Consider the following 113,957-nt stretch of genomic DNA (forward strand, 5'->3'; position numbering starts at 1 on the left):
TTTGAAAAACCCTTTTAAATACATACCCTGAAAGCTCAAAATGTCCATGTAAGTATTCATTGCCATTGCCAAATCATGCAAGTTTTTTTTCATATAATTTTATTCAGTAGCAGTCAGTCCAAATATTATCCATTATGCATTTTGATTTAAACATGGAGTATTTATTTAATTTTGAAAGATCTGGCTGTGTTTTGTCTTGTTCCTTTTTATAGTTTTTAATTCTGCAGTGATTAAGAAACAAACTTCAGTTTTACTCTTTAACATTTACTGAGTATGGCAATAGTTGAGAATTAATTTTTGTAAGTACCCTAGGTGGATATGAAAACAATGCCTATTTTGTATTTGTTTAACATAGTATTTTAGGGTGAGTGTATGTGTCCAGATGACTTTGAGTAGAGGTGCTTGAGATTTCTTTCCAAAAAGTGTTTTTTGTATGTTCTGTTTGTGGCTGAGAAAGCTTTATTAACATCTTCAACTACATTTTGAATTTTCCTGTTTCTTATTTTTGATCTCCCCTTTTGTTTCTTTCCTTTTTGGAGCTGGTGATTGAACCCATAGGCACATTACCACTGAACACCTCCCCAGCCCGTTTTATTTTTTATTTTGAAACCCGGTCCTGCTAAGTTGCTTAGGGCCTCACTCAGTTTCTGAGGCTGGCTTTGAACTTGCAATCCACCTGCCTCATCTTCCCAAGCGATTCAAATCCTTTGCCATTGTGCCTGGCTTGTTTCAAATATTTTGAAAATATTTATTGAGTATATACAAATTCCAAGTGAATGATCACTCTTAAGATGAACATATACCTCTTTCTTCATGCTAATATTTCACCTTTTCTATTACTAATATGTATCTCCCTCATCCACTTGGTACGGAGTATTGAAACCAGGGACACTTTACCACTGAATTACATTCCAGTAGTAAATTTCTATTACTAATATGTATCTTCCCCACCCCTTTGATTTTGGTGATCCTGGGTATTGAGCCCATTTGTACTCTACCACTTAACTACATCCTCAGCCCCTTCTAAATTTTCTATTCTGAGACATGGTCTTGGCGAGTTGCCAAAGATGGCCTTGAACTTGAAGTCCTCCTGCCTTCTCAAATAGCTTGGATTACAGGTGTGTGCCACTGGGCCTTTCACAAACATGGTTTTAAATCAGCTCGCTTTTGGTTAATGTTTTCATGGCATATGGTTTTGTATTATTTTCTTTTCTCTTTTATATTTAAGTGTCTTTTTATGTAGCATAGAGCTTACATGTGTCTTACATAAACATCTGTTTACTAGATATCCTGATAATAAGAACAACACTGTGCACATCTATCTGATCCAATTATAGTAATCGAATTAAAGCAATGTGATGTTCTGTAGGATACCAAGAGAAAAAGTTGTGGCAGGAATCAGGAGAGCTGATATAAGGCCTTGAAAATGTATTGATGGTCTAGCCAGATTACTTCAGACAACTTGTGTTTGCCTTTAAATATTGTGTAGGGGAAAAGGCATTTTCTGCGAACTTGTTACATAACAGATTCTGGCTATTTTTGGTTATTTATTTCAAATACCATATATGAAACAGAAATGTAATGATAGTTACTCACTGGTTAAGTTTATTTGCATCATCCATGGTTATTTTGCATGCAGCGCTTAACATTGCACATATTACTAGATGTCATTACCTATATCTTCAAAGTCTGAAAGGCAGTGGTTCCTGTAATTCCCTAAGCATATAGCATTTTTGTAAGTCTACTAGCTTAAATGCAGGGGGGAGGGAAGATGAGGGGACATATGTGTGATCTTTATAAGGAAAATAGATGCCACACCCTGGGTCCAATAGCTAGTGGGAGATTTTTCCAGTTGCTAAGCATGAGTATTCCAATTATGAATTCAGCAAATTTGGCAATGTCCCCCCTTGAGGGTCTTCAAACCCAGCAAACACAATTTGAAACAAGCCTGGGCCCAACTCCATTAATTATTAGAGTAAAAAGGAGTTTCTGATTTTCATGGTAGTCCACAGTGGGGTTTTGTATATCAGTGAATTTGTCATTTCAGACATGATTAGCAATTCCTGAAATGTATAGATATTTCACTTTCCTGGTGGTACCGTCATGGTCAATATTGACTGTAGGTTTCTGGGAGGAAGTTATGGCAGATTTTCAGTAGAGTCACATGTCACTTAATGACAGGAATATGTTCTGAAAAACGTGTCACGAGGTGATTTTGTCATTGAGAGAACATAATAGAGTCAACTTTTACAGAGTACATGCCATAGCCTATTACACACCTAGGCTCTATGGTGTAGTCCGTTGCTTCTGTTACAAGGACCCTGTGTTGCTGTTCTGAATACCATAGACAGTGGTAGGTATTTTTTCCATTTAAACATAGAAAAGATAAGTAAAAATGCACTGTAAATGAGAACAAATTGTAAACTTTTACAGGGCTGTACCATGAATTGGACTTGTAAGATTGGAAGTCTGTCTGTCAGTAGTTGTGCATGGAGTGAAAGTCCCAGCTCAACATTGCTTCACACTGCTGTAGCCCTTACACCTAGGCCACACGCTGCATTTACAAAAGATATTTTTCTTTCATCAATAATATTTTTTAATTTAAAATAGTTAAAATAATATTTTTTAAATTAAAATATTTATTTTAATTAAAATATATTTTAATTTAAAATATTTACCTTATAATTTCAATAATGAAGTAACCTTAGGTTATTGTAACATAAATTAAAATGTTTTTAACTTTTGGACTAGTGAGAACACTTAGTTTAAAACACAAACACATCGACTGCTAGCTACATAGTATTTTTTCTTCTACATCTTTATTCTGTAAGCACTTTTCTGTTTCAATTTTCTAAGCTCTCCTTTTACTTTTAATTTTTGTTGTTGTTGTTGTTGTTGTTGAACACTAAGGCCCAAACACACCCATTAGCCCAGATGTCCAAAGGGTTAGCATCATTGTTATCACTAGCTTCCACCACCACTCCCTGTCCCGCTGAAAGTCTTGAGGGGCAGGTACAGGCATGGAGCTCTTATCCCTGTGATAACTATGCCTTCTTCTGGAATCTCTCCTCTAGGACCTGCTTGAGGCTCTTTCTGAGAAGGTTTCACTCCTTTTGGAATTATGTTCATGTGGTTTGCTTGGTTTGTCTCCTTTTTCCATCTTAGACTTCCTTCTAAGTAGGAAATGTGCTAGGAGCATTCCTTCTATTAACAAAAAGTCTTTTGGTGTTGGGGGCCATGCTTTGAAATGTTTCATAAGGAGCTTCTTGAGGTATACAAGCTCCTTTTATGCACTTCACTGTGAATGGTCTTGAGTTCTACTCTTCTCTAGTAGTTTTCTTTCTCTTGGGAGATATCTCCTTCGGGTATAAGTTGAGCCTATGGTTCAAATTTTTCAGTATCATTATACTCTTATGAGAACACTGTGTGGATTCCCCATTGTTCAAAACATCATTATGCAGCATGTGACTGAATACACTTGAAGCTGAGTTGCAGCATCATTCCTTAGAGGGACACAGCCTCTTATTCAGTTGAAAGTCCTTGGATCTATGAATTGGCTTAATCTAGGAAAACAAGAAGTTAGGACTCTGCCGTGATGGGGAGTTTTTTTGTCCATCCAGTCTAGTGGTTTCCCTTTATTGAACTACATAGTATTTTGATAGGCTGCCCATGTTTTAATTGATAGGGTGACTATGAACTGTTAGTCTTTCCTTTGGAACCTTAGGGCTCAGAATACTCTGGTTGACACATCGTTCCTGCGGCTCATTATGGAAAATGCACTTACTTTGTATCTGCAGTGTACTGACATATGGTCACTGCTTCTCTGGGAGCAAATTACCTTCTTTAGGATCAGGGAGCCCATCTGTGTCCCCTGAATAATTTTAAGGAATGTATGTGTGCAGTTACACATGATGAGTCCGTTCTAGTGTTCCTATGGCTCTAAGTCTTTGGTACCCTTTCTGTACATTATGTGAACAAAATTTAGATATCCTGATCTCCTGGAGTATAAAACCTACTGCAGTATGTTTCAGTCAAACAAGTAAAATTATTGATCTACTTTCAATTGCCCAAGCTAGCATAAAAATTCCAGATATCTGGTAAGTTCACCCATAATAAATATTCGGCATGCTTCATTGTGCTTTTTGCTCTTCCACAATCCAAAATTCTTAGACTCTATATCCTGCACACCCCTGTGGGTCTCTGCCAATATAAACTATGACAACATTGCAAATATTTTGTAATAGAAACTTTTGCCTTCCAATTGAGACTTTGACCCGACCCACAGGAACATGTTGAGATAGGATTTTAGTCTGTGTGTAGGGCCATTAGTTGCATGCCTTGAAGAGTCTAGGAATCCTCTAGCAGGGTAAGTTTCTCACCTGAGGTCATTACAGGGTATCAAGCTCAATTCCTCAGATAGGAGAGCTCTAGGCTCTTTCACTGGCAAAGGAGGCTCAGAACCACCCAGGTCCCGCTGGAATTCCTCATTTCAAATCCCCACATTTTTTCCTTTTTCTGTTAGTGACCTAACACATTCCCACTAGAGTGTCAGGAAATGAATGTGCTTAACTCTCATTGTGATTCTGCACTGCCCACAATATTTTGATCTTCAGTGAGGTTGGTGCTGTGGTAAAACAAAGAAGAGATTCTTTCAGGTCCATCATGATAAGCTGTGTGATCTGAGAAAGTGGGGTCTTGGACCATCATCATCAGTAGAGTTAAATCCAGCTGCCCCAACTTCCAGTCCTTGAGGCACTTATGGACATCATCCCAGTAGTCACTTGGTCCCCCTGCACAGTTGCAACACAAGGGCACTTCATCACAATCAACAGTGAGTGGTAATTTATGTAATTGTGATGCTACTCCGTGCTCATTCCCCATTGGTCGTGAGTTCACCAGTGTGTCTCAGGCCATGCACATGTGCACACCAATCCCAGATGCTTATTTTCCTGTCTCTTTCTCCCTCTCTCTGTCAGAATCAGTCCTGGTACCAGATGCTGTATCTGTCAAGATCCAGTCCAGAACAGAGAAACCCACCAAGAGACATTACAATAGGAAGTTTTTGAAAAGGTATTAGAGGACTGAAATGATTAGAAGAGAACACTGAGGTACAGGAGGTGGGATTTCTCAAAAGGAGGTACTTCTCCAAGAAAGGGGAAGAGGTTGGGGTTATGGTAACCTAGATGCTTTTATAATGGGCCTCAGAGATCTGGAGCTGAGATGAGGATAGGTGGTGCTGGTCATTTGGGAACAAAGGAAAGGTGCAACTGATAGCTGGACCTCATAGAAAAGGATGCTGAGGTAGTGGTGGTACCATAGGGGCTTGGGAAAAGGTCCTCCAAAAGTGACGACTCAGATCTGAGGGAGGGTGCTCCCAACTTGCACTTGGCATCAAGGCTCTTTGTGTCATGGTCTGATAGAGCTGGTAGTGGAACATCTGAGGAAGGGACACTATTAGGCTGTGTTGGTTGCCCAGGGTCCTGGAATGTCCTGGTATGACTAGATCTCAAGACTTCTGAGCAGGGAGCACTGTCTGCTGGCTCTTGTACCTTTGAAGGGACTTAATGAAGCTTTCTTTGTTTCTGCATCAGCCAAATGTTACCACCAGAGCAAAGAACCATGGTTGTGGTATGCAGACAGTACCCCCCCGCATAAGTAACATTTATCTTTTAGGAAGTTTTTGCCTTTTTTTTTTCTTTCTTTCTTTCTTTCTTTCTTTTTTTTTTTTGTATTTTGTCTCCTTTATTGCTTTTCTAGACAAAACTATTTAGGGAGCCCGTTCACAATGAAGATATATAATATGCAGAATCTCAGACTCATAATATGTACTAGTAAATAAGTACATGCATTTGAAATTCAGTAAATAGTTTATAAACTATATAAGAAATGTTCGCAGTGTTAGTACTTACAGTTTTGTGTTGATCAGTGGAATTACACTATGTTCATATAATTTATTGGATCCAGCATATCCATAAACATCCTGGAGCAAAATGCAGTGAAGCATCTATGGTGCCTTTTTTAGACATCAGCAGTGGCATTAAGGAAAATCTAGGTTGAGGGACACTTGTAATGGTATTAACAGAGTTGTTTCTTTTCTTTTTTAAATATTTACTTTATAGTTGTAGTTGTACACAATACTTTTATTTCACTCATTTATTTTTTTAATGTGGTGCCGAGGATCGAACCCAGGGTCCCAAGTGTACGAGACGAGTGCTCTATGGCTGAGCCACAACCCCAGCCACTAACAGAGTAGTTTCTGTCTTTGACCTTAGCAACAGTCTTTGGGTAATCTAACTTAGGAGAGGGTGAATGTACTGCATGACACATGAATAAAATCTCTTCAATGCAACAAATGTGACAAGCTGCTTGAGTACTCTCAGAAGATGTGAGAGAACTCTTAGGTTCACTTCCCTCTCCTTCACCACTTGGAGAGTTTCTCTCCTGGCAGCCTGGGACTAGAAAGAGGTGACATGATAATGTAAAAATGCTCCTTCATACTCTCTTCAATGTGTCTTCTTATTTCTATACTATGCATATGTGCTGTGATCTCTTACTTTTGTTTCCTTATCTCCTAGAGAGTTGTTCACACTTATATTTCTTAAAGGGATAAGCATTGGAAAATCATAATCCACCATTTTGCCATGTCACTCTCAGCTTTGGTTTTTTTTAATCTTTCCCACTATTTATATAAAAATAAATATATAAATAGTTTCAGGTATGTTTCTAAATTGCTCATTAAAGCAATTTTATTATGTCAGTTTTAAAGTCTCCATCACATAATACCAGTATCTATATTATCTTGGAGTTGGCGTCTGTTTGTTGTTCATTCTATTTGAGACTTTCCCGGTTCCATTACATTTTTGAATATTTTGGGTGTTATGAGGTTGTAGATGTTATTATTTTTTTCTTTTTATCAGTAATCCTCTGATGTTGCACTAGTAGGGTAAGTGTATATCCTGGTTCTCCATATAATTTTTATTGATATGCCAGGGGTTTGGGCCATCTCATATCTGCTGTTTAGATGTGGAAGTTCAGACTTCCCTCTCAGTCTTTGATACCTAGCTGGGAAATTGAAGGATGGCTCTCATCAAAGCTGCCCAAATGCCCTCTACTGACACTGTAAAATGAGGACCTCATTACTATATGTCAGGGATGACAATTTCAGAGCTCTGTTCTGCTTTCTTTGACAGCAGTCTGATTTGGAGGACTGGGGAGGCACCTTTTTAAACTGGGTGAGTTTGGAAGTAAACCCATGTTGTCTTCGCTTACGAAGGTGCATGAGGAGATACAATTTTTCCTATGATATTTGATTGGAGAATATGGTTGTTTTCTAAAAGTTTTCTATCTTGCCAGACTGCTTCTTTTTGGGTCCTTTGGCAGGAGTAAGTAAACTTTACTTGGAGATTTTGGGTATGTGTTGGCAATTCAGTGTTATAGGTTTCTCCAGATTGTTATAAGGTTAAAAGAAAACCCATAGAAATCACCACAGTGTTACTCCCTAGCTCCCAAGGTACATAGCTTGTCTGCATTTTTCCACCTTTCAGAATCTTCTTGTTTGTTTTCTGTAGTTACAAAATTTTTATCTCTAATTAGCAGGACTAATAGAAGTGTATCTATCTTGTCTGGAAACAGAAGTCCTTTTTAAATCAATGTTGTTTTAAAAAAGTTTTACTCCTTTATAAAGCTAGAGAGATCAAGCCAAATATCTTTTGGAAGCTTTCATTGCTTTGCTACCTGTAGACTCTAGGTTATTGTTGGTTCTATCTGTTCAAAGCAGACATTCTATTCTTTATCAGTTATTTTTCTCCCTGGGTAGTTTCTTTGCTCTGCTTACTGATGGTGCTGGCTTGCTGACAAAGTTTTCCAGGATTGAGCTTGTTTGGTTTCTGATCCTCTCATTTCTTAAGATATGTTTTCCTCATTGATAATCATATCTGGAATAGGAACAGATTTTATCCTCTGCATTCAGCTGAAGACAAACCTGTTTATAGCTAGCCCTCTTAAGACAGAGGTATCTCCAGTTTTTCTAGATGAAAGTTTATGAAAAGAAACCTCCTTAGATTTCTGAAGAAACCAATAAGAATAATATAATCTTTTTCTGAGAGAAAATAGAACTATGGATAAAAATGCTTCTAATTGATAATTATCACATGGAGTTCTGGATCTGACAGTTAAATTAGGAGTTGGCAACTTTCACAGGATAAGAATGTCTTTTAGAAAGAAACTATCCAGAGTTAGAATTTTGTATTAAGTTAATTTTAATCATTGCAGTTTTTATATAGAGGAACTCATCTTATAGATCTTATAGTGTAAAGTACTATACCACCAATTCTTTTTATAAACTATCTCTTTATATAAGCTTATCTCATTAACAGTTTGACAAACCTAAAGTAAAGACTGCAGAGGTTGTTATAGCAGTTTCTTTTTCATTTTAACGTTTGTTTCAGGACAATCCTATATGATGTTATTTTCTATCTTAGTGTTTGTATATTACTGAATTTAAGTGTGGCAACAGTTCAGTTAGGCTAAGGTACACATGTCACTAAAAAGTTTTAAGAAAGTGAATGAACATTGTAAGGTTCATAGCAGTGTGTTGATCCATAATTAGCTTAATATTTCTGTTAACTTATTTAAACTATATAATATTTATCACTTGTCACTTGAACAAGTGGACATTGGACAAAATGTCCAATGGACATTTTGGAGATCTTAACTTTATCTGTAGCATAAATAAAATATTCCATAAATTCTTAACTACCCATTTTGAGCACATTTTTTAAAAAATATAGTTTAAAGGGAGATGGAATTTAAAAATTTGCATGTAAAAAGGAAGCAATTTGCAGATTTTATAATATAAAATGTATTGAATATGATAATTACAAAGATAATTATAGGGTTTTAAGTATTAATGTCTATATTATTTAGAAAAAGATTTGATGATAGAAGTGGAATTTGATCTTGCTGTAGAAAATTATAATTCAGTTCAACAGTGAAAAGTGATTAGTCAGTCTACACCAGTGTGATAGCATGAGCAACTTTATGAAGCATAAGTGAATCAACACTGTAGGGGAACATAAGCTGAAGATAAGAAGGCAATCCAATTCTAAGTGTATTGAATTCATAAATAACAGTTCTATAGAAATGGTGGAGCCAGAGCAAGATGTCAGTTGCTGTTTAAGTGGAAGTGAAAAATCCTTGCTGATCAGCAGCTAAATCTAGCACTTAATCACCTGCAAGACCAAAGGGGAAGGGTTTATATTTCTGTTTGTTCTCTGTGGTCTCAGTTACGTAACTTTGTTCATTGACAAGATTCTTTGAAAATCACCTAGACAGAAAGGACCATAGAAACTACTATTTTTTCTGCTGATAAGTCAGTCATTCATAAGTTTGGTGTCCAGAGTAGTACATTGAATAATGTGAAAATTCTCAATTTTTTAAATTTCCTTTTTATTTTATTTATTTATTTATTTGGGGATACTGGGGATTGAACTCAGGGGCACTTGACCACTGAGTCACATCCCCAGCCCTATTTTGTATTTTAGAGTCTCACTGAGTTGCTTGGTGCCTCGATTTTGCTGAGGCTGGCTTTGAACTCAATGATCCTCCTGCTTCAGCCTCCCAAACTGCTGGGATTACAGGCATGTGCCACCGCTCCCGGTTTGATTTCCTTTTTAAAGAAGTAAATAACTTAACCATGAGTAGCTTTTATGTGAGACTAGAAAAGAGTATGTGACCAGACTTATGCCCCCAAATTTGTACTGTGAGTCAGTGTATTAGACAGTTTTCCATCTCACTATAAGTAACTTATAAAGAGAAAAGGTTTTATTTTGGCTCACAGGTTTGGACGTTTAGTTTATGATCAGGCAGATCTGTTGCTTTGGGTCGCTGGTGGGCATGCCAGATGGCAACGGTGGGGAGCATACAGCAGAACAAAGCCACATCACAAGCCAAGGAGTCTCCGGAGAGTAAGAGGAAGAAGATGGACTAGGGTCCCACTTTAAAACATTAATCTTTAGGGATATTCAATATCTAAACTATAGCTGTAGGACTTTAGGGAGTTAAAGATTTTAGTAGAGTCGTTGGATAATAGTGAACTGAAGTGGTAACTTCAGCTTGAGGGGAATGGAGAACAAGAACATGAGTCTGAGAGAAGTCAGAGACAATGAAAGATACCTAGTTGAGGAATAGGTATTGCACGATACTAGGGAGAGCTGGACAGATTAAAATTGTTGGTAAATCACATAGGATATAAGAATTTTGTGCTTGGGTGAGAGATTGTAGCTGAGAGTGAGTAAACTACATAACATTGAAGAAAAATTGAAAAGGCTAAAGAAAATTAAAACCTTCTGACTTTCAGAGGATTGTCTGTTTACTTGATATTAGCTAAGATAAGGGTAAGATTTGGGGTGGAGAATAATTTTATCAGTTTGGTGACAAAGCCGATGAAATATGTGCAAGAGTGATAGGGGTGGTTGATGATAAATGTAAAAATAGTGTAGTCAGATATCACAGGATTAATGATGTGGTATTGATAGGCTGTGGAGAACAGAAACCTAGACTCTAGATCATATAGTTTATGGGTCTTCTGGGAATGGGGTTTCTTTTGAGTTAGTCTTCAGGTAAACAGTAATTTCCATTGAAGCTTCAGTTTAATACATTAAGTAGATGTAGGGCGCTTTCCATAAAGAGGTTGAGGATGAATTTTGGACTGAAATTCATTTGGGACCAAATTATAAGTATCAACAATACTTATAATTGTTGATTATAAGTATTTCTTTCTATTTATTCCTTTATGCTATCTCCCCTTCCTCTTTCCCTGCCCCTTTGCTGTAAAAGGAAGACTCCAGAAGGCATGGGGGAAGGTTTATGGCAGTGTAAAGGATGTTGAATCAGGGTAAAGGAAGCATTGCCTATGAATGCATTCAGAGACCAGGAGGCCAGGAGCTAATCGGTATTTGGTTAATCATCTTCATTTTTCATGTATCCTGTTCAAGGTTTCTCAGATTGGTGTGATTAAAGATGCTATAAGAAACTGTGTTCTTTTTTATTTCTTCTTTTTAGATACACATGACAGTTGTGTTCAATTAATTTTACTGTCCTTCCTGCTCCTCTCCCTTCTCCCTTCCCTTCATTTCCCTTTGTCTAATCCAATTGACTTCTATTCTTCCTCTCCCCTCTCTCCCTTGATGTGGGTTAGGATCCACATATCAGAGAGAATCGGCCTTTGTTTGGGGGGAAGTGGCTTATTCTACTTGGCCTGATAGTCTCAATTTCCATTCATTTACCAGCAAATGCCATAATTTCATTCTTCTTTATGGCTGAAAAATATTCCATTGTATATTTACATACCACATTTTCTTTACCCATTCATCTGTTGGAAGGCACCTAGGTTGGTTCCATAGCTTGGCTATTGTGTGGCTGCATCATTGTAGTATGCTGATTTTAAATCCTTTAGGTATAGTCCGAGGAGTGGGATAACTGGGTCAAATGGTGGTTCCATTCCAAGTTTTCTTAGGAATCTCCCTACTGCTTTCCATAGTGGTTGCGCCAATTTGTACTCCCACCAGCAATGTATGAAAGTACCTTTTTCTCTACATCCTTGTTAACATTTATTGTTGCTTGTATTCTTGGTAATTGTCATTCTGACTGGAGTGAGATGAAATGTCAGTGCAATTTTGATTTGCATTTCTCTAACTGCTAGAGATGTTCAACATTTTTTCATATAATTGTTGATTATAAGTATTTCTTTTTAAAAATATTTTTAGTTGTAGATGGACACAACACCTTTATTTTGTTTATTTAGTTTTTTAATATGGTGCTGGGGATTGAACCCAGTGCCTCATGCATACTAGGTAAGTGCTCTACCACTGAGCCACAACCCCAGCCCCAGTATTTCTTATTCTGTGAAGTGACTGTTCAACTCCTTAGTCCATTTATTGATTGGGTTATTTGGTTTTTAAAAATATTTTGTTTTAGTTGTAGTTGGACACAATACCTTTATTTTATTTTTATGTAGTGCTAAGGATTGAACCCAGCAACCCCGCACGTGCTAGGCAAGCACTCTACCACTGAGTCACAACCCCAGCCCCTTATTTGTTCTTTTAATGTTAATTTTTTGAGTTTTTTATATATCCTGGAGATTAATTCTCTATCTGAGGTGCAGGAGGTAAAGATTTTTTCCCATTCTGTAAGCTCTCTCTTCACATTCTTGATTGTTTCCTTTGCTGTGAAGAAGCTTTTTTGTTTGATTCCATCCCATTTATTGATTCTTGATTTTACTTCTTGTGCTTTTGGAATCTTGTTGAGGAAGTCAGTTCCTAAGCCAACATGATGGAGAGTTGGGCCTACATTTTCTTCTAGTAGGCACAGGGTCTCTGGTCTAATGCCTAGGTCCTTGAGTTGAGAAACCTCTATTTTGAGTTGAGAAACCATGTTCTTATAAGAAACTGCACTTTAACATCTGGCAATACATTTATCACCAGCATGGATTCAAGTTTGGGACTTGACCCATCTATAGGATGAGTTGCCCACTTTAAGAAAAAGACCCAAAATTACAAATGTAAAAATAAATAAGCAAATAAATAATGAATATCATAACACATTATGAATTTTAAAATTTGAAAGATTAAAAACACCATAAAGTATCACAAATTTGATACTCCCCAATACTTCTATTGATTCCTGACACATTTCTATAATATGCTTTCCTTACCATTTGAATTATTTATTTAATTGGTTCCCTTATGAGAATTGCTTTTGTTATATTTTCTGTGGTAAGAACTGAAGGTCATTTGTCTTTCCCTGACATGTTTGATAAAATTTTATTTTCTTGATAGTTTCGAAAAAAATGTAAGCTTCACAATTTATTTGTAGTGAGAGATGTAATTACAAATTATCAAATTTCAGAGAATCTTCATGATTTCTTTTGTTTATGAGTTAAAATTGTGGTCTCATAAAGTGCTGAGTCCCCCCCAAGGTCTTATGAAGGTCTATGCAATGAGGGTCCCTGAAGCATAAGCTTTAAAAGCTTCAGGTCAATCTGATTTGTTTCATATTATATCATAAATGTCTGTTTACTTCTCTGTTTTAACACAGGCTCAATTTTTGCCAGTCAGTTGAGATCAAAATGAAATTTATAGACATTATGATGAAATTTATGGACACATTTCTCAGCATAATAGGACTTTAAATTTATTCAATATAAAATATCGAATGTGATATTGTAATCCCCCTAAAGCTTATTCTTTCTTCTGACCCAAGTTTTTGCACTAAATTGACTATTTGACATTATTTGTTTCAAGGTTTTTTCCTAATATCTGCTACAGTGTCCTGTACTTTGTATGCTCTAAACACATAAATGCTTTTTTACTTTTTAAAAATTCTTATTAGTTATATAGAACATTAGGATTCATTCTGACATAATCATAAAAGCATAGAGTATAATTTGTTCTAGTTCAGTCCCCAGTACTTCCCCTTTTCTCCCCCTATTCATTTCCCTCTACTCTACTGACCTTTCTGCTACACACACACATGATTAGTGTCTTGTGAATATATATGATGTTGAGATTCACTGTGGTATATTCATATATGTACATAGAAAAGTTAGGAATGATTCATTCCATTATTCTTTCCTTATCCATTCCTCCCTGCCTCAATCTCCTTCATCTAATCTACTTCAATTTCTTCTATTTTAATGGAGCCCCCTCCTTTTTCCTTTTGTCTCCTTATTTTGGACTAGCATCTGCATATCAGAAAAAACATCTGGACTTTGGGGTTTGGGGATTGGATTGTTTCACTTAGTATGATATTCTTCAGTTCCATCCATTTACCAACAAATGCCATAATTTCATTCTTCTTTAAGGCTGAGTAATACTCCATTGTTTATATATACTACATTTTCTTTAGCCATTCATCTGTTGAAGGGCACCTAGGTTGGTTCCATAACTTGACAATTGTGAACTGTCCTGCTATAAACATTGATGTAGCTGTGTCACTGTAGTATGCTGATTTTAGATCTTTTGGATATATACTGAGAAGTGGGATAACTGGGTCATATGGTAGTTCCATTCCTGGTTTTCTTTTCTTTCTAATTTTTTTTTTTTTTAGGAATCTCCATACTGCTTTCCAGAGTGGTTGCACTAATTTACAACCACCAGCAATGAATGAGTGTATCTTTTCCCCCACATCCTTGCTAACATTTATTTGTATTCTTGATAATTGCCATTCTGACTGGAGTGTGATGAAACCTCAATGTAGTTTTAATTTGCATTTCCCTAATTGCTATAGATGTTGAACATTTTTTCATATATTTGTTGACCATTTGTATTTCTTCTTTTTGAGATATGTTTGTTTAGTTCTTTTGCCCATTTATTAATTTTGTTATTTGTTTTTACTTAAGGTTTTTTTTGCATTCTTTATATATTCTAGATCTTAATTCCCTATCTGAGGAGCAGGTGGCAAAGATCTTCTCCCATTCTGTAGGTTCTCTCTTCACATTATCATTCCCTTTTCTATGCAGAAGTTTTAAAATTGATGCCATCCCATTTATTAGATTTTTTTGTTTTATTTCTTACACTTTAGGAGTCTTGCTAAGGAAGTTGGCTCCTGTGCCAAAAATGTTGGAGTGTTGGGCTTACATTTTCTTCTAGCAGTTGCAGGGTTTCTGGTCTAATTCCTAGGTCTTTGATCCACTTTGAGTTGACCTTTCATGCAGGGTGAGAGTCAAGTTTCATTCTTCTACATATGGATATCCAGTTTTCCCAGCACCATTTATTAAGAAATGCTATCTATTCTCCAATGTATGGTTTTGGCTCCTTTGTCTAGTATAAGATAACTATATTTATGTGTGCTAGTATCTGTGTATTCTATTCTGTTCCAGTACCACACTGCTTTTATTGCTATAGCTCTGTAATATAATTTGAGGTCTGCTATGGTGATGCCTCCAGCATTGCTCTTTTTGCTCAGGATTGCTTTGACTATTCTGAGTTTCTTATTTTTCCAGATGAATTTTAGAACTGCTTTTTGTAGTTCTGGAAGAATGTCATTAGTATTTTGATGGGAACTGCACTGAATTTGTATAATGTTTTTGGTAATAAGGCCATTTTGATAATATTAATTCTGCTTGTCTAAGAACCTGAGTGATCTTTCCATCCGAGGTTTTCTTTAATTTCTTTCTTCAGTGTTCTGCAGTTTTCATTGTATAGGTTTTTCACATCGTTCGTTAGATTAATTCTCAAGATTTTTTTGAGGTTATTATGAATGGGATAATTCTCCTAATTTCTTTTTCAGAAGGTTCATTATTGGAGTATAGGGAAGTGATTGATTTTTGTATGTTGATCTGGTATCCTGCTACTTTACTAAATTTATCAATTCTACAAGTCTTCTGGACTTTTTGGGTCTTCTAAAGATAGGATCATGTCATCAGCAAACAGTTAATTTGAGCTGTTTTATTGACCAAGGAAAGTCATTAAGCCATAGTCAAGGACCTTGTGGTCTAATAAAGTTATGAACAATGGAGAATATAATTTGGAGACTCTAAATAAAGGAAAATAATGTTAATCATAAGGCCAATCAAATCAACATAGAATTATTGTGATTGATTTTGATGTCTTCAGTTTTGTTGTAAACAGTTAAATGGATCACTGTCAATAATGTCCTGCATAAGTACAACAGACCAAATGTGTGTTGAACAAATTGAGATACAGAGTCTCTTTATTTTTTTTCTATTTTTATTATGGATATTTTCATACTGCCTATAAAGATTGAGATAATCATGTAAGTACTCGTCTTCTAACTTCAACCATTATCAATATATGGCCAATATTGACTCATTTTATCTATACCACTCCCAACTCTCTACTCTCATTTTTTAAAAGCAAATCCAAATAATTTTCTTGATTCATTACTCAATTTTTTTGCTACTCCATGCTTTTTCTCTCCTGATTTCCTAACCTAATCCTACCACTTGTCCCACCCTTTCTTTTGTTTTATTTATTTTATTATTTTTATTCTCCCTTTCAGCAGTGCAGCTCTGATGCTCCGACTCTGCCAGGACACAGATCCATAAGGTCAGCCCTGCACCCTGAGCAGCTCAGGGGGAAGGAGTCACACAAGCAGTGCCTCACATCCTGTCCTCTTCTGCTCTGGATAGATGGCTCCATAATGGTGGCTGTGGAGGATGGAGCATCCATGAGAGCCACTCTTCTGCTGCTCTGGCTCGAAGTGTTTCTGTCCCCTTCTAGCCTCTCCCAAGCTGGGCCTACCCAACATCTCAGTTCCCCAGAAGTGGTGATCCCCTTGAAGGTGACCAGCAGAGGCAGAGGTGCAAAGACTCCAGGATGGCTTTCCTACAGCCTGCTGTTTGGGGGCCAGAAACACATTGTGCACATTAGGGTGAAGAAACTATTAGTTTCTGCACATCTTCCTGTGCTCACCTACACAGAGCAGCATGCCCTCCTGGAAGATCACCCCTTCATCCCAGATGACTGTTACTATCATGGTTATGTGGAGGGGGCCCCTGAGTCTCTGGTTGTTTTCAGTGCCTGTTTTGGGGGTTTTCGGGGAGTGTTACAAATAAATGACCTCACTTATGAAATTGAACCCATTAGGCACTCTACCACATTTGAACACCTGGTTTATAGATTACACAGTAACGAGACACAATTTTCACCCACGAGCTGTGGTTTAACAGAGAAGGAAATAGCACGTCAACAATTGGAATTTGAAGTGATTGAGAGCTCAGATTGGAAACAAAATTCTACTGGGGACTGGTGGACCCACACATGGTTTCTGGAGCTGGTGGTAGTGATAGATCATGATTTCTTCGTTTACTCTCAAAGCAACTTGTCAAAGGTGCAAGAGGATGTAGTTCTTATTGTCAATTTAGTGGATTCCTTATATCAGCAGTTGAGCACTTATGTAATTTTGGTTGGGATTGAGATTTGGAATCAAAGAAATGCTTTCCCAATGGTAAACATAGAACAGGTTTTAGAAGATTTTTCTCAGTGGAAACAAGTCAGTCTTTCCCAGCTACAGCATGATGCTGCACATATTTTCATAAAAAATGCACATATAAGTATACTTGGTCTAGCCTATGTTGCAGGAATATGTCGTCCTCCTATTGATTGTGGAGTTGATAATTTCCAAGAAGACCCCTGGTCTCTTTTTGCTAATACTGTGGCCCATGAATTAGGTCATACTTTGGGTATGTATCATGATGAGGATTTCTGTTTTTGTGGGGGAAAAGGCTGCCTTATGAGTACTTTCAGAGTACCAGCAGAGAGATTTACCAATTGCAGTTATGTTGATTTTATGAAGACCACATTAAACCAAGGATCATGTCTGCACAACCATCCAAAACCAGGGGAAATATTTTTGCTGAAGCGCTGTGGAAATGGTGCAGTTGAAAGAGAAGAGGAATGTGATTGTGGATCCATACGTCAGTGTGAGCAAGATCCTTGTTGTCTGGTGAACTGCACCCTGAGGCCAGGTGCTGCTTGTGCTTCTGGACTTTGTTGCAAAGACTGCAAATTCGTACCATCAGGGGAAATCTGTAGACAACAGGTCAATGAATGTGACCTTCCAGAGTGGTGTAATGGGTCATCCCATCAGTGCCCAGAAGATGGGTATGTGCAGGATGGGATCCCTTGTAGTGAAAGTGCCTACTGCTATCAAAAGAGATGTCATAACCATGACCAACAGTGCAAGGAAATTTTTGGCCAAGGTGCAAAGAGTGCATCTCAGAATTGCTACCAAAAAATCAACTCCCAAGGAAACCAGTTTGGCCACTGTGGTATAAATGGCACAGTATACCTAAAATGTAACATGTCTGACATCTTTTGTGGGAGAGTTCAGTGTGAAGATGTGGAAGACATTCCCCATCTCCAAGATCATTATGTTTTGCAGCACACTCGCATCAATGGTGTCACCTGCTGGAGTTCTGTCCATCATTTAGGGATGGACATACCTGACATTGGTGAAGTGAAAGATGGCACTGCCTGTGGAACAGGAAAGATCTGTATCGACAAAAAGTGTGTTAGTTTGTCTGTCTTGTCACAAGACTGCCTTCCTGAGACCTGCAATATGAAGGGGATCTGTAATAACAAACATCACTGCCACTGTGGTTATGGGTGGTCCCCACCCGACTGTCTGCACAGAGGCTACGGAGGTAGTGTTGACAGTGGCCCACCCTTAGGAAAAAGAATAGCTTTATTACCAGGAATCGTGATTTTTTTATTGTCCGTTTTGATTTTTCTGTTGACTATTGGGCTTTATGGATATCCTCGAATGCATTCTAGTCACAAGGAGACCAAAACGCACTCACCAAGTTAAGAAAAAGCTTCCAATTTGATATTCCATGCATTATTAAGTTGTAGTTTCTTGGCCACAGAAATGTTAACACATGCCTGAAAGTGAGCACATTCCTGACATTTTACCAAAAGATGCTGGGATCTCCCCTTCCATCGGATTCAGAAGCATTGTTGTTAAGTATAGGTATTCTTACCTATTGTTCATTATTTTAAGTAACAAATAAAACTTTGTCTCTAACCAGTGACCCAAATTAATCCTTTTTGTGTTTTTCCCCTGCATTTTAATTGTGCATTAGAGTTGTACATAATTATGGGATTTGTTGTTACATATTCATATATGCACCCAATATAACAATATAATTTGGCCTGCCTCTTATAACTCATGGGAGACACAAGAGATAGACATCAGTGTGTCCAGGGGTGACATTTAGAAATTTGGGCAAATTATTTAAATATTCAGGTGCTCTGTTTAAAAATCTGTAAAGAAGGATAGTAATAATTGCCCCACCTAACTCATTGTGTTTAGTTGGTAAACAACAGGGAGAAGTGAATTCTTGTTAAATATAAACAAATTGTTGTTTATTTAATAAAAGCTCCTGAACTTGTTTCCTGCGTGCTTCCTAGTCAAATTTGCCTAATCTTACTCTTTACCTTCATTTGGCAATTTGGGTATCCTTTTGGAGAATTTGCTTTGAATATCAAAACCTAAAGTCCTTGAGGGATTGTTTTAATCTGTTTTGCTTACTATCTTATCCCCAACACCTGAATTAGTGCTTAATACATAGTAAATATTTGAGTGAGATAATGAACTTAAATGGAGTATTAGGAAAAGTAAAAATAATATTTTGTCTGTCACCTTAAGGACATCACTCTGGTCCTCTTTCAAAAACTACTAAACTTCAACAGTGATTATTTAAAATATGCTCATTTCAAATGCTCCCGTTTGTACCTGATAAAATTTTCTAGCTGTTTTGTACCCAATCTGTCTTCTCCTTAGTCTGTCTCAGCAATTTTTGAAAGCCCACCTTTTGAAAATGTAAATATAATCAGATACTCTTTTTATTAGCCAGAAAATTTCTAAATGGCACTCTATAAATTGAGCAAAGTGATCTTTTTGATACACTTTTTCATTATGCTTTACGAGCTTTGCATTCTCTAGCTGTTTTCTGTTTAGGATATAATTGTCTGTATTATTCTCTGCATATCCATCTGTACATGCAATTTCCATTTCCAAACTGTTGTTTACTATTCTCCCTGACTCCTTTTGCCCTAGAAAATTTCTGCTTTTGTCTCCATAGAGGTTAAATGTTATATTTGAGGAAATGTATTTTCTTTATGCAATGCTAAGTTTTCCATTTATGTGCCCCTGTCACTCTGTGGTTCTTTTTTTATGGTTTGATGCACTCTAGGAAAGAATGTGGAGAGGGCTAACAATGTACTGGTTAAGGATAAAAAGAATTAGTAGTGAAGTCATAGAAACAGGGAAGAGTAGACTAAGAATATAATCTGATTAAATTTGGCCATAGAAAATACATCGGAGATTCACATGCTTTAAGTGTATGTGTTTGTATGGAGACAAAAGATCAGTGCTCCAACTTGTTGACTCTCTTTTTGAAATTTTTTGTTGTAAAAAAATATTTCAATTGAGTTATAGTCGGATTTATCAGTCTGGTCTACTTATATATTTTCTGAGATTTTTATTTCTGCTTGAGATTACTTTGAAATAATCTATGTTTCCTGGGATAATGCCAACATGATTCAGAGTTTTTATGTATAAATTTGGAATTTACCTTGCCAGAAGCAATGAGTCAGGAATCCAACACACACTTTTCCAAATGGGTCGCCAGTTACCCTAATACAATTTATTTAATAAGCCATTTTTCACGGATTTACTGTAATCCATTGGAATTTACTGATAATTTATTGGAGTGAATCATTTTACTTGTAAACTTTTATAAGATGCAGCACATTTTGCTTCTGTGTAGTTATTTTATATTGGTTGAGTTAATTCAGGCTAGATCAATTATCTGTTTCTAATATACGATGGTGGAACAGGCATAAGGTATACATTCCCATTTCAAAAGAAAGGAAGGGGCAAGTATGAAAGAGAACAGACCAAAGCAAGATCCAAATTGCAGCAGAGGTGGTTGCCCATACAGGATTTTAAATGGCGAAAATCTCATGTTTGCCTGGTGCAAAGATCTCACTTTTAAGAGGGTGATGGGCAGCATGTAGTTTCCACCAAATTTTTAAAGCCCTTGTCTATTATTTGATCCTATGATTAGAGGCATCCCATATCTGGGAATAATGTCCCTAGGAGAGACTTAGTTACCTCTTTTGTCTTTTTAGTTCAGGTTAAAAGACTTCTATCCATCCCACAAATGTACACACAAAAATAAGTATATCCTCGGCTCAGGATGACTTCAGTGAAGTCCACTTCCATATCCTTAAAGGGGAACAGTGCACAGTGCACAGTGCTGTGTTCCCACTAGTTTGTTAGGTCCCTGGCAAGCATTGTTTAGTAAGCTGTTCATGTAGCACTGGGAGACAGCAGAGCAGAGTGCTGGGAGATGAGCAATGAGGTGGTACCAGCCTAATAAGATTTCCATGGCAATTTTCCCCATGTGGGTCTATTCATGTTGGTGGACCAGTCTGTAAGCTAGTTGTCCCAGATTATAAACTCAGTAGTCTCATGTGAGCCACCAACTTGTCCTGGCCTTGGCTCCCCTTTCTTCTTCTTCTTTTTTCTTTTTTAATCTATTCCTCTTCCTAGGTAGAACAGCTGGCATTTCTGGGACTAGCAAGACTTTGGATTTTTTTGTCAACTGATTCTGGGCAACCTGTTTGGTGGCAGCCTCATTATGGTGGTTCCCTTTTGACACTGGGTCATTTCCCTTTTGGTGACCCTTGTAGTAGACAACTGTCACCTCCTTTGGCTCCTATACTACTTCTAGAAGTTTCAAAATTTCAGCTTGGTTTTTGATTCCTCTCCCTTCTGCAGTAAGGAGTCTTCTTTTCTTGTATAAGTTTCCATGGACATGTAGAGAAGAAAAGGCATAACATGAGTTGGTTAGATATTGACCCACTGGTCTTGGCTGAGTTGTAATGTCCTAATTAATGTCCATAATTCTGCTCTTTGTGCTGACCATCTTTGGAGAAGTGCCTCTGCTTCCACCACTTTAGAGTCAGGCACCACAGCATACACAGCCATCCTCTTTTTATCTTCCATAAAATTATTTTCATCAATAGGACCAAATCTGGGTTCTGAAGCAGTCTATCAGTCAAGTCTGGTCTGCTGAAAACCAGTGCTTTTAAATAGTTATGGTCAGGGGGCCCTGTTTTGCCCAGTAGGAAGGGAGCTGGGTTTACAGTTTGTACAGCTTCCAGTTTCACCCCTGGATTTTTATATAGCAACCCTTAATAGTGAGTCATTTCTACATTTGTGAGCTATAACCTCTGATGTTCATCAGGGTTACAACTGAGGGTGAGACTTTAACATTGAGGTTTTGTCCCAGTGTTAGCTTGACAACTTCCCTTATCAGCAAGATAGTGGCTGCCAGTGCTCTGAGACAGGGCAGCCATCTGGCTGTGAGTGAGTCTGGTTAGGATTCCCAAGGCCATTCCTTTCTTTTCATGAACAAAGAGGTTGAACCCTGGTTATGTCAGGAAGTCCTATGGCTGGGGCCTTGGAGAATTTGGCCTTGACTGTTTTAAAGGTCAGTTCCTGGCTTGGTCCCCACTCAAGAGTTGGGGAGCCTTTTTCTCTCCTTTTAAGGTATCATATAGGTGCCTGGCCAAGTCCAAAAATCCAGGGATCCATATTTTGCAGGAACCTGTTGCTCCTCGGAATTCTTGGACTTTTGGACACATGATGGAGGTGAGGATGGCACAAATTGCACATTTCCTTTTAGTCCCTGCATGATGTTAAAACCTAAGTATTTAACCTGTCTGACAGATTGGTGCCTTTTTCTTTGATACTCAATATCTTGCCTCTTTTAGTATTGAAAGGAGGGCTTTTGTTCCTTGTAGACATTGAGCCTGTGTTGAGCTGGCCAGCAGAAGGCCATCAGCGTATTGTAACAAGACACAGTTTAGTTCCTTTCCTGGAAATGCATCCAAGTCAGTGGTTAATGCTCCACTGAGGAGTGTAGGGGAGTTCTTGACCCCCTGAGGAAGTCTCATCCAAGTGAGCTGTCTCTTAGTTCCCATGAGTGGGTTTTATTTGAAGGCAAACAATGTCCCAACTGAGTTGTGGAAGGGTCACATTGATACTAATGGCATCATGTTATTTGTTTGTTTATTTATTTATTTATGCTCTGAGGAAATCTCTACCATATTCTACCCTTTGAGTTTCAGATCCTTTTAGGGCCAAAGAGCATCCTCCTGATATAATGGTTTATATTTCTATAACACCATGAGCAACCACTTTGCTTTTAATCAGAATCTCTATGAAACTAGAAATAGATCTTATAACCAGGGATAACAGGCAAGGCAGGAGACTTATGAGACTCTTGAATTTCCCCCAAAAGTTGAAAACCATCTTCCAAATAATTTCCTGGGGTTTTAAACTGTTCAGGTCTAGAATGGGATGTGGGTGACCTTTTAATCCAACCTGTAGGTTCCTGAGATAGTTCCCTGGTAGGAGAAATGGGTATGATAAAGTAGGGTTGTGGTGATACCTTGGCCTGATTGAGTGATTTGAAGACATGGGTCATAAGGTGAGAGGGTCAAGTCCACAACGGGAGCCAGATCAAACACAACCAATAGTAACAAAGCATCCTGTCAAAAGGAGGTAAAAGTCTGCTAGCAGAAGCTTTTCAACCCAGAATCAATGAGCTGGAGCAGTTGCTGGTAATCCTAAAGTGAAAACTAAGGCTAAGACTGTGGCAAGTGAGACAGGAAAAGTGTGGAAGTGTCAAAGCATCACAGTAAATAGACCAATATAGAGTAGTCCATTTATTCCAGGCAGGGTTGATATTTCTCAAGCTTAGGCTGTATGGAGATTAGTCAGCTTCTGGAGTGACCAGAGCAGGGCTGTTGTCCTCAGTGGCCTCTGGGGGTGTCTGTCTAGGACTAGACCTAATCCTTAACAAAGCAATTGACAACACTTGATCTAGTGTAGGAGGGTTTCCTGACACAGTTTGCTTATTTGTAATTTCCAGATGATCTTCAAACCCTTTATCACCTTAGAATGAACACCAGCCTATGGACGGCTGTGCTTTGGTTATAACTCTCCTGCCAGGTGTTTAAGGCCAAATTGGTCAGAATGACCTTGTTCCTATTTACTGTTAATAGTCAGATGAGATTCCTTGGGGGAATTTTTCTTGGTGGCTAGTGAGAAGCTTCTCAGCTCCATTAGAGCCATCTCTTCCAGTTGTGCCATCTGCCAGGATAAGTCACCCATGTGTGGCTTCCATTAGAAGCATTAGAGGCATTTTCCTTTTTTATTTACCAACTTATAAAAACACATATAGTACTTAAATATATTATCTATGGAATTCAAGAAGTCAGGAGTACTAGAGTTTATAAGTAGCAATTGATATTTAGTATTTTATTTTAATATTTATTTTTTAGCTGAAATTGAACACAATACCTTTATTTTATTTATTTATTTTTATGTGGTGCTGAGGATCGAACCCAGGGTCTCGAACATGCTAGGCGAATACTCTACCACTGAGCCACAATCCCAGCCCTGATATTTAGTATTTTAACTTGATAAATTAACTAAATGTCTCCTCTAACAAACACATTTAGGAAAAACAGTCTGTTTATTTTTAGTCTAATTTACTTCATTTTAATTGTTAACTGTAGGCTACCCATAAAAAATCAACATATCAGACCAATGTAACTAACAGTATAATCCATGTGCTCCTGCTAAAGAAAAATCCTAGAAACAATGGATATTACATAACCAAACACTCTATTGATTCACCACCTAGAAAAACGTGTGGGTAATTTTCAAGACATTTTTATTCTTATCTGTTTAACCAATTTAAATTAAACTTTTTCTTAAATGTTTAAGTCATGTGGACTAAAAAGTCTTTGTTTAAATTTGTTAAACAAATTTATTAAATTTAGGAGTGCTCATTTATCTATAAGCCAATTTTGATACCAGGTACATGATACACACACACACACACACACACCATATAATACATCGATGTACACAAATATATAAAAACTATCAGGAAACAAAGACTTCATAGCTTTTCCTTGAATAACTTCTGAACAAAGCAGGAAAAACATAGGACTAAATAAAAACTTCAGTTGGACAAAACAAGACTAATTGGAACAAAACATATTATTCTGGGCGAGCAGAACCAAATGTGAATTTATCACAGAAACCATGAGCTTAAACAAGACAGGTTTTTTTTAAAAAATATATTTATTTTTTAGTTGTAGTTAGACACTGCCTTTATTTATTTCTTTTTACGTGGCGCTGAGGATCGAACCCAGGGCCTCACACGTGCTAGGCATGCGCTCTACCACTGAACCACGACCCCAGCCCAACACACAGGTTTTGAAGAAAAAAATGACATGACTGTAATTACTCCCGAGATGTTAGGTTGTCCTTCAAATCAGTCCTTGTTCTTCCACCCAAAATAAAATTTGAATATCTTTTGCTCTAATTCCTTCCTTAGCTTGAATGGTGAAGGATACAGAGCAGGTGGAGGAATGGGAGGCTCTGCAGCTGGCTCAGATTTTCTTTCCCCTTCATTGTTTGCATCATTCCTGAAGGCAGAAGTCAGGGAGTTTGGGCCTTTAGGAGGCCTAAACTTTGAGTCAGAATACTGAAGGCTTTAGGATAGTTTCTCGAGTCCAAATAAATCAACAGTATTTTTATCGTCTTTTGGGTTCTTTTTCTCTTTCATCCTAGGACTTTTTAAAATATTTCAACATAAGGTCCAGAGGAATATCTGGGGGGATTTTGTTGTCTTTTCCTCTACCAGCATACTTTTTCTCTAGACTAGAGGTTTTGAAGCTAAGCTGCCCATTATGTGAAAGTTCCCACCCAGAGCTGGTGCCGCACAAGGAGGAAGGAATGCACACCTTTGTCCACCTGTCCACTCTCTTTGCAGATATTTAGCATCAATGGCAGGTCATTGCCATTGACCTGCCTGGACCAACCCTGCAGGAAAGGACTCTGGACCAACCCTGCAGGAAGGGACTGTTGATCTCCTTACACCTTATGAGGTCACCCGAGAACTGCAGGTTAGGACTCACTCAGATTCTCTAGTCCGAAGATGGTGGAGCATGGACTCTTGTCATTCCAGCCCTCACCCCCAACACACATACAAAATAGAATTGACGACCTCCTGAGGAAGCCGACACTCTGGTCACTGGGAAGTGATCAGTTTCCCCTTCCACCATAGGGCAGGACCTGACTTGGGCAGATTCCTCTGAGGGACTCACCAGTTTGGTGTCCTGTCCTGAAACCTGCTTTTGTTCTCCTTCTGAGTCTGACCCAGGAAGCAGTGGGAGCTGGGACCAGCACAGCTTAAGTGAGAGTCAGGATCTGGCAAGTGGCCAGGTGGCACCTATCCATCTGTCACCAGGTCTACAGCCACAGCTTTCTCCAGTTCCCCCACAACAGTCATTGGTTTCCCAGACCATACACGAAAATGTTACGGAAAATTATAGTGCTGGAAAAAGACACGGGGCACTTGGAGATGTAGCAGAGCAAGGTTTATTCAAGCACTGGTGCTGGCTCAGTGGGGTCTTCTCCAAAAGCTGAATACAGCCCTTTGTTTCAGGTTTCAAAACTTTCTCATGGAAGTAGCTTTATTTTTTTCCCCCATCTCCAAAGCAGCTCTGATTCCTGCCACAGCTGCTGAGCAAGCATGATTACAGAAGCAGAAACTAGCAGGTTAACAGAGATAAAAATGAACATCTTAGGAAGGACTTGACATTTCAATGTTGCTTGCAAGAGATGTGGTCTCTCCCTCTTATAAAGCCACTAGTATTCACTCATGGACACTTTTTTAAAAAATATTTTTTAGTTGTAATTGGACACAATACCTTTATCTTATTTATTTACCTTTATGTGGTGCTGAGGATGGAACCCAGCGCCTCGCATGAGCTAGGCAAGCTTTCTATTGCTAAGCCACAATCCTAGCCCCTCATGGGCACTTTTGATATCCTTATCTAATCATAATTTCCTTGAAAATGCCCCAATTGTAAACATCATAGATTAAGTTTCTACCTTCTCAAAAGTTTCTTCCCTCATAAAAACCTCACAATGTGGATTGAAATTCAGTATGTGTTTTGGAAGGGACAATATATATTTAAACCATAGCATCCCTGAAGTTTTTGCCATTATGTTATCTGGGAGAAAATCCAATCTTGTTGACAAGGGCATGATGAATCTGTCTCATACTTTAGAAACCAACTATAAACCACTTTTAAGCAATAAGGTTAAAACTCATGCCTCTAGTGAGGACCTCCATCTCCAACTGTACTTCAGGTCTAAAGCCAATATTAGATACTGTTCAGAAACATAAAATAAGTCAACTGGCCATAGCCATTCCCAAGTTTCAACTTGAATTTCACCATTTTGAAGATAGCTTGCCAAAGAGAAAATGAAAACGGAAACAACAGACTCTTTAGGAATATAATTCAGATCAAGAGGAATACATACAGATATGGAAGGGTGAGATGGGAAGGACGAAGGGAGAAGGACAAATGCTGCACAGGAGAAGGGCAGGGCTAGTTAAGTACTAGGAACCCTGGGGTGACAGGCATGTGCATGGGCTTGCCTACACACACACTTGCAGCAGTCCCTGGGATTCATGGCCAAACTTTCAGAGCCATCTCTGACACACCAAAGAAAGGCAGGCTAGATAGATACTGTTAGCCCTGAGGGCACAGGTGTGTGCACACTGGCCACAATTGCTGGGATTCCCAGTGAAATAAGCCAGATTCAGAGAGTAGGGTTATATGTTTTCTCTCAAATGTAGATGCTAGAGAGAAAAAACATAAAAGGATCTAAGGAAAACAGAAGGGAGACCAGTAGGATAGAGAAAGGAGTGGGGAGGGCAAAGGGGGATGGGGGAAGGTACTGGGAATGAAATCAATCCAATTATGTTCTGGGCTTATATGAACATGCCATAATGAAACCCCCTTCTGTACAATTATCATACACCAATAAATTTTTGGAAATACCCTGAATCCCATTTTAATTGCCAAGACATTTTATTTCAAAATGGCAACCTCAGAATGACTAAAGGTTTGTGTGTTTACCAAAGTGAGTGATAATCTTTCCCCTAGGATGTGTCAATTGTACTTCCTCTGATGAGTGGTCTTCCATTAGCATTTAAAAGACATAATTTTTCTGGTTTAAAAGATATTTTTTTCTGAGCTCCTTCGAGTTTCATTCATTTTGGAAGTTTTTATTGTTTTTCTTTTCCCTGATGTTTTAGTTTATCAGCGTTTTCCTGAATTCTTTTTTATAATGGTTTAACTATATTTATATCCATAAGGGCAACAAAAGAAAGTGAAAACAGAAACAGCTAAATGGAGAAATACTGTAAATAGTAAACCTACTAAAGATTTTAAACCATGGACTATTTTGAATCAAATATTGTGTTATCTGTTGGTTGAAGGGCTACACTCTGTACCACTCTCTGTCACAAAATGTTAGTCTATGAACACAAAGACAGTTGCAATTTTATTTCTTGTTACATACCCCATTTGCATCAATTCACATCACAGTAAAACCCCATATCTTCCTAATAAATACAATTCTGTAATATATAGTTTTTCATAGGCCAAATGTTATATCGTCTACTCCTTTGCTCATGGGGCCTGTCTGGGCCCAATCCTCTGGGAACTCCCGTCCCCTGCCTGCTGTTCCCATGCCCCACCAGGGTAGCATTTCTCTTCCTCTGAAATCATAATCCCTAGAAAGGTGTCCCACAGAATGGGTGGAGTAAGAGGCGAGATGCCAGACCAGTTATGCCCAAAGTGTGCATCATATCAAAAGCATTTTTCTTCTTTATTGCCTTGCACTGTAATATGAAAAAAATGTAGTGTTCCCCTTCTCTAGGAATATATGTGACACTACCGCAATGCAGCATTGGGCAAAAAAGATGATCATTGTCACACTTTAAAGGTTTCTCATCCTCTCATGTCCAACATTGCCTCATAGTTTCCAAACCGATTTCCCATTAAATTGAATTTCGATAGAATGCTGGTCTAACATCTTTTATTCTCTAGTAAAGAAAGGCTTGACATGCACTTCATGATCACTATAGTTTCTTTTCACACATATATCTAAGGCTGAACCTCGAGTTCCTAGATATAAAGGCATGTGGGCACCAGTGCATTTTCCCATCACAATATTCTGGAAGATCACAAATACAAACTGTGTCTCTGCAAATCACTATAGGGAAGACAAATTTTGGTCCATGCAGCAGCCTTCTGTGTCACATAACAGTGCCAAGGGTAAGAGCACAACTGGTCTCATGACCCTCACAATTAGTATATTCTTTTAAGAAGCTGTAGTCATTCTTTTTTTCTGATTTATGATCTTACAATAAGGAGCTACAAATGAATACTATTGTATGGAATATTTGGCACAAGCAAAGATCCCAAGAATAAAGCTAATTGTGCAGTTTGTCAAAGGAATAGTTGCTTAGCATAAACCAAGGAACAGACAACAAGATTCATGAAATAGTTGCCTGTTCAAAATAAGAACAAGGAATTTTGTCATATCTGAATCCAATGACATCTGTAGCATGTGTTGAAAGATTTCAGCCAGAAATAAGTGATACCTTGATTAAAAGCTAATGATACTTGTTAGTTTGGGGCTGCATACTCCAAAATGATAAAAACAAAGTGAGGCCCCTAAGATTTCATGCCTTCTAAGAAGAAGTAAAGTGTCAGGAAGAATCTTATCTAAAACATCCTTTATATTTTCACAAAACAAAATCAGTTATAGATATTGAACTCTATATCTGCATACTAGTTTCAACTTACTTTTTTAATCCAATAAGCACAGAAGATGTATGTAAGCATCCACACAAATTGTGTAGCAAATAGAATACATTTTGTAGTTTATACTCACTACATTCTATATTATATGTGTGATATTTGTTATTATGTGCAACGAGTTAGAAGCTGTGTGATATAGCTTGAAGTGTTTTATATTTGCCACAAATGAATTGTGCTTGTTCTGGGATTTTTAGCAAGTTTTACTTCTTCAAATGCTTGATCTGTCTTTTCCCCTTTAATATCATACCTTTCAGCTTCTTCTATCTTCTGACACAAGCAGAGAAACCACATGCTCAAATTTGGAAGAAGCCTCCCATGGTTTGATTTCAAAAGCGAAGTCATCTGCCTGCAGCATGCCACACGGACCTCTGTAGCAGGTGTCCAGGGTGGCTGTTGCTTCAGGAGCCCTTTCCAGGTAGCTGTAGTAGTAACAGTCATCATTGGTCATAACAGGAAAATGTCGGGGTGGCAAGTTATTTTTGAGCTTCATATAGATCATGTCTTTAGCCCCAGAAGCAAATGCTGCAGGAGAGAAGGTTTTGGCATCTCACTTCTACCCATTCTGTAAGGCACCTTCCAGGGAATCACACCCTCAGAGGAAGTGAAGCAGCATCCTAGTGGGTTCCTTACACTAGGTGCTTCCTCCTAGCAGAAGACAGGGGAGAGGAGTACCCAGAGCACAGGCAGCCAGAGAATACCTGTCTGAGGGATCAAGCCCCTTGAATGAGGGATCCTGGGACAAATAAATAAATAAATAAGAAAAAAAGAATGCAATCAAGTGGGAGGCAGGCAAGACTATTCTTGAAACACCAGGTTTCATAATAAGCTGGTCTTGTGGAGATCAGAAAGAGGGCCCAGGCTTGGAACCCTCTGAAGTGGGAGGCCAGGCTATTACATAACAATGCTGTGCTCATCAGGGGAGGCTGTGCTCAGTGAGCTGAATACCCTAGGGCCTCTGGGGGGCGGGGGAAGAGGTATTTGGGAAAGATAGTATATACCTGGGCTAAAAAGTCTAGTTACATAGTGAAGCAATAAATAGGGGAAGAATAAATGAGTTTGGTTTAATTTTAGGATAATTAATGATTTTATCAAACAGAAAAGAATCAAGGGATCATTTGTGATTGAAAGACAATCTTTAAATAGTAGCAAGATAAGTGTACACTCCTCTTCACAGAAATTTTGATGGGGGAGAATTGGAGTTTGTAGAAATTGAATGGAGTTGAGGTGACTGATGAAATACAAGAGTAAAGTGATGTTCTCTGTGGGAAATGAGGATGTATGACAACAGTGTCCCCAGGGAACTATGCCATTTACATAGTCCCCACACATGTGTGTCCTTTGATTACACGAAGTGTTAATGGGTGGGTTCTTTGTCTCCTGAATTTATTTATTTTTTATTGGTTCTTCTTAGTTATACATGACAGTAGAATCCACTTTGATAAAATCATACAAGCATGGAGTATATCTTATTCTAATTAGAACTCATTATTGTGGGTGGGCAAGATGGTGGGATTCACTTAGGTATTTTCATATGTTCACATAGGAAAATTATGTAAAATATATTCTACTGTACTTCCTATTTCTATCCCACTCCCCTCCTTTTTTTCCCATTGTCTAATCTACTGAACTTCTCCTTTCCCTCTTGTGCTTTATTATGGTTTAGTTTTCACTTATCAATAAAAACATTTGACCTTTTTTTTTTAGATTGGCTTATTTCACGTAGCATAATAGTCTCCAGATCCATCAATTTAAGGGTAAACATCATAAAGTCATTCTTCTTTATGTCTGAGTGATAGTCCATTGTGTATGTATACCACATTTTCTTTATCCATTCATCTGCTGAAAGGCATCTAGGTTGGTTCCATAGCTTAGTTATTATGAATTGTGCTGCTATAAACATTGATGTGGCTGCATCCCTGTAATATGCTGATTTTAAGTCCTTTGGGTATAGACAGAGGAGTGGGATAACTGGGTCAAATGGTGGTTCCATTCCAAGTTTTCTGAGGAATCTCCAACTGCTTTCTAGAGTGGCTGCACCAATTTGCAGCCCCAACAATGTGAGTGTTCCCTTTTCCCCACATCCTCACCAATATTTATTATTACTTGTATTCTTTTTTAATATTTATTCTTAAGTTTTAGGTGGACACAATATATTTTACATTTATGTGGTGCTGAGGAAAGAACACAGTGCCTTGTGCATGCTAGGTGAGCACTCTATCACTGAGCCACAAACCCATCCCTTTATTATTACGTGTATTCTTGATAACTGCCATTCTGACTGGAGTGAGATGGAATCTCAGTACAGTTTTAATTTGTGTTTCTGTATTTGCTAGAGATGTTGAACATTTTTTTCATATATTTGTTGATCATGTATCTTTCTTCTTTTGAGAAGAATCTGTTCAGATTCTTTGCTTATTTATTGATTAGGGTGTTTGTGGGGGGGGGGGTGTATGTGTGTGTGTGTATGTTTGTTTGTGTGTGTGTATGAGAGATTTTTGTTGTGTTTTTTGTTTGTTTGTTTGTTTGTTTTGGTGTTAAGCTTTTTGAGTTCTTTGTACAAACTGGAAATTAATGCCATATCTGAGGTGAAGGTGGCAAGGATTTTCTCTCATTCTGTAAGCTCTCTCTCCATGCTCCTGATTATTTCTTTTGCTGTGAAGGAGCTTTATAGTTCGATGCCATCCCATTTATTGATTTTTTAAAAATTTTATTTATTGTGCTTTAGTAGTCCTGTTAAGGAAGTCAGTTCTGGGCTAAGGTTGTAGCTCAGTGATAGAGCACTTGCCTTGCAGGTGTGAGGCACTGAGTTCAATCCTTAGCACCACATAAAAGTAAATAAAAGTATTCTGCCCATCTACAACTAAAAAATATCAAAACAAAACAAAACAAAACAAAACAAAGGAAGTCAGTTCCTGTGCTAATGCGTTGGAATGTTGGGCCTCCATTTTCTTTGATCCTCTTTGGGCCTCCTAGGTCTTTGATCCACTTAAAGATGATTTTTATGCAAGGTGAGAGATAAGGATCCACTTCAGAAATATGGAATGCTTCATGAATTTGCATGCCATCCTTGTGCAGGGGCCATGCTAATCTTCTCTAAATTGTTCCCATTTTAGTATATGTGCTGCCAAAGCAAGCATTGTCTGGTGAATTTGAAGATTGAAATCCACAGACCCAAGAGGGAGGGAGGGGTGGGGGGAGAGATAAGTAACAGGATTTATTAGAGCAACAGAAAGAAAGCAGAGCTCCCAAACATGGAGGAGACCCAAGAAAGAGGTGCCAACCATTGTCTGTTGTCTAGGGGTTCTTATACTCCGTTAAAGAGGAACTAACCTTTCATTGGAAACTCTTCTCTTATTTGTTCTCTTTTTGACTCAATTGAAAGTACACAATTTAAATTTCTTATTCCTGTAATGGGATGGTTTGATGTCTTTGTTTACCTGAGTTTGTCCTGTACTTGTTCCTTAGAACAGAGGAACTGCTTGAGTTAAAAACAACTCTTTGAGGTTGACTAATGTTAGGGTAGTCAAGAAGATATCATTACCATTGTAGCCTTACCTCCCAGGAATGTATGGTTACCCAAGTGTGAGTGGAGATTTCCACTCAGGCAGCTAAAAACAAACACAACACAACAAAACTAGCGTTAGCCTAGGGCTTTAGTCTGGGGTAGTGGGACCCCCCATTCTCTGAGGTCCCTATTTCCATCTTCTTATAGGTAATCTAGCTCCTGCTTCACTTCCACAATGTCAGAATTTATTGAATAACAATAAACTCACCAGCTATATAACATTCATCAGCATTTTTTGAGAAGTGATTTTATGTATTTTAATTGAGTTTATTCAATTATGATTTATTTATGATTTAATTGAGTTTATTCTTTAACAGTAAAGAAAGAAAATAGTAATTGACATTAAGACTGCATGAAAAACGTTACATGATTAGAAATCGAAGGTTACAGTTTATTAGCAAGGAAAATGAAATAAACCTCTTTCTGTCCCCCCCTTTTCTTAATAAACATATTTTTTTCTAAGAAAAGAATAGGATATCCATACTTGTCATAGGCTAGTAAGAAAATCATAACAACTAACAATAAGTGATTTTAGAATAGCCCATTAATCACAAAACAAACTATGTAAAAAATTAAACCTAACACCATATTGGAAGCACACTTTGATTCACCCAACCTATATATATCAAAATACAAAGAGAAAAATCGTACTAACTCACTTTAAAAAAAAAAAAATCACAAAACACCTCCTCTACTATTAAATCCACCTACTATTGCTTAAAGAATACTTAATCTTATTTGCAAAAAAAGAAGAAATCAAATGTACATATAGATGTCCTAGGACCCTTTTATGAAGGCCAGTGTGTGTGTGTGTGTGGGGGGGGGTGGTATCGGGGAATGAGATGAATTCACCAAGACAAAGAAAGCAATTAAAAGAGTTTATTGGCAGGAGATAGTCTGCAATAGCCACAATAGGAACAGAGAACTGGGGACTGGGCTTATCTATGCTTCTGAATTCTTTGGTGGGCTGTTTGCTAGGAGTGGTTTATGCTGAACTAGAGGTGACAGGGTGATTGACAGATTCCTCTGCCTTGCCCAGAGTGCTTATTACGCATGTGTCCAAACCTGTTTCTCTAGATTTCATTAGATGTATGAGATGCAAGCAATAGGTATCAAATCTTGAAAGGGGGGTTCTCCCTTATTAAGTTACTCTAGATCCAGTTTGGATCTCCGAGTATGCTCCACAACAGTGGTCAGGCAATCTTTTTAAAAAATAAGATCTTGTTATTTTCACTTTGGGGACTCTTGCTCCTCTGATAACAGCAAGAGGGCAGGACGAAGGGGAGGTCCTTAACTTCACATCAGTTCTGCTAATTGAGGTGGGGTGGGGCCTGAGATAAGGCTAATCTATCGTACCCTAATAGATTCATATTAAAAATGAGCCAATGGGGTTGGGGACGCGGCTCAAGCAGTAGCAAGCTCCCCTGGCAAGTGTGGGGCGCTGGGTTCAATCCTCAGCACCACATAAAGATGTTGTGTCCGCCAAAAACTAAAAAATAAATATTAAAAAGTTTTCTCTCTCTCTCTCTCTCTTAAAAAAAATGAGCCAATGTAGAACATGATATATTTATAACTTTTACCACATTTTTTCATACTGTAAATTTTTTAGGGAATTACACATGAATTGGTTTTTAATAGTTTTTTTATTACTCACATTGATAAAGTTTCTCTCTTGTGTGATAGGGCTTAAAATATTGGTAAAAATGAAAAGTGTTCCTGTATTTTAAAAATTAATAATGTTTCAATCATCTGTGTAATCATACATTTTTTTCAGGATGTAGCCACCAGAAGTATTGAGAAACTGTGAATATTCTTGAAGGCTCTCATTACAGTGATTGCTTTTATGGCTTTGATTTGTACTGAAATGACAGAAGACTTTCATATTTTAATATTTATAGGATATCTGCCCATTTTCACTTTTCTCTGTATGAAAAAGTTGATAGAGGAGTCTGTATGCAGTCATTTGCAGGAAAGTGAATGGAACTGGAGAACATCATGCTAAGTGAAGTAAGTCAGACTCTGAAAATCAAGGGTTATAAGTATTATTGCATATATAGAAGTAGAGGGAATAAAAATGGAGTGGAGGTGGATGGAAGAATCTAAAAAAAAATAGAAGGGAGACAAGTAGCATAGAGAATGGGGATTTAGGAGAGGGAAGATGGGAGGGAAAGGGGAGGCACAAGGAAATGAAATTGACCAAATTATGCTATGCAGAGGTAGGAATACATCACAATGAAGATTAATATTATATATATTATAATTATTTAATATATAATTATTATTATGTACAATTACAGATTCCCATACACATATGAATACGTATGTGTATGTGAAAATATTTTTGTGTGTGTGTGTACATGTAGTACCGAAGTTTGAATGCAGGGGTGCTTTACCGCTGAGTTACATTTCCTAGCTTTTATGATTTCTTATTTTGAAACATGGTCTTGCTAAATTCCCAAAGCTGGCCTCCAACTTGTGATCCTCCAGCTTCAGCCTCTTGAGTTGGTGGGATCATAGGCATGCACCATCACCCCTGGCACCAATAAAAATATTGTTTCTAAGTGAGCTAGAATCACTGAGACCTTTCCTACATTCTTTATATTCATAGAGTTCCCTCCTCAGTCTGAGTCCTTTTGTGCCATAAAACTGAACTAGGAGAATTAAAGGCTTTCCCACAAAAGTTACATTCATAAATTCCATCTCTGGTATTCAATACCATGTATCTTCTATAACTTTCAACAGAAAAAAGTGATTTGCCACATGCCTATAATCATAGAATTTCTCTCCAGTCTGTGTCCTTTCATGTGTTTGAAAGGAGTAAAGATCACTGTAGGCTTTCCCACAGGTCTTATTGTTACATATTCCTGAGTCTCATACAGATTGTACCTAGTTTCTATCAGCAGAATTCTTCCTATTAAGGGATGAGTGACACATTAAGAATATTCCAGGTACAATGCATTCATATCATTTTACTCCATTAGAACTTCTTTTGCTTACATTAGGATTTGGAACCTGGCTAAAGATTTCTCCACTGAGATAACGGTCTTTGCTTTCACAGGTTGCTCTCCATTGTTATTACTGTAAAACATGAGTTTTTACTTTGAAGATTACTACAAAAACATCTGTCCTGTTTTTGTAGTAATCTTCAAAGTTCCTGTCTTTACACTTTTTTCCTAGGAAGGCGTAGTTACTGAAGATTTCCCACATGACATCACATCTGTAGCATTTCTCCTAGGAAGGGTCCACCAGAGCCCACTCCTCCTGGTTGAAGTCCAATGACTATATCCTCTAAGGCCACTGAGCCCATTTCTGGCTTCCAGAGTGTTCTGGTGTCCTCTCCACTGTTCCCTCAGTTACTGCAGGTCATGGCACATCACAGCTTCACTGGCAGAGCCACCTCAGTGGTCATGGTCAGCTGAGATGTGCTGACAAAGGCAGTTTTAAACCATACCCATCAATTTTAATTCTCTGACTCCTCATGGTTCACTTGGTGTCATGACTATGGCAATTATAAATTCTCTTATTTCATTCCAATCTTAATTACTAACACTACAGTACACGAAGCACCCATCACAATTTATAAAATGACATGTATGTCAAAGTGTGGCTATGAAAGAGTTAACAGTGACCATGTGATTTGAAGACAGAACGGAAAGCAAAGGCAGAACGCTGATTTGGAGCAAAAGAGTCACATAAGGGACAACACAGCCAGGGAACTTGTGGGAGGCATGGAACTTGTTCAAGGAGCAGAGTTTTTCAAGTGGGGAGCTGTTCAAGGGAAGGCCAAGGTCCTGAAAGCAGGCAGGTTGGCAGGCAGTTTTGATGTGAGCCAGTCAAGAAGGGAGGTAGAGCAGAGATGAAGCCCCAGGCTTGTCAGGAGTCCCTCGCCTATTGCATTCATGATTCATTGATTAGGTCGACTGATAAGGTGACAAGTTGGTGTGTACCACTACCTTAATTGCCTCTCCTTATACATTGCCTCTTTATACATTTCAGGTGAGAGGGTTTCACTATTCAGCCATCTGGTCTGTTTGATAAGCTGGCAGACCTTTCGCTAATATGAGTTTGATATGCCCATGTATTCATGTGCTTCTGGTTTCATTGTGTAAGTTCACAGGTGGTCATTTTCTGTTAGCATGATTAATTTATCAGTTTGGGTCTTACGATTGTGCTGTGCCACTGGTGGTTATTCCTTTTGATATGTTCTGCATGTCCTACATCAGGAATACATGGTGGTTATCTTGTTTAACCCTATAAGTTAACTCGTTCAGCCTTAGTACTTGTACTTGGTGGAGTAATCCAGGGGAAACTATGCTTTATAAAATGGAGTAATTCAGGGATAGGTGCAGCCTGAAATCTGTGTTCCATACAACACAGAGTAATTCAGAGCTGGGCGCAGCCTGCTCTCCAGTAATAGGTTTTTTATCAAGTAAAACCAATACGTACTCAATGATCTGCAAATTTTAATTCTAAGAACTTCTACATGTAGTCTTGTCTATGAATGCTCACATCTGCATTATTCATAAGCTTATTCCACAAAGTAAGCAAAAATGTGGACCAACTTGGTGACTGAATAAGATCTTACAGTAATCGTCTCCCCCTCCACACACACAGAGATACACCAATTTGAACAAATATTCACCCAAGAAACTATCTTCACAAGAGCTGAGGAAGTCAGATGAGAGAACATAGTGCCTGGTTTTAGTATAACAGTAAAAGACACATTGCAGAAGGCACTAAAAAAGAGTTGTGTCTGTCACTTATCACTTATCCCCCAATTTTAAGCAATGCAACATGGAAAGTCTTGTGTCTTTCACTTAGTGAAAGGAAAAATAATTCTTTCTAATCCTAGGGTTAATATCCAGCACCAGGCTCATGGTTGTGCAACCTAGTGCCAACAAGAGCCCCATGACTCCTGCCATTACCATGGACTCAGCTGCTGGAACTGTGTCAGTCAGGTGACCTAGAGACTGCCTCCACCACCCTACCCACAACATTGGGAAGCAGAATGATTGCAAGACTCCACCTACTAGGGTGCAGGGTGTAAAAGGTAGCACAGGACTTTGCCCTGGAGCTCTATGCCAAGCCAATTCAGAGAGACCTAGCACAAGGGCAGAAAATAAAGGCCCCTCTACCCAAGGCAGAGCTTACAGAGAGATCCTTTAGAACTGTTCCAGCATTAGGAGGAAACCTGTGCCCTGTGAGACAGGCTAGAGTTTGGAGTGGGTCTGGAACATAAGCTGTCTCACTCCCAACTGCACAGGTGCCTATGGCTGTGTAACTCAGCTTAATGTCAGACTTGGAGATCAAGGACTTGGAGGTCCTCTGACACTCCCTCCTTACATTCAGCAACACACCTATCCTCAGGCCAGTATTCTCAGAAGGACTTCACCTGTCTCCTCTTGACAGACATGCACCCCAGTGGTATACACTCATTTCTTCCTGTATCACTGCTATCTATAGCATGGGTCTGCTGCAAAACCTAAGACCATGCAGGTCCTTGTGGCTGAGAGATTAGGTAAAACTTAGCGTCAACCTTGGTGACCAGCACACTGGCACGTCAATATCATGCAGCACAGAATGGAGCAAGATTCCATTTGCTGTGAATAATGGGGTAGAAAGTACAGGACTTTGTCTTGGAACTAAGTGCTGGACTGGTAAAACCCAGTAGTGAACAGGTCTTAACAGCTCCCATTCCCGAGCCAGCACCTGCAAATAGAGCCTCTGGAACAGTCCCAGTGCCAGGCATAGACATGTAATTCCGGTCTGTTCAGAAGATATTCCAATCAGCATCACCTGTGCCTCCTTATAGACAAGTAAACTAACGAAAAAGAACAGAAGACACAAGAGACAAACCCACTCGGATATAGTGCTCTAATCCCTGACAAAGATGTGAAAACATACACTGGAGACAAGACACCCTTTTTAAAATGTTGCTGGAAAAACTGGTTATCCATATGTAGAATAATGAACCTACATCCTTATCTCTCAACCTGCACAAAAGTCAACTCAAAATAATCAAAATCATGCAGTTTGTTACTATAGCTTATAATATAAATTGAAGCACTACTTTTTGGCTTAGAATTACTTTGGTTATTCTAGGTCTTTTTTTTTCTTTTCTTTTTTCTCCCAAACAAATTGTACGACTATTTTTCTAGTTCTCTAAAGAATGTCATTGGAGTTTGATGGGGATTGCATTGAACCTATATATTGCTTTTGATAGAGTTATGGTTTGGATATGTGGTGCTCCCCAACAGTTCATGTGAGAGACAATGCAAGAAAATTTAGAGGTGAACTGATTGGTCTGTGGGTGCCTTTACCTAGGCAATACTTTGGTCCCTTTCTAGGATGGCAACTGGGTGGTAACTGTGAGCAGGTAGGTTGTGGTTGGAGGAGGTAGATTATTAGGGGCATGCCTTTGGGGTATATATTTTGTTAGCTGAGCTTAGTCTCCCCTCTCTGTTCCTCCCACTTACTGATACCTTGTCCCCAGGTGTTCTCCTCTACCATACACTTCTGCCATGATATTCTGCATCATTTCAGGCCCCAAGGGATGGAGTTGGCCATCTGTGGACAGAGACCTCTGAAACTGTGAACCCCCAAATAAACTTTTTCTTCTCTAATTGTTCCTGTCAGGTCATTTTGGTCAAGTGGTGAGAAAGCTGACTAAAATAGATAGTATGGCCATTTCAACAATTTTAATTTTGCATATACATGAACATGGGAGGTCTTTCCATCTTTTTGTGTCTTCTTCAAGTTCTTTCTTCAGTGTTCTAAAGTTTTAATTGTAGAGATCTTTCACTTTGGTTAGATTTATTCCCAGATATATTTTTGAGGCTATCGTGAATGGGATTGTCATTGTGATTTCTTTTTCAGTAGATTTATTCTTGGTGTATAGGAAATGTATTGAATTTTGTAAGTTGATTCTGTAAACTGCTACCTTGCTGAATTTGTTTGTTGGTTCTAGAAGTCTTCTGGTGGAGTTTTTTGGATCTTCTAAGTATAGGATCTTATCATCTGCAAACAGTGATAATTTGACTTCTTACTTTCCTATTTTTAGCCCTTTTATTTTCTTCTCTTACCAAATTGTTCTGGTTGTAATTTCTAGTATATATTGGATAGGACTGGTGAGAGTTGAGTCCTTGTCTTGTTCAGGATTTTAATGAAAATTCTTTCAGCTTTTCCCTATTCACTACTATGTTGGCTTTGGGTTTGTGGTATAGCCCTATTTTCTTTAATTTTTATTGTAAATGGGTATTTTATTGAAGGCTTTCTCTGCATCTATTGAGGTGACTCTGTGATTTTTGTCCTTAGTTCTTTTATGTGGTAAATTACATTTGTTGATTTCTATATATTGAACAACCTTTGAATGAAAACTTTGATCATGATGTACAGTCTTTTAAATGTGAGTTTCAATATGATTTACTAATATTTAAAAATTTTGCATCTGTGTTTATCAAGCATATTGGTCTATGGTTTTATTTCCTTGAAGTGTCCTTATCTGGTTTTGGAAAAGCATTATAATGGCTTCATAGAATGAGTTGGGAAGTGTTTCCTGCCTATTTTGTGGAACATTTTGAGGAACACTGACATGAGTTGTTCTCTGAAGGTCTGGTAGAATTTATGTGAGAATCCATTGGGTCCTGGGATTTTCTTTGTTGGAAGGCTTTTGACTACTTTTTCTATCTCATTGCTGGTTATTGGTCTGCTGAGGTTTTCTGTGTCTTCTTGATTTAATTTTGGCAGGTTCTATGCGTCTAGAAATGTATCTGTTTCTTCTGGGTTTTCCAATTTATTGAAGTATAAACTTTGAAAATAGTCCCTAAAAGTCCTCTGAACCAAAAATAAGTCTGTCCTCCTTTAAGTTGATTTTTACATATATTTTGTAAAATATATAACAGGTCTTTGGAGGTCTCATTCAACAGGTTTCCTATTCTATCCCTTCCAAAGACCTGTTCCCTTCTATCTACTTTGTTTCTTTTTCTTATAACCTCACTATTTACATAGGCTTTCTATCCTGATCCTGGTCTACTTTTTGGCTCCTTGCCATATCCCTATTATGCATTATTAGTATTACCATTGGACTCAGAACATTAACTCCCACTGTATATGACAGAGTCCTAGAAATGGGGGGAGGAGAATCCTGTAAAGGTTTGTTTTAAAGTTTTCTTTCCTTGTGTTGACTAAGTAAATGCAAATGTGTTGACAATGGTATGATGAGTCTATCTCAAATATCTGGCACCAATTAGATACTGCTTTTCATATATCACCTTAACAATGACACTGCTGCCTTTTAATTTATGGCCCCAAACCTGAATTATCAAATACTACTCAGAAACTTCAGAGACATGACAGAGCACAGCTGCCTCTAGGTACAACAGCTTGGTCACTATTTTGAAGACTGCATGATAAACATCAAGTAAACCACACTGGTTCAAACTTACCATACCACAGAGCACAGTAATGGCTCAAGGGAAACAAAGAGGCCTGAATAAACACAAACCACATACATAAGGATACCAAGCGAAATGAGGAAAGAGGTAAGGGGGAGATGAAGGCTTCTGAGCCCACGGTTATCATGCTTTGGCAAACAGGCTGCTCAAACAGAGCCTGCATGACTGCCCTTCTATAGAGAATGACAGGCTGTAGTTTCATTTATTGCCTTTGGATCAAGAAGAAACATCCCTACTTTGCAAATGGTCACACAGACTTGCTTTCAGTAGGTGCTGGTATTAGGTGAAAATGCAGCTACTGATATTTGAGAAGGGCTCAATAAACAGGAACTCAGACCCATCTTAGAGGAGCATGCAACTTGCTCTCTCACATAAGCCACCTGGGCAAGAACTGCTAGCCCACAGAACTCTGGAAAGATGGACAAACTATAATGTCACCCTGGCAACTCCACTGATTCTCTCCTTCTGTATCCTTCTTCTCCCCTCTGGTACTTACCCTAATCCAGACTCCCTGTGAAGAGGAAGAATTTGAAATGAGACCTTTTAAAAGACCACCAGACTCCAAACCCTTTAAATGAGACCCTTGAAAAGGCCACCAGACTCTGAACAAGCACACTGTTTCTGACGTGGTTCTTCCTGCCCTATGGTTAGTTGCATGCTACAATTTGTAGCCGGGCTGAGTTTTTGCAATTCCTGGGATTTTGTATGACTTTGACTTCAATCATTAGAAGCATTAAGAAGTGTTCTATTATTGCTCATGATTTTTCATGTGATTGTTAATCAACAAAGTGTCAAAGACTTTGTGCATAGAATATCACAGGTTTAGCACAAGAGAATAAATCTGAAGATAATGAGACTGATGGCCACTCGCATGTACTCAGTCCTAAAACGTTCCAGGCTTTCCTTAGGTGCCATCATTCCATTTTGATTGCTTATGGAGAAGTACATTTCATGTCTCCACGTTAAATTTAGTCCTCAAAATTCTGAAAGATTAGTGCTTTTTCTATAAACTCGTGGTCAGCAGGTATCAAAACCTGAAAATCAAGATGCCTGTAACATAAAAGTTTTCGTCCTCCTTGTGTATCACTGACAGATGTCAATTTTTATGTTTATTAGTTTTATACTATCAGTAAAAAGAACAAAGAATAAGGACAACAAAAACCCAATGCTTACCATTTGGAAACAGACTGTGACAATGTTACAACCAGGCACAGTGATGCAACTAAGATTTACTACAGAGGCATCTAGAAGACTTAGAACCCACATTTTACAAACATATCTCCTTTTGCAAGTGAGTCTGATAGTTTCTGTTTCACCTCTACCAATATTCAGAATATGACCAGGGATGTAGGGTATAAACTCAGTAATAGAGCACTTACCTGGCATGTGAGAGGCCCTGGAATCTATGCCCAGCAACACACACACACACACACACACACACACACACAAACACACACACCACCAGATATGAAATGTTAAATGAATGTGAACACAGAGACCCATTTTTTAATACCCCAGTGGTTTTATTTTAAGGTGACAACTTCCAGATGACAACTTCAGAATGACTAAAAGATGTGTAATTGTCAGAGTAATTATTGAGCATTTTTTCCAACAAGTGCCAGTGTGATTTTCTTCATTTGATTTCTTCATCTATTTCCTCTTTTTTTTTTTTTTTTTTTTGCTCTGGTATTTCTTCATCTTTTGTCTTTATAATTTCTTCATCTTTGTTCTCTAGTATTTCTTCAACTTTAGTACTCTCAAGTCCTCCTGGACATAATTTCCTTATTATACTGCTCTTGGTTTTATAATTGCACCAGCAGTAATTGAAAGCAGGAAAAAATGAATGAAAAATCACTAAGACTACTGGCTGGTTTATAGTTACAATTATTCTGACTTGCATATGTGGTTGTCTTTGAGGTGGAAAGCCACTATCTATACTACCACCTGTTCCTTTCTGTTCACAATTTGGTGGTTGGCAACCCTGCATATAGTGACAGTATTTTTTGTTATTATACACACCTTTGAATCTGCATGTGTTCACATCACAATCAAAACCCATGTCTTAATGAAAAGTACAATCCTGGTTCAAACAGATTGCACCATCCACTACAAGCCACATTTCTGGTATTTTTGTGCCATAGTGTGCATCATATCCAAAGTATCTTTCAGGTTTGATATTTTGAACTAATATTTGATGAAATGTGGTATGTTTGCCTCCCTCAGGAATACATTTAATTTTACCATAGTGCAATATTCCACATAAAACATCGTCTATTTCACATTTCATAGTTTACTTCCCCCTCCTTGCAACCTAATCCCACAGTTTCCAAATCAGTCACCCATTACATTCAATTTTTCATAGCCTGCTAGTGAACCATCTTTTACTTGGGTATCCAAAAAGGGCTTGACACTGCATATCACGGTCACTGCAGTTTCCTCTCACACAAACAGCCAGTGATGAACACGGGGTTCCATCCTGGATGTAGAAGTCATTTGGTCAAATTTTCATTTTTCCATCACAGTACTCTGGAAGGTCACAAATACCAAGTGTGTCTCCTTCCGAGAATATTTACAGTTTTTATAGCAACGTCCTCAATCACACACACTGCCAAGAGTGGGGGCACAGAAGTTAGTACAACACTCATCATGGGAACATTCTTTTAAGGAGCCACAGTCACATTCCTCACCTATAGTTATGTTCTTGTCTCCACAATGAAATGAATAGTAAGGATAATTTTGGTATGGAACATTTTCACTCAAGCAAGAATCCCATCCATGAACATGAACATGTCTATATTCATAAGAGCAATTGCTGAACATATCTAGAAGGCCAGGCCCAGGAGCCATGGCACAATTATTTCTTCGAAAACAAACACAACCAGGACCATCATGGAGTGTGCCTATATTATGATCAACGGCGTGAGCTGTAATAGTGGTGGCCAAAAATATGACACTTTACTGCATATACATACAGTACTCCCCAGTTGAGGCTGCATATTCCTTGATAGCTGGCATAATAATCTTGACTTGCAATTCTGTGTCCTATAGAAAGCTAAAGTTGAATGTGGAATTTCATCATACCATCCATGCAATTTCCACAAATCAAAATCAGTTACAGCACGTTCAGCATGGTACCTGTTATCTAAGTCAACCCAATCTCACCCATCCCATATACACAAAACATGTATGAAGACATTTAAATTGGTTGGTTTGAAAATGGTATCTAAGATGCTGTTTTTAATTACTACATTCTCTATGGTAAGGCTAATGTTTCTGGCTTGCTGAGCTAATGAGTTACAAACAGTGTAATGAAGTCTCAAGTTTTTCATATGGGTGTACCACAAATATGCCGGGCCTGCTCTAGGACTTTCAGCTAAGTTTACCCCTTCAAATGCTTGATCTGTCTTTTGCCATTCAATGTCACACCTTTCAGCTTCTTCTGCTCTGTCTTCTGACACAAGCAGAGAAACCACATACTCAAATTTGGAAGAAGCCTCCAATGGTTTGATTTCATAAGTGAAGTCATCCACCTGCAGCATGCCACGCAGCCCTCCATAGCAGGTGTCCAGGGTGGCCACAGACCCAGAAACCCCTTCCAGGTCGCTGTAGTAGTAACAATCTTGAGGGACATATGGGTAGTCCTCCTGATTGGCCCCTTGGTCATTATTAGTAACAACATGAAAATGTCTGGGCACCAACTTCTTCTTGAGCTTCATGTGGATCACATGTCTTTGGCCCCGGAAGCGAATGCTGTAGGCAAGCTGGTTTGGCATTTTAATTTCACCCCTCCTCTGGGGTACCTTCTTGGGAATCACAACCTCAGAAGATGTGAAGAGCCATTTTGGGAGGCCATGGGAGCAGCAGACAAGGCAGAGGAGTACCCAGAGTACATGCAGCCAGAGAACTCAAGTCAAGGGTCTCTGGACCCAAGCAGGCCCCATGAATAAGGGAGCCTCCGCCCAAAGTAAATAAGGCCAAGTGGGAGGCAGGCAAGACTGTCCCTAAGGTGGTGGTAGTCTGGAGGACAACAGTGACTGCAGGTCTGACCAATTCTGAGAGGTGGAGGGAAGAGTGAGGCTATTACATCACAATGCTGTGCTCATCAGGGGAGGTTGTGCTCAATGAGCTGGGTACCCTAGGGCAGAGGATACTCTAAGGCAGGAAGAGATATAAAAGGTAGGGAGGGTATTTGGAAAAACAGTGCATACCTGAATTGAAAACTCTCCAGTTCTAAAGGGAAGTCATAATCAGGGGAAGAATAAGTTGATTTGGTGCAATTTTTAGACAGTTATGGCTTTTTATCAAACTAGAATGAACCAAGATATTACTGTGATTAAATGATGGACCAGTAAACAATAAAGTCATAAGTGGGGGAAGAATAGGTGGGTTTTGTCCAATTTTAGGACAGACATGAATTTTTTTCAAAGCTGTATGAGTTAAGAATTCAACGTGTAAGAAAGACAGAAAACTTAAACAACAGAGAGCAGATACTCAACCTTTTATAATGTTATGGAGGAACCAAACCTGAATATAAAATGAAATTATAAGAACATTATGATGAAGAACCAATGCCTGAGAAAGGATTAATTCCCCCCCACCCTCCCAGCCTCTCTTTAGGGCAACTTATTAGCCATGGTGAAGCCAGAATTAAAGACAGGCAGTTAGTATAAATAGACAATCTGATCAATTGAGAGAAGACCAATTTGGGTTCAGAAAGACTGCCCCTGAGGAACTGAAATGTTAATGCCTTCAGAGGCCTTCCTTCACTCTTATCAAGATAAACTGCTCCTGCTCCAATCGGTTGCTAAGGTAACCTGTCCCAGGAATTGTCCCTCCTTATAAGGAGTTGTAAAAGTTGTTAATTAATATGTCCTGGGCTGCTTCCTGCCTGGATCACTCCAGTTGGCCCTTCCTACAGTCCATCTGCTTCTCACCTTTTGGCTATCCCACCAGAGCATTTCCTGGGCCTAGACACATATGCAGGAAGGAGAGAACTCAGGGGTAAGAGAGCAGGAGAAAAAAAGCCTAGGATGTTTAAAAGAGTAAGAATGCTCTCATATCACAGAAAACTTGAGGGAAGAATGGGAGTTTATAGAAATTAAATGGAGCATTGATAAAATTCAAGAGGAAAGCAATGTCATGTGTGGGAAATGAGGGTATATAACAATGGTGTTCTGAGTAAGTTATGTCATTAATGTAGTCCAGAGACATTTGTGTCCTTTCACAATGTCAGAATTTATTGAATACCAGTAAATTCACCAGCTACAGAATATTTTATCAGCACTTTTTTTTTAAAGTTGTAAATGGACACATGCCCTTATTTTGTTTATTTTTATATGGTGCTGAGGATCAAACTCAGTGCTTCACACACGTGCTAGGCAAGCCTCCTACCACTAATCACAACCCCAGTCCTCAGCACGTTTTTTTGGACTTTACATATTTTAATTGAGTTTACACAGTTTTGGAAGGGATGAAAATAACAACACAAGGCTAATTGATAAACACAGAAACTGAATACAGCAATTTATTGGATAGAAAATGCAAGAAAATTTTTCTGCCCTATTTTTTTTTTACGAAACAGTTTTGTTTTTTTTCATAAGAAAAAAAATGAAATATCCATTGCCTGCCACATAGGCTGGTAGGAAAATCACAACTGACAAAAAGTTATTTTATAATATCTCTTTAATCATAAGACAATTAAACTATGTACAAATTAAACCTACCACCATATTAGAAAAACACTTAAATTTACCCACCTACATATATTAAATGGAAGAATAATTGTATTAAATTGCTAGGAAAAACATCCAACCTATTACTATTGCTTAAAGACTGCTTAGAGAAATATCTCACTTTAATTTTATTTGTAAAAAAGTGAAATCAAATATATATATATATATATATATATATATATATATATAAATTGAGCTAGTGTAGAACATAATATATTTATAACTTTCAAAGCATTTTTTTCATGTTATGGATTTTCTAGAGAAATACATAGAGATCCATTTTCAACAGGTTTTCCTAATCACTTCATTTAAAAACTTTCTCCACAGTGTGATTTTTTCAGATGAGTTAACATACTTAGTAAATTGGGAAATCTTCCCACATTATAATAATTAGTTGTATTTCAATCCTCTGTGTAAGCTTACATCCTGCTGGAAAGGATATAGGCTACCAGCAGCTTTGACACACTGCATGTATTCATAGACTTTCTCACCAGTGTGAGTTTTTAATGGGTTTTATTTGAAATGAGAAGACAGAATGTTTTCCCATATTTTCATAAGTATGGAGCATCTGCATTTTATGCATTTGTTTCTTTGTTTCAGAAGTTACAAGAGAAATTAAAGGATTCTCATGTGCAACTTAAATAGAATTTCTCTGCAGTATGAGTTATTCCATGAGTTGGAAAGAAATTAAGAATTTTCAGGCTTTCCAAATTTGTTCAATTAATTTGGTTTGTCTCCAAGATGAACTGTTATTTCTGATACTTAAAACTAAGTAAATCTACTCACGCTTTTACCACACTACTTACATTCATAGTAATTTTTTTCAGTGAGGCCTTTTGGGCCTGAGAACTGAGCTGGGAAAGTTAAAGTCTTTCCCACAAAACTTCCATGTATAAGGTTCATCTCCATTAAGAACAGTCATGTGTCATCCAATGTTTGCAAAAGAAATGAAGTTTTCCCCACATTCCTAGAATTCATAGTTTCTCTCTTATGTGCATCCTTTTGTGTACTTGAAAAGAGTGAACATGAACAAAGGCTTTCCCCTCATTATTAATATTTGTAGGGTTTTTGACCAATGTGAGTTTTGTCATGGACTCAGACCCAGAACTACACAAAGCTTTCCCACATTACATATAGTTATACAGTTTCTATCCTCGGTGAATCCTTTCATGAACCCCAAAAGAACTAGAATCACTAAAGGATTTCCACGTTTCCTACATTCATAGAGTTTCTCTCTAGTGCCAGTCCTTTCATGGACTCAAGCAGAACCAGAATCATTGGCACCTTTCTTACCTTTCTTACATTCGTAGGGTTTTTTTTTTTTCCCATTGTGAGTCTCTTCCTGCCTCAGAACTGAACAGGGAATCTTAAATGCTTTCTCACCAAATTTACAAATTTATGGTCCATCTGCAGTATGAACTATTGTGTGTTTTTCAGACCTTTTAGAAGTGAATTCTTTCCACAGTGCTTGCATTCACAGGGTTTCTCTCCAGTGTGAATCCTTTCATGCCATCTCTAATATGAAAAATTCAAGTCTTCTGTAGCTTTAGGAGAAATGATTTCCCACATTCCTTGCAATCACAGAGCTACTCCCCCCAACCACTGAGTCCTTCCATGTCTTTGAAAGGATTAGTGATCAGTGAAGAACTTCCCACACTGCTTACAATTATGTAGTTTTTTTCCCCTACCCCAAGTCTCATATGGTTTGTGTCTGATTTACATCCACAAAATTATACCTATTAAGGAAAGAGTTCACATTAAGAGTAGTTCAGACACAATATATTCATAGGGGTTGTGCTCCACAAAGAATTTTCTTGCTCATATTAGTATTTAAAAATCTGGCTAAAGATTTCTCCAACATCATGATGCTCTTTAATTTCACAGGCTCTCTCTACATTATTATTGTTATAAAACCGAGAACTTAGGAGCCATTAATTGCTCCGTGGATGGCTAAGATCTCTCTGTCGAAGCACACCTCCCTGGAAGAGTGTCAGTGGCTCCAGTCCATATTATAGTCCTAGAGTCAGTGGTCTCTGCATGGTGCCAAGCAAGGCTGAGGTCTGTGTCTGTGAACCTGAATTTTGATACCTCACTTCAGATTGACCTACCTGATGCACTCAGTGAGAATAGAGAAGGTCAAGTATACCATGCACACCAAGACTACTCTGCCCACTTTTCAGAGCCCAGTTTTCTGTTACAAGACATGAAGACTTCCTGTGGCTACATGATGATCCTATTGAAAGCATAGACTATGCTGGACTCATTATTGCTGCTGCTCCTACAAAACCAGATTGTGGTGGTCCTCGAGAAAAGATGCAGAAACTGAGAAGAGGGTGAAGGGTCTATGACCTAAGAAGAATTTGCAAAGATGAAGCAAGAACTAGAAGCTGAATAGTATCTTACAGTCTTTAAGAAGACTGCATCCTCTCACGAGGTATTTCTTCCGCGGTTTTCTTCTCATACTATTCTTAGTGAAGATGACAACTTTCATGTTTTCCTGGAATATATCAGGATCTAAGTATTAGGTGGAAAAATACCACAGAAATGTTTGGTGGCTTCTTTCAAAGAGTGGTGAAAAGTGCTGATCAAGTTCTTTTTTTTTTTTTCTGGAGTTAAGTGGGTGGGTGACTTCTTTGAGCAAGAGAAGAACTTCCTTATTAATTATTCCTTGACCCCCAAGGTCCTGCTGCTCAAGCTGAAAGAATGACCACATCTCATAAAAATGTTGCTGAGGACTGTATTCACACTTCAGCCTGCTTGCAGAGGCTGGCTTTAGGTGAACCCACTGAAATAAAAAAATACCTATTGAAGGGTGCTGAACTATTTGAAAAACTTAGCAAAGTAGGGGGTCAGGTCTCATCAGATGAAGACTTAAAGTGGAGAGAGCTTCTCTGATACTACATGCTCAACATAGAGGCTGCAGAGTATCTCATATACAGATGCACCAGAGCCCTCTGACTATGAGAACTCAAAGCTCCTGATAAGGCCCGGTTAAAAAGCAAAGATGTCAAGTTGGTTGAGGCACACCAACAGGAATGCTGCCAGAAATTTGAACAGCTTTCTGAATCTGCAAAAGAAGAACTTATAAATTTCAAGTGGCAGAGAGTGGCAGTGTTTAGAAAGAACCTAATTGAGATGTCTGAACTGGAAATAAAGCATGCCAGAAACAATGTCTCGAGCTGCACTGACTTGTTCAGGAACAACCGATCTGTCTTTTCTCTGAAGGAAACAAATGTGAAAACTGCATCACTTGCACTTAAATCATTACCATGGAATATAACTAGCTTTGACTTTTCTTTAAAAACTCTATGAATAAATATTCTGATTTCTAAAAATCTTACCATGTGACCATGTTGGTTTAAAAATATTTTTATTGCATGCTACTTGGACATAAATAATATTTTCCTGATGCATTTAATACCTCAGAGTGAGCAGAATCTATATACCGGATTCTCCTCTAGTTTGTCTTCAGTTACTTAAGAAAGGATGTAGAAGATGTGTGTCTTCTGGAAATTAGTGGAAGCAGTCAACAAGCCTATGTCGGTCTCCCTGATTCATAAGCCCATGTCCCTACAGACTGATTCAGATAGGGAGGTGCCAGTTGGACAGAAAATAACAGCTATTTGTTACAGCTAACAGACATTCCATTCCTTCATTAGGTATTTTTCCTCCTCATTACTCTTGTGGTTCTTGAGTCACCTCAAGTGTCTGTATAATAACAAGGGCAAACAGATCTCATGTATCTCTGTAAAAACCCTTTGCAGTTCCATTTTTGTAGTTGGGATATAAATATGTGAGGAAAGATAAGTATGTAGGGGTCTATATAGAAACAAACAATACGGTGTGCTTTAGAAGACAAGAAAGATGTAAGCTCTTTCCCTGATGTTGGGGGGAATGTGTATTTGGGCTTTCATTTTCTATAAAGTATGCAATAAAATAATAAATCATCTTAAAAAAAAAGAAAAAGAAAAAACTAGAAATTAACCCCCTTGTTTTGGTAGCAATCTTCATTCCGTGGCTTTCTTATCCTGTTCTTAGTAAAGATGACAACTTATGGTCCCACTTTTTTTGCTAGAGAAGCCAACTTGCTAAAGGTATCCCACATTAAGTCTCTAGAATTTCTTCTGGGAAGGATCCAGCAAAACTCCTCCTGGGTGGAGTCTACAACTACATCAATCAAGGCCGCTGAGTTCATACCCAGCTCTCAGAGTGTCCTAGTGTCCTTCCATCCTTCCTTGGTAACTACCTACAGGTTACTTCAGGTCACAGTTCCACAGAGAGAACCACCTTATTATGGTTTGAATATGAGGGTGACCCAAAAGTTTATGTGTGAGACAATGGAAGAATGTTTGGGGGTGAAATGATTAGGTTATGAGAGACATAACCGAATCAGTGGCTTAATCCATTGATATGGATCAAGTGAGTAGTAATTGCAGGCAGGAAGGGAGGGTATGGCTGGAGGAGGTAAGTGACAGGGGTATGCCTTTGGCACTTATGATTTGTCCCTGGTGAGCAGAACTCTCTCTCTGCTTCCTGAGTGCCATGTCTTAAGCTGCTTTTCTTCTCCATACCCTTCCACCATGATGTTCTGCTTCCCCTGAGGCCCAGAGCAATGGAGTTGGCTGTCTGTGCACTGAGACCTCTGAAACCATAAGTGCCAAATAAAACATTTCCTCTTCTAAAATCCTTGTCAGGTCTCTTGGTCACAGCATTTAAAAAACTGACTAAAACCCACCTCATGTAGTTATAGACACATGAGATGTGCTGACAAATGCCTCTTGAACCATTTTCATCACCCTTAATTCATTGAACACTCATGGTTCAATTGGTGTTGTGACCATTGTGATCCTTATGTCTCTTATTCCATTTCAATCTTAATTACTATATACTTCTTAATTTATACACATATATGCGCCCACACACACACACACACACACACACATTTCTAGACACACCTCTACGGGTAATCTGAGAAACGGTTAACATTGGTCACAAGATTTGAAAAGACTAGCCGGAAAGCAAAGGCAGAGAACTGATGGAAAAGAGTCACTGCAGGTGGTCAGATAAAGTAAAGCCCAGCCAGGGGACTTGAGGGAGGCTTATTCAAGGCACAGAATTTTTCAGGTGGGAACTGTCAAAGATAAGGCAATTGTCCTGACAGCAGGAATTTGGGCAAATAGTTTTGAGGTGAAGTAGGGAGATGGATGTGAACTAAAGTCCTGAGGACTGAGTTAGGAGTTCATCACTTATTGACCTGGTGATTCTTTCACTGGGTGGTCTGATAAGAGGACAGGTTTACAGGTCAGTGTGCCACCATACCACTGCTTTAGGTGCTTTTCCTGTTAGGTATTTCATGTAAAGAAAGGACTTATGACGTTCAGTGATCTGGTGTGTTTGCTAAACTCATGGGACTGGGTTTCTCTGGTATGGATTTGATATGCCAGTGCATTCATGTTCTTCTGATTTAATTTGACAAATTCACAGGTGGTCATTTTTTTATTAGTACAATTAATTCACTTTTTAGTTTGTGCCTTATGGCTGTGCTATGCAGTTGGGGGGTTATTCCTTTTGATATATTGAGCATGTCCTACATCTGGTGATTTATCTGCCCAGACAAGGCACCAAATCATTGTGCCTTAGCACTTGAACTCCAAATGGAACATCTCAAGGATGTTCCACTGCTTTACAAAGTGGGAGGGAATTCAGGGCTAGGCACAGCCTGAAAGCTGATGTTCTATACAACACAGAATAACTCAGAACTGGGCACAGCCTGCTCTCTACAAATAGTTTTTATCAAGTAAAACCTTATACATATAGTCTATATATGTTGTTTATATAGCCTATGAATGTTCACACCTGCATTATCTGTAAGTATATCCCACAAACTAGAAAAAAAGCAACCCATCTTTATATGAATAGTTAAGCAATAGTTAAGCAAACTGGTATGTTAATTCACTGAGATGTTTCTCTGAAATAGCATGAGCATACTTTTGAGAGAAACAAGGGCATGGATGAATCTCAGCGACATTATGATTAGAAAATGAAACCAGACCAAAGGGAACACACAATTTAATTTGAAACCAAACCAAAGAAAATGATTGATACATGATTTAATTTAGATAATGTTCAAACATATTTTCCAAAATACTCTGTGCAATTATTGATATAACCAGTAGTTTCCAGGTGTACATAAGAGGGAAGGGAGATAGGACATAGAGGGCCCTTTCTGGTACAAATAAATATCCTGATTGGGATGGCAGTTTGGAATTAAAACTTATCAAACTGCCTCCTTCGATTGTGTGGTTTTTACCCTATGCTGAGTGTTATAGTATGCTTCTTTAATAGCCTCTGAAATTCTCAAGTGTTAGACAATGCAGCAATGTTTGGAAATGAAATTATTAGATTATGGTGACTGTCAACCTATCAGTATTAATCCATTTGATAGATTAATAATTTGTAGACAGGTGGGACATGACTGTAGGAAATAGGTCATAGAGTGTGCTATTGGGGATATCTTGTCACTGGATCCTCCCTGCCCCCCACCACTCCCTGTTTCCCGTTTGCCTCAAACTGAGCAGTTTTTCTCTGCCATGATCTTTTTGCAGTGGAGTTGACCAATTATAGGCTGAATCTTTCTTCCTTTAAGTTGTTCTTATCAGTATTTTGGTCACAGTGAAGAAAAGCTGACAAACACACTCAGTTTAGCTCAAATGAGTCAGTTTTTAAGAAAGGGTCTCACTTTAGCTTCTATGAGATCTAGTAAACACACCACTAATTTATCTCAGGAACCATCTTTTTTACCTTTTCAAAACTCATTTCAACCTAGAATTGCATATAAATGAGTTCAACTTGATATAAGAAAATTACTGAGCTTTATTTCTTTTGTTTTCTCCTATTTGGGTCATATATTCTATTAGGAAATAATAGCATGCAGTACTATTTAGAAATATGATCACATTCACATTTAAATGTGCTATATTTAATTTTGGAAGATTAAAAAACAACAGAGATATCCAAAAAGTTACAAGTGTGTCATTATGTCATCCTGCAATGAATTTTCTGTGATAAAAAAAGTAATTTCTAAGAAGCAAGAATAATTTATAAAAGGTCACAAGAAGAATATAAATAATTATAACATGAAGAAGTATGTAACTGACTAATTCATGCATTAGATATGCCTTCAGAGGTACTGAAATCCATAAGAATGATGATACAAGGAGCCTTATGTGGGACCGATAAATAGCTACTTTCAATATACAGGTTCTAGAAAATGCAGGATCATTTGAAGCCCCAATAAACATACTGCATTCATTTATAGATCATCTAAATAGTATGAAGGAAACTATTTGCGGAGACAAGGAAACCAGAAATGAGTTAGATTTGACTGATAATGTTTGTGAGTGAGGGAGTGTGTCTTTACTCTTTAAATGAACTTCTTGAACTTCTTTTGTGTCTCATCTGCTGTTGGTTACTATGTGTTATTTTTGAAATTGGAGAAATTTAAAAATTTGGAATGATAATAGCATCAGTAATAAGTCATGGTGCAAAGCTTGAAGTACTCATTCCGCATTCCGAAAGCACACATGCAAAATAAAATCAACAACAACAACAAAAGTAAATAAATAAATAAAGCTATCTCAAACAACTCTGGAGACGTTTTGGAAGAAAATATTTGACAACTTTCCAGAAAAACCCATTAAGGAAAGCTCCCCTTCAAAATGTGACAGGAATTCAAGAAATGATATATCATAATCTCTGGAAATATGAATTAAAGAAACAGATATGCATGATGAGAGAGTGTCTTGGCTAGAGTCCTTTGGAAATGTTTCTAAACAAGAACAGTACAGATTTCATCAAATTTTTGAAAGCAGCATTTGAAAGAAAAAGGATATATTTTCCAGTCACCACATCAGAAAATCAAATATCCTATTCTCAACAAGAAAATTACAAGATATACAAAGAAACAATAAGACACAACTCATTCTAAGGAACAAAAGAAATCAAGAGCAACCATTTCTAAAACAACCATCTCTAGAAACAATCACGTGCAAGTATGAATACATAACAACAAATTCCAACATCATGTATAATTATAAGGTACCAATAAAAATGTGGAAGAAAATTTAGATAAAATGAAATTTTACTGTTAAATTTTTTAAAGTCCTAGTTTTACTATCTAAACTTGACCAGCTTTAAAAAAAAAAAACTAGGTCTGCAGACTTACTAGACAAAGTCTGTGAAACAAATCTGGTAAACATATTCAAAGTGTTAAGGGGAAACATGGACAAATAGCTAAAAGAAATAGAAAAATAATACATGGAAAAAGCAATAGTTAAGAAAAAGAATTATAGGAAAAAATAGAAAGTCTGGATCTTAAAGTGGCAATAAATAAAATAAAAAGTGATCTAAAATGGTTGTTCCTTCTACAGATTTGGTCAGGCAGAAGGAACAATCTGAGGATGATTGAAATTTTCCGAGCTATTTGTCCAAGAGAAATAAAAGCTTACATTCACAAAAAAAAAAAGAAAAGAAATTTTCCAATCTCAGGAGGAGAAAGAAATAAGAATTTAAACACTCAAGCAGAATATAAAAGACTGGTAATCCAACAAACATGTACCATGAGGGTCTGAGATGAAGAATACAAACCTAGTCTGAGAATTCTCCAAATCTTTACACTCTACTTCATTTTTAACGTAAATTCTATTTTAAAACTGTTTGTTTTCACATTTTGCTATAAGAAGTAAATAAAAACCATAGAGATCCTTTCAAGGTTTGTTTAGATGCTCTAGTTCACATCTCTCTTTGTTTTTGTAAACATTCATTTAGTTGTCAATGGAGCTTATTTATTTATTTACACGTGATGCTGAGAATTGAACCCAGTGCCTTATACATGCTTGGCAAGTGCTCTACCACTGAGCCATGACCCTAGCCCTAGTTCACACCCTTTTTTTAACACCCCTTTCACAAAACCCTCAGGAATGGACACAAGTTACTCACATTTTTGCAATTTTATAACAAGGATGACCTTTTCTACAAATTAAAACAAGTTATTCCTCATTTTCTGCAGTTGACTGGCAGAGATGACACTGCCACTACCAGCCAAGCTGATGCATTTATAAATGTATTAGTTCTTATTTATGTTCAAAGCTTCTGACTTTCTGTGTCACTATGATTATTTTACCATCTAATGTTGAATCTCAGTGAATTCCCTCAGTCATCCACCTTGATGACGTGCATTAGTCCTGCTGCTGGAATCTTGAGCTAAGGAGAAATTGGAGAATGCACCCTTTCTCTAATCTGTCATTTTCCATTTTGCCTATGCCTTCTTGCAGCAGTCTTGGTCACAAGTCCTCCTCGGCAATAGGCAGCTGATTGCACTCTGGGCCTCGGTCCTTTCAGAGTGCTGTGTTATTCTTGGCAGGCTGTGGGCTCAGGGTGTAACATGACCTTTTGGTGTTTGGGGCCACAGTCATGATTTGAGAATCTGAAACTAATTTCTGTGTGGTGATTGTGCTCTGGGCCCAGGATGGTGACTCTGGATGAGGCCAACTGGGTTTACCATTGCCTCAGGGACAGGCTTGTAGGGACTACTCTTTTTAAGTATACCAAATTTCATTATAACACACTAAATGTAAATTGGGACGTAGAAGGTTTTGGTTAACCCTGTTGTTGAAACAGCAAAAACTTGACTTTCCCTTTTACTTCCCTGTAATAGTATCTGAAAAACAGTGGCCATATTAAATGGGGTATTCGACATGATGCTGCTTCAATTAAGTAAAAATCAAAACACACACACAGAGAGAGAGAGAGAGAGAGAGAGAGAGAGAGAGAAAACCCCACAAATAATAGACTCATGGCAATTCTAGAACATAGGGTTCCATCTAGTGCAAGGAAAAAATGACTCTAGGCTTAGTGAAAATCAGCAGCCTACTTAGAGCTTAATTCTTCAATACCCTAATGATAATGCATATCAACAAGTATCAAGAACTTTCATGGAAACATGTACTCAACCAAATATCAAACAAGGCACCAGAAACTGTCCATAGAGAGTGCCCAATGGGAGAACCTTCAGAAGACCTGAAAGCATCTTTTTCAACAGAACTCAATGAGCTTCAAGAGAACACAGAGAACAGATGCAAAACCCTAAGAGAGAAACTTGGAAATATGGAAGCAATTTGAAAGCCCCAACAGATATTGAGCGGAAGGATATGCCAAGTAAAAATTAAGAACATGATTATAAATAGAAGAATAAATCAAACAGAAGAGAGAATGAGTGAGCTTGAAGACGGGCTCTTGAAAATACATAGTCTAGAAAGCAGAAAATAGAAAAAATAGAAATGGAATTTGGGGACAGCATTTGGAGAGGAAATATTTCAGTTGTTGGGGTTCATGTCGGACTTGAGAATGCCAAAGCAACAGAGAGTTTATTCTAAAAGATAGTAACAGAAAACTTCAGAGGCCTAGGAAAGTTGTTCTGGTTTAGATATCTTCCAAAAGCTCATATATTAGATGACACAAGAATATTCAGAGGTGAAATTATTGGGTTTTTAAGAGATGGGCTGGGGTTGTGGCTCTGTGGCAAAGCACTCGCCTAGCACGTGCGAGGCCCTGGGTTCAATCCTCAGCACCATATAAAAATAAATAAAAATAAGAGACTTAACAAAATCCACTCAATACCTTCATCTGCTTGAATTAACTGGGTGGTAACTGTAGGCTGATAGGGTGTGACTGGAGGAGGTGGGTTGCTGTGATTTTGCCTTTGGGATTTATATTTTGTCCCTGGTGAATCAGGCTCTCTGTGCTTCCTGGTGGCCATGTCCTGAGCTGCTTTCATCCACCACACTCTTGTGCCATGAGATTTTGCCTCAACTAGGGCCCAGAGTAATGGAGCTGGCCATGTATAGACTGAGGCCTGACATTGTGAGCACTAGGTAAATTTCTCGTCCCTGTAATTGTTCTTGTCAGGTTTTCTGGTCACAGTTGTGAAAAAAAACAACTGACTAAAAGAGAAGCATACAAAAATTCTGGTACAGAAAGGTCCAACATTATCCATCAGATAGAACCCAACTAAGCCTACCTTAATGTATGACACAATGAAGCTCTCAAAGGATAGAGATAAACTTCTCAAGGCAGTGAGGAAAAAGGAAAAAAATAATGCAACAAGGGTGCTCCAATTAACCTGAAAGCAGACTACTGAACGGGAACCTTATGGGCTAGAAGAATGTGGCATGAGATTTTTCACAGCACTGAAGGTGGGGGAAAAAGCTGACAAACATAGCATAGCAAAAGTATAATATATATCCCCAGAAAAAAACAAAAACTGAGAGATGTCTCCTATAAGAAATGTTAAATGGCATTCTTCAAACTGAAAAAAAAAAAAAAGATCCCTTAATGGGTAGGAAGAAAAATTGGAAGGTGTACCTCATTGGTAAGAATAACTATACAGACAAATTCAGAATCTCTAATACTGTAAATATGGTACATTTATATATTGACTAAAGACTAAAAAAGAGAAGTTTTTTTTTTAAGATAGAGAAAGAATTTTTTAATATTTCTTTTTTAGTTTTTGGTGTACACAACATCTTTATTTTCTTTTTATTTTTATGTGGTGCCGAGGATCGAACCCAGCGCCCCGCACTCGCCAGGTGAGCGTGCTACCACTTCAGCCACATTCCCAGCCCCAAGAGAACAGTTTTTAAAGTAACTATATTAATATGTTAGGTAAGCAATTAGAAACTCACTTCAACTCTAAGGAAATGCCTAAACTGAAAGTGATGGACAGAATAAGATATCCCAAAGAGGAACCCAAAAGAAAGCAGGAATAGCCTTGCTAATATCCAGATGAAATATAAGTTAAAAGCAGTAAAAGAGACAAAGAAGACCAGTATATAATGATAAGTGGTCGATTCAGCAAGAGGAAATAACAATTCCAAATATATGTGCACCCAATATCAGAACACCCAAATATAGAAAGCAAATATTAACAAACCTAAAGGGAGAGATTAGATGGCAATTTAGGGACATTTAAGGCCCCTCTTTCTGGGATGGACAGAACTCTGGAAAGATGAACAAACTATAATATCACCATGGCAACCCCACTGATTCTCTCCTTCTGCATCATTCTTCTCCCCTCTGGTACTTACCCTAATCCAGACTTCCTGAAGAGGAAGAATTTGAAATATGACCCCTTTAAAGGAGGAATATATTATCCTGGTCACTCACCAGGCTCCAAACAAGCGCACTGTTTCTGATGTGGTTCTTCCTGCCCTCTGGTTAGTTGCATGCTACAATTTGTAGCTGGCCTGCGTTTTTGCAATTCCTGGGATTTTGTATGTGCTATCCTATGATTTCAATCATAAGAAGCATTAAGAAGTGTTCTGTTATTGCCCATGATTTTTTATGTGATTGTTAATCAATAAACTGTCAAAGACTATGCATAGAATATCACAGGTTTAGCATAAGCTAGGAATAAATCTGAGGATAATGAGACTAATGGCCACTGGCATTCGCTTAGCCCTAAAACGAGATAAGATTACAACTAGTGAATTTTGGCTTTCATAGGCTTTTCTTAGGTGCCATCATTACATTTTGATTGCTTATGGAGAAGTATGTTTCATGTCTCTATGTTAAATGTAGTTCTCAAAATTCTGAAAGAGTAGCACTTTGTCTATAATCGCTTCGTCAGCACGTGTCAGAACTGCTGTTGAAATTTACAATGCCTATAATACACAAGTTCATTTTAGTCCTCCCTGTGGATCTCTGACAATTCTTACCCTCAGTAGTTTTCCACTAATGATAAAAATAACAACAAAAACCCAGTGCTTACTAGTTGGAAACAGATTGTGACAGTGTTAAAACTAGAACATCCTAGCACATCCGGGATCCAGAACAGGGCATATACGAAAACTTAGAGTCCACATCTTCAATGAGTTTCTCTTCCTAGTGAATCTAAAAGTTTCTGTTTCACCTATAGGACTATTAAGGATATGTATAATCTGGTCAGTGGGTGTAGCTCAGAGGTTGAGCTCTTACCTGGTTATTGCAAGGCTCTGGGTTCAATTCCTAACAAAATACACACACACACACACATACACACATAAAACATACACACACACACACACACTCAATCTCTCTCTCACTCATTCAAAAATATGATCAGACATGAAGCGAATTTAAGCACAGCAAACCATTTTTAACTTTCCAGTGAATTTTATTTCAAGATTAACTTTAAGATGACAACCTCAGAATCACGAAAATTTATGAAATTGTGAGAGTAATCATTTCTTTCAGCAAGTGCCATTGTACGTTTTTCCATACAGTGAGTCCCATTAGTATTCATTTCTTAGGAGGTTTAGCCTTTTTCTTCGCATCTGCAGTTATTTTTGCTTTTATAGCTGCACCAATACAAATTACAAGAAGAAAAGCAGTGATTCGAGATAAGATTACAACTAGTCCCTTGTTTACAGTGACTTGAATTTTGGCTTTCATAGATAACTCTTTATCTGGTGGAGGGCCACTGTCTTCACTGCCACCTGTTCCTTTCTGTTCACAGTCTGGTGGTTTCCAACCCCTCAAACAGTGACACTTTTCCAGATTGTTGCACACACCTTTGTAATTGCATGTCTTCACATCACAGGTAAAAGGAAAATCCTGATGAAAAGTACAGTTTTTATTTAAACAGTATTGTCCAGGGCCACAGGTTGCACCATACACTACAAGTCCCACTTCTGGTAGTTCTTCACCATAATGTGTATCAAATCCAAAGCATGATTCCAGTTTAGCGTCACCTACATATATGTGATGAAATGTGCTGTGCTCAGCTACACCAGGAACTTGTTGAACATTACTGCAGTGCAACATTCCACATAAAACATCATCTATTTCACATTTCATAGGTTTAGTTCCCCCTCTTACGAACTTAAGCCCACAGTTTCCAAATCGGTCACCTATTACATTCAATTTTTCATAGCACATTGGTAAAGCATCTTTTACTTGGTATCCAAGAAGGGCTTGACACTGCAAATCACGGTCACTGCAGTTTCCTCTCACACAAACAGAGAGTGGTGAACATGGGGTTCCATCCTGGACATATAAATCATTTGGGCAATTATTCCCTGTCCCATCACAGTACTCTGGAAGGTCACAAATACCATGTACATCTCTGCAAAGCATTCCCGCACTAGCGAATTTACAATGATCGCAGCAACCTCCAGTATCGCATGTACTGCCAGAAGTGAAGGCACAGTTGGTAGAACAACAAGAGTTATTGGCACACTCCTTAAGGGAGCCACAGTCACATTGTTCATTCGAATTTACATCCTTGTCTCCACAACGATTAGCAATATAAGGAAAATTGGAGTATGGTTTATTAGGTAGACTCAAGCAAGGATCCCATCTATGTACCATCCAATGCAACCTATCATAAGAACAATTGCTAAACATATCTAGAAGACCAGGTATTGAATTCATAACACAACGATGTCTTCGAAAACAAACACATGAAGGGTCGTCATGAGCTATGCCCATGTTGTGAGCAATTACATGTGCCGTAACAGCTGCGATCTTAAATATGTGATAGTTTTCAAAATACACATATGCTGCTCCCCAATTGGGGTTGCAGAAGCCAGAATGGGAGGCATAATACTTCGAACCTCCTACCATATATCCTAGATAAAGTATTGAAGTGTCATGTGTAAAAACTTTCCACAGATTATAAAATTTCCATAAACCAAATTCATGTGTAGCCGTAGAAGCATGGTTGTATGATTTCATGTTAAATGTATCCTCTTTTTCCCAAATGCACAGAATACGTATGTTGGAATATAAATTGCCTGGTCTGAAAATGGAATCCAGGATATTATTTATAATCACTACATTTTCTATTATCTGGGTCTGATTTTGATTCTGCGAATATACTGAACTACTAATTGTGAAATGAAGCTTCATGTGTTTCATGTGTGATCGCCACAAATAAACAGGGCCTGCTCTAGGACTTTCAGCTAAGTTTACCTCTTCAGGTATTTGATTTGTCTCTTCCTCTTTAATTTTACACCTTTCATCTTCATCTGCTCTGTCTTCTGACACAAGCAGAGAAACCACATGCTCAAATTTGGAAGAAGCCTCCAATGGTTTGATTTCATAAGTGAAGTCATCCACCTGCAGCATGCCACGCAGCCCTCCATAGCAGGTGTCCAGGGTGGCCACGGACCCAGGAACCCCTTCCAGATAGCTGTAGTAGTAACAATCTTGAGGGACATATGGGTAGTCCTCCTGATTGGCTCCTTGGTCATTATTAGTAACAACAGGAAAATGTCTGGGTATCAAGTTCTTCTTGAGCTTCATGTGGATCACATGTCTTTGTCCCCAGAAGCGAATGCTGTAGGCAAGCTGGTTTGGCATTTTAATTTCACCCCTCCTCTGGGGTACCTTCTTGGGAATCACAATCTCAGAAGATGTGAAGCGCCATTTTGGGGGGCCATGGGAGCAGCAGACAAGGCAGAGAAGTACCCAGAGTACACGCAGCCAGAGAACTCCCGTCAAGGGTCTCTGGGCCCAAGCAGGCCCCATGAATAAGGGAGCCTCAGCCCAAAGCAAATAAGGTCAAGTGGGAGGCAGGCAAGACTGCTGTGGAGGTAGTCAGGAGGACAACAGTGACTGAAGGCCTGGTCAACTCTGAGAGTTGAAGGGGAGAGTGAGGCTATTACATAACAATGCTGTGCTCAAGTAGCTGGTTACTCAGAGGATTGAACCTTCTTGGGAAGGGAAAAAATTGGGGTTGTATTTGGAAAAAAAAAAAGGTGTATATCTGAGCTGAAAATCTCCAGTTCTAAAGGGAATTAATAAGAAGAGAAAGTGTTAGCACAAAAAGATCGGGCCTGACACTTCACAGATTAGCCCAAATCCCTTATTCAGGAATGGAGTCATGGTTCTCATGGACCCACTCTCCTAGTATCACTAAACAAAGGAGGGTATTTGGCTTATGAAGGTTGTACTAAGAGGTGATTTAATTAATGAGCATGTCAGCTTGGGCACACAGGAATTTGGGGTCTGTTTTACTGGGTCAAATGGGAGGGAGTCTGGGGTCAATGGTCCGTCTCTGGGATTTATCTTACTGGGCCTGGTGGAAGGCCTGGGGTCAGTGGTTGGTTTCTGGAAAGGATTTGTTTAGGGAAGGATTAATGCTTTGACCTCTTCCCAGAGACTGCCTTTCTAGCTTTGATGGACATCTCCTCTCCAGGATTTTTTTTTCACTACTGGAAAGTATATACTAGGAGAGGATCAATGTTCTCAATGTGTGGCTTTCCTTCCCACTCCCCTTTTCCTAGGTCTCACTATTTGGGAGTTTGTCATTTTCCATATGCAATAGGAAGGATACATTGATTTGGTGCAATTTTTGGACAGTTATGGCTTTTTCTCAAACTAGAAGAACCAAGTAAATAATAAACAATAAACAGTAAACAATAAATCATAAGTGGGATAAGAATAAATGGGGTTTGTGCAATTTTAGGACAAATATGAAGTTTTTCAAACCTATATGAGTTAAGGGTTCAATAGTAATTAAGTTAGGAACCTTATAAAATGTAGAATAGATATTCTCTTTGGGAATTTAGAGGGGAGAATTAAATTTCATGGAAATTGAATTGAGTTGGGGGTGACTGATGCAATGAAAGTATAAATACATGTCAGGAAATGAAAAAATATAAGGTGTGAAACAATTTTCTTATCAAATTCAACCTTACCTACCCTGTGGTCATCAAAAAATTCCAGCCCTATAGGGTGGCTCAGTGGAATCCATTTTGTTAATACCAACAATTAGTTGCTTCATACCCAGTGTGGAAACCCGAAGGGCATTTCATGGGTCTGCCAGTCGTGGAGTGATCAGCTTCAAATTCACCAATACTAGTAGCAATTATCAGAAATCAGCCTGAGATAGGCCTGTAATCATGTTTTTTATAAGGTCTCTGTGTCCTGGGGCATCAATGATAATCACATAATACTTGCAGCTCGCTCTCAAATTTCCACAAGGAGATGTCAATGGTGATACCACGCTTATACTCAGCTTTTTTTTTTTTGTCCAAGACCCAGGTACACTTGAAGGAGCCCTTTCCCTTCTCAGCAGCCTCCTTCTCAATTTTTTAATGGTTCTTTTGTTGATGCCACCACATTTGCAGATCAGATCCCAGTAGTGATAAACTTGCTTGAATCTATGAGACCAATGATAACAATGTTGTTTTCCCTTTTCCATTTGATTTAGTGGTAGTTCTTTTAATGGTGTTCTGGCACCAAACCCATGGGGCAGGGTGGGATGGGGTGGGGGCCTTTTTTATGTATCTTCTTCATTTGTGTGTATGTATGTGTGTGGTGCTGGGGATTGAACCCAGGCCCTTCTGCATGAGAGGCAAGCACTCTACCAACTGAGCTATATCCCCAGCCCATTTTTCATGGATCTTGAAGAGCATTTTATAGTATCATTTAAAGGTTCACTTTACTTTTAGTGGCCTCATAGTATCCTTTCATATAGATGTATTCAAGAAGTTTCCTAATAATGGACTTTGAGATGACTTCCTATTTTATTTGGTTCTTACAAACTACTCTGAGAACATACTTATAACATATATTTTGGAGTACAGTAGAAAGTATATTCATAGAAAAAATTCCTAGCAGTGACATTGTTGCATTAAAAATTTTGAAAAATAATTTTCTATATTATTGAACTAAGTAAAGCATTATAAAGTTTGGTCCTGTTATGGTTTAGAAGAGGTGTCCCCCAGAAACTCACATGTGAAACAATGCAAGAAGGTTTGGAGGAGCAATGATTGTGTTACAGCCTTAACATAATCAGTGAATTAATTCCTACTGGGATTAACTGAGTGGTAACTAGAGGCAGGAGGATATGGCTGGAGGAAGTAGTTTTGTACAATATATTTTGAATCTCTCTCTGCTTTCTGATCATCATGTGAGCTGCTTCCTTCCCCCACACTCTTCTGCCATGATGTCCTGCCTCACCTGGAACCCTGAGGAATGGAGTTGGACTTTTATGAACTAAAACTGTGAGCCACCAAATAAACTTTTCCTCCTCTACAATTGTTCTGGTCAGGTTCTTTTGTCACAGCATTAAAATAGTTGACTAATACTATTTTTTAAAAAATCCAATCCTAAGAAGTTATACGCATAGCCTTGTCTATGGTGCTCAAAGTGTTATTACTAGGAAGAGTACATCTTGTGTCCCCTAGGGTCACCTAGTAATAACAATAATTTTTCAGGATATTCCAGAAAAATTCAGAGTCAATTTGGTAGGAAAATAGCCAGCTTTGAATGAAAGTGGAGGAAACTTAAATGTTTCAAAATTTCCATCTCTGAAATCCCTGAAAATTAGAACTTTTAAAGAAGAAGAGGCAGGGAAATGTACATAAGTAGATTTAGGCCTGAGTAAGCAATCTTCATTTCCTTCTCATGGAGCCTGTGTGGGGTGGGGGGTCACAGCCTCTCAGCTTCCTTTCTCAGCAGGAGGAATGTTGTTCCAGATTCAGGGGTGTGGCCTGTTTACTTTATATCCTGATTCTGAAACCAGTAGTGAAAATTCTCTGGGTACTTGCATCCTATGTGAGAGAAAAAGTCAGGCAAGTGTAAATGTTTAGCAAAAGAAATTTTTTAGGGAAAATGAGGATGGAAGTAGAGGCAAATGTTCACTCTTATGAAAGCCAAGGGAGAGTGAAAGTGGGAGAGTGGACTGATTCTGAAGAGGAAATAGGCCTTATGTTTCTTTGTCTTCTATAATTTATTTGGTTTTAAACATGCACAGCACTGCAGATATAGCTCAGTTGCATGCACAAGGCCCTCGATCCCCAGCACCACAAAACAAACAAACAGCAACAACAACAATAAAACATGCACAGCAACTACACTCCACCTACTAGGTAACTTAATTCCTTTCTTATTGCCATAATTCACAACAATAACCCTAGTTATATAACCATTTTGGCTGTGAAACAGCAACTCCTTCCTAAGATGTTTCTTTTTATCTCTGCTAATAACTTCAACTTGCTAGGTTTCACTTCTATATCATGCTTGCTCAGCAGCTGTGGCAGGAACCAGAGCTACCTGGAGTAAGAGGGAGGGATCAAGGCTACTTGCATAAGAAAGTCTTGAAACCTGGAAGTCTGTATTGTATAAAAGATACTGAGAACATGTTGAGGGCCACAGCCGAGTGGGAATGCCTGGCATTTTGCCAGAGGGAATGGTTGAAAGGTGATGCCAGCAAGCCATTGAGATGATGATGGTTAGTTAAGCTGTGTATTCAGTTGTATATTAGACCCTTGCTGTCCGGCAATAGGGCGGCTCTTGCTGCCTTGGGCGCCTGCTACTTTGGAGTTCCCAGTTGAGTTCTCCTGGGGTTCCAAGACAGTTGGCGCGGAGCCCGGGGGAGAGCTGGGAGAGTTTCCGGGGAGTGTGTGTGGAGTGCTGGTGGAGTTCTGGCAATAAAGTTTCCTGTTTGAACATACAAGTGCTTTGTGGCGGCTCAGTGATTTGTGCCCAGCCAGACTGCGGCAAGAACAAAGGGCTGAACTCAGCCTTTGGAGAAAACTACTGAGCCCACACTGGTGCTGAATAAACCTTGCTCTTCTGCATCTCCAAGTGTTTGTCTCTTCCCATTGCCATAATTTTCCATATTTTCCATAACAGCAATATGCATATTCATTACCCATAGGCACCAAGCCCACTGGTGGAGCAAATATGAAATTACAGTAAGATGTAAATGATATGATAATCAAGCAAATCAACTATTGGTCACTCAAAATGGCAAGAGCTGGCCCTGTCTTTATTGACTGGAGGAGAGTGTTTTACTGTGTGGATCCATTTTCTCCCCTGACATAGAGTCTGACAGTCTGGATCCTCCATTTAAAGCTATTTATCTCCCATGATCCAAGGACTATTTCTAGTCTAACAACCTAGATTTCTCTTTTGAAGTGCTTATCTATCCCAGCCCTGGATCATATGATATTTGAAATATAATAAATTAATTATAAACCTAAGAATCTTAAAATGGCAACTGTCACTTAAGATGGCTGTCCAGATGCTAAGCAAGGACCTTACAGTAGTTATGAAGGACAAAGTTCATTAATGTCCTTCTCTCCTCCATATTTTCCAGGGTTGAAGATATTCCCTTCTCAAATTCTAGGGTTGTTCTCTTCCTCTACTGCTAGAAAATTGGTATTTTTTTTCATCCCAGTAGCTAAAAATTAATTTTGAATAGTCTTCTAAAAACATACTGCTCAGACTGATAAACCCAGCCTAATTCCCTCTTAAGATCAGGAGCCATCTTGTCAAAAGTTACAAAAGATACATTTCTGTTTTCTGTAAAATATCAGGATTTCTATTTGGCCTGACCATATTTTGATGTTTTAAACTTGCTTGGAATGCCTGCTTGTGCCTTGAACTCACCCATGCCTGGTTTTCCCTGACCAGATAACAACCCTCTCTGAAACCTTAGTGGTGCCTCATAAATTCTGGCTTTCCCTGACCAGATAACAACCCTCTCTGAAACCCTAATGGCACCTCATAAATTCTGATGTTGGGACCTAAATTTACTCCCTATGTTCTGAGTCATTTAGACTATTAACATACTACCTGCCTTTGCATTATGCTTGTGAAAATTCTGTTACCTGTATGTTCTCAAGACACCCTCCTTTTGCAACTTTTTTTGCTATAAAACTGCGCTTCTATAGAGCTGGAGTACTGTTCTCTAACCCAAGATTCCAGGAGAGACAGTTCCAGCTGGTCGGATTATAAGGGTCCCGCGAAACGTCGGAGAAAGAGACCACCAAGTGACCACTCATGCAATTCGCAGAAGGGGATTTATTGAACCAGCATGCTGGAGCTCCGTGCCCACTCAAGAAGGGAAAGCAGCCCAGAGCCCCTAGCAGGGGCTGAGCACTGCTTAAGTACACTTTTTGGGAAGGGCGGAGGGCTTTGTATACATCAGAACAAATCATCATGAGGCGCGGGAAAATTGAACAACAACTCCTAAACATGATTAGTTCATTCATTGGCGGGAACAGGTCAGGCTGGAGTGATAGGTCATTCCTAAGGAGGGGGTTACATTCAAACTGATTGGTTTTAGGGCCTAGAGGACTACGTGACCAGTTACACAGAGCCCTTCAGTTATTAAACAACCAAGTAGTCAGGGGAAATATTTACTGGGCAGTCCCAAGCATTGTCTTAACAGCTACAGAAATTTCAGGTTTTGCAGGTAGCATAGAAACCTAACAATACCTAATCCTTTACATTTTAACTCAGACCTTGCAGCTTAGAAACTTTACAACACCCGGTCTTTTACCCTTTAACTTTTACGCTTTAACTTCAATTTCTTTTACCCTTACAGGATTTACATGCTTGCTTTAATTTGATTTAAAGTTGGAGTCGCTGGTCTTTTCTTTACGTCGTGGTTTAACAAGACCCAGGCTTTCCTTCCTTGTACCAATAGGACAAGAGAGAAAACAGCATTTTTATGAAAAGAATTAAAGAGAATTGACTTTAAATTTCCTAATCCCCTTTCTGTTTGGGCTGACACCAAGAGGATGTAGTTCCAAGTGGTACACCAAGAAGATGAAAAATGCCTAGGAATGGTCAAAAGTACCTAAAATTTCAAAATAGTGCTATATAACCTCTTGCCCCTCTTATCCTGATATTAATTAGGAAGTACTCAAAAGAGTATGCTTCCTTTCTAGAGATAGTTGCATTTAATTACCTTTCTAAGCCCTTACTAAGAAGTTGTGTGAGCCATTGTGCAAGCCAGGAGATACAGGAGGTAAAGGAACAGGGTAGGTTAACTATAACACCTAACAATACCTAAAGCCTGTAGATGGTAGGGAATGTGAATGGATTGTTGAATACCTTGACAGCCCATTGTTGAGTGACTTTAGCAATCAAATATACACCACTGTCGGGTTTCAAATGGTCTTGAAATTCAAAAACATGATGCAGAATAGTTTCATGTCCTCAATTACAATTATGTGGCTGAGTTCAAGTGATCAGACTAGAGCAGCAATATAGGTAAGTTACTACTGATAGCCCCAACAAGGGATCAAAGTTCTGATGTAATTGGTCTTCCGGGAGAAAGCTGGGGCAGCACCTATGAAATGCAGACTTCCTCACTTTGAAACAAACAGGTCAACTTTTAGCAGGTATCACAATTCTGGAAGGCAGTTGTAGCCTCTGCATCAGACATATAGTCCTTACTTTCTGCCTAGTAGAAAGGAAATTGATGTTATTTGCTTGTAATTCCTGAACTATAAGTTTCTGCCCAGAAACTAATGGTGTCATTGTGTGGTATGATAATAGATACAGGCAGGAATGGTAGTAATCTAAGTCATGTGTACTCAATCAAAGCCAGTCCACTCTTCAAACATTGTTGAAAGGAAAGTCTAGAACAAAATCTATCAGTGCTAATGTATTCAAGATGTATAGAAATGTAAGAGATCCACACAGAATTTTCTCTCAATGAATAAAGATATAGAAGTGTAAATACTGTCTAAACTTGGTCTGCTGAGAAGGACTGTTGCAAATAACTCACTCGCAGGTCAGCATGAGAAAGAAAGAATCAGCAGAAGAAGCCCAAGCAGCAGAAGAAAAAAAAAGTCATTTTATTGTATACAACAATCTTCTTATAGTATTGTGAACAAAGAAGGCAGCCTTCCAACAGCAATAAGTCAGGTCTTTCAGCTAGATAAACATAGCATACAGAAGTCCTACTTTCTAATCAGAAGTGACTCACTTCTGATGGCTTAATCTACTCTTGGCCCAGAGCATACTGAGCTCTGCTCTTTGTTAAGAACAGATAAAAATTTTCTCAGTGCCCTCCTAACCCACTTGGCAGAACATCCCGTTTGCGAGCAAGTCCTCCCAAGGACAGCAGACACCTCGTTTTCAAGCATGTTCGCTGTTACCTATCTAAACCTTGAAGGAACCTCTCATTTGCGAGCAAGCTCATCAAAGACAACAAACATCTCGTGTGCAAGTATGCTTGCCGTCACCTTATCTAGACTTTGATAGAATATCCCGTTTGCAGGTAGGCTCCATCAAGGACAGTAAGAATTACATTTTCAAGCTAGCAGTCACATCTAATTCTCTATAAATGACTATAAGAAATCATACACCAGAAACAATGAATATATTTAGCATCCTCCATCCCCTGCCAGTCTTATTCTATAAATACCATTATCTGTTCAAAAGAAGTCAGGAGTCCTGGAAAAAACTGCTGTAAAAAACCAAACAAGCAAAGAAACCTAGAACAGGTAAAATATAAGATGAGCCTATAATATTTTGTGCCAAAAAGTAATGGTATGCTCAAAGAATAACAGAGACATGTTGAAAGGTGACAGATGATAGCTTAAATGTGCTCCCACCTGTCAATTCTGACAATTTAGCCTTAAAATAAATGAATGAAATAATGGATTGTTGGTAAAGATGGCGCCCAGAGCACTTCTATTCCAGGAGCTCAGGTCCATGACGACTGAATGGCATGTGAACCATCACCTCCAATCCCTGTGAATGGCGCGAACTTTGAATGTTGCACCTCCAATCCCTGAAGTGGCGCAAACTCTCAGCCAATGAAGAAATAACAGCCCACTTGCCTTGCTCCTCCTCATCCTGTGAGGAGCCCATAAAAAATCAACACCGTGTTCATGCTCACTCTCTTACGCTCCCTCTCTCTCTTACTCTCCTCTCTCTCTCTCTCTCTCTCTCTCTCTCTCTCTCTCTCTCCCCCTCCCTCTCTCCCCCCCTTCTCTTCTGTGACTGGCTGCTACGGTCCTGCTAATAAAATCTCGGACAGGTAAACAATTGTTTTGGCTTGATGAGTTTACAGAGCTTTTCCACCGTTCCTTACATTGGTGCCAAAACCCGGGATGGGGATCCCCATCGCTCAAGGTGGAACCCCGTTCCCAAACTCTGAGCCCAACTGTTCCTGTCATAGTCCACTTCCCTGACCACCTGCCTGACATCCACCACTGGCCTGCAGATTGGTGAGTTTCCCCATCCCATGAGCGCCTGAACCCTAACTCACCAGAACAAGGGAATTGGCTGTTGAGTGTCCGGCAATCCCCTAGGGTGTTTTAAGGGGGGAATGCACCCCACTCAGACCCATCAGGGTTGTGGTGGACCCCAGGCACTCTGCTAGGACAGTCCTGGGAATCAACCGCCTGGGATGTAGGATTAATTCTCTCTTTCTAACTCCTCCGTCTCCCTTCACTCTTAGCTCCCCTGGACGGGTTAGCGCAATTGCTACAAAAGTTCCCGAGTCCGGAACTCCATTCCTCCCAGATGGAACTCCATTCCCGTTCCAGACTTTTTCGTTCCAGTCGAAAAACTCTCCTGACGTCAGGTTGCCCGCAGCCCTGGCCCTATTTGGATTTCACAGATCATACTTTACTGGTGACCACCGGGAAGTGCCCTCTGTATTTCCCCACGGCAGTAGGTCATTTGGGGGATGCCCACTTGATCCTCCGTTCACTCCGGAGCTTCCAGGAAGCTCTTTTGCGGCCCGGGTTTCTCTCTCTCCCTCTCTCTTACTCTTTCTCTGACTCCCATCTTGCCCTTCCAGCATGGGAAATTCCTTGTCCCTCCCAGCCGATTCTCCCTTGTGGTGCCTCTTAGATAATTTGAAAACCCTAAGCCTGGCCCCTGATATTAAACCGAAAAGGCTCATAAAATTCTGTACCCAGGACTGGCCTACGTACCCCTTAAACAACCAAAACGTTTGGCCCACGAGTGGGTCTCTGGATCCCAATTTACTCCAGGATCTTTTAATTACTGTGAGTAATCAAAGAAGTGGAACTACATTCCCTATGTGGAGGCTTTTTCCTTGCTTCGATCTCATCCAAATCTCTGCATCCAATGCAAGCCTCAACAGTTACTCCTCGCTCTCAAGCCTCCTTCCTCCTCTTGTTCTCCACCCTCTGCTCCACACCTTCTCTCCCTTCTTCCTCTTCTCTGCTCTCCACCTCCACCTTCGACCCGGCTGATGAACCACCTCCATACCGCTCTCCCCCACCCTCAGCCTCACTTTCCCCACTTTCACCACCTCCCACTTCCCCATCCTGTATATCTGTAGCTTCTTCTGTGGACACTCCTCCTCCTCTTCCTCCCAATACTTCCGCACAAACTCCTCCACTTCTGTTCCTTCTGCCCAGTCCATCCACCTCAGTTTAGTCCACCTGCCACCCATTCAGCCACCCATTCATGCACTAATGCAGCACCTAACCCACAAGTCACTACATCTCATCACCTGACTCAAACTTCACATGTTGTGGCCCCCCTTCGAGAGGTTGCCGGGCCGGATGGGATTTTAAGGGTTTATGTTCCTTTTTTCTATACTTGATCTTTCTCAAGTAGAAAAAAAATGGGATCTTACACTGCAAACTCTGTCTCTTATATTAAATAATTTCAATACTTAACTCAAGCCTATAGCCTCACCTTTCATGATCTCTATATGATTCTGTCTAATACTGTCTTCCCTGAGGAAAGGAGAACGGTCTGGGACCAGGCTAGGGCCTATGCAGACCAGGTTCATCAAACTAATGCCCACCATCCCATAGGGGCCCAGGGGGTTCCAGACCAAGACCCCCATTGGGATTATAATAACCCCCAAGATCTGGGACGTAGGGACCACCTTATTGCCTGTCTGATAGCTGACCTAAAGGCGGCAGCACAAAAGGCTATTAACTTGGGCTGGGGATGTGGCTCAAGCAGTAGTGCGCTCGTCTGGCATGGGTGCGGCCCGGGTTCTATCTGCCGAAAACTAAAAATAATAATAATAATAATAAATATTTAAAAATTTGCTCTCTCTCTCTCTCTCTCTCTCTCTCTCTCTCTCTCTCTCTCTTTCTCTCAAAAAAAAAGGGCTATAAACTCCAGGAAGTCATCCAGGAGAAGAATGAAAACCCATCAGCCTTCCTAGACTGACTAACAAAGGCTCTCCTTCAGTACACTAATTTGGACCCTGAATCCCTGGATGGGAGGCAACTTCTTATGAACTGTTTTTTCTCACAAAGCTACCCCGACATCCGGGCAAAGCTAAAAAAATTAGAGAAGGGACCCTTGACTCCTCAGACCGAGGTGTTGGCCATGGCTTTCAAGGTCTACCACAACAGAGATGAAAGAGCAAAATGCCAAAAATGTCAGATGTTGGCCCAGGTGTTACAGGGCTCCTTCCAACCTATGGAAAGGGGGAGACAATAACCCCCAAAATGAGGACCCCCTGGGCCCTGCTTCCAACCTATGGAAAGGGGAAGACAACAACCCCCATAACGAGGACCCCCTGGGCCCTGCTTTAAGTGTGGTGATGAAGGACATTGAGCTAGGGCTTGCCCTAACCTCAGGGAACCACCCAGACCATGCCCCAGATGCCGACGTCCTGGCCACTGAGGATCAGACTGCCCCAATTCCCAGAGGGGAGCTGAGGTCAGTCCCCCCGCCAGTGACTTGCTGGGCCTAGCAGCCGAGGATTGACGGGGCCCTGGGTCTTCTGTCCTAACCTATTCAATCACCAAGCAGGAACCCAGGGTGGTTATCCGAGTGGATGGGCGTCCCATAAACTTTTTGGTAGACACCGAGGCCACATTCTCAGTTCTGAGAGTTTTGGGGAACTACCTATCACTCCGAATCTCCTATTGTCAGGGTAGGAGGTCAAACCATCATCCCGCGCAGAACTCCTCCCCTCACTTGCTCCTTATCTGAGTTCTCCTTTTCACACCATTTTTTGGTTATGCCTCAGTGTCCGGTCCCCTTGCTGGGAAGGGATATATTATCCATCTTGAAGGCCTCCATAACCTTACCCTTATTGTCCTCCCCTACTTATATCTTCATCATGGCTTTACTTCCTGACGAAGAAGAAACTTTACCCCTTTGTGTCTGGTGTGGAGACCCCAACGACCACCAGAACACACATTTCCCCCTCCCCTGTAAAATAGTAAAACCAATTGTATGAGGCACTGAAACCCCGTCCTCTGCAAATTGCTCTCCCGTGGAAGTGCATCTTAAAGACCCTGACTACTTCCCAAACCAGGCCCAATACCCACTGCCAACTGCCAGTCTTAAGGGCCTAAAGCCAATCATTCAGAGCTTACTAAGAAAGGGGTTCCTCTGGGGCTGGGGTTGTGGCTCAAACAGTAGCGCTCTCGCCTGGCATGCGCACAGCGCTGGGTTAGATCCTCAGCACCACATACAAATAAAAATGTTGTGTCCACCTAAAAATAAATATTAAAAACTCTCTCTCTCTCTCTCTCTCTCTCTCTTTGTCCCTCTCTCTTTAAAAAAAAGGGGGGGTTCCTCTGTCCCACACACTCTCCATTCAATACCCCAATTTTAGCCATAAAAAAGCCTAATGGAACATACCATTTGGTGCAGGACTTAAAGTTAATAAATTCTTCAACCAGGCCCATACATCCCCTGGTTCCAAATCTTTATACTATCCTTTCCTCCATTCCACTATCTTTCTCTTCCCAAGACATATTTGCCTTCACCTGGACTGATCCAGAAACTAGACATTCCCGACAGTTAACCTGGACTGTCCTGCCCCAGGGGTTTCAAGACATTCCATTTTTGGACAAGTCCTCGCTGAAGATCTTGAGGATTTTTTCCCTCTATGCCCCCACTTAACCCTCCTACAATATGTTGATGACCTCCTCCTCTGTAGTCCCTCATTAGAAAACTCAAAGTCTGACACAGCCACCCTCCTGAATTTTCTTGCTCACCGAGGATATAGGGTTTCTCCGCAAAAGGTGCAGCTCTCTCTCTCTCTCTCTCTCTCTCTCTCTCTCTCTCTCTCTCTCTCTCTCAGGTTGTTTACTTAGGGTTCCACATTTCCCCAGGGAAGAAAGCTATCACAACCAATAGAAAAGGCCTTTTTGAAAGCCTTCCAGTACCAAAAACTAAAGAGGAGATTCTCTCGTTCCTGGGTCTGGCAGGCTATTTTAGGGCATGGGTACCAAATTACTCATTACTTGCCAAACCATTATATGATCTAGCAAAGGGGAATAAGCATGAGCCCTTGTTACTTTCAGCTGCACCACATTTCAGAACCCTCCAGAAAGAAGGTACAAACACTGGCTCTACACCTGCCAGATGTTAATAGGCCTTTTACTCTCTATGTTCATGAAAACAAAGGGCAAGGCTTGGGGGTGCTGGGACAAATATATGGGCCCACCTTCACTCCGGTAGCATACCTCTCAAAACAGTTAGATCTAACTGTCTGGGAATGGGCTCCTTGTCTCTGTGCCCTAGCTGCCTCCTATGTTTTATTAAAGGAATCGCAAAAGCTTACCTTTGGAGCCCAAATCACTGTCACCTCTCCTCATCACCTCAAGGACTTGCTAACATATAAAGGACTACAAACCCTCCCTCCCTGTCGAATTCTCTCTCTTGGTCTCTTTCCTCTACGACTCCTCCGTGTCCTTCCAAACCTGCATCCCTCTCAACCCGGCAACTCTCTTACCCATTCAGACTCAAGGTCAAACACAGTCCTCAATACATAAATACAGGGAGATTCTAGAATTTTCCTCTCATGCCCAACTAATATCACTGAGGGACCTCTAGACCAACCTGATTACACCTGGATCACTGATGGCAGCTCCTTTATGCATGAGGGGATCAGAAAAGCTGGATATGCCATAGTGTCCCTCTCACAAGTAATAGAAGCCAATTCCCTGCCTGCAAATACCACCAACCAACAGGCTGAGCTGGTAGCTGCAACTTGAGCCTGTGAATTGGCAGCGGGGGAAAAAATCTTACGCTTTATACTGATTCCAAATATGTTTTCCACATTCTTTTATCTCATGCAGCAATTTGGAAGGAGAGAGGTCTCCTGAACTCAAAGGGCACCTCTATAACCAACCCCACATACATCACCCAGCTACTACAAGCCTACCAGCTTCCTAAAAAACTTGGAGTTGTCCATTGCAGATCACACCAAAATGACTCCTCCCCCGTCACACAAGGGAATTCAAAGGCAGATCAGGCAGCCAGGTCAGCTGCCCTTTCAGACCCCACCGGATCTCTCATTGCCATGTGCTCTCCATCATTACCCAATAATGGAGACCCACCTAAACATGCCCTCTTTACTTACCTCCACTCCATTTTCCACACCAGTCCGCAGACTCTCAAAGCCTTTCTCCACTCTTTCTTTACTCTGACTCCCCAGGATAAAGAAGTGATACAGCAAATCACAGCCTCATGCCACATATGCAAAAGAGTGAATTCCAATATATCTTTAAAACCCGGAACCTTCCCTTCTCATCAGGCTAGGGGCCATATTCCCAGAGCAGATTGGCAAATCAACTTTAGCAACATACCCAGAGTAAAAAACTTCAAATACATACTAGTTTTAATAGACACATTCTCAGGTTGGGTAGAGGCCTTCCCCACCTCAAATAAGTGGGCTACCACAGTTGCTAACATCCTCCTAACTGAAGTAATCCCTCGGTTTGGGATGCCTGCTTCAATCCAATCTGACAACGGGCCTGAGTTTGTCTGCCAAGTAACCCAGAATGTGGCAAAGACATTGTCCACCCCATGGCACTTTCATTGTCCCTATCGCCCCCAAGCCTCAGGTAAGGTTGAGCAAGCCAACTGCACAATGAAAGACATCATAACAAAACTATCTTTAGAGACTCATTTAGATTGGGTTAAACTCCTCCCTCTTGCCCTACTACGACTGAGGGCTTTACCAAAAAAGCCATCCTTGCCTTCCCCTTTGAGATAATGTATGGTTGTCCCCTTCTCCCCCCAGGAATCTCACCAGAGCCTTGGCCCCTCCCTGACCAATATGTCTTCCCCTCCTCTTCCTTATACGCTCTGAGCTATGGAAGCAACAAGATTTGTTGCTTCCGGAACCAGAGAACTCAGCTACCTCCTTTCCACTCAAACCAGGAGAATGAGTCTACTTTTCTTCCCCAGGGGAAAGATCCCCCCTAACCCCAAAATGGGGAGGGCCATTACAGGTAGTCCTGTGTACACCCAATGCTGCAAAACTCCAACAGGAAGGAAAGAAACTAACCCCCTGGATTCATATTTCTAGGTTAAAATCAGCGGCAAGCCCTCCAGAAGACAATCCCACCACAGCTTCCAGCCTTGCAGGACTCCCACAATCGCCCAGATTTACCTGTGAGATATCCCCAGATAACCCACTCAAGCTCCGTTTTTCACAGTCACGCACCACCCTTCATCCCATTCCGGAGAAGAACATTCATAAGAATGGGCCTCCCAATGGGATCTAGGAACACATGGCAACACAGTACACCCACACCCTTTTTAGACTTATGTCTACTGGCCTTATACCTGCTAACTCTCTTTCAAAGTGTAGTGCAGGGAAGGTTAAACCCTGTACCATCCTGTCCCACAAACTGTAGCCAAACTCCTCCTAGGAAGAGTCTTAAATTCTTCAACGAAACCTCTCCAAAAGACTGTTACCACGGTGATCCCCAGGCCTGTGAACACAATAACAATAGATACTGGGTGGCCATTGGGAAAAACCCAGGCCTGGCTCCTCCCACACCATGCCCAAGTGGCTGGACATTCAATAGGAAGAATTGCTGGAAGAGGACGATTGATATACCTAATTGGCTGCCTGATTTGGTTAAGGCAAAAACAGTCAAAGAACCTCTTCTCTCTCTTAAACTTGTCAATATTTCTCTCAATCTGTTAAAGGCTACTAATAATACAAACTGTGTACAGGGATGTTGGCTGTGTTTGAAGGCTAGAACTGAATCCCCAAAACTAATAGCATACCCAATAAATAGTTCTCAGGCTGTGCTCAAGGAGGCCTCTTCAACCCAAGACACCATAGTCAAACTCTCAGGTGTCCCTCTCTACCAGGCTGCTCCATTATGTTTTCAGTCACCAGGAAACATACCAGTCAATAGGAGACTTATCTGAGAAGCAATGTCAACAAAAAAAACTCTACCAAAAGGTAGTAAGGCCCACTGCCCACCAGTCTCTGAAGCATCACTCTTATGTAGGATTTTTATATACCACTGTATGCCCCCTGACTAGGCAGGCACATGTACTCTTGTTCTGTTGTTTCCCTATGTAGACATAGTTCCAGGAGATACAGAAATACCAATCTTCCTCATGACACACATAAGACCCAAATGGGCAATCCAATTCGTACCTCTCCTTGCTACTTTAGGAATTACAGCAGGTTTGGCGACGGATACAGTGGGTTTGGCTACCTCCTTCACATACTATGATCAATTATCCAAATTGTCCATAGATGACCTCCAACAGATGACTGAGTCCATACTTACCCTCCAAAATAAATTAGATTCCCTAGCGGCAGTAGTCCTACAAAACTGCCAAGGCTTAGATATACTCACAGCGGAGAAAGGAGGCCTCTGCCTGTTCTTACAGGAAGAATGTTGGTTTTATGTTAATCAGTCAGGGATAGTGAAAGATAAGATTAAACAGCTACAGGAACAACTAGAAAAAAGAAAGCAGCAATTGGCACAACAATCCTATTGGGACCTCTTCACAAACCCCGTCAGCCGCTGGATTCTCCTGATACTGGGACCTCTAGTTGGGGTCTTTTTATTCTGTGCCTTCCTTCCTTGCATTTTAAAATTCCTTCAAGGACAAATTAACAAAATCTCTAACCAAACTTTCAATCAGTTCTTCCTCAGGGATTACCAGCTACTTGCCAACGAGCCAGATGACATGCACATCCAGTAATCCTAAGAAACCTCCACCAAGTGCTGAAAGATGAAGATACCGAATGACAACTCCACTGAAGGGCCATCTCTACCCCACCATGCCAAAAAAACAAGCCCTTGGTTTTCAGCTTTATATGTTCTAATCTGCCTTCTCCTGAGCATAGGCTTTTTCTACCAGCCCTACAGACTGGACAACATGCCAGAAATTAATGCTGTTTCTTTTTATAGTTGCAGGGTACATTCATGGACTTCTCCCCGGAGGAAATCCATGCCTTCAGTGCATGGATATGGAGCCTCCTGGCCCTTCTTCTCCAACCAACTGACCTCCCTCCCTCCCTCTAAACGATGCCCCTACTCAGCAAGAAGTAGCCAGATCGAGTACGACGTCCCCAAACCAAAACAAAAAAGGGAGGAATGTTGGTAAAGATGGTGCCTGGAGTGCTTCTCTTCTGGGAGCTCAGGTCCATGATGCACTGAATGGTGCGCGAACCGTCACCTCCAATCCCTGTGAATGGCACAAACTTTGAATGGTGCACTTCCAATCCCTGAAGTGGCGCGAACTCTCAGCCAATGAAGAAGTAACATCCCACTCGCCTTGCTCCTCCTCATCCTGTGAGGAGCCCATAAATATTTCAACACCCTGTTTGTGCTCGCTCTCTTACTCTCTTACTCTCCCTCTCTCTCTTACTTTACCTCTCATACTCTCCCCCTCTCTTCCTCTCTCTCCCTCTCCTCTCTCTTTCTCTCTCTCCCCCCCACCCTTCTCTTCCCCAACTGGCTGCTATGGTCCTGCTAATAAAATCTCGGATAGGTAAACGGTTGTTTAGGCTTGTTGAGTTTACGGAGCTTTTCCACCTTTCCTGACATCTATCACTCCCCCAGATGAGTTGGTTATTATAGCAGCTCCAAAAGGAGTTACTTTTCCTTTTGTTAAAGTTAAAACCTCCTGAAGAAATCATTACATTAAGGTCTCCTCCAGGAGGTCCGGAAGAGCTCAGCTAACCAAGTCTACAAATCATGAGCTCAAAGCTCTCAGGAAGTGCAAAACCTCAGAGATTTCTTAACATTCCTGCCCACCCTTACTCAAGCTGCTTGAGTGTTGGGGAAGAGGAAGGCGATACATTCAAGGTATCCCAAAACCAGGTAGAAAAGATGCTTAGTAATCCACAGCCATCTCATCTCTTAGGCTACTTCTTTGGAGAATATAAACCCACTTTTGGGGGGGCAGGGAGAGAAACAGCACAGTCAGAGATGCCAAAGCCAGCAGGGTAGAGGCAGAAATAGCTCTGGAAACTTCCTTCCCAGGGTTTCCTTGGTTAGAGTTTTGATTAGTTTCTTGCTTATTCGCCTCTCAGAGTTGCCTACACTGTCTTCAGAAATCCCTGTACTCAGAGGGAAAATCTCAAGCCTATTAAGTAAGAAGTTGAGACGATTAGGAGAGAATTTTACATGTTAACAGGCCTAAAGGTCAAGAGGATAAATGGGTGTGGCAGATTATGAAGTGGGGCCTGGTGCTTCTTAATGGTGGCAGAACAACAGGAGACTCAACAAGGGATTCAATAATGTAGAGGGTCTGCTGAGACCCTAAGATTCAAGGACAATTCAGGGGACCCCTGATAATAAACAAGTGAAAACTAGGGCTGGGGGTCTAACTCAGTGATAGAGTGCTTGCCTGGCATAGGTGATGCCCTGAGTTCCACCAGAGGGTGGGGGTGGCTGAGGGCATACCAGCTGAAAACCTTTGGGAAAGGAAGTTTTTTGCATGTTGCACATCCAAATTTTGGGTTTTGCCTTCCCTTCTCCAAGACAGGCAAGAATTTAATTCAAACTGATGCCCTAAATGAGCTAGATTCGGGAGTTTGGTTTTTGTTTTGTTTATTGGGGTGTGTGTTGGGGGGGTGGTACTGGGATCCCACCTAGGCCTTGTGCATGCTAGGCAAATGCTCTATCTCTGAGTTACACCTACCCAGCCCATTTTTTCCTATTTATTTTTGTGCTGGGGATTGAACCCAGGGGTGCTTTGCCACTGAGATATATCCCCAGCCCTTTTTGTAAATTTGAAACAGGGTCTCACTAAGCCAGGGTTTTGCCAGGTTGCCCAGGATGGCCTTAAAGTTCCTGATCTTACTGTCTCAGCCTCCAGAGTAACTAGGATTATAGATAACAGGGCCCAGCCAGATTCTGCTTTAACTTTAGGTGTTGATGCTGTTACTAGAAGTCAGCCAGGGAACCTGCCTGGCCAGCAACCCTACTGGCCAGAATCAGCTGCCCCAATGTATAAGAAATAAGGAAGCAAGGAAATAGGAATTTTATGCCTGTTTTGACCAAACTGGGGAGAAGCAGCTAGATTGTTTCTCTCCAGGCCCTAAAGAAACTGGTCACAATTTATAGAAACAAAAGACAGGAGACACACATGTACAGATTTAGCTTGGCTATGTAGCCAGAGAATGTGTCACTTTCAACTTCCTTGGTGCCAGCTTGGCCATGGGGTAGTTTTTCAGTTTGCACTCTGATGGTGAAGAAGTTGGGGATGCAGAAATCAATTATCAGAACATTGCTCTTCATTTCAAAAGAAGTCTGTTTTCAGTGCTATCTATACATCTGAATTTAACAAAGGCTCTTCTTGATCAACTTTAATCATGTCCCTCTGAACACTTTTCTCAACTAAGCCTCAATTTCCATACCCTAGTTTAGACAGAATCTCCCTACCCTTGCTTTTTCATCACTCTCAATATTTAACCAAATTCTTCACACTCCTCACCCTTGATGTCCCATCACCCTGGCCTGCTTTCAACAAGAATCCTACTTAGTAATTCTAGTAAGAATCCCCCCCTACCCTTGATGTGCTGTAGTAATATTCCATCCACCAATACCATCAACCTGCTCCTTGGCTATACTTGTACTCAATGACAAAATCAAAAACAAAAACCTTCCATACTGCAATAGTCTTAACACATTGACCTATCACAATAGTCCTCAATAAAGTCTTCCTTATTCTGTTAACTAGGATCAGATAAATTTTTATTAAAAGAAAAAAAAACAATCCCTGCCTATTCTAGACAGCACTAACATTCGTCTCCAAGGATTAAGAGAGACTTATCAGGATCTTATTACTTGGTAACCTGGGATGGAGGGCGGGTGTAGGACCAAATCAAAGGATACAACTTTCTCCCAGTATTTTTTCCATTTCTTAGGCAGAGAGAGAGAGAGAGAGAGAGAGAGAGAGAGAGAGAGAGAGAGAGAATCACATCCTTAAATGCAATGAAGTTGTGATATGGAAAAAACACATTTGATCGTATGTTATTGTACCTTATATTGTTATAGATACAGGGCTCTGCTCTCCTCGTTAAGGGATCATTGCAGAAGACTTCAGTTGTGTAGATTGTACAATGAGGAATCCTAAAGGGGTGGATTGTTGGGGAAGGCCAAAAGTGGCTGTAGTTAGGCTGCCTTGATGAGACTTCTGGTGGGCTATGTTATGTATCCAGGGCTGGAAACTGACTATGTTATGGTTAGTCAAGGCCAGAAACACTGTGATTCAGCATATACACTCAAGGTCATAAAACATGAACTTGTGAGCATGCACACTGCCCCCGCTCCTTATGTAACCTGTTAGTAGCATGCCTTCTTTATTTGGCCTGCTATAAAAAGGGCCTATGGAAATGAGTGTGAAGAGGGACTAAAATGAAGATGAAGCTGAGCCTGGTTAATAGCTATGGCTGCCTCTAAATAAAGGATGACCCATACTCCTTCCATGGCTTGCATTTTCTTCCACCTGCCAAACCCTAAATCTCTTTCCGGGGCCAGAGCCCCTGCTCAACACTTGGTATAATTAAAACCAGTTGAGCTCACTGGTATTTTTTTCCTCTTGAGCTAAGGCTGAGACCTTGACATCTCTGAAACATAATTAATACCCCCAGGTAAACATTAAGGCCTGATGTGTCCTCTACACTCTGAATATACAAAATGAATAAATGTTTCAGATGAGATTTAAGGCAGAACTGAGCTCAAGGAAATCTTTCTCATCCATGTAAGGCAGGGAAAAAAATTTTAAAATCCCACTTTTCTGAAGATTAGAAGATTCAAACACCTGATCCCTGAATCAAACTGTTGGTGTGTGTGGCTTTGCTGACCTGGCTCATTTTCCCTCTGAGGCACTCTGTGGAAGGAAGGCCTTGAGGACGTTTACTTGAGGAGGGTAAAAAAGGTAAGATTGGGACTGAAAAACATGCATGCCTTAATTACATATAATTGAGACTAGGTTCATTTTTCTGCTTGAATTACATGACTTGAATTAGGCAAAAGGACAAGACTAAAGCCAAAAAAACATGTATTGAATAAATTATCTACATAATTGAAAACAATATTAAAATGTTTTTAAGGCTTGAACCCTATCATTCTATGGCTCATTTTAGATCTTTTAGGGTTTTTTTTGTTTTGTTTTCTTCCACATTGCTCTCATGAGCTCTCCTAAATTGTTTTTGTTGTTGTTGTTGTTGTTGATGATGTTGTTTTTGTTTTTGTTTTGAGGTAGTTCTATTAGGGACTTTGCCCATTAAGTTAAATTTGATTAGAAATTAGGTAAAAATTGGGCTGGGGTTGTGGCTCAGTGGTAGAGTGCTTGCCTAGCACACATGAGGCCCTGGGTTCAATCCTCAGCACCACATAAAAATGAAGTAACGGTATTGTGTTCTCCTACAACTAAAAAAATAAATAAATATTAAAAAAAAAGAAATTAGGTCAAAATTGTAGATAAGTAATATGGCATATTATATATATTAAAGTTCAAAGTAAGATCAGAAGAAAGAATGATTTTACAAATTGTTTGAAGAAGTTACCCTAGAATCCTTTATGTTAAAATGATTATTGTTGAGAGCCACAACCAAGTCAAGATGGCGCCTGGCATTTTGCCAGGGGGAGTGGTTGAGGGGTAGCACCGTCGAGCCATTGAGATGGTGATAATTGGGTTAAGCTGTGTATAATTATTGGGATGATGACTGATTGCTGTGGCTGGATGATGCTGGATTGGGGCAGGCTGTGTGTTCAGTTGTGTATATAGACCTCTGCTGTCCGGCAATGGGGCGGCTCCTGCTGCCTCGGGTGCCCGCTGCTCTTGAGTTCTCGCGGAGTTCCCGCTGAGTTCCTGTTGAGTTCCCGTTGGGTTCTCGCAATAAAGTAGTTTCTGTTTGAACCTACAAGTGGTTCGTGACCTCCCGGTTATTTGTGCCCAGCCAGACTGCGGCAGATTATACAGATTTTTTATGTTATGCTTTCAAATTTAATTTAACATCAATAATGTAACTGAATTGTTTTACTTCTTTAAGCCCAGGTAGGCATTTGTAAGCTATCTGTTATGCAATAATAATGCTAGCATTTCTCAGAATTTAGCAAAACCTTAAAGAAACATAATAGGTGCTGGGTGTCATGGTGCATGCCTGTAATCCCAGCAGCTCCAGAGGCCGAGGAAGGAGGATCAAGAGTTCAAAGTCAGCCTCAGCAACAGCGAGGCACTAAGCAACTCAGTGAGACCCTGTCTCTAAATAAAATATAAAAAATAGGGCTGGGGATGTGGCTCAGTGGTCAAGTGTCTCTGAGTTCAAACCCCAGTCTCCCCTCCTCCCCCCAAAAAAATAAAGAGAAAAGAAACATAATAGGTATGGGCAGGGGGACTGAGCAGAAATAATTATTGTAGGCAGATAAACCTGGCTTCAGGAACCAGTTTGAGGCTGGAAAAATAAGATGAAAGCAATTTTTAATAAAATAATATGTCTTTCAGTATATAACTATTATGCAAACAAACACATTTCAACTGAGAGTGGCTCAAGAGGAAGATTCATCACCTCACTTTCATTGTTTAAATATCCTGGTCAACAGCAATGAGTTGGGTTTGGTTTCTAACCTGCTGGGAAACTTTTATTTTTTCCATCAATTATAGCCCAAGTGAAAATTGGCTGTGACAACACTGTGGTGTGTATGGTCTCCAGTGGAAAACAACTAATTTATGTAATGTTAGGATATTATCAGCTACAACCATACAACTTGGAAAACAAAATGGAAATAGCACCCTGGTACTCTGTTTGTCCAGTCTTTGAATAACCAACTCAGTGATTTACATGCTGCTAGCTAAATGAGTTCTTCATGGCTATTGCATATAATTTTGATAACCAATAGTTAAAAGCCTTTCTAGCCAGTCAGTATTCCAGGCCATGAACATATTTTATAGAAATTCATTTTTGTACTTTGCTTCCTTTTTGTTTGTAATATCTCAATTAAAACATAGTAAATAACACACAGAAATCAACCCTGCTTGGTTGTAAACAAGTTTCAATGGAAAATGTTTGTAGTTCTTTCGTGTGCTACAAATCTTAACAGTTAAGACAAGTGTAAAAGAATGTGCGAAAACAATTGCATCCCAAAGGGAAGTCTACAAAAAAAAAGGGAAAATGATGGGAACTATAGTGGTACAATAGAAAAAAATTAAGTCTTGTGTATACCAAGGAGTAGCACCTATTTATATATAATTCTGCTTGAAATAGATACAATTTTAAACTATTATTAATTTGTAATACTTGTTTTTTATATTTATTTTTTAGTTGTAGTTGGACACAATACCTTTATTTTATTTTTTTTATGTGGTGTTGAAGATCAAACCCAGGGCCTCCCACGTGCTAGGCGAGCACTCATACAAAGAGCCACAACCCTAAACCTGTAATACTTGTTTTTAAAAATATTTTTAGATAGATGGACACAATATCTTTGTTTATTTATTTATTTATTTTGTGGTGCTGAGGATCAAATCCAGTGCCTCACATGGTTTAGACAAGCACTCTATCACTGAGCTTCAGCCCCACCCTACATAATACTTATTTTTAACAAAACCTTGTAGCATCGAAAAAAATCATAAATAGATTTCATCCGTACATTTAAATGTGAATAAATATATTCATAATGTTGGTGATGAACTCAGCTTAACTCCATGTTAAAATTGGGAGCCATCTCGTCACAAAGTCTGTTTTACTATAAAAATACTAAGATTTCTATTTGGCCTTACCATAATTTGATGTTTTAAAAACTTGCTTCGGATTTCTGCCTATGCTTTGAACTCACCAGTGCCCGGTTCTCCTTGACCAGATAACAAACTTCCCTGAAATCCCAGCTGCTGGAATCTGAGTTTGCTCCCTACCTTGAGATGCTAAACAATGTAGATCATAAACCTGCTATCTGCCCTTGTATTACACTTGTCTGAACCCTGTCAGCTGTAAGTTCCCAAGATAACCCCCTTACTGTAACTTTTTGTGCTATAAAAACTTCTCTGTAATCAGATCAGTCACTGTTCTCTGGCCCTAATTTTCCAGGTGTGAGAGTCACTGATCAGCTCTCTTGTGTACACCATGTAATCTTGCTTTAATTTGGTTTAAATGGAAGTCAGTGGTCTTTTCTTTGTGTCATGGTTCAAGTTGGTACCTTAACATTGTGCTTTGTTTTCCATTTCTTATTTCATTATGATTGTAGAGACCTGGCTTGTGGCCTTTCCTATGTCTTCTAGGAATGGAGGAAAATCTTTCAAACTTGATTCTCTAGGATAGCAACACGTTTTCATAAACAGCTTAGGTCAGTGTTTAGACAAGAAATTCACTGCTGTGATGGATCCTCCTGTAGCCTGGCTGGAATGGAGTTTGCTTTGTCATTTGTTTGGTACAGATTCTAGAACAGCCTCCTCTGCTTTATACAGCTGGAACATGATGCTAGATTCACAATCCATAGTCCCCGAGGTAACTGGGTGGGTTCCATTCCCAGGCTTTCTCCTTACTGTACAAACGGTGTCTCTCTCATACTTTTTGTTGAAATCTTGACAGGCCAGCAAGGCTAATTAAAAAAAAAAATGTGGCTCTTCAGAAGAGAAACTTCTGCAGGAAGCTGTTGCTGGTGCTCTTAAAGGAAGTCTTTATCTGGCAGTGCTTCCTGAACTCTGACTTCCTGAACTTCTGACTCTGAATCATCTGGGGATGCTGCTAAGGTCAGATTTTGATGCTGGGGTTGGGTCTGAGATTCTGAGATTCTAGCAAGCTCCCTGCTGCTGCTGCTGCTGCTGCTGCTGCTAAGGGAACAAGAACTGCTAGGATGTACACACCTGTGCAGAGGCAGGAGATTGCCTTTCAGTGTAGCCAGCGGCTGGCCAGATTATTTGTTTGGGCTGACTTCAAAAGTCATGCTAAACAGTAAAATCTGAACTCACTTTCTCCCACATTGTCCCTTGTGCTGGGAGCCACACAGTGAAAGGAGCAAGCTGTAACTTTTGGACAAAAGACACATTAGCAAAAGAAAGCTCCAGAAGGAGAACCCAAGGCCAGCCTGTTGCCATGACACCAGATTAATGACACTGGGCTGGAAGAGGGATGATCCCTGGAGGAGTTATCAAGTGACACCATCTTATTTACTCATTGAAAAGAGTGCTGCTTCCACCAGAGCTTTATTTCCTGATCAATACCCCTGTCTTGTCAAATATGCTTCCTGGCCATTTATAACTGAACCTTTGATGTACTTGTCCTGAGAAAGAGAATCACCTTCTCAGCCATCTCTACTTATCAGCAGCCCACATCCCACAGGACTCAGAGACATTTCTGTGTGGAGCTATTCTGAGTGGTTGGAAACTCCTCATCACTTGTTGTGTGTCAGGGACTTCGGGCTATGGATTACAGAGGCAGGCATCTCCCCTTGTAGCCCTTGTGTTATGCCCCTGAGGCAGGCCTCTGTTTGAGGGAAGGGAGGGGGTGCTTGTGAGCCCCTCTTTGAGTCATCTTGACCTGGTCTTCCTGTTGTTGCCTGCAGGCCTTGTGACTGGCCATTCCATGATGTGCTGAGAGATGGTCTGGGAGGGCAGAGTGGCCCTCCCTTCCCTCCATGATACCACCTCATTGATTGGAGAGGTTATTGATGAATACAGGGGATTGAATAGTGTCCTTCTAAAGTTTCCGTGTATTCCCTTCCCTGTATGCCTCTGATTAGAGTTAGCCATTCCTTTCTTTTCTTTCTTTTTTTTTAAACAGGGTTGGTGTTTTTTTATTTTATTTTTTGAACCTTTATTTTGTTTATTTATATGTGGTGTGGAGAATCGAACCCAAGCCTCACACATGCTAGGCAGGTGTTCTTCTACTAAGCCACAACCCCAGCCTTAGGCATTTCCTTTCTATGGATCTTTTGTCTCATCATTGAGGAGGCCTGGAGACTTGGCAGAGTTAGCAGAGAAGTCCCTGTCACAATGCAGTGATGCCAGCTGACACCTTCCTGCTGAAGACCCCTGGACAGAGAAGATATCTTGGTCCTGATGCTTGGCAGTGATCTATAGAAGACCCTCTGTATAGAAGGGAAGTGAACCAGGAACCCAGAACAGCTGGCTTGAGCCTTGAGCACCCCTGTTGGCTGATGCCTTCTTGGGGTTCTCAAAAACTAAAGTGATGGGAATGTGTAGGATCTAGGGTGCCAGGTCCTGCTGCCCTAGTTCTTCCAATTGATTCTAATTCCTACCTGTGAGGGTATTGTCTGTATTCAATCCTTTCTTCTGCCTAGTTTATCAACTGTGGTGTGTTGATGAGTTCACCTGTGGGGTTCCCAGCCTCAGCCCTGGTCAGGAGGTCAAGTGTACTACCAGATGTCAGCAGGGGAGGGGCTCTCTCTGTTGGAAGAGGGCTGCTGGCTTTCCCCACTGGCCTGTGTAGAGCAGTGTGGAGCACACAAACAAAGACCACTGAGTTGCATCTTCAGCCCTACTTTATTCTTTTGACAAAGAACATGTGTATAAGGATATTTGAGAATTTTTTAAATGACCAAGCACATCCCAAGATACATATTATTTGAATAGAATTTATTGTCCGTAGAAGTCTTGGAGCTTCAAATTTCATTGAAAGGAAATACTGATGAAGTCTAAATCAATCACAGTAAGACAAAAATGAAGGTAAATTTGTCACATGGAGTCATTAGGATGGTTTCAAACTAGCCCTTTTTTCCTTTTTTTCTCTGTTTGAAAATGATGTTCAGTTAATCTATACAGCCTTTTACATAAATAAACTAAAAGCACATTCTAAAAGCTATATCTTTAGTCATTAGCTATTGAAATCAAACTCTGACAGTTTTTTAAAAATATATTTTTAGTTAAACATGGACACAAATTCTTTATTTTACTTATTTATTTTATGTGGTGCTGAGGATTGAACCCTGTGCCTCATATGTGTGAGGCAAGCGCTCTACCACTGAGCCACAACCCCAGCCCTCAAACTCTGCTAGTTTTGATGGTTCACTTCAACAAGCCCTTACTCCACTGGGTGACCATATCCCTCTGTTAGAAAATAAATGCTGTTAAGAAGAAGAAAGAAGGGATGTGGCAGTTCATGCTGAGAATGACCCCTCCTGTCCATTCACCTGTCCATTTAGAGCACAAGTGACTCCAAAATGTGTCCGAGACCACCTGGATTATTTTTACCTATGATACCCAATTATCAAGAGTCCCATAAAACTGTGTCAGGCTAAACCAAATAAAATAAATAACCAAAGGTGATAACCAAATGAGAACATTTGGAAAATTATACAAAGAAGTTAATAAAAGGGTAGAGATCACTCACTCATACTTGAATTAAATTCTATAGTCATATAATATATTAAATAAGAAGTATTGGGTCTCTGATTACCATTATCTAGATCTTTAGGCCAGATATGAGTGCTCAATTGATCTGGCATTGTGCACTGCCAAAATTAAGCCTATGTGAAATGAAAACGTTTCTAACAAATATATCATGGGCTTTGTCTGATTCAGGGAAATTAAAAGGATATGAATAGGAAAAGAAGAACTCACTATACCTGTTTGCTAATGGCATGATTCTATATTTGGAGGACCCAAAAAAATTCCACCAGAAAATTTGTACAACTCATAAAATAATTCCTCAAAGTAAGAAAATATAAAATTAACACCCATAAATAATTGTGTTCCTATTCATCAGCGATGAATCCACTAAATGAGAAATTAGGAAAGCTACTCCATTCACAATAGCCTCATAAAAATAAAATAAAATACTTGGGAATCAATCTAATGAAAGAGGTGAAGACCTCTGCAATGAAAACCATATAACACTAAAGAAAAAAATTGAAGAAGACCTTAGAAGATGGAAAGATCTCCCATTCTTGGGTAGGCAGAATTAGTATAGTCAAAATGATCATACTACCAAAAGATTTAATGCAATTCCTATTAAAATCCCAATGAATTCTTCATAGAAGTATAAAAAGCAAAAATGAAATTCATTTGGAAAAATAAGGGACCCAGAATAGCCAAGAAAAGTGAAGACCTTAAACTATACTACAAAACCATAGTAACAAAAACAGCATGGTATTGGCACCGTAACAGACTTGTAGGCCAATCGTACAGAATAGAAGACACAGAAACAAACCCACATGAACACAGTTATTTCATACTAGACACAGTCACCAGAAATAATTGTGGAGAAAAGATAGTGTCTTCAACAAATTGTGCTGGGAAAACTGGAAATCCATATGTAGCAAAATGAAATTAAATCCCATTGTCTCACCCTGGATGAAGTTCAACTCATTTTTCTGTGGAAGGGCATCTAGGTTGGTTCCATATCTTAGCTATTGTTAAATGAGCTGCTAGGAACATTGAGCCCCATGCACTCTTGGAAGGAACCATTGTCCAGGGGTTTTCCTGTATTTAACCATACTTTGCTCAAAGCATATTTTCCACAGATAATATTCACAGGTGTGACTTAGAAGAACTTGACCATGCTGTAACGAGTTTGAAACAATTTTCTAAATGGAGGCCAACAGAACAATTGAGAATATCATTTACAACACCTTGAAAGATTGACAAAGCATTATCTAATTTCAAAAGACTATAATCCTATGGTCAAAATGTTCAAGATTAAAAGATTTTTTTTTCCTACTACTTACTGTGTCTCAGCTTTCTGCATCATTAAAGTTCTTTGGGACATTTTAAGTCATTCTTTTGCAGTGGTGAGGGTCCATAGTCCTAGCTTCTTGAGAGGCTGAAGCAGGAAAATTGCTTGAGCCCAGGAGTTCAGGGCCAGCCTGAGCAACACAGTGAGACCTCCATCTCTAAATAAATGAATGAAATATAACATTAAACCACTTAAGCCAAGAAGGGCTGCAGGGAAATTGATTATCAAGGATGGAAACACATGGAGGTCACCATTTTATAGAATTGTTCCCTTTTTCTTGAGTTTCCATCATTCACATCTGCCTGTCTCCAGCAATAGGGGAATGTGGCAAAACGCAATGTTACAGGTTCTCTGCACGGTCCTGACACATAAGAAGCACTGAATGTAATATTTACCATTATTGTTGATTTATTTTATTATTACTTTGGGTCGTTAACACATTGTTTTAGGCTTTTTGACAGGTGTGCTTTTAAAATCCACTGAAAGATTTATACTATAAAAATACAAGAATCTCAGGGAAATCATCTCAAGCCCCTGCTCCCACAACCACAGCCCACCCCCACCCCACAAGGAAAAAAAAAAATCTCTGAAACAACAGTTGAGGTATTTTCACTCCCTGGATCCAACAAATGAAAATTTTGAGAGGTGGCATGTCATCTTTCACAAATCCAGCAGGTGGCAGGATTCCCAAATGTAAATGCTCTGGGGCTGAGAAACAGGGGTGATGCCCATGAGGGGAGTGCAGTGTGGAATCTGTAGACTTTCAGAAATCGAATACTTCCTTCAAGAAAAGTAAGAAATCAAAACAAATAAACAAATAATATTTTAAGGTCTGGAAAAATTCCTGGTTGTATATCATCTGCCTGCCCTGGCCTGCTGCAAGATTGTGAAATAAGCAAAGACAATGTCAGGTATTAATTGTCACTGTTCTCCTTGCCTTTTGCTCTGTTACTCTGTCTGCTTCCTCCCCGTATCTTCCCACTTCTTTGTTTCCTTCCCCTATGGAAAACTATCTTCGAGAGAATAACCGGAATATAAGTTTTAAGAAATGGATATCCTAGGGCTTTTATTTTATTAGCACCAACACAGTCAAGAGTTCATAACCCACTTGAATCAAAGTGTGAAATATGATATATCAAGAACTATGTAATGTTTTGAACAACCAACAATAAAAATTTTTTTTAAAAAATAAATAAATAAATAAAGAGTGTAACTAACAATGGGACATGTATTTTCAGATGTGCTGCCAACATTCATATTAAAAGTGAGACAATAATAGTGGTTTAAAGCAAGCCCATTGCAAGGTCTCACAGTCTCCTTTGTGTTCCTGTCTCAGGAAACTGTGACAAGAAGATTTCTTTGCTATGACAAAATAACTGAGAGATCAATCTAAAGAAGGAAAGATTTGTTTAGGCACATGGTTTCAGAGGCTTCAGTTTATGTCGCTTGTCTTCATCACTTTGGTCCTAGGTGAGGCAGAAGATCCTGGAGGAGGGGTGTGATAGAGAACAAAGCTGATTACCTTGTGGCAGCCAGGAAGCAAAGAAAGAATAAGAGGGAGGAGCAGGGTTATTAAATATCCCTCAAAAAAAAGGGCCCAATGACTGACTTTCTCCTCGTAGGCCCCACCACCGGCCAAGACTACCATCAGCCTTCAAAAAATGTGTTTTGGGAAGACATTTAATATCCATTCCATAACTATACTTTTACTCACTGATCATAGAGGTTGGAATGCTATAAGATTCTTATTATAGGGAAGTGGGTTTCCTAGTCTGATACCATAGTCTTTGAGGGAGATGATTCTCTCTACAGGCCAGGAAGTTCTACACATACACACACAGTGTTGGAGGGAGGAGTGCTTACTAAGGGAGCAAGGCCATTAAGAAGAGCAATAAACCCTGCAGGCAGCCAGGGAAGAATGGGCCTACCCAGAAGGGGTGCCTGGCATTGGCAGGAAACAGCAGCCAGCAGGTAAACCACTCAGGGGAGTTCAGGGGTGTTGGGGGCGAATACTCAAGGGTTGGCAGTGGAAGAGGTTGGCTGTCTGGAGAGGTTCTGCCTGCTCTGGGATCAGAAGGCAGGATGAGGCTTCCAGGAGAAGGGCCCCGTCAGGGGGGCGTGTCCGCGTGCGTGTGCGCAAAAGCATAGGGCACTTCCTTCGAGCCGGAATCGAACCAGCGACCTAAGGATGTCCACAGCTGTCTGTTCAGTCTACAGTCCTCCGCTCTACCAGCTGAGCTATCGAAGGGTGCACACCGGCGGGGCCGGGTCCTCTGCCTTTGTGCAGATGGGGGAGTCGAGCTGGCAGGTCCTGTCCCGGGGTGGGGTCCCATTACAACTGTCCGCCTTCCATCCCAGGGAGCCCTCCCTGCCCCGCCCTGCCCTGCCCAGACAGGCTCAGTCCTTGCCTTCAGGGCCCAGGACCAACACACACGCACGAACACACACACACAAACACACACACACACACTTACATGCGCACACACCCCTTCGGCCTGGGAGCGCCTGGTATCCAGCGGAAGCCTGGCATGCCCCGGGACCTGGTGGGGCCCTGGCCGGGCGGCGACCACCAAGACGCGCATCGCAGGGCGCGCAGGGCTCTCTCCTCTCGTGCTCTTGCCCTCTTGCCCCTATGCCAAACCTCTGCGTCCCGCCTTGGGCCGGGGTCTAGGAGGATGGCACTAAGGCGGCCTGAGAGGGCCAGGAACCGGGCACCAGGTGGAGACTGACCCAGGGGAAGGTTGCCTTCTCCACACCCCTCCCCGCCCGCCCCGGGGAAGGTGGGGGTGTGGATACCGCACGGGTGCGGGTTGGTACTGGAGGAGAACCAGATGGCGCGCGCGCGCGCGCGGGGAGGCGGCTGCGCAACTAGCACAGCCACAGTCCCCCGCGGTAGTGTCTGCTGGACACCTGGATCCCATCCGACCCTACCAGCCTGGCCCCTGAAGCCCCGGTCCGGGTTCCAGGTCCCCGTGCCCCAGCGGACTCGCCCTGCCACCCACAGCGCCAGCCCTGCCAGCCGCTCCCTCTTTGGTGCCTTCAGACCCCCTGCACACCACACTTGTGGCGGAAAGGACAGAGGGTTAGGGGAAGTGGCAGCCTCGCGTGCCCCGTCCAGGCCTTGCACAAGCACCAGAGATACTTGTGCCAGGGAGCCAGCCCGGCCCCCAGGGCACAGGAGGCCCCGGCTTCCTGCCTGTCCTCACCAAATAACTCCACCTGGTCCAAAGGGACAGAACAGAGGCGGCCCAGCTGGGCTGGGCTCCTGACCCCCGGAAGCAAGTCTTCTCCCACCCAGATGGGATCCCAATTCTGGTGTGCCCTAAATCCTGGCCCTAAATCGCCTCCCTCTCCCAGCCACTCAGCCCAGATTCCCCGGGGAGGCGCAGGCAGGCCCCTCCTCAGTGACCCAACCCGCCCAGTTTCTTGGGGCTTCGGGGGCGGAGAGGGCCCGCTCGCCCTGGCAGAACCCACAAACCTTCACTCACGCACCAACCCCACACCAAACCTACTCCCACCGGGACAGGGGAAGGGCCCAGCTGCAGGGGCTTCCCAAAACCTAGTGCTGCGGCTCAGCTGCTCAGCTGGCCCGGCTGCAAGAGCAGCCTGCGGGGACCCCCTTTCCTCTACCCAAAGCAACAAATCCAGGTGCCAGGACCCAGGGGACAAAGCCTAGGGGGCATACCCAAAGGGCCATTCCTTCTAATCTGGGACCCCACTGCTGGTCTCTGTACATGGGGTCACTCAAGTTAGGGGGCTCTCTCTGGCCACAGGACTCTTTTATCCTCCCGAAGCCCTGCGGGCGTCACAGTCTCACCCTGGCACTCCTACTGTTGCTGCCACTGGCACTTGATCTCTTTCGCTTAGAGGTACCCACACAGTGTTGGAGGGAGGGGTGCCTGCAAAGGAAGCCGGGCCACTGAGGAGCCCTCCATGGGTAGAGAGGAACAACCCCTTGAGTCCTTCAGTTTCACATACCCCACCCCCGCCATTCCTGCTGGATCCCTCCCTCTCTCCCTCCCTCTCCCTCCCTCTCTCTCTCTCTCTCCCTCTCTCTCTCTCTCTCTCTACCTATCTCTATCTCTATCTCTATCTCTGCCTCTCTCTCTCTCTCACACACACACACACACACACATACACACACGGAGACATACACAAACACCTGCACTCCATGAAAGCATTCAAGCGCCCAGGGGAATGCAGGTCCCAGGCTGTCCCCTTTCCCTCCCATTTCCAGGCTGTATTGAGCTGCCCTCCCATGCAGGTTCCAGTGACCGTCCAGTCTGTGACTGGATTTCTCTGCACATCAAGCTCTGGACATCTCTTCTCGGGAAAGGCTGAGATCAAGGGACACTCTGGGCTGTTGCTCTGGCAGCCTGCACCCCATCCCCTCCTGATCCTCCAAAGCCCTGCCCATTGCCTCCTGCACACTCTCTGGCTGGTCCTCAGCATCTTCTTGCTAGGTTCCATTTCCAACTGGGCGCTCAAGCCATCAAGCAGCTCACACCCCAGTGGTCTGTGTAAGGGGGGGTGCGATTCCGTGCCCTTTGCCTGCCTTGGAACCGCCAGCTCCCACTCCCTGGGGCGGGGGGCGACCCTGAGTTCCAGCCTGACTCGGCTTTTACTCTCACTCCCCCTCAGCTCCCCCCAGGCAGGACGATAGCAACAGGTAGGTGCTTTGGCCACCTTCCCGAGGTGAAGAGCAGAACCTGGCGTGCGCTGGCTCTTCCAGGAGGACCACTGAGTCCTGCTGCGGCTCCAACCGTATTCCTTAAAGTTCACGAAAGGTGAGGCTGGCGGCATGTGGGCGGGAAGGGCACATCCCACTCTTCAGCCCCAAGGGAAAACAGAACACAGGCCATCGCCACCGCCACCAGGGCACCATGTCACCTAACCAAGCTGGGATGGACATTTCCCTCCCTTGTCCACCCACGCATTCCTCACCAATAGACAGAGAAAGAGAGGAACAGAGACAGGGGTCAGCGTGGGGGACAGAAATGAAGGCGGGGAGGTGGTGAAAGACAGACACAGAGACAGAGACAGAGGCAGAGGCAGAGATGGATTGCCTGTGGCTGGAGAGATGGAGGAGAGTGAGGGAGGAAAGGAGAGAGGTGGCAGGGCATCATGGAAAGGAAAGAAGACGAAAGAGAGAGGTAGAGGCGGACAGAAAGTGAGAAAGATGGAGAGGGGCAGACGTGGGGTGGGGGCACGTGGCGAGTGGCTCCCGGGCAGGCGGGGCCCCCTGGCCAGTTGTGGAGAGGGATGGAGCCTGGCGATCTCAGGGAGGGAGGATGCCAGGGTGATCGCTGAGCAACACATCCATGGCTCTGGACATTTCGCTTCTCCCAAGAGCCAAGTCCATGATGATCCAGGTGGGAAGGGCTGGGTGGCAGGGAAGCCTGCCTGTGTGTTGTCAAGAATCTCAGGCGCTGAGGCGCTGGAGGAGTGCCCTGTGGTTGAAAGTGCAGGAGCGGTGGGGGTGTGGCAGGGGCGTGGGCGGCGGCGTTAGGGGCCAGGGATAGGGGTGTGGTATGTGGGGGCACGAGTGGTGGGTTGCTTGGGTGAGGCGACCTGAGAGCAGGAACCCCTGCGGGCGGCCAGCGAAGAATGGGCCTTCCCAGAACTGGTGCCTGGCGTTGGCGGGCAGCAGCAGGCAGGACAGCAGCAGCAGGCAGGACAGCTCCTGGGGAGCGCGGGGGAGTTGGGGGCGAAGATGCAAGGGTTGGCGGTGGAAGAGATGGGCGGTCTGGAGAGGCTCTGCCTGCTCTGGGCTCAGAAGGCAGGATGAGGCTTGCAGGGGCAGGGCCCCGTCAGGGGGGCGTGTCCGCGTGCGTGTGCGCAAAAGCGTGGGGCTCTTCCTTCGAGCCGGAATCGAACCAGCGACCTAAGGATGTCCACAGCTGTCTGTTCAGTCTACAGTCCTCCGCTCTACCAGCTGAGCTATCGAAGGGTGCACACCGGCGGGGCCGGGTCCTCTGCCTTTGTGCAGATGGGGGAGTCGAGCTGGCAGGTCCTGTCCCGGGGTGGGGTCCCATTACAACTGTCCGCCTTCCATCCCAGGGAGCCCTCCCTGCCCCGCCCTGCCCTGCCCAGACAGGCTCAGTCCTTCCCTTCAGGGCCCAGGACCAACACACACGCACGAACACACACACACACACACACACACACACTTACATGCGCACACACCCCTTCGGCCTGGGAGCGCCTGGTATCCAGCGGAAGCCTGGCATGCCCCGGGACCTGGTGGGGCCCTGGCCGGGCGGCGACCACCAAGACGCGCATCGCAGGGCGCGCAGGGCTCTCTCCTCTCGTGCTCTTGCCCTCTTGCCCCTATGCCAAACCTCTGCGTCCCGCCTTGGGCCGGGGTCTAGGAGGATGGCACTAAGGCGGCCTGAGAGGGCCAGGATCCGGGCACCAGGTGGAGACTGACCCAGGGGAAGGTTGCCTTCTCCACACCCCTCCCCGCCCGCCCCGGGGAAGGTGGGGGTGTGGATACCGCACGGGTGCGGGTTGGTACTGGAGGAGAACCAGATGGCGCGCGTGCGCGCGGGGAGGCGGCTGTGCAAGTAGCACAGCCACAGTCCCCCGCGGTAGTGTCTGCTGGACACCTGGATCCCATCCGACCCTACCAGCCTGGCCCCTGAAGCCCCGGTCCGGGTTCCAGGTCCCCGTGCCCCAGCGGACTCGCCCTGCCACCCACAGCGCCAGCCCTGCCAGCCGCTCCCTCTTTGGTGCCTTCAGACCCCCTGCACACCACACTTGTGGCGGAAAGGACAGAGGGTTAGGGGAAGTGGCAGCCTCGCGTGCCCCGTCCAGGCCTTGCACAAGCACCAGAGATACTTGTGCCAGGGAGCCAGCCCGGCCCCCAGGGCACAGGAGGCCCCGGCTTCCTGCCTGTCCTCACCAAATAACTCCACCTGGTCCAAAGGGACAGAATAGAGGCGGCCCAGCTGGGCTGGGCTCCTGACCCCCGGAAGCAAGTCTTCTCCCACCCAGATGGGATCCCAATTCTGGTGTGCCCTAAATCCTGGCCCTAAATCGCCTCCCTCTCCCAGCCACTCAGCCCAGATTCCCCGGGGAGGCGCAGGCAGGCCCCTCCTCAGTGACCCAACCCGCCCAGTTTCTTGGGGCTTCGGGGGCGGAGAGGGCCCGCTCGCCCTGGCAGAACCCACAAACCTTCACTCACGCACCAACCCCACACCAAACCTACTCCCACCGGGACAGGGGAAGGGCCCAGCTGCAGGGGCTTCCCAAAACCTAGTGCTGCTGCTCAGCTGCTCAGCTGGCCCGGCTGCAAGAGCAGCCTGCGGGGACCCCCTTTCCTCTACCCAAAGCAACAAATCCAGGTGCCAGGACCCAGGGGACAAAGCCCAGGGGGCATACCCAAAGGGCCATTCCTTCTAATCTGGGACCCCACTGCTGGTCTCTGTACATGGGGTCACTCAAGTTAGGGGGCTCTCTCTGGCCACAGGACTCTTTTATCCTCCCGAAGCCCTGCGGGCGTCACAGTCTCACCCTGGCACTCCTACTGTTGCTGCCACTGGCACTTGATCTCTTTCGCTTAGAGGTACCCACACAGTGTTGGAGGGAGGGGTGCCTGCAAAGGAAGCCGGGCCACTGAGGAGCCCTCCATGGGTAGAGAGGAACAACCCCTTGAGTCCTTCAGTTTCACATACCCCACCCCCGCCATTCCTGCTGGATCCCTCCCTCTCTCCCTCCCTCTCCCTCCCTCTCTCTCTCTCTCCCTCTCTCTCTCTCTCTCTCTACCTATCTCTATCTCTATCTCTGCCTCTCTCTCTCTCTCTCTCTCTCTCTCACACACACACACACACACACATACACACACGGAGACATACACAAACACCTGCACTCCATGAAAGCATTCAAGCGCCCAGGGGAATGCAGGTCCCAGGCTGTCCCCTTTCCCTCCCATTTCCAGGCTGCATTGAGCTGCCCTCCCATGCAGGTTCCAGTGACCGTCCAGTCTGTGACTGGATTTCTCTGCACATCAAGCTCTGGACATCTCTTCTCGGGAAAGGCTGAGATCAAGGGACACTCTGGGCTGTTGCTCTGGCAGCCTGCACCCCATCCCCTCCTGATCCTCCAAAGCCCTGCCCATTGCCTCCTGCACACTCTCTGGCTGGTCCTCAGCATCTTCTTGCTAGGTTCCATTTCCAACTGGGCGCCCAAGCCATCAAGCAGCTCACACCCCAGTGGTCTGTGTAAGGGGGGGTGCGATTCCGTGCCCTTTGCCTGCCTTGGAACCGCCAGCTCCCACTCCCTGGGGCGGGGGGCGACCCTGAGTTCCGGCCTGACTCGGCTTTTACTCTCACTCCCCCTCAGCTCCCCCCAGGCAGGACGATAGCAACAGGTAGGTGCTTTGGCCACCTTCCCGAGGTGAAGAGCAGAACCTGGCGTGCGCTGGCTCTTCCAGGAGGACCACTGAGTCCTGCTGCGGCTCCAACCGTATTCCTTAAAGTTCACGAAAGGTGAGGCTGGCGGCATGTGGGCGGGAAGGGCACATCCCACTCTTCAGCCCCAAGGGAAAACAGAACACAGGCCATCGCCACCGCCACCAGGGCACCATGTCACCTAACCAAGCTGGGATGGACATTTCCCTCCCTTGTCCACCCACGCATTCCTCACCAATAGACAGAGAAAGAGAGGAACAGAGACAGGGGTCAGCGTGGGGGACAGAAATGAAGGCGGGGAGGTGGTGAAAGACAGACACAGAGACAGAGACAGAGGCAGAGGCAGAGATGGATTGCCTGTGGCTGGAGAGATGGAGGAGAGTGAGGGAGGAAAGGAGAGAGGTGGCAGGGCCTCATGGAAAGGAAAGAAGACGAAAGAGAGAGGTAGAGGCGGACAGAAAGTGAGAAAGATGGAGAGGGGCAGACGTGGGGTGGGGGCACGTGGCGAGTGGCTCCCGGGCAGGCGGGGCCCCCTGGCCAGTTGTGGAGAGGGATGGAGCCTGGCGATCTCAGGGAGGGAGGATGCCAGGGTGATCGCTGAGCAACACATCCATGGCTCTGGACATTTCGCTTCTCCCAAGAGCCAAGTCCATGATGATCCAGGTGGGAAGGGCTGGGTGGCAGGGAAGCCTGCCTGTGTGTTGTCAAGAATCTCAGGCGCTGAGGCGCTGGAGGAGTGCCCTGTGGTTGAAAGTGCAGGAGCGGTGGGGGTGTGGCAGGGGCGTGGGCGGCGGCGTTAGGGGCCAGGGATAGGGGTGTGGTATGTGGGGGCACGAGTGGTGGGTTGCTTGGGTGAGGCGACCTGAGAGCAGGAACCCCTGCGGGCGGCCAGCGAAGAATGGGCCTTCCCAGAACTGGTGCCTGGCGTTGGCGGGCAGCAGCAGGCAGGACAGCAGCAGCAGGCAGGACAGCTCCTGGGGAGCGCGGGGGAGTTGGGGGCGAAGATGCAAGGGTTGGCGGTGGAAGAGATGGGCGGTCTGGAGAGGCTCTGCCTGCTCTGGGCTCAGAAGGCAGGATGAGGCTTGCAGGGGCAGGGCCCCGTCAGGGGGGCGTGTCCGCGTGCGTGTGCGCAAAAGCGTGGGGCACTTCCTTCGAGCCGGAATCGAACCAGCGACCTAAGGATGTCCACAGCTGTCTGTTCAGTCTACAGTCCTCCGCTCTACCAGCTGAGCTATGGAAGGGTGCACACCGGCGGGGCCGGGTCCTCTGCCTTTGTGCACATGGGGGAGGCGAGCTGGCAGGTCCTGTCCCGGGGTGGGGTCCCATTACAACTGTCCGCCTTCCATCCCAGGGAGCCCTCCCTGCCCCGCCCTGCCCTGCCCAGACAGGCTCAGTCCTTGCCTTCAGGGCCCAGGACCAACACACACGCACGAACACACACACACACACACACACACACACACACTTACATGCGCACACACCCCTTCGGCCTGGGAGCGCCTGGTATCCAGCGGAAGCCTGGCATGCCCCGGGACCTGGTGGGGCCCTGGCCGGGCGGCGACCACCAAGACGCGCATCGCAGGGCGCGCAGGGCTCTCTCCTCTCGTGCTCTTGCCCTCTTGCCCCTATGCCAAACCTCTGCGTCCCGCCTTGGGCCGGGGTCTACGAGGATGGCACTAAGGCGGCCTGAGAGGGCCAGGAACCGGGCACCAGGTGGAGACTGACCCAGGGGAAGGTTGCCTTCTCCACACCCCTCCCCGCCCGCCCCGGGGAAGGTGGGGGTGTGGATACCGCACGGGTGCGGGTTGGTACTGGAGGAGAACCAGATGGCGAGCGCGCGCGCGGGGAGGCGGCTGCGCAACTAGCACAGCCACAGTCCCCCGCGGTAGTGTCTGCTGGACACCTGGATCCCATCCGACCCTACCAGCCTGGCCCCTGAAGCCCCGGTCCGGGTTCCAGGTCCCCGTGCCCCAGCGGACTCGCCCTGCCACCCACAGCGCCAGCCCTGCCAGCCGCTCCCTCTTTGGTGCCTTCAGACCCCCTGCACACCACACTTGTGGCGGAAAGGACAGAGGGTTAGGGGAAGTGGCAGCCTCGCGTGCCCCGTCCAGGCCTTGCACAAGCACCAGAGATACTTGTGCCAGGGAGCCAGCCCGGCCCCCAGGGCACAGGAGGCCCCGGCTTCCTGCCTGTCCTCACCAAATAACTCCACCTGGTCCAAAGGGACAGAACAGAGGCGGCCCAGCTGGGCTGGGCTCCTGACCCCCGGAAGCAAGTCTTCTCCCACCCAGATGGGATCCCAATTCTGGTGTGCCCTAAATCCTGGCCCTAAATCGCCTCCCTCTCCCAGCCACTCAGCCCAGATTCCCCGGGGAGGCGCAGGCAGGCCCCTCCGCAGTGACCCAACCCGCCCAGTTTCTTGGGGCTTCGGGGGCGGAGAGGGCCCGCTCGCCCTGGCAGAACCCACAAACCTTCACTCACGCACCAACCCCACACCAAACCTACTCCCACCGGGACAGGGGAAGGGCCCAGCTGCAGGGGCTTCCCAAAACCTAGTGCTGCTGCTCAGCTGCTCAGCTGGCCCAGCTGCAAGAGCAGCCTGCGGGGACCCCCTTTCCTCTACCCAAAGCAACAAATCCAGGTGCCAGGACCCAGGGGACAAAGCCCAGGGGGCATACCCAAAGGGCCATTCCTTCTAATCTGGGACCCCACTGCTGGTCTCTGTACATGGGGTCACTCAAGTTAGGGGGCTCTCTCTGGCCACAGGACTCTTTTATCCTCCCGAAGCCCTGCGGGCGTCACAGTCTCACCCTGGCACTCCTACTGTTGCTGCCACTGGCACTTGATCTCTTTCGCTTAGAGGTACCCACACAGTGTTGGAGGGAGGGGTGCCTGCAAAGGAAGCCGGGCCACTGAGGAGCCCTCCATGGGTAGAGAGGAACAACCCCTTGAGTCCTTCAGTTTCACATACCCCACCCCCGCCATTCCTGCTGGATCCCTCCCTCTCTCCCTCCCTCTCCCTCCCTCTCTCTCTCTCTCCCTCTCTCTCTCTCTCTCTCTCTACCTATCTCTATCTCTATCTCTATCTCTGCCTCTCTCTCTCTCTCTCTCTCTCTCACACACACACACACACACACACATACACACACGGAGACATACACAAACACCTGCACTCCATGAAAGCATTCAAGCGCCCAGGGGAATGCAGGTCCCAGGCTGTCCCCTTTCCCTCCCATTTCCAGGCTAGATTGAGCTGCCCTCCCATGCAGGTTCCAGTGACCGTCCAGTCTGTGACTGGATTTCTCTGCACATCAAGCTCTGGACATCTCTTCTCGGGAAAGGCTGAGATCAAGGGACACTCTGGGCTGTTGCTCTGGCAGCCTGCACCCCATCCCCTCCTGATCCTCCAAAGCCCTGCCCATTGCCTCCTGCACACTCTCTGGCTGGTCCTCAGCATCTTCTTGCTAGGTTCCATTTCCAACTGGGCGCTCAAGCCATCAAGCAGCTCACACCCCAGTGGTCTGTGTAAGGGGGGGTGCGATTCCGTGCCCTTTGCCTGCCTTGGAACCGCCAGCTCCCACTCCCTGGGGCGGGGGGCGACCCTGAGTTCCGGCCTGACTCGGCTTTTACTCTCACTCCCCCTCAGCTCCCCCCAGGCAGGACGATAGCAACAGGTAGGTGCTTTGGCCACCTTCCCGAGGTGAAGAGCAGAACCTGGCGTGCGCTGGCTCTTCCAGGAGGACCACTGAGTCCTGCTGCGGCTCCAACCGTATTCCTTAAAGTTCACGAAAGGTGAGGCTGGCGGCATGTGGGCGGGAAGGGCACATCCCACTCTTCAGCCCCAAGGGAAAACAGAACACAGGCCATCGCCACCGCCACCAGGGCACCATGTCACCTAACCAAGCTGGGATGGACATTTCCCTCCCTTGTCCACCCACGCATTCCTCACCAATAGACAGAGAAAGAGAGGAACAGAGACAGGGGTCAGCGTGGGGGACAGAAATGAAGGCGGGGAGGTGGTGAAAGACAGACACAGAGACAGAGACAGAGGCAGAGGCAGAGATGGATTGCCTGTGGCTGGAGAGATGGAGGAGAGTGAGGGAGGAAAGGAGAGAGGTGGCAGGGCATCATGGAAAGGAAAGAAGACGAAAGAGAGAGGTAGAGGCGGACAGAAAGTGAGAAAGATGGAGAGGGGCAGACGTGGGGTGGGGGCACGTGGCGAGTGGCTCCCGGGCAGGCGGGGCCCCCTGGCCAGTTGTGGAGAGGGATGGAGCCTGGCGATCTCAGGGAGGGAGGATGCCAGGGTGATCGCTGAGCAACACATCCATGGCTCTGGACATTTCGCTTCTCCCAAGAGCCAAGTCCATGATGATCCAGGTGGGAAGGGCTGGGTGGCAGGGAAGCCTGCCTGTGTGTTGTCAAGAATCTCAGGCGCTGAGGCGCTGGAGGAGTGCCCTGTGGTTGAAAGTGCAGGAGCGGTGGGGGTGTGGCAGGGGCGTGGGCGGCGGCGTTAGGGGCCAGGGATAGGGGTGTGGTATGTGGGGGCACGAGTGGTGGGTTGCTTGGGTGAGGCGACCTGAGAGCAGGAACCCCTGCGGGCGGCCAGCGAAGAATGGGCCTTCCCAGAACTGGTGCCTGGCGTTGGCGGGCAGCAGCAGGCAGGACAGCAGCAGCAGGCAGGACAGCTCCTGGGGAGCGCGGGGGAGTTGGGGGCGAAGATGCAAGGGTTGGCGGTGGAAGAGATGGGCGGTCTGGAGAGGCTCTGCCTGCTCTGGGCTCAGAAGGCAGGATGAGGCTTGCAGGGGCAGGGCCCCGTCAGGGGGGCGTGTCCGCGTGCGTGTGCGCAAAAGCGTGGGGCACTTCCTTCGAGCCGGAATCGAACCAGCGACCTAAGGATGTCCACAGCTGTCTGTTCAGTCTACAGTCCTCCGCTCTACCAGCTGAGCTATCGAAGGGTGCACACCGGCGGGGCCGGGTCCTCTGCCTTTGTGCAGATGGGGGAGTCGAGCTGGCAGGTCCTGTCCCGGGGTGGGGTCCCATTACAACTGTCCGCCTTCCATCCCAGGGAGCCCTCCCTGCCCCGCCCTGCCCTGCCCAGACAGGCTCAGTCCTTGCCTTCAGGGCCCAGGACCAACACACACGCACGAACACACACACACACACACACACACACACACTTACATGCGCACACACCCCTTCGGCCTGGGAGCGCCTGGTATCCAGCGGAAGCCTGGCATGCCCCGGGACCTGGTGGGGCCCTGGCCGGGCGGCGACCACCAAGACGCGCATCGCAGGGCGCGCAGGGCTCTCTCCTCTCGTGCTCTTGCCCTCTTGCCCCTATGCCAAACCTCTGCGTCCCGCCTTGGGCCGGGGTCTAGGAGGATGGCACTAAGGCGGCCTGAGAGGGCCAGGATCCGGGCACCAGGTGGAGACTGACCCAGGGGAAGGTTGCCTTCTCCACACCCCTCCCCGCCCGCCCCGGGGAAGGTGGGGGTGTGGATACCGCACGGGTGCGGGTTGGTACTGGAGGAGAACCAGATGGCGCGCGCGCGCGCGCGCGCGGGGAGGCGGCTGCGCAACTAGCACAGCCACAGTCCCCCGCGGTAGTGTCTGCTGGACACCTGGATCCCATCCGACCCTACCAGCCTGGCCCCTGAAGCCCCGGTCCGGGTTCCAGGTCCCCGTGCCCCAGCGGACTCGCCCTGCCACCCACAGCGCCAGCCCTGCCAGCCGCTCCCTCTTTGGTGCCTTCAGACCCCCTGCACACCACACTTGTGGCGGAAAGGACAGAGGGTTAGGGGAAGTGGCAGCCTCGCGTGCCCCGTCCAGGCCTTGCACAAGCACCAGAGATACTTGTGCCAGGGAGCCAGCCCGGCCCCCAGGGCACAGGAGGCCCCGGCTTCCTGCCTGTCCTCACCAAATAACTCCACCTGGTCCAAAGGGACAGAACAGAGGCGGCCCAGCTGGGCTGGGCTCCTGACCCCCGGAAGCAAGTCTTCTCCCACCCAGATGGGATCCCAATTCTGGTGTGCCCTAAATCCTGGCCCTAAATCGCCTCCCTCTCCCAGCCACTCAGCCCAGATTCCCCGGGGAGGCGCAGGCAGGCCCCTCCTCAGTGACCCAACCCGCCCAGTTTCTTGGGGCTTCGGGGGCGGAGAGGGCCCGCTCGCCCTGGCAGAACCCACAAACCTTCACTCACGCACCAACCCCACACCAAACCTACTCCCACCGGGACAGGGGAAGGGCCCAGCTGCAGGGGCTTCCCAAAACCTAGTGCTGCTGCTCAGCTGCTCAGCTGGCCCAGCTGCAAGAGCAGCCTGCGGGGACCCCCTTTCCTCTACCCAAAGCAACAAATCCAGGTGCCAGGACCCAGGGGACAAAGCCCAGGGGGCATACCCAAAGGGCCATTCCTTCTAATCTGGGACCCCACTGCTGGTCTCTGTACATGGGGTCACTCAAGTTAGGGGGCTCTCTCTGGCCACAGGACTCTTTTATCCTCCCGAAGCCCTGCGGGCGTCACAGTCTCACCCTGGCACTCCTACTGTTGCTGCCACTGGCACTTGATCTCTTTCGCTTAGAGGTACCCACACAGTGTTGGAGGGAGGGGTGCCTGCAAAGGAAGCCGGGCCACTGAGGAGCCCTCCATGGGTAGAGAGGAACAACCCCTTGAGTCCTTCAGTTTCACATACCCCACCCCCGCCATTCCTGCTGGATCCCTCCCTCTCTCCCTCCCTCTCCCTCCCTCTCTCTCTCTCTCCCTCCTCTCTCTCTCTCTCTCTACCTATCTCTATCTCTATCTCTGCCTCTCTCTCTCTCTCTCTCTCTCTCACACACACACACACACACACACATACACACACGGAGACATACACAAACACCTGCACTCCATGAAAGCATTCAAGCGCCCAGGGGAATGCAGGTCCCAGGCTGTCCCCTTTCCCTCCCATTTCCAGGCTGCATTGAGCTGCCCTCCCATGCAGGTTCCAGTGACCGTCCAGTCTGTGACTGGATTTCTCTGCACATCAAGCTCTGGACATCTCTTCTCGGGAAAGGCTGAGATCAAGGGACACTCTGGGCTGTTGCTCTGGCAGCCTGCACCCCATCCCCTCCTGATCCTCCAAAGCCCTGCCCATTGCCTCCTGCACACTCTCTGGCTGGTCCTCAGCATCTTCTTGCTAGGTTCCATTTCCAACTGGGCGCCCAAGCCATCAAGCAGCTCACACCCCAGTGGTCTGTGTAAGGGGGGGTGCGATTCCGTGCCCTTTGCCTGCCTTGGAACCGCCAGCTCCCACTCCCTGGGGCGGGGGGCGACCCTGAGTTCCGGCCTGACTCGGCTTTTACTCTCACTCCCCCTCAGCTCCCCCCAGGCAGGACGATAGCAACAGGTAGGTGCTTTGGCCACCTTCCCGAGGTGAAGAGCAGAACCTGGCGTGCGCTGGCTCTTCCAGGAGGACCACTGAGTCCTGCTGCGGCTCCAACCGTATTCCTTAAAGTTCACGAAAGGTGAGGCTGGCGGCATGTGGGCGGGAAGGGCACATCCCACTCTTCAGCCCCAAGGGAAAACAGAACACAGGCCATCGCCACCGCCACCAGGGCACCATGTCACCTAACCAAGCTGGGATGGACATTTCCCTCCCTTGTCCACCCACGCATTCCTCACCAATAGACAGAGAAAGAGAGGAACAGAGACAGGGGTCAGCGTGGGGGACAGAAATGAAGGCGGGGAGGTGGTGAAAGACAGACACAGAGACAGAGACAGAGGCAGAGGCAGAGATGGATTGCCTGTGGCTGGAGAGATGGAGGAGAGTGAGGGAGGAAAGGAGAGAGGTGGCAGGGCATCATGGAAAGGAAAGAAGACGAAAGAGAGAGGTAGAGGCGGACAGAAAGTGAGAAAGATGGAGAGGGGCAGACGTGGGGTGGGGGCACGTGGCGAGTGGCTCCCGGGCAGGCGGGGCCCCCTGGCCAGTTGTGGAGAGGGATGGAGCCTGGCGATCTCAGGGAGGGAGGATGCCAGGGTGATCGCTGAGCAACACATCCATGGCTCTGGACATTTCGCTTCTCCCAAGAGCCAAGTCCATGATGATCCAGGTGGGAAGGGCTGGGTGGCAGGGAAGCCTGCCTGTGTGTTGTCAAGAATCTCAGGCGCTGAGGCGCTGGAGGAGTGCCCTGTGGTTGAAAGTGCAGGAGCGGTGGGGGTGTGGCAGGGGCGTGGGCGGCGGCGTTAGGGGCCAGGGATAGGGGTGTGGTATGTGGGGGCACGAGTGGTGGGTTGCTTGGGTGAGGCGACCTGAGAGCAGGAACCCCTGCGGGCGGCCAGCGAAGAATGGGCCTTCCCAGAACTGGTGCCTGGCGTTGGCGGGCAGCAGCAGGCAGGACAGCAGCAGCAGGCAGGACAGCTCCTGGGGAGCGCGGGGGAGTTGGGGGCGAAGATGCAAGGGTTGGCGGTGGAAGAGATGGGCGGTCTGGAGAGGCTCTGCCTGCTCTGGGCTCAGAAGGCAGGATGAGGCTTGCAGGGGCAGGGCCCCGTCAGGGGGGCGTGTCCGCGTGCGTGTGCGCAAAAGCGTGGGGCTCTTCCTTCGAGCCGGAATCGAACCAGCGACCTAAGGATGTCCACAGCTGTCTGTTCAGTCTACAGTCCTCCGCTCTACCAGCTGAGCTATCGAAGGGTGCACACCGGCGGGGCCGGGTCCTCTGCCTTTGTGCAGATGGGGGAGTCGAGCTGGCAGGTCCTGTCCCGGGGTGGGGTCCCATTACAACTGTCCGCCTTCCATCCCAGGGAGCCCTCCCTGCCCCGCCCTGCCCTGCCCAGACAGGCTCAGTCCTTGCCTTCAGGGCCCAGGACCAACACACACGCACGAACACACACACACACACACACACACACACACACTTACATGCGCACACACCCCTTCGGCCTGGGAGCGCCTGGTATCCAGCGGAAGCCTGGCATGCCCCGGGACCTGGTGGGGCCCTGGCCGGGCGGCGACCACCAAGACGCGCATCGCAGGGCGCGCAGGGCTCTCTCCTCTCGTGCTCTTGCCCTCTTGCCCCTATGCCAAACCTCTGCGTCCCGCCTTGGGCCGGGGTCTAGGAGGATGGCACTAAGGCGGCCTGAGAGGGCCAGGATCCGGGCACCAGGTGGAGACTGACCCAGGGGAAGGTTGCCTTCTCCACACCCCTCCCCGCCCGCCCCGGGGAAGGTGGGGGTGTGGATACCGCACGGGTGCGGGTTGGTACTGGAGGAGAACCAGATGGCGCGCGCGCGCGCGCGCGCGGGGAGGCGGCTGCGCAACTAGCACAGCCACAGTCCCCCGCGGTAGTGTCTGCTGGACACCTGGATCCCATCCGACCCTACCAGCCTGGCCCCTGAAGCCCCGGTCCGGGTTCCAGGTCCCCGTGCCCCAGCGGACTCGCCCTGCCACCCACAGCGCCAGCCCTGCCAGCCGCTCCCTCTTTGGTGCCTTCAGACCCCCTGCACACCACACTTGTGGCGGAAAGGACAGAGGGTTAGGGGAAGTGGCAGCCTCGCGTGCCCCGTCCAGGCCTTGCACAAGCACCAGAGATACTTGTGCCAGGGAGCCAGCCCGGCCCCCAGGGCACAGGAGGCCCCGGCTTCCTGCCTGTCCTCACCAAATAACTCCACCTGGTCCAAAGGGACAGAACAGAGGCGGCCCAGCTGGGCTGGGCTCCTGACCCCCGGAAGCAAGTCTTCTCCCACCCAGATGGGATCCCAATTCTGGTGTGCCCTAAATCCTGGCCCTAAATCGCCTCCCTCTCCCAGCCACTCAGCCCAGATTCCCCGGGGAGGCGCAGGCAGGCCCCTCCTCAGTGACCCAACCCGCCCAGTTTCTTGGGGCTTCGGGGGCGGAGAGGGCCCGCTCGCCCTGGCAGAACCCACAAACCTTCACTCACGCACCAACCCCACACCAAACCTACTCCCACCGGGACAGGGGAAGGGCCCAGCTGCAGGGGCTTCCCAAAACCTAGTGCTGCTGCTCAGCTGCTCAGCTGGCCCAGCTGCAAGAGCAGCCTGCGGGGACCCCCTTTCCTCTACCCAAAGCAACAAATCCAGGTGCCAGGACCCAGGGGACAAAGCCCAGGGGGCATACCCAAAGGGCCATTCCTTCTAATCTGGGACCCCACTGCTGGTCTCTGTACATGGGGTCACTCAAGTTAGGGGGCTCTCTCTGGCCACAGGACTCTTTTATCCTCCCGAAGCCCTGCGGGCGTCACAGTCTCACCCTGGCACTCCTACTGTTGCTGCCACTGGCACTTGATCTCTTTCGCTTAGAGGTACCCACACAGTGTTGGAGGGAGGGGTGCCTGCAAAGGAAGCCGGGCCACTGAGGAGCCCTCCATGGGTAGAGAGGAACAACCCCTTGAGTCCTTCAGTTTCACATACCCCACCCCCGCCATTCCTGCTGGATCCCTCCCTCTCTCCCTCCCTCTCCCTCCCTCTCTCTCTCTCTCCCTCCTCTCTCTCTCTCTCTCTACCTATCTCTATCTCTATCTCTGCCTCTCTCTCTCTCTCTCTCTCTCTCACACACACACACACACACACACATACACACACGGAGACATACACAAACACCTGCACTCCATGAAAGCATTCAAGCGCCCAGGGGAATGCAGGTCCCAGGCTGTCCCCTTTCCCTCCCATTTCCAGGCTGCATTGAGCTGCCCTCCCATGCAGGTTCCAGTGACCGTCCAGTCTGTGACTGGATTTCTCTGCACATCAAGCTCTGGACATCTCTTCTCGGGAAAGGCTGAGATCAAGGGACACTCTGGGCTGTTGCTCTGGCAGCCTGCACCCCATCCCCTCCTGATCCTCCAAAGCCCTGCCCATTGCCTCCTGCACACTCTCTGGCTGGTCCTCAGCATCTTCTTGCTAGGTTCCATTTCCAACTGGGCGCCCAAGCCATCAAGCAGCTCACACCCCAGTGGTCTGTGTAAGGGGGGGTGCGATTCCGTGCCCTTTGCCTGCCTTGGAACCGCCAGCTCCCACTCCCTGGGGCGGGGGGCGACCCTGAGTTCCGGCCTGACTCGGCTTTTACTCTCACTCCCCCTCAGCTCCCCCCAGGCAGGACGATAGCAACAGGTAGGTGCTTTGGCCACCTTCCCGAGGTGAAGAGCAGAACCTGGCGTGCGCTGGCTCTTCCAGGAGGACCACTGAGTCCTGCTGCGGCTCCAACCGTATTCCTTAAAGTTCACGAAAGGTGAGGCTGGCGGCATGTGGGCGGGAAGGGCACATCCCACTCTTCAGCCCCAAGGGAAAACAGAACACAGGCCATCGCCACCGCCACCAGGGCACCATGTCACCTAACCAAGCTGGGATGGACATTTCCCTCCCTTGTCCACCCACGCATTCCTCACCAATAGACAGAGAAAGAGAGGAACAGAGACAGGGGTCAGCGTGGGGGACAGAAATGAAGGCGGGGAGGTGGTGAAAGACAGACACAGAGACAGAGACAGAGGCAGAGGCAGAGATGGATTGCCTGTGGCTGGAGAGATGGAGGAGAGTGAGGGAGGAAAGGAGAGAGGTGGCAGGGCATCATGGAAAGGAAAGAAGACGAAAGAGAGAGGTAGAGGCGGACAGAAAGTGAGAAAGATGGAGAGGGGCAGACGTGGGGTGGGGGCACGTGGCGAGTGGCTCCCGGGCAGGCGGGGCCCCCTGGCCAGTTGTGGAGAGGGATGGAGCCTGGCGATCTCAGGGAGGGAGGATGCCAGGGTGATCGCTGAGCAACACATCCATGGCTCTGGACATTTCGCTTCTCCCAAGAGCCAAGTCCATGATGATCCAGGTGGGAAGGGCTGGGTGGCAGGGAAGCCTGCCTGTGTGTTGTCAAGAATCTCAGGCGCTGAGGCGCTGGAGGAGTGCCCTGTGGTTGAAAGTGCAGGAGCGGTGGGGGTGTGGCAGGGGCGTGGGCGGCGGCGTTAGGGGCCAGGGATAGGGGTGTGGTATGTGGGGGCACGAGTGGTGGGTTGCTTGGGTGAGGCGACCTGAGAGCAGGAACCCCTGCGGGCGGCCAGCGAAGAATGGGCCTTCCCAGAACTGGTGCCTGGCGTTGGCGGGCAGCAGCAGGCAGGACAGCAGCAGCAGGCAGGACAGCTCCTGGGGAGCGCGGGGGAGTTGGGGGCGAAGATGCAAGGGTTGGCGGTGGAAGAGATGGGCGGTCTGGAGAGGCTCTGCCTGCTCTGGGCTCAGAAGGCAGGATGAGGCTTGCAGGGGCAGGGCCCCGTCAGGGGGGCGTGTCCGCGTGCGTGTGCGCAAAAGCGTGGGGCTCTTCCTTCGAGCCGGAATCGAACCAGCGACCTAAGGATGTCCACAGCTGTCTGTTCAGTCTACAGTCCTCCGCTCTACCAGCTGAGCTATCGAAGGGTGCACACCGGCGGGGCCGGGTCCTCTGCCTTTGTGCAGATGGGGGAGTCGAGCTGGCAGGTCCTGTCCCGGGGTGGGGTCCCATTACAACTGTCCGCCTTCCATCCCAGGGAGCCCTCCCTGCCCCGCCCTGCCCTGCCCAGACAGGCTCAGTCCTTGCCTTCAGGGCCCAGGACCAACACACACGCACGAACACACACACACACACACACACACACACACACTTACATGCGCACACACCCCTTCGGCCTGGGAGCGCCTGGTATCCAGCGGAAGCCTGGCATGCCCCGGGACCTGGTGGGGCCCTGGCCGGGCGGCGACCACCAAGACGCGCATCGCAGGGCGCGCAGGGCTCTCTCCTCTCGTGCTCTTGCCCTCTTGCCCCTATGCCAAACCTCTGCGTCCCGCCTTGGGCCGGGGTCTAGGAGGATGGCACTAAGGCGGCCTGAGAGGGCCAGGATCCGGGCACCAGGTGGAGACTGACCCAGGGGAAGGTTGCCTTCTCCACACCCCTCCCCGCCCGCCCCGGGGAAGGTGGGGGTGTGGATACCGCACGGGTGCGGGTTGGTACTGGAGGAGAACCAGATGGCGCGCGCGCGCGCGCGCGCGGGGAGGCGGCTGCGCAACTAGCACAGCCACAGTCCCCCGCGGTAGTGTCTGCTGGACACCTGGATCCCATCCGACCCTACCAGCCTGGCCCCTGAAGCCCCGGACCGGGTTCCAGGTCCCCGTGCCCCAGCGGACTCGCCCTGCCACCCACAGCGCCAGCCCTGCCAGCCGCTCCCTCTTTGGTGCCTTCAGACCCCCCTGCACACCACACTTGTGGCGGAAAGGACAGAGGGTTAGGGGAAGTGGCAGCCTCGCGTGCCCCGTCCAGGCTTTGCACAAGCACCAGAGATACTTGTGCCAGGGAGCCAGCCCGGCCCCCAGGGCACAGGAGGCCCCGGCTTCCTGCCTGTCCTCACCAAATAACTCCACCTGGTCCAAAGGGACAGAACAGAGGCGGCCCAGCTGGGCTGGGCTCCTGACCCCCGGAAGCAAGTCTTCTCCCACCCAGATGGGATCCCAATTCTGGTGTGCCCTAAATCCTGGCCCTAAATCGCCTCCCTCTCCCAGCCACTCAGCCCAGATTCCCCGGGGAGGCGCAGGCAGGCCCCTCCTCAGTGACCCAACCCGCCCAGTTTCTTGGGGCTTCGGGGGCGGAGAGGGCCCGCTCGCCCTGGCAGAACCCACAAACCTTCACTCACGCACCAACCCCACACCAAACCTACTCCCACCGGGACAGGGGAAGGGCCCAGCTGCAGGGGCTTCCCAAAACCTAGTGCTGCTGCTCAGCTGCTCAGCTGGCCCGGCTGCAAGAGCAGCCTGCGGGGACCCCCTTTCCTCTACCCAAAGCAACAAATCCAGGTGCCAGGACCCAGGGGACAAAGCCCAGGGGGCATACCCAAAGGGCCATTCCTTCTAATTTGGGACCCCACTGCTGGTCTCTGTACATGGGGTCACTCAACTTAGGGGGCTCTCTCTGGCCACAGGACTCTTTTATCCTCCCGAAGCCCTGTGGGCGTCACAGTCTCACCCTGGCACTCCTACTGTTGCTGCCACTGGCACTTGATCTCTTTCGCTTAGAGGTACCCACACAGTGTTGGAGGGAGGGGTGCCTGCAAAGGAAGCCGGGCCACTGAGGAGCCCTCCATGGGTAGAGAGGAACAACCCCTTGAGTCCTTCAGTTTCACATACCCCACCCCCGCCATTCCTGCTGGATCCCTCCCTCTCTCCCTCCCTCTCCCTCCCTCTCTCTCTCCCTCTCCCTCCCTCTCTCTCTCTCTCTCCCTATCTCTATCTCTATCTCTGCCTCTCTCTCTCTCTCTCTCTCTCTCACACACACACACACACACACACACATACACACACGGAGACATACACAAACACCTGCACTCCATGAAAGCATTCAAGCGCCCAGGGGAATGCAGGTCCCAGGCTGTCCCCTTTCCCTCCCATTTCCAGGCTAGATTGAGCTGCCCTCCCATGCAGGTTCCAGTGACCGTCCAGTCTGTGACTGGATTTCTCTGCACATCAAGCTCTGGACATCTCTTCTCGGGAAAGGCTGAGATCAAGGGACACTCTGGGCTGTTGCTCTGGCAGCCTGCACCCCATCCCCTCCTGATCCTCCAAAGCCCTGCCCATTGCCTCCTGCACACTCTCTGGCTGGTCCTCAGCATCTTCTTGCTAGGTTCCATTTCCAACTGGGCGCCCAAGCCATCAAGCAGCTCACACCCCAGTGGTCTGTGTAAGGGGGGGTGCGATTCCGTGCCCTTTGCCTGCCTTGGAACCGCCAGCTCCCACTCCCTGGGGCGGGGGGCGACCCTGAGTTCCGGCCTGACTCGGCTTTTACTCTCACTCCCCCTCAGCTCCCCCCAGGCAGGACGATAGCAACAGGTAGGTGCTTTGGCCACC

General features: G+C 43.9%; 2 protein-coding genes, 7 non-coding genes and 2 pseudogenes across 9 annotated transcripts; 2 read left to right on the plus strand and 9 right to left on the minus strand.

Moving 5' to 3' along the window:
* The first annotated feature begins 16,030 nt into the window (after positions 1 to 16,030).
* Adam21 (ADAM metallopeptidase domain 21) lies at positions 16,031 to 18,913 on the plus strand. Its single transcript, XM_046441100.2, has one exon. The coding sequence runs from the start codon at positions 16,162 to 16,164 to the stop codon at positions 18,328 to 18,330; it is 2,169 nt and encodes a 722-aa protein (XP_046297056.1). The 5' UTR covers positions 16,031 to 16,161; the 3' UTR covers positions 18,331 to 18,913.
* A 10,637-nt stretch (positions 18,914 to 29,550) lies between these two features.
* Positions 29,551 to 47,953, minus strand: LOC124090443 (disintegrin and metalloproteinase domain-containing protein 29-like; annotated as a pseudogene).
* On the minus strand, positions 32,331 to 32,433 carry LOC124090485 (U6 spliceosomal RNA). Its single transcript, XR_006851096.1, has one exon. It is a non-coding gene; the product is annotated as a U6 spliceosomal RNA (small nuclear RNA).
* Positions 47,954 to 48,075: 122 nt separating the features above from the next.
* Positions 48,076 to 50,362, plus strand: LOC124090444 (sorting nexin-5-like; annotated as a pseudogene).
* Positions 50,363 to 60,385: 10,023 nt separating this feature from the next.
* On the minus strand, positions 60,386 to 62,617 carry LOC124090445 (disintegrin and metalloproteinase domain-containing protein 20-like). Its single transcript, XM_046441129.1, has one exon. It carries the CDS (start codon positions 62,615 to 62,617, stop codon positions 60,386 to 60,388), a length of 2,232 nt encoding a protein of 743 aa, XP_046297085.1.
* A 30,250-nt stretch (positions 62,618 to 92,867) lies between these two features.
* Trnay-gua (transfer RNA tyrosine (anticodon GUA)) lies at positions 92,868 to 92,961 on the minus strand. The gene is made up of 2 exons: positions 92,925 to 92,961; positions 92,868 to 92,903 (listed from the first exon to the last, which is right to left on the minus strand). It is a non-coding gene; the product is annotated as a tRNA-Tyr (tRNA).
* Positions 92,962 to 96,569: 3,608 nt separating this feature from the next.
* Trnay-gua (transfer RNA tyrosine (anticodon GUA)) lies at positions 96,570 to 96,663 on the minus strand. Its single transcript has 2 exons — positions 96,627 to 96,663; positions 96,570 to 96,605 (listed from the first exon to the last, which is right to left on the minus strand). It is a non-coding gene; the product is annotated as a tRNA-Tyr (tRNA).
* Positions 96,664 to 100,271: 3,608 nt separating this feature from the next.
* Positions 100,272 to 100,365, minus strand: Trnay-gua (transfer RNA tyrosine (anticodon GUA)). The gene is made up of 2 exons: positions 100,329 to 100,365; positions 100,272 to 100,307 (listed from the first exon to the last, which is right to left on the minus strand). It is a non-coding gene; the product is annotated as a tRNA-Tyr (tRNA).
* Positions 100,366 to 103,985: 3,620 nt separating this feature from the next.
* Trnay-gua (transfer RNA tyrosine (anticodon GUA)) lies at positions 103,986 to 104,079 on the minus strand. Its single transcript has 2 exons — positions 104,043 to 104,079; positions 103,986 to 104,021 (listed from the first exon to the last, which is right to left on the minus strand). It is a non-coding gene; the product is annotated as a tRNA-Tyr (tRNA).
* Positions 104,080 to 107,696: 3,617 nt separating this feature from the next.
* Trnay-gua (transfer RNA tyrosine (anticodon GUA)) lies at positions 107,697 to 107,790 on the minus strand. Its single transcript has 2 exons — positions 107,754 to 107,790; positions 107,697 to 107,732 (listed from the first exon to the last, which is right to left on the minus strand). It is a non-coding gene; the product is annotated as a tRNA-Tyr (tRNA).
* A 3,619-nt stretch (positions 107,791 to 111,409) lies between these two features.
* Trnay-gua (transfer RNA tyrosine (anticodon GUA)) lies at positions 111,410 to 111,503 on the minus strand. Its single transcript has 2 exons — positions 111,467 to 111,503; positions 111,410 to 111,445 (listed from the first exon to the last, which is right to left on the minus strand). It is a non-coding gene; the product is annotated as a tRNA-Tyr (tRNA).
* Between the last annotated feature and the right edge of the window lie 2,454 nt (positions 111,504 to 113,957).

Source organism: Marmota monax, unplaced genomic scaffold (genome assembly GCF_021218885.2).
Source record: "Marmota monax isolate L192 unplaced genomic scaffold, Marmota_monax_Labrador192_F-V1.1 WCK01_AAM20220418_F8-fsc00017, whole genome shotgun sequence".
Classification (NCBI taxonomy): Eukaryota; Metazoa; Chordata; class Mammalia; order Rodentia; family Sciuridae; genus Marmota; species Marmota monax.

What these genes read in the sequence shown, in the direction of transcription:
- Adam21 (XM_046441100.2), top strand. Translation starts at nt 16,162, where the DNA reads ATGGTGGCTGTGGAGGATGGAGCATCCATGAGAGCCACTCTTCTGCTG.
- LOC124090445 (XM_046441129.1), bottom strand. Translation starts at nt 62,617, where the DNA reads ATGGGGCCTGCTTGGGCCCAGAGACCCTTGACGGGAGTTCTCTGGCTG.